The sequence below is a fragment of the Neovison vison genome, chromosome 5 (genome assembly GCF_020171115.1).
Source record: "Neovison vison isolate M4711 chromosome 5, ASM_NN_V1, whole genome shotgun sequence".
NCBI lineage: Eukaryota > Metazoa > Chordata > Mammalia > Carnivora > Mustelidae > Neogale > Neogale vison.
This window is the reverse complement of record NC_058095.1, coordinates 108,193,380-108,337,558: the sequence shown is the minus strand read 5'-3', so window position 1 is coordinate 108,337,558 and position 144,179 is coordinate 108,193,380. Positions and strand designations below refer to the sequence as shown.

General features: G+C 38.7%; 3 protein-coding genes across 6 annotated transcripts in view; 1 reads left to right on the top strand and 2 right to left on the bottom strand.

The window, feature by feature from the left end:
* The window catches only part of SUCLA2 (succinate-CoA ligase ADP-forming subunit beta), a 54,268-nt gene extending 1,549 nt beyond the window's left edge, over positions 1-52,719 (bottom strand). Inside the window, exons 1-10 of one of the 3 annotated variants that reach the window (XM_044249730.1) lie at positions 52,588-52,719; positions 37,690-37,870; positions 26,502-26,601; positions 25,934-26,096; positions 15,735-15,863; positions 14,436-14,574; positions 8,905-9,066; positions 8,668-8,810; positions 2,390-2,510; positions 1,435-1,523 (exon numbers count right to left, since the gene is read on the bottom strand). In XM_044249730.1, the coding sequence (XP_044105665.1) occupies positions 1,435-1,523; positions 2,390-2,510; positions 8,668-8,810; positions 8,905-9,066; positions 14,436-14,574; positions 15,735-15,863; positions 25,934-26,096; positions 26,502-26,601; positions 37,690-37,870; positions 52,588-52,704 (1,344 nt within the window). In that variant the 5' untranslated portion in view covers positions 52,705-52,719. Of the gene's footprint in view, positions 1-1,434; positions 1,524-2,389; positions 2,511-8,667; positions 8,811-8,904; positions 9,067-14,435; positions 14,575-15,734; positions 15,864-25,933; positions 26,097-26,501; positions 26,602-37,689; positions 37,871-43,148; positions 43,285-52,587 lie in introns of those variants that run through there. The other 2 variants (XM_044249732.1, XM_044249733.1) reach the window with 2 other exon arrangements.
* Positions 52,720-55,488: 2,769 nt separating this feature from the next.
* NUDT15 (nudix hydrolase 15) lies at positions 55,489-64,789 on the top strand. The gene is made up of 3 exons (XM_044249734.1): positions 55,489-55,646; positions 59,126-59,322; positions 64,411-64,789. The coding sequence occupies exons 1-3, from the start codon at positions 55,489-55,491 to the stop codon at positions 64,569-64,571; spliced, it is 516 nt and encodes a 171-aa protein (XP_044105669.1). The 3' UTR covers positions 64,572-64,789.
* A 9,570-nt stretch (positions 64,790-74,359) lies between these two features.
* Positions 74,360-123,203, bottom strand: MED4 (mediator complex subunit 4). Of its 2 annotated transcripts, XM_044249728.1 has the most exons (10): positions 123,036-123,203; positions 116,645-116,836; positions 95,002-95,107; positions 93,596-93,762; positions 89,163-89,229; positions 84,053-84,223; positions 81,363-81,420; positions 78,314-78,400; positions 76,514-76,645; positions 74,360-74,625 (listed from the first exon to the last, which is right to left on the bottom strand). In XM_044249728.1, the coding sequence occupies exons 4-10, from the start codon at positions 93,718-93,720 to the stop codon at positions 74,453-74,455; spliced, it is 813 nt and encodes a 270-aa protein (XP_044105663.1). In that variant the 5' UTR covers positions 93,721-93,762; positions 95,002-95,107; positions 116,645-116,836; positions 123,036-123,203; the 3' UTR covers positions 74,360-74,452. The 2 variants fall into 2 exon arrangements, with proteins under 2 accessions (XP_044105663.1, XP_044105664.1); XM_044249729.1 differs by lacking the exon at positions 116,645-116,836.
* Between the last annotated feature and the right edge of the window lie 20,976 nt (positions 123,204-144,179).

The following is a 144,179-nucleotide window of genomic DNA, read 5'->3' as shown; positions in this document are numbered from 1 at the left end:
TCTCATAGTCAGTAGAAAAACAATGCAGTTACAATTTAATCAGCTGTTCACTTTTGTCTTTCATGGTCTACTTGATCAAGATTTGATCAAGATTTGACTGATTCTTCTCCTTTTTTCCCATGTCCACAAAGTTTTCTGAAATACTTTTGCTCTACCATTCCCTTGCTCAAAATCTTAATCTTTAAACTCGGGATTGAGGGGCACCTGGGTGGTTCAGTCAGTTAAAGTGTCTGCCTTCAGCTTAGGTCATGATCCCAGGATCCTGGGATAAGAGTCCCACATCCAGCTCCCTGCTCAGGAGAGAGCTTTCTTCTCCCTCTCCCTCTGCTGCTCCCCCTCGGCCCCATTCTCCCCCTCTCTCTCCCTGTCAAATAAACAAATAAAATCTTTTAAAAAAAACCAAAAAACAAATTAAAAAATAAAGTCAGGATTAAGTATAAATCTGTCACTAAAGTGCAGCTGATTTTTATTTACTAGTGTGTACTTTCCCAAAGAATGACACAAGACCTTTATTATTTTTATGAAATGATATCACATTAACTCAGCAAATCTCAAAAGCCTACTGCTGATTAAACCAGACAGCCCAGAGGATTCCATGAAATGACCATAAACAACAGTTGGAAAGAATCAAAAGTTCTCATTCAAAAACACCTCTATGTCTACTATGGAGTGTGTTCCAAGACAGATTACTAAGTAAAAGAAATGACATAAAATATGTTATCATCATACAATGTGAGAAAGTGGAGATACAGATATATATGTGTGTATATGTATATGTGTATACACACACATACATACAGATTACTTGTGTATTATTTTTGAAAAGTGAAAGGATGAACTAAAAACTTCTTTAAAAAAGTGGTTTTGTGTGGGAAAGGAGGAAACAGACTATATTATAAAAGTATAAAAAGTTTAAAAGTATAAAAGCTAGATTCTCTGACTATACCTTGGTTTAGTTTCAACTTTGGAACCACATAATATTTACATAAAACAAAAATTCCTTTAAAAATAAATGAGGGGGCACCTGGGTGGTTCAGTAGGTTAAGTGCCTGACTTTGGTTCACGTCCTGATCTCAGGGTCATGGAACTGAGCCCCACATTGGGCTCCCCGCTCAGCAGGGAGTCTGCTTGTCCCTCTGCTGCCCCCCACCTCATGCTCTCTCTCTCTCTCTCAAATAAATAAAATCGTTTAAAAAAATAAAAATAAAAATAAATAAATGAAACTAACTTAGACTCTAAAATGAGCCAGCTAATATTGCCAACAATGAGTGTTTCTGCTAAATATTAGGAGCACTGAACTGATTATACCTATCATCCCATCTTTTTTTTTTTTTTAATTTTTTTTTTTTTTTAAGATTTTTCTTTATTTGACCTATCATCCCATCTTATACACTTTGCAAATTTACCCTTAGATACGTAACGTAGCATGTTTACCATTTTAGCAGCTTCATCCAAGTCATCACAAGCAAGAATTTTAAGTCCACTGTCTGCTATTAGTGCCTTAGCATCATCAACTCTTGTACCTGGAAATGATTTATACAAATATAAAGATGTTTTAAATACATGCTTAAACTCATTTAAAATGCAGGTCACAATATGAAATTTCAACATAGGAGTACTTTCATCATCTAAAATAAATGCTTCTAAAACCAAAGAAACTACTGTAAGATTCTGGAGCTACCTCAGGACATATCTTGCCTTACCATGTCCATGGTAACTTAGGCAAGTCTGAATTTTAAAAAAGCACAACAAATAAATAACATAATAAATTATACCAACCAAAACTATAAGCAATTTCCCCCAATATGAGAAATATTTTCTAAACCCACATCGTAAAAATTTCCTATGGGACGCCTGGGTGGCTCAGTTGGTTAAGCAGCTGCCTTCGGCTCAGGTCATGATCCCAGCGTCCTGGGATCGAGTCCCACATCGGGCTCCTTGCTCGGCGGGGAGCCTGCATCTCTCTCTGCCTCTGCCTGCCATTCTGTCTGCCTGTGCTCACTCTCTCTCCCTGTCTCTCTCTGACAAATAAATAAAATCTTAGAAAAAAAAAAAGAAAAATTTCCTATTATAGGGGTGCCAGGGTGACTCAGGTCATGATCCCAAGATCCTGGGATAGAGCCCCACACTGGGCTCTCTGCTCAGCAGGGTGCCTGCTTCCTCCTCTCTCTCTGCCTGCCTCTCTGCCTACTTGTGAGCTCTGTCAAATAAATAAATAAATAAACCTTTAAAAAATTAAAAAAAAAATTCCTATCATATATTAACATTTTCACTTAAAAGATAAAGCTATTTGAAAACTCTATTTTAAATGAATTAAACTCCTTGGAATTAGGAACTTTTAAACAATCAAGAGTTCATGGAACAACCACAAGGTATCTTTTACACTCACCTTGTAACCGTACCACAATAGGTATTTTAATTTCCAAATCCTTTACTGCCATAACTATACCCTGTGCAATAACATCACACCGCATGATTCCTCCAAAAATGTTGACCAGAATAGCCAGTACCTGTGAATAAAATGGTTTTTGTAGATTAAAATTTAAAAGCAAGGGGTATGGGTCCTTCCTTCTCAAGAAAATACTAGTGCCTGTGCCTTATGATACCAATTAATTTCATGGTAATAATTTTCAACCAAACCATCACCTTCTCTGTAGCTCCCAACACTGAAGTTTATGCAGTCCACCACGTACCAGAACTTACTCTCCCCAACATCGGTGATTTCAACACCTGGCTTATACAGCATCTTCTCTCCTAGCCCATATGAATAAGATTCCCTGATTCCATTTACTCGTTTTCTATTAAACAGCCATTCACCAACATGACTGCTCCAGATCATGATATAAGATAACATTACATGCAACTTCTCCAACTTAATATTTACCACCTTTCATTCCTTCTTCATTTATCCCCACCAACTCAACCAAATTCTCACACACAACTGAACCTCAAAATCCCAGCTTCTCCTGAATACCCACTCCTAGCTACACTTCACATCCAAATCTCAAGGCCTGTTTGGATCAGCATTCTTACATCATCACTGATAGTCTGAATCACTATTCTTCTATCATTTCCCCCCAAGAAATCTTTTTCTATTTTTTAAAAAAGAGTTTTAGTTCATTTACCTACACCAGAGCTTCCAACTAGCAAAATACAAATGGGTTATAGACATACCAAGATATTGTTCCCCTCTACCCATAGAGCAGTTAGGAAGATTCTGGGACAGCTAGCACCTCTGCACCTCTGGGCCAGTAGCCTCTGTCTACAAGCAACCTTCTCCATCTATCTTCTATACCCCACTGAAATACCATTTTCTGTGAACGACAGGACATTAAAAAGATTGAAACACACTTAACTACACTATGCATTCCTTATTTTTACCAGTATTATTTCTAGACCTTTAAGAAATGAAGGAATAGACTAGAATTCACAGTGACCTTGGACGCACCCTCCTCTCCTCCCTCCCACCTCATTCTGGGTAGCTTCGATACATACCACAGGCATCACCTAACATTCGTGCCTTAAAGTGCCTCTACCGTGTCACTTTTACCTCCGGTTCTCCAACTAATGATCACCAAGGCTAAATCCTTGACTTGACCAGAATGAATGTTCCTAGAATATTGAGTGTACAAATCCCACTCTCCGCTCAACCTCCTCTCCTCTCACCTCCAGCTCCATCAAACCCAGTCTTTTCCTCTTAAAACCTTCTAGTCTCTCAACCTTGATCTAATCTCCCAGATTCTCAGCAGCTCTGGCTTTCTACACTACAGAGCCTGGATCCTGTGGCTCAGTGATCCAGTGACACTGTCACCTGCATGCTTAACTTCCCCATACCCATTCCTCTCAAGACCAGTCTGCCTCTGCCATCCCTTCAAATAATGCACTCTTGGATGATTCTAGTCAATCAGTTTACTCATTCCAACTTCAAGGAAAACCTAAAAAGTTAAAACAACAATAACCCGAAACATCAGCATAACCTAAAGAGCAGTACAATAATGACTCTTCATTAACAATCCTTCTTTAGTAGTCTGCCTCATACCTCTCACTTTCTTCATAAGCCTCCTATCTCACCTTTAAGCTCTCTAATCATTAGATGTGATCTTCCTTTCTCCAGTGACACCTTGAGGAAGGAGTTAACCCCCTCTCTAAAGCTAATCTCACTATCTCATTAGTGTGTTGTATCTCCTCCAGGTCTTCATTCCATTAGCTAAACTCACTTTCTTCTTCATCCTCAAATCTCTTCTCTCCTTAGCTAGAAATAGCTCATATTCTTGGTCTTCTAAACAAACAAGAAAGCAAACATACACTAAACACTAAAGTTCTCCTCAACCCCACCTCCATTCAACTGCTAACACTATGTCCTTCTGTACACCCGAGGGCTGCCTCAATGGCTCAGTCAGTAAAGCTTCTGACTTTGGCTCAGCTCATGATCTCAGGGTCCTGGAACAGAGCCCTATAGGGTGGGCTCCACATTCAGCAGGGGGTTTGCTTCTCCCTCTCCCCCAACTCATGGTTGCTTGTTCTAATATATAAAATCTTAAAAAAAAAAAAAAAAAAGAAAAGAAAAAGAAAAAGAAAGAAAGAGAATAAAAGAAAGAAAGAAAAAAATACCCTGAAAGGGTAATCTCTGCCGGAAGTCTCTACTCTCTCAATTCCCAATCAGAGCTAACCTATTACAACCTGGTCTCTGGCCCTTCTTCCCTAGGGTTCCCAATCACTAATTCAGTCCTTACTCTACCTGATCATTCCTATAGATGGACACTGCTGCCTACCCCTTACTTCTCAAACTCTCCACCTTGGCCTTAGATGTCATTGCTCTCTCCTAATCTCCAGGAGATCTCTCCTGATCTCTTTTTCTATTTTGTTGGGTCTTCCTTCTCTATTCAGTCCTTCAGCTCCAGCGGTGGCAGGGGCTCCCATTCTTGGTTTCAGCCTCTCACCTGGTTCATCTTAACAACTTCCTAACACTTCAAGAGACACTTCAAGAGAGACACCACAAGCCAAGTTCAACCCAGTCAGAAACACCTATTTCTCCACTTTGCCTCTAACTACACAAAATACTCGCCACCGAATGATCTCGCCAAACAGAAGTCCTTAATGTTAACCTAACAAACCCTTCTCTGTAGCTTCCCAACAAAAAAGGAAAAGATGAATTTAATGATTCTGTCTCAGAAATGCCTCTAAATTAGGTTTCTTTGCTTTATTCTTACTGACACTACTTCTGTCAGGGACCTCTTCATAGTTTTGCACAAGCAAACTGAACTGAACTTTTGCACAACTGAACTCTTTCTCCTGCCAGTGTCTCCTTCCACTCTATTTCATCCTCTACTAACCAGAGTTACCTTCTTTAAAAAAAAAAAAGGTTAAATAAATAAATAAACAAACAAACAAAAGGTAAGGGATATATATATATATATATATCTCCCTGTGTATGGATTAGGATAAGGGAGTTAAAATCCAAACTTCCTAACTAGATACAGATACAGAGATCTCTACAATGCAGTCTCAATTTGCCGACTTTAATCATTCATTCCAAAAATGCTGTATTCTTACACATAAGCACCTTACCATTCCATAAACACAATGGTCTTTTTTGGATTCTATATACCTTTTTTTTAAAATTTATTTGTCAGAGAGGAAAAAAAGGAAGAGCGCACAAGCAGGGGGAGCAGCAGGCAGAGGGAGAAGTAGGGTCCCAGCTGAGCAAGGAGCCTGATGAGGGTCTCGATCCCAGAACCCTGGATAATGACCTGAGCCGAAGGCAGACACTTAACCGACTATGCCACCCAGGCATCTTTGGACTCTACATATCACTCTATTTTCTTCTTCTTCCCTAACTCATTCAATTTCTCAAGACAGCTCAAGGAATCATTCATTCAGTTAAGGTCTCCCTGATTCGCCTACTAGTTACCAGCTCTGACTTCTATTTTTCCACAACACTACATTCAGTTTATCACCCCAGTCAGACTATAAAAATGCCTTAAGCAAAGTACCATGCATTCCCAAATCCAAGTACAGTGTCCAACACAAAGAGACATAATAAGTATACAGCTATTTCAATGCTATCCACCTGTGTCCCTGGGTTCCTGGCCAGTTTCCAACTCCAATGCCCTTCCTGTTCAGCCCACAACACTGGAATTCTTACGCTTTTCTCTATTCTTGTAGGTAAACCCTAAAAGCTCTACTTAGAAGAATAGTTAAAATTCTAGCTCACCGTAGTAACTACTCAACAGTTAAATAATTAGATAACGCTCTGCTTTTAGAGTTTACCAAAAGAAGCTACAGAAATACAGTTCCAATAAGATTTATTTTTTGAATAGTTATTAAACAAGGAAAATAAAGCACCGTTATTTCTCATTTCAGTTCAATGCTTTTTGTAAAACAAAATATGGCAAATAATTCCAGAGGCTCAAAGAGTGGTAAAAAAAAAATTTTAAATCAATTAAAGTAAAGTAATTAATTACTTTAGAGTCTAACACCATAAGTAAAAAGGCACATTGTCAGCAGCATCAATAATACTTATTAATGACCTCTGTATGCACTGAGCACTACGCCAGCCACAGGAAGAGGCAACAGTGAGTAAGAAATACTCCTCACTGGGACACCTGGGTGGCTCAATGGGTTAAAGCCTCTGCCTTCGGCTCAAGTCATGATCTCGGGGTCCTGGGATTGAGCCCCACGTCGGGCTCTCTGCTTAGCAGGGAGCCTGCTTCCTCCCTCTCTCTGTGCCTGCCTCTCTGCCTACTTGTAATCTGTCAAATAAATAAATAAAATCTTAAAAAAAAAAAAAGAAAGAAAGAAAAGAAATACTCCTCACCAATGAGTAATTCTCGGTACTGAATTCAGTAAAACTAGTTCCACAGAAGCCACTATCTTATTTTTCCATAAGTCTTACAAAACTCACAAGGGCCACACAGTAGATATACCTCTTTAAAAAATCATTAATAATATTGTGTATCTTTTGGATCATTATGCTTCACATCCCTTGTATTCTGATAATCACTTACAAAATCATAGTTCTAATTTATGGCCTATCTACATATGAAAGATTAATACAAACATTAAAATGAGTGTTTTAGAGGAACACCTTATGTAAAAAGTGGGCCAAGGTATGCTAGCCAAAGAAGACATCCAGATGGCCAAAAGACATATGAAAAAGTATTCCACATTACTCGGCATCAGGGAAATACAAATCAAAACCACAGTGAGAATACCACCTCACACCAGTAATTAACAAGTCAGGAATCGACAGTTGTTGGCAAGAATACAGAGAAAGGGGAACTCTCCTATATTGTTGGTGGCAATGCAAGCTGGTGCAGCTACTCTGGAAAACAGTATGGAGGTTCCTCAGAAAGTTGAAAATAGAGCTACCCTACGACCCAGCAATCGCACAATGGGTATTCACCCTAAAAATACAAAGGCAGTGATCTGAAGGGGCACATAAACCTGAATGTTTATAGCAGCGATGTCCACAATAGCCAAATTATGGAAAGAACCTAGATGTCCATCAACAGATGAATAGATATAGAAGATGTGGTATGTGTATGTGTGTGTGTGTACACACCTACACACACATATATATAATGAAATACTATGCAGCCATCAAAAGAAATGAAATCTTACATTTGCAATGACATGGATGAAAATAGAGGGTATTATGCTGAGTGAAATAAGTCAATCAGTGAAAGACAATTATCATAGGATATCTTTGATATGAGGCATCTGAGAGGCAGGGCCGGAGGTTATGGGGGGGTAGGAAAGGAAAAAATGAAACAAGATGGGACTGGGAGGGAAATAAACCATAAGGGACTCTTAATCTCACAAAACAAACTAAGTATTGCTGGGGCTGGGGAGCAGTAGGGATAGGACGGCTGAGTTATAGACATCGGGGAGGGTATGTGCTATGGTAAATGCCGTGAAATGTGTAAGCCTGATGATTCACAGACCTGTACCCCTGGGGCAAATAATACATTATATGCTAATATAAATAAATAAATAAATAAATAAAGGGGGGGGATAATACATTATATGTTAATAAGAATAAATAAATAAATAAATAGATACGGGGGGAAAAGATATGCTAGCCAAAGAACTCAAACTATGTGTTTTGACATATATTTACAAATGGGTGAACTAGATGGCATGTGAATTATATCTTAATAAACTGTTTCTCTAAATATATATATATATGCAAACAGAAACAGAGAAAGGGAGTGTGAGTGTGTGCTTGTGTGTGTGTATATGTGAATTATACAAGCATTAGCAAATTAAAAAAATGGTAAGTCAATAGTAACAAAAATAATCTCTGGATAGAATTAAAGGTAATTTTGATTTTCTTCTTTGTAGCTTTATAGATTTTCCAGATCTCTGGGCTTTTGTGGTCAACTACCATCTCCAGCAGTTTTTCATAGGAATGGCTCCCATACTAGATCACTACTATTCAGAGTATTACCTAATACCATCTAATATATCTTCATCTTGTTTTCTAAATTACAGAAGGAAACTACCTTTTTTTCTAGTCAACTTTTATTGCATTGATTTCAGCAACTCTTCTAAGCTAGTTAGGTCTTCTGAAATTTAATGCTCTACTACTATAATGACCACATCTACTAATTAATCAAGTTACTTCTTGTCATTCAAATTCTAAAACATAAGCCCGGCCCTTACCTTTTTATCTGAAGTGATAAGCTTAAATGCTTCTGTTACTTGATGGACTGTGGCACCACCACCAACATCCAGAAAGTTCGCTGGAGTCCCTCCATGAAGTTTTATTATATCCATTGTGGCCATCGCCAAACCAGCACCATTTACTGTCAAGAGGGAAAATGACTTGTATAAACAACAAACACAAAGAAAATAAATTAAGTTCAGCCAACCCACCATTAATATAACAACACATGGTACCTAGACAGCCTATATTTCCATCAAGGCCAATGTAGTTGAGATCTGCCTTAGCTGCACCTTTCTCCCTTTCATCTTCCTGGGTCCAATCCTGTAAGTCAAAGATTTTCTTCTGGCGATAAGCTGAGTTAGAATCAAAGTTGATCTTTGCATCCATGCACAGCACTATGAAGGAAAAAGAAAGAAAATGATCTGAATTTCAAAATAAATACAATAAACCATCCAATAGTGAAATGTTCTTAGTTTAGGAGAAAAAGGTTTTGTATTGAAAATATTTCAATTTATGTTCACAATGTATTCAAACTGTTTATTAAAAAAGAGTATTTGGGAATTAAAATTGCTTTATCAAAGTTACTAGTTATACATCCATCCTAGCCAGATAGTAACGGATAAAAGGGGAAAAAAAAACCACTTCAAAAACACTTAAAATTTGTTTGTTTGTTTTTTTTTTTAAAGATTTTATTTATTTATTTGAGAGAGAGAGACAGTGAGAGAGAGCACGAGTGAGGAGAAGGTCAGAGAGCGAAGCAGACTCCCCATGGAGCTGGGAGCCTGATGCGGGACTCGATCCCGGGACTCCAGGATCACGCCCTGAGCCGAAGGCAGTCGTCCAACCAACTGAGCCACCCAGGCGTCCCTTAAAATTTGTTTTAAAGTTACCAAAAACAAAACAGCCAAGCACCTAGCTATCCCCCTTCTCATGTGCCTTGGACCCCACTGTCTCTTACCTACGGAAGGACATTGCTCTAGCAATTCCATCCTTCTTGCATTATAAACTGCCCCCTTTTTGCTATTGGCTAAATGCCAATGATTTGCAAAAATGCTGTTATTTCTCCCACCATAAAAAGAAGAAAAAAATAATCTGCCACCTCTTCCCTCTTACTCTTCTCTTCATATACAGCAAAAGTCCTTGACAGACTTGTCTATATAAACCAAGGGTCAGCAAAAAACCAGTATGGCTCAGGGGCCTGACTGAGACTATGTCTATTTTGTATTACCTGTGAGCTGAGAATAGGTTTCACATTTTTACATATTTTGAATGGGTTGTTAAGTAAGAATGGGAAAAGGAAGACAAGGAAGACGAACAGGATATGAAGAAAAGCAGCAGGAATGAAAACCATAGTGGGCCACAAAACTGAAAATACTTACATCTGCCAACTACTTTGCCTAAACTCCCATCATCCTCCCTTAAATCCACTCGAATCAGGTTTTACCTCCAGCATTCTTCCAAAATGGCTAATATGAAGGTTACAGCTACCAACTTCATCTTTCAGTGCTTTATTCCTTCCTCACTCCAATATAACTACAACATTCTCCTGGCTATCCCTGATAAAAGGCTGAAAGACTAAGCCGCTTAAGCCTACAAGGCTACCCAAAACAAGAAACAAAGTTTGAAATCCAGCTAAGTTAACTACTTATAACAAAAAACCAACACTCAACACTCTTTCAGAGGAAGATAAAAGAATTCTGTCTCTCTACCGCATCTCCCAAAATATCCAGTATAAGACTAGATCCGTGAAGGCAAAACAGGAAAATATGAACACCGATAAAGAGAAAAAGCAGCCAAGAAGAACCAAACCCAACACAACCCAAATTTGGAATCAGAGAACTCCGAAAGCTCTTTTAAATACTTTAAATACTTTTCCCTTTGAGGACTTAAAGGGAAATATGACCATAATAAAGGGCCAGAGACGTACCTCAACAGAAAATAAAATTATCAAAAGAAGCCTAGTGGAAAAATCTAGAACTAAAAAGTTCAATACCTAAAATGAAAAGTTCTCTGGATGTGCTTAACAATGTATTTATTGGAGATGATCAATGAACCTGAAGACAGATAAACAGAAGTTACCCAATCTGGAAAAAAAAAAAAAGTGACCTGTTAGATATTAAAAAGTTATCCAACATGTGATACTGGGAAGAGAAAGGAAGGAGAATGGGGCAGGAGAAAATACTTTAAGTGATGAAAAAAGATATATCAGGCTAGATTTCTATGTCCAGTAAAAATATTCTTCAAATCATGTAAACAAATCATGTAAACAAATTTTCAAAAAATAAATACCTCATCAAATTAATAAGAAAAACTATCCATGTTTCTTTTTTTTTTTTTTCATGTTTCTTTTGAGTACTATAATAGGCTGAATAATGCCACCCAAAGATAAATAGGTCCTAATACATGTGAATGTTACCTTATATGTTAAAATTCTTATAGGTGTGATTAAAATAAGGATCTTGGAAGATTATCCTGGATTATCTTGAAAGGCCCTAAATTACATCACAAGTATCTTTATAGGAGAGAGTCAGAGGGAGATTAGATACACATAGAAGAGGAAGAGGCAATGTGACTCAAGAGTCAGAGACTAGAATGAGGTGGCCACAATCAACAGAATGCCACCAAGAAGTTACAAAAGGTAAGGAATGGAGGCTTTCCTGGAGCCTCTAGAAGGAGCACCTTGATTTCATGTGACATTGATTTTGGACTTCTGGTTTCTAAAACTCTGAGAGATTAAGCACCTGTTGTTTTAAGCCACCTAGTTTGTAGTAATTTGTTACAGAAGCCACAGGAAACTAACACAGTTACCAAAGGACATCAACAGAAAATCTGTAGTCTACCAAGGAAAGTGTATGCCCAATAAACATGAAAAATTCTCAACATCACAAGTAACCAAAGAATTGAAAAATAAATTAAGACATTTCCTGATTATTAGTTTGACAGAGTTTAAACCCAATATAAAACTTACTTCTGCCATAAGTAGACAATGAAATGGACACTCTGTATGTTAGACCAACTTTTCCAGATGACAATCTGGCAAAATACATCTCAAAATGTTATAATATATCTCAAAATGTTATTATCATGACCCAATAATCAAACATATGTGAAAATATTATTCCTTTTTGACCCCAAAATTCCCCTTCTAAGAATCCATACAAAAGATAATGAAGATTGCAAAGATTTATATACAAATAATATACAAGCCTTTAAAAACTTAAAAATATTTAACATCAAAATATTCTATTATATAGGTTTTGGGGTTTTTTAAAGATTTTATTTATTTATTTGACAGAGAGATCACAAGTAGGCCGAGAGGCAGGCAGAGAAAGAGGAGGAAGCAGACTCCCTACCAAGCAGAGAGCCTGATGTGGGACTCCATCCCAGGACGCTGAGATCATGAACTGAGCCAAAGGCAGTGGCTTAACCCACTGAGCCACGCAGGTGCCCAATATTCTATTATCTAGTTTTAAGTTTAAAAAAGAAAAGATACAAACTGAATAGACAACATGATCCTGATTACCGAACAGACTGAAATGAGCTACTGAAATATTAAAAAAGTGTTAGGTAATGAGGCTATATAAATTTTTTATTGGTGCAAATTTTTAAAGTAAATATACAATGCCCTTAACCAGAAAAGGAAAAACAAACAAACAAACAAACAACAACAACAACAAAAAACCCTCCTTCGAAATATATAGAAATACATACAAAGAATAGAAACTAAATACAAAGAGATAAATATACAATGCCCTTAACCAGAAAAGGAAAAACAATCAAACAACAACAAAAAAACCTCCTTCAAAATATACAGAAATACATACAAAGAAGAGAAACTAAATACAAAGGGAAAAAATGGTTTTTAAGAGAACAAAGACATTCTCTTAACAAGAGAATATGGCTGCAGAATTCCACTGCTGAAAATAATTCAGGAATCTTGCTTTCAACGTTTGGAATGTTTCCATGAGGGAAAAAAAAAAGAAATACCTGTTCTATACAAATAATTCTCCTTCACTGAACATTCATTTTTAAAATGTGCCTTTACTTTCTAAAAAACTTAATTTTTTAGCTTTATAAACTACCCGTATGATCAAAAGAGAATTTACTCATTCTTTATACAACTATATAAATGACCAACCAAAAATCAATTTCTATAATAAAGAATATAACTAGAGGGACGCCTGGGTGGCTCAGTTGGTTAAGCAGCTGCCTTCGGCTCAGGTCATGATCCCAGCGTCCTGGGATCGAGTCCCACATCGGGCTCCTTGCTTGGCAGGGAGCCTGCTTCTCCCTCTGCCTCTATCTGCCATTCTGTCTGCCTGTGCTCGCTCTCTCCCCCTCTCTCTCTCTGATAAATAAATAAAAATCTTAAAAAAAAAAAAAAAAGAATATAACTAGAAGTATAAAAGTGAAAGATGATCTACAAATGCTTAAGAGATTAAAATGTCCAAAGTGACTTGAAACAAATCCAATAAATTACAATTGTTAATATAAATGATCAAGAAAAGGGAGGAATGGGGTAACTGGGTGATGGGCATTAAGAAGGGCACATAAGGGGCGCCTGGGCGGCTCAGTGGTTAAAGCCTCTGCCTTCAGCTCAGGTCATGATCCCAGGGTCCTGGGATCGAACCCCACACCGGGCTCTCTGCTCCGCAGGGAGCCTGCTTCCTCCTCTCTCTCTCTGCCTACTTGTGATCTCTCTCTGTCAAATAAATAAATAAAATCTTTAAAAAAAAAAAAGAAGGGCACATAAGGGGCGCCTGGGCGGCTCAGTGGTTAAAGCCTCTGCCTTCAGCTCAGGTCATGATCCCAGGGTCCTGGGATCGAACCCCACACCGGGCTCTCTGCTCCGCAGGGAGCCTGCTTCCTCCTCTCTCTACCTGCCTCTCTGCCTACTTGTGATCTCTGTCAAGTAAATAAATAAAAATATTAAAAAAAACAGAAGGGCACATAATATGATGAGCACTGGGTATCATATGCAACTGATGAATTATTGAACACTACATCTGAAACTAATGATGTACTATATGTTGGCTAATTGAATTTAAATAAAAACAAATAATCAAGAAAAACAAGCTACAATAATGCAACTTATATTTTTATAACTTATATATATAACTTTATAATTTTTATAACAATAAAACAAATATACATGGAAACTGTAATAATTCAGAATCTTTAAATACATGCAAAAGAAAAGGTATCAAAGTAACAAGCTAATCTTACTTCTCCGGTGGATAAAAATATTAAAAGGACTCAAGTATCAAAGTCTACCCTCTGTATAATAAAGATCCATGATGACTCTAAAGTCTGAAACTTGTGAGAGACTAAGATGGCTAATTTCCATAACTACAGCCAATTACTCACTGCCACACCGGATACTCTAATCAGCACTGCCCAAAAGAACTTTCTGCAATGATGGCAATATTCTATATGCGTGCTATCTAATGTGGTAACCACATGCAGCTACTGAACAGATGAAATGTGACTAGTTTGACTGGGGAATATTTTAATCACATATCATTTTAATTAATTTTAATTGCCACATGTGGCTAATAGCCCCCATAAGGTACAGTATAACTTTAAAACCCTCCCCGTGTGTTTAATAGGTATCTTTAATATTTGTTCACATTCATTCTATTTATTTTAAAGTAGTTTCTACATAGGAATGCCTTCACTCCATTATGAGTTAAACTTCCCTAATGAAACATATGATTGGTAAATAAATATATCATTAATGTTTGATTAAAAAAAGATACCTTACCAGATCCATCTGAATCCTCTACCATTGGATTTATTTCTACCATAGTTGCATCATATTTCAGGAAAAGATTGTAAAGCTTGACCATATTTTCTGCCGCAGAATCCACAATATTAGGTGGAAATCCCATCTTCTGTGCAAGCTGAAATTCATTTGTCTCTTTATTATAGTATATTCAATCAACATTAAATTCTTGTAAATAAAAAACCTTATAATTCATCATTAAAATGATAAGCATGAATCATTTGTAGTCCCCAAACATGAATGACTAAAATAGCAGCTACTACTACTAAATGGTTAAACAAAACTTTTTATTCAAAATTCTCACAAGGCAAGTAGTATGCTCATTTTACAAATGAGAAAGAAATTTCGAAAGGTCAAGTGACTTGCCATTTGCCTAGATTCCAGTTCCAGTGTTTATTCCATAGCCTCCATACTGCCTCTAAGGCTTACAGTAAACCTAAACTGAAAGAAGAGGCTTATATTTTATTAAAACGACATATAAAATATGGACTGACAATCCCAATAGTCCAAATGATAGCAAAAATATTAAATCATCTGATCTTACCTTTTAGGTAATTTATGAAGAATATCTACCAAGCAATGAGGACACAAAATCAGTCTAACTGCATTCATTCAAAAAATCTACTAAGCACCTAATACAAGTGAAGCCCAAAAGATATAGGTACTTTAGCTATGAATCTAATAGAAGAGTTTATAGTCCTGAGCAGAAATCCCTAACTAGATATACCTGAAGAGGTTTTTTAAAAATACATATCCCAAGGTCATAAGGTCATAACTGAGAAGTTCCAGTTCACAAGTTCTATAATGGACCAAGCCATCTGTAACTTTTGAAGTTCCATAAGCAATTCTGAACCACTGGTATGGAAGTTCCATGTCTGTATGTTTATTCTAACTGCTGCCACTGCTCAAAAACACTATGGAGGACGTTCACCTTTTTTCCAACTGCTATCCAAGGCTGCAATACATTTGAATTTTAATTACAGAAAATCTTAAATTCTTTAAGGGTGAATATGGTTTTTGTAAAAAATCAAATGCCAATAAAGCAGATAATCAAGCTAAGAAATGTCATTTTCTATTAAGACTTATTTCAGGAATGCCTGGGTGACTCAGTTAGTTAAGCATCTGTCTTCAGCTCAGGTAATGATCCCAGAGTCCTAAGATAGTTTCGTCAATCACTTCACTTACTCAAAGTTAATTCTCTTTCTTTCTTTCTTTTTTTTTTTAAGTATTACAATTATCCAATAAAGCTAGACAGAAATTTTTCAGAATACAACATACCCGGACAGCTTGTTCCTTCTTGATGCCTTCTACAATATCAATAGGTTCTTTAAATATGGCCTCAGGAGTCTCAGCAGCAACATCTTCAATGTTGACACCACCTTGAGAACTTCCTATTAATACAGGACCCTACCAGGAGGGGGAATGGACAAAACATCTAGATTTTATTATGGACCCTTCATTAAATGTTAAAACCTATTTATGCACACTACCAGACTTATGCATTTATCACTCCTCACTCCTATTTTTAGATTTCCCAGAGAATTTCTCTTTATACTTCCTGCACAGTGCCCCTTTATAAGTATTCATTTGAAATGAAGGCAAAGAAGTAAAAAAAGTAAAGGAAGACAAGAGCTCACCTGTGAAGGAAAAATATTAAAAATATACACAAAACTCACACCAAATAAGTTAATATAAATACATATATATAAAATATAATCTGTGCATTATTTCTTAAGAACTGAAGGGCAATTAAAATATTATTTAAAGAACATTTTCAAAAGATCATAAAAAAGATACTGATATTTAAAAAGAAAAGTCTAATGAATTAAAGATTTTATAAGCTCTAGACGTACTGCAAGTTAATAAAAAAGAAAGTTACCTACCTTGAAAGAATAATTCTGGCTATTATCATGGATAATATAAGAAGGTAAGATACAAATACTAAATAACTAAATTAACTTTTAAGTCCTCTAAAACCCAGACAAGAAAAATCTTGGGAGCAAAATAATCTAATAGATTTGTTAATTCACACACAAAACTGGAAATAACCTTAACATGCAAAAACAAGGAAGTCATAAAATCGTATTACCGAAGATTATTTAATGATATAGGAAAATGATCTCAGCAGTGTTACATGGGAAAAAATTAAGAAAAACTCTAGAATCTATTCTCAATTGTTTGGGTTTATTTTAACATAAAGTATGTCTAAAAGTGCCCCTACTCACTAATCACATAAACTGAAAAAAAGATGGGAAACCATTAAATGTTAAGACTTTTATTATTTTGTGTCACTATTCCATACCCTCCCAATCTTTTTTTTACAGTGAACATAGTATTCTTAATGGGGGGGGGGGCAAGGTGATTTTCATGGGAAAAAGGCAAAAACAAAAACAAAAGACTATTTTCACTTTTCTATCCCAGCAATTAGTGTGCTTAAGTAACAAAATCATCTCAAGACATAATGTAAAGGAATAGTATTGTATTCATTACTGTCTGGAGAACAAAACAGTCCTTCAAATCCTCAAAATAAGGCAACAGCCAGAGGAAAAGAAATAACCTATTACTTTTTAAGAGCATTAACTGTTACTTAGGTGAAAAATGACTTAAAAAATAGTACCAGTCTCCATGGAGAAAAACTGGTAGGCTGAGAAACAGGTGGATGGGACATTTATATTTCCTTGTAGATCTTCATACCCTTTAAATTTTATATTATGGGATTAGAATTCAATATGCATGTATAATAGTTTGGCTGGCCTTTGTCCCCAGTGTCTGGACAACCTTTAAACCTTCCACTACATCTCACAGTTTATGCTAATGAAGTGACTCATGGTCGGCCCCTAGTTAATACAAAGGAGATGACTCAGGTAGGCCCCAGGCTAGGACAGAAAGACAAATGCTGTGATTAGAGGTTTTGGAGCTTTGAACCACATGATATCTGCACACCCTTCTGGGAGGAAAGGGGGTATTAAGTATAACCAAGCAGCCAATGATTTAATCAACTGTACCTACTTAATAAAGCACCCCTCTAAAACTATGGACATCAGCATCAGAAAGATGGTAGATTAGGAAGCCCTAGACCTCATTCTCCCACAGAAACCCAAACTTAACAATATATGATCTGAATTCTTATTCCCTTCTATGAGAAGAAATCTCTTTATGAGAATACCAGAAACCAATTAGGAAATTGTAGTACCTCAAGTTCAAATGCAATGAAACAGGTAAGAAAGTCATTTCATTTCATCCAAGTCAGCCCCCTCCCCTAGGTTGACACAGCTAAAGATCAAGAGAAATAGCCCAATGCCATTTCTTCCTTGGGAGAAAAGGGGGAAGTTGAATGCATATCTAACATTACTGCTTTTCAGGCAGCTATGAAAACTACTAATCAATATCGTTGATGAATATTGATGCAAAAACTCTCCACAGAACACTAGCAACCAATTTCAGTAACACACTAAAAGGATTATACATCATGAATAAATGGTTTCTATCTCACCTGACTTAAAAGACTGACTGGGAAAAGCATACTCTTACTGGTTGTGGGGGAAACACGACACAATGAGAACAAAAAAGAGCTCCCCATCTTAGGATGCTGTGGAAATTGTAATACTGCACCACAGAACTTGTAATACTGCAGAAAGAAGTCAACATAGCCCTCAGAAGTTGGGAAAAAGCACCCAGCTCAGGGACTTTTTTTTTTTTTTAACAACTCAAGGAACTAGAAAAAGAACCTAAACTCAAAGTTAGCAGAAAGAAGGAAATAATTAAGATTAGAGAATAAATAAATAAAATAGAAAATAGAAAAAATTAATAAAACTAAGAATTGGTTTGTTAAAAAGAGCAACAAAATTTACAAACCCTTAGGTAGACTAATTAAAAATAAGAAAAAACTAAAACAACGAAAATTAGAAATGAAGAGAAGATATTACAAATGGATACCACAAAAATAAAAAGGATCATTCAAGTCTACTATTAATAATTACATGCCAACGAACTGGATAACCTAGAAGAAATGGAAAAATTCTAGAAACAAATGAACCAAAAATGAGTCCTAAAGGAAAAAAAAAAAACCCTAAATAGACATATTAGAAGGAGATTAAATCTGTAATTAAAAAACCTCACAACAAAGAAAAGCCCATGACCAAAGGGCATTACTGAAGAATTCCACCAAATATTTAAAGAACTAACAGCAATCTTCAAACTTTTCCAAAAAACTGAGGAGAGGGGAACACTTCCAAACTCAAGAGAGCTCAGCATTGATCAGACAAAGATACTACAAGAAAACTACTAATTGATATCGTTGATGAATATTGATGCAAAAACTCTCAACAGAACACTAGCAACCAATTTCAGTAACACACTAAAAGGTTTATACATCATGAATAAATGGAATTTATTCCTGGAATGCAAGGATGGTTCAACATTCAAAAATCAAAGTAATTCACCACACTAACAGATTCAAGTTTTTGATGCAGAAAAAGCATTTGAAAAAATTCAATATCTTTTTATAAAAACACTCAACTAGGAATAGAATGAATTACCTCAACATAATAAGCTATACATAAAAAACCCACAACCAACATACACTCAATGGCAAACAACTGAAAGCTGCCTTCTAAGGTCAGGAAAAAAGTCAAAGGTGCCCACTCTTGCCACTTTCTTCAACATAGCATTTGGAAGTCCTAGCCAGAACAATCAAGCAAGTAAAAGAAATAAAAGGCATCCAAATAGGGAAGGAAGAAGTAAAATTACCTCTGTTCACAGATAACATGATCATGTATACAGATACCCTGACGAACCCACAAAAAACTAAGAACTACAAAATGAATTCAGCAAAGTTAAAGGTACAAAAATCAACGCACAAGTATGTCTTGCATTTCTATATACTAACAATGAACAATCTGAAAAGGATATTAAGAAAATGATCCCATTTACAATAGCATCAAAAAGAATAAAATACTTAAGATAAGCTTAACCAGAAAGATAAAAAACTTGTACACAGAAAATGATATAACAGTGCTAAATGAAACTGAACAGGACACAAACAGAAAGACATCCTGTGTTCATGGATTGGAAGACTTAATATTGTTTAAATGTTCAATACTACTGAAAGCAATCTACAGATTAAATGCATTCCTTATTGGCACATTTTCCCAGTGCACTCTTGTGTCCATCATCCATTTTCTGCAAAAATAGAAAAAAACCTTAAAATTCATATGGACTCTCACAGGACCATGAAAAGCCAAAATAATCCTGACAAAGCAAAACAAAGCTAGAAGCATCATACTTCCTGATTTCAAACATATTATAAAGCTATAGTAATCAAAACAGTACGGTTCTGGCATAAAGATAGGACATAAAGACCAATGTAACCAAATAGAAAATCCAGGAATAAATCCCCATGCATATGGTCAAATGATCTCTGACAAATGTGCCAGGCTATACAATGAGGAAAGGATAGTCTCTTCAGAAAATGGTGTTGGGGAAACAATATCCACATGCAAAATAATGAAGGTGGACCCTTATTTTACACCATATGCAAAAATTACCTCAAGATGGATTAAAGACCTACATATAAGAGCTGAAACTGCAAAACTTCTAGAAGAAAACATAAGGGGAAAACTTCATGACCTTGGATTTGGCAATAATTTCTTAGCAATATTTCTTTGGCAATAATTTCCTTTGCCCAATTTAAAAATGGGCAAAGGACTTGAACAGACATTTCTCCAAAAAAGATATGGATCTTCATCAGCTTAGGATACTGTAACAAAATGCAGTAAACTCGGTGGTTTAAACAACAGACATTTATTTCTCACAGTTCATGGTTCACACCCATACTAACCTCCTTATCAAATGGTTATTCAGCCACACCCTCCATATTCTTTTCCAAATAGCTTTCTCACTTTTTGCAGTATAGGCAGACTGAGAATTTTCCAAATCCTTTTAAACTCTGATTCCTTTTTGCTTAGCTAAGCAATTCCTTCTTCATTTCTCTTTTCTCACATTTTACCAATAAGCAGTCAGAAGGAACCAACCTGCTTCCTCAATACTTTCTTTATAATCTCCTCAGCTAAACATTTATCCCTCCCAATTCTACCTTCCACAAAACATTAGTAGAACATAAACACAATTGAGTCAAGTTCTTTGCCACTTTGTAACAAGGATCACCTTTTTTCTATCATTCTTTATTTCAGGCTGAGACCTCAAAAAAATGGCCTTTACTATCCATATGGATATTTATACTAACATTCTATTTATGAATATTTATATATTTTCTAATAAAATGGAGGTTTTCTCTATAGCTCTTTTCTTTGCGCTCTCACCGGAATCATCTTTAACGGTCCCTTCATGATAATCCCAGCTTTTTCTACCACGTACCTCAAAACTCTTCCAGGTTTTACCCTTTACTGAGTTCCAAAGCCACTTTAGTGTTTTTATGTATTTGTTATAGCAGCACCCCACTTCACTGTATCAACATCACCTTACCTAAACCTAATTACCAAAGGAATCACCTCCAAACATATCACATTAGGGGATAAAGCTTCAACATGGGAATTGGGGTGGGAGATAAACTTCAGTCAGTAACAAGAGCCAACAAGTATAAGAATGGGTGCTCATTATCATTAATCATTAGAGAAATGCAAATCAAAACCACAGTGAGGTATCACCTCACACCCATAAAGGATAACTTCTGTTTTTTAAAAAAAAGGCATTGGTGGATGTAGAGGAATTGGAACTCTTGAACACTGTTGGTAGAAATGTAAAATAATGGAGCTACCGTGGAAAACAGTATAAGGTTGCTCAAAAAATTAAATACTGTATTATCATATAATCCAGCAATCCCACTTCTAGGTATATCCAAAAGAACTGAAAACAATAACTCAAACAAGTATCTGCACACCCCACATTAACTGCAACATTATTCAAAATAGCCAAGAGGAAGAAACCTGAATGTTCATCAAGAGATGAAAAATAAGAAAAATCATATATACATACAATGGAATATATTCAGCCTTTTAAAAAAAAGGAAATCCTGACCCATGCTAAGCATGAACTTTGAAGACTATTACACTAAGTATAATGAACCAGTCACAAAAAAGACAAATACTGCATGATTCCACGTACATGAGGTTTAACTACATCTAAAACAATCAAACAAACTCTTAAAAACAGAAAGTAAAATGGGATTGCCAGGCGCTAAAAAAAAGCAGCAGAAGGAGAGCTGTTCGTTCAATGGATATAGTTTCACTTCCTTTCTCGAAAGGCAGTTCATAATTATAAGCTTTTACAAAGAACTAAAAGGGGGGGGAATACAGATTTAAGAAGACCATGTATGACTAATATCATGCTATTGAAGTAGAATATAGGTAAATTAATGTACAGATAACCTCAAAATATAGTTTTATACAACAAATGAGGTAGAAAACAACAAACTTTTAAAATATTTTAACATTTTTATTTTATTTTATTTAAGATTTTATTTTATTTATTTGAGAGAGAGAGAACAGCAGAGGGAGAGGGAGAAGCAGACTCCTGCTAAGCAGGGAGCCCAATACAGGGCTCAATCCCAGAACCCTGGGATCATGACCTGAGCCAAAGGCAGACGTTTAACCATCTGAGCCACCCAGGCACCCCTGGACATTTTATTTTAGTTTTACCTTTTTAAAAATATCTATTGATAAGAACAATTAAGAGCCACAAAGAAGGCGGCACTATTAAAGGGGAAAAGATATTAAATTCTCACTGAAGTAATGATTAAGTCTCCAAGAGTTAGCTGTAAGTTGGGAAAAAAGACAAAAAAACAAAATATGAAATAATAGTATAGAAAAGAAAGTGAACAGATTCTCTGTGTATTAATTCCCTAACCGGTTAGAAAGAAACCCCAAAATTATAGGCAGCTGATCAGAAGAAAGCTTACATAGGTAAATATATATCAATTAAAACAATGACTATAGTTTTGCATTTGGTCATGACTGCTGAATGCATGCTGTTTCCGTTTAAACAACTGGTTTTAAGTTTAAATTTTAGTAATAAACTTTCAGAACTACTTAAGTTCTAGCAAATAGTTGTAAATTCAAATAAATTAATAATGCTATTTTCTCTTTCTTAACCTAAATTCTTCTTTTCTTTGGTCCTACAAAAATTTTTGCCTTAAAATAGATCTGAATTTGAAATATGACAAGTCACTTAATAAAAATGTCTTTTGAGAATAATAAAAGTGGGGTGTCTGGGTGGCACAGTTTGTTAAGCATCCAGCTCTTGGTTTCAGCTCAGGTCGTGATCTCAGGGTCAGGAGATCAAGCCCCACGATGGGCTCCACACTCAGCACAGAGACTGCTTAAGACTTTCTCTCCCTTGGGCACCTGGGTGGCTCAATGGGTTAAAGCCTCTGCCTGCAGCTCAGATCATGATCCCAGGGTCCTGGGATCAAGCCCTGCATTAGGCTCTCTGCTCAGCAGCAAGCCTGCTTCCTCCTCTCTGACTGCCTCTCTGCCTACTTGTGATCTCTGCCTGTCAAATAAATAAATAAAATCTTAATTAAAAAAAAAAGAAAAAGAAAAAGAAAAAGAAAAAGAAAAAGACTTTCTCTCCCTCTCCTTCTGCCCCCGACCCCCTCACTCTCTCAAATAAATCTTAAAAATAATAATAATAATAAATAAAAGTATGGAAAATAAAATTTGCAATTCTTGAAGCATTTGTTATCTATTCCAGGCAAAGTAAAAAAACTCTATATGGTTAAATGCACCACTTATTTATAGCAGATTACAATGTTTTACTAGACAAAAAATATTAAAATAGCAAATGTAATTTGCTAAATTAGATTTGTTCAGCCCAAAAGTACCCAGTAGGTACTGGGAAAACGTTAAGAAATATAATTTTGAAAAAGTGCCAATACAGAGTAGGTACTTAAACTGATTTTTTTGACATACCTTCCCTATGGTAAATATCTACCCAAGCTTCCTGATGTAACACATACTAAGAAGACCAATAGATCCTATGATATACTCCTAAAAAGAAATAAGGAACAAAAACAATTTTTAATCATCAGCTGACTTCTATAAACAGAACTTTAATTCAATCAAATATGTTTGTTTCTTTTTAAATAGACTGATCTTTTTTTTTCTTAGAGTTCCCAAAATGCTTGCCATATCCCCAAAGGCAACATCAACCAACACTACATTGGTTTAATGCAATTAACATCAAAGAACACTTGGCCCAATGGTTTTATTGGTACTATCAAATTTTTATTTTTCTAATTTTTTTTAAAGATTTTATTTATTTATATGAGAGGGAGGGAAAGAGGGAGCTAGGGAAATAGAGAAAGAGAGCACAAGTTGGGAGAGGAAAAGACAGAGAAAGAGGGGGAAAAGCAGACTCCTGGCTGAGCACAGAGCCCAACACAGGGTTCAATCCCATGACCTGCGTCAAAGTTAGACACTTAATTGACTGAACCACCCAGGCACCCCATTGGTACTATAAAATTTTAAGTCTCAGTTATTACAACTATGCAGTGTGAAATAAAAACATTTTTCCCACACAAGACTCAGAGAGTTCTCTAAAAATTCAAGTCCTTAAAATGAACTCAAATTTGATCCTCTTCCATAATACATTTGATTATGACTCTTCTCTCAGTGGTCATTATATTTTTAATAAAGTATTTTCAGTGTGTTATAGTTGTATCTTTAATAACACATATTCAGTTTGCCATATTTACTCCAATCAAAATGAGGTACTCTGAATGTTTAATATTATAGGACTCATAACTGTAAAACAAAAAGTAAAAATAAAATAACTAACAAAATGAAACATGTTGATAGACAACCTCAATGGAAAAGAAAATACAGTGAAAATAAGTGAATTTGTAAAAATATGGTTTTTGTAAATGTGTGTATTATATAAGGTTATTGTCATAAGACTTCTAAAGAAACTAACAAAACTAAATTCTACCACATAGAGAAACCTATATTGGTAAAGTCATCACTTACAAATAAAACTATGTCTTTTATCCTATATATTCTGAGTGGGTTTTTACTACCATCTAGTGTTATATCTTAAGAAATACTTTCTTGCAAAAATTAAGTTACAAAAGACACTTTACAATATTACTCAAACATTACTAGATTTAATTAACTGTAGGGAAAAAAAATTACAGTATAGAAAATAGCTATTTTTTTTTTAAGATTTTATTTATTTATTTGACAGAGAGAGATCACAAGCAGGCAGAGAGGCAGGCAGGTAGAGAGAGAAGGAAGCAGGCTCCCGGCTGAGCAAAGAGCCTGATGCAAGGCTCGATCCCAGGAGTCTGCAATCATGACCCGAGCCGAAGGCAGCAGCTTAACCCATTGAGCCACCCAGGCGCCCCAAGAAAATAGCTATTTTTAAAAAGCTGTCTTATGTAAGAAACCTATTTTCATTACTCTTAAAATTTTTGTTTTATTACTAATTGTGTAATTGTGTAATGTACATCAAATCCTTTCTAGGGCTTCCAAATACATACTCAAGTTGCTTCAAAAGACAAAGTAGCTACTACAAAGATTCAGCCCATTAAATCTAGCCAATGCATTCAAAAAGCCAGATAGTTATAGTATAAAATGTTTATCAATGTTCTCTCAATCCCAAGAGGTCTATGAAAGGACTTCCTCCTCACCTGACACCTTAAATACTAGCATTTTAGTTTCCATACAGAGAGAAAAGCAAAGGTATGGTTATGCTCCATAGAATCATATTGTTTGCTATTGAATGTCAGTCATCCTTCAACTTGCCAAACACCAAAATGCCTAGTGAAATAAACCCCAAACCATTTAAAAAAAAAAAAAAAAAACCACCAAGAGGTTGAAAAGGAAGAAGATGAAGCCATGGAAACACATTCTTTTAGTGGGTTCAGAAACTATCTTTGTTAAAAGATTTTACTCTGCTAGAAATTATTTTCTCAGGCACCTGGGTGATTCAGTTGGTTAAGCGACTGCCTTCGGTTCAGGTCATGATCCCGGGAGTCCAGGGATCAAGTCCCGCATCCGGGAGTCCAGGGATCAAGTCCCGCATTGGGCTCCCAGCTCCATGGGGAGTCTGCTTCTCCCTCTGACATCCCCTGTCATGCTTTCTCTCTCTCCCTCAAATAAATAAATAAATTCTTTTAAAAAAGAAAAAGAAATTATTTTCTCAGTCTATGGAACCTAGAGATAAATCCAAAGGATTTAAGCTGCTTTTAGTAAATTAACAATTTAGAAGTCCTATGGATTCTATTTCAGCAAGGTTTTGCCTACAGCTTTTTAAACCACAATATTACATATTAAATTTTATATCATTAACCATGCAGGGTTTTTTTTTTTTAAATGACACAAAAATATTGTGCTCAAGACATATACAAATAAGATTATGGATCATACCTTTAAAATCCTTCCCATACAAACAGAAATAATCAACCTTTGAAACTGAATGTAATAAAATCATCCTGAAGGTATCACGTCTACATTACTCACTTGAAATGACCTTTCCATTGTTATTGCAAAGTAGTATTCTCTCCGGGGATATCTTCTCTCACAAACCAATACTTGATTGCATATTCTGCCTTTTTCTCCTGTTTGCTTGGTAAACAACTTTTTCCCAATCATTTGTGAGGAAACAGCTTTTGCTTCTTCTGGACTGAAAAAAGAAAAAGAACTCAAATTTTTCTTCTTCTCCAACTGAGAAGAACAAAAACATATGACAACCAAAATTTTATCTCACTTAATATTTATTTTAATTTTTTTTAAAGATTTATTTATTTGAGAGAGAGAGAAAATACAACAACGGGGGGAGAAGCAGGGAAGAGAAACTCAAACAGACTCTGTGCTTAGTGCAGAGCCCCACATGGGTCAATCCCAGGACCCTGAGATCATGACCTGAGTCAAAATCAAGAGTAGGACACTCAACTGATAGAATACCCAGGAACCCCGCTCATTTAATATTTAAATTTCAGTATTTTCACCAATTCAATAATAAGGGATAATTTTTAAAATATATTTTTTCTTTAATAGTGATGATTTTTCTTTAAAAAGCAGGACTTACGAGAAAACTATCTTCACTCCTCCTTTGAGGCCACTCTCAAATGTTCCTTTTCCTCTACCACCAGCTAAAACCTGTGCCTTTATCACAACGTCTTTTGAACCTAGAAGAAAAACACTTCCATTAGATAAGCAGCATGGAATTGCATGCAAGATGTTACTGTTATTAAGCATATATATTAAGTGATGTTTTTAAATGCAGTAAAAACTCATTTACCCACAATGTCAAAAAATGTAGTCCACATATATAATTTTTCTAGATTAGAACATTAAAACATTCACCATCTAAAGATCCACAAGTTAAAAAATTAGCCATTCATATGATACCATTTCTTAAAGTAGACTGAAAATAATTTTACTTTTCCTTAACACTGAGTATCTAATGCTTTGGAAGATATTAAAAGTATAAAAATCAAGACTCAAATGACTTCCCAACATTTCCCTCCCTTTCTGTCCACATGTAAAATTGCTATCCTGTGAAAATTTGAGTTAAAAATGCTACTCTGAGCAGAATATACATTATAACTTAAGGGAAAACTGCCAGTACTGATACCAACTTATATTGTTCTAGTAACAGAAAGACTTGTTAATACACATTCTTGAGCTATACTGTTATGAGGAGTATTATCAGAAGTTAAACTATATTTATCAGAAGATTCAGGGATGTTACATTTATAAGTCTTAAATTTTTAATTTTTATAATACTTTAAAAAAATTTTTAATGAAATTTTTAAAATAAATACCCTGAATTTTTCTTCTTTAACAGGTAGACTGATCTCTCTTCTATCTTCCTCTTTCTAATGTGCTGAAGAAAAGCAGCAAACCAGCTGGTTAACCTGGGTACCCTTCATCATTCATGGTCCAAGGCTACTCCTCTTTGAGGGGCATTCTCGGTCTCCCCAGACACAGAGAATTTCAGAATCTCCTCATTTTGCCTCTTATAGCATTTTGCCTATACTAGCAGTGCAACACTTATATTACATTATGGCAAAATAATAACCTTATCCTTATTGGTCACAATCCCAAAGCAGTCCCTCGTATGTAACTACCAATCCATGCACACACCATACAGAATGTGGGGACTCTCACCTAATCAGATAAACCAACAAAATCAAAGAGGTAACAAACACAGTTTCTGATAAAACCAATAAGAACTGACCTAAAGTTTACACCTAAACAATTATTTAAAAAGAATGTTTAGAAAATTTATGATGTAAATGAGTCTACATTTAGAAATTAGAAGAAGGCCCTTAAGTCAGTCAAGGATGTTTTTTAAAAAGCCATCTTTTTCACACCCCATACCCATCTTTAAAATTTACACAGAATCTTAACCACTCCTCATCACCTAGTTTGAACCCTGGTCCCAATCACCATTCTATCTCACCTAGATTACCCCCGTCCCTGACAGTATTCTGAGAGAGCACATCGCTCCTCTATTTAAAACCTTACAGTGAATGCCCATTTTACTCAAAGTGAAAGTCACACTCCTTACAATGACCTACAAGGACCTATATAATCCTCCAGTACCCTTACTATTTGTATCTCCTATAACCTCCTCATCGTTCACTCCACTCCAGCTACACTAGTCTCCACTGTTCCCAGGCATACTTCCACCTTCGGGATTTGGCTCTAATGCTCCCTCCGCCTGGAATACTCTTCTCTTCATCAGGTATAGGAATCCTCTGCTTTTCAAAAGTTGGCATTACACCACTTCACTTTTACAGAAGACCTACATCAGTTACCTGTTTTCACTAAGGAAAAGAAATCCAAAAGTGATCTTTACTTCTGTAAAAATATCAGTGTTGAATTTGCAGAGAGCCTTTAGAGAGGTAGCACAAAAGTGGCCAAGCTCTTTACCCAGAACTATACTCAGCATCCAGCCACCAAAGCTTTGAACTGTGCCTGTGAGCATCTGTGCGTTAGCCTAGGAAGGATCATTTACTGGGTCTGAGAATGTCTGAAATTTTTTCCTCATAATTAATGCTAACTTCTTTCACTTTATGCCATTTTGGCCTACAAAAGGTTTCACAAGAATGCTCTACTTTCAGATACCAGAAGACACCTGTAACCACTTGAGAAAGGTCCACATTCCTCTCAAATTTTTCTTCTTCCATCTCATTATCCATTAGGCTTACCCTGATCATTTTATTTAATAGTACAACCTGCCCATCAGGGACCAATCCTCTTTACCCTGTTTATTTATTTTCCATAGAATTCATCACCTTCAAACACAATATATAATTTTCTCATGTTTACCATTTATTGTTTTGCTCCCCCACTAGAATACAGGCTCCAAAAGGGCAGAATCTTCGTTGTGTTCACTGATGTTCTCAAGCTCCTGGGAGCGTTCCTAGCATATATTTTCTGAATGTTGAATAAAAGAACACATAAAAATGGAAAGAATTCTTGCATACCTTGATTTTCCACTGCTCTTTTAAAAACTTAGAACTGGAAATACTGGGACCGACAAGTAAAGCTGATTAGAAATGCCTGGTTTACACAAGACAGACCCTTTTCTATCTGCCACAGTCCCCACCATTCCCAGGTAAAAACAACTAATATTAGATGAAGAACAGACAAAACTTTAAAAATGTCCTTAAAATGAACAATAATTTTCTTATTAGAAAGAAAACAGGTAGCCTCTGGGACAATGGCAAATTACAGAGTTCATGCCCAAACTAAAAGGAGGAACCACTAGTCATTTTACCTGTTTCTGGTTACCTGGCTTTTCCAGTACTTTAGAAATATTCTTTTATATCCAAAGAGAATAAATGTAATCCCAACAGTGTAAATATAACATAAATGGGCAATAGTTAAACTGGTGATTTGCTAGGCTAAATTCAAACATTCCTAACATTAAACTGAGAACTTAAAACATTGACCCATTAGAGTAATAAAGCTCTACTTTTTCAAAATACATTTTACAAAACAAGAAGTCTCTTCCTCCACAAAGTGTCAATTTCCTTTCTTTAGGAATATAAATTCCTTAAGGGCAGAGAAGATTCCTCAAAAGTTCCTTCTAAAAAAGCCCCTCACAACAAAAGAAACACCAAAAAAATTTAATGAATACAGTTTCATCAAGACAAGAGGGATTACAAGAGAAATCTGAGGACAACTGATTGAAACAAAGATTTTATTTAATTCCATTAATTCATTAAACAATTACATCTATATACCAGTTACTTGCTGGAGCCACAGATCTACCAATGAGCAAGAGAGACCTACCTGCCCTTAGAGAGCTTACAGTCTTACTAGATTTGGCCCTTTGCTCTAGTCAGACAAGACCTTTAATGGATTCCAAGGTTGTCTTTAAAATATAGTCAATACTCTCCTAGCTTTAGTTAGTCATAAATGTCTTAAACATTCTTCATTATATATAGTCATTAATAAAGCACTGAGGAGAAAAAAAAGAAGGCAAAGTCCTATTTTATGCCTTTGGAATCTCCCTCCAGGCTGTTATTCATTAATTGGCAACCTTTGCACATGTTTATTCAGTCAGACAAAAATTCCACCTTAATTATACTAGAATCCTATAATTAAGACTAAAACACAGAACGGCTGAGTAAATAAAAAAACAGACTAATCTATACTGACTGTAAGAGACTCACTTTAGATCTAAGGACACAAACAGATGAATAAAGATATTGCATGCAAATGGAAACCAAAAGAAAGCTCGGGTAGCTATACTTATATCAGACAAAATCAACTTTATAACAAAGACTGTATCAAGAGACAAAGAAGGGTATTCCATAATGATAAAAGGGTCATTCCAACAATGGGACGTATCAAGGGTGTTACATAATGATAAAGGGGTCAATCCAACAATGGGACATATCATTGGTAAATATTTATGCACCCAACATAAGAGCTCCTAAATATATAAAGCAAATGTTAACAGACATAAAGGGGGAAACAGACAAGCAATACAATTAATAGTAGGGGATTTCAATACCCACATACATCAAACAATAGATCACCCAGACAGAAAATCAATAAGCAAACACAGGCCTTAAACAACATATTCAACCATGGTCTTAATATATATATACAATGTTCCATTCAAAAGCAACAATACATATTCTTGTCAAGTGCATATGGAACATACTCTAGGAGAGATCACATGGTAAACCACAGAACAAGTCTTAATAAATTTAAGAGGACTGAAATCACATCAAGCATTTTTTCCAACCACAATGGTATGAAACCAGAAATCAATTAAAGGAAGAAACCTGGAAAATTCACAAATATATGGAGACTAAACTGCATGCTGTCAATGGGTCAAGGAAAAATCAAAAAAGAAATTAAAAAATACATTGAGACAAACAAAATGGAAATATACCAGAATTTATGGAATCAGCAAAAGCAGTCTAAGAATTCACAGTAATAAAAGCCTATCTCAAGAAATAAGAAAAATCTCAAACAAATTAACTCTGCACCTCAAGAAACTAAGAAAGAAGAACAGATGAAGCCCAAAGTTAGTAGAAAAAAGGAAATAACCAAGGTTAGAACATAAATAAAATGGAGATTAAACAGACAATGGAAAAGATCAATGAAAGTAAGAGCTTCTTCTTCAAAAAGATGAACAATATGACAAACCTTCAGTTAGACTTACCAACAAAAAAAAAAAGAGTGGATTCATAAAATCAGACACAAAAAGATATTACAACTGAACAGTCAGAAATACAATACAAAGGATAAGAGACTATTATGATCAATTACATGACAACAAATTGGACAACCAAGAAGAAATAAATTCCTTGAAACATACAACCTACCAAGACTGGGTTATGAAGAAACATAAAATCTTAACAGATAACCAGTAAGGAGATTGAATCAGTAGTAAAAATCCTCCCAACAAATGACGGTCCAGATCCAGATGGCTCACTGGTGAATACTACCAACATTAAAAAAAGAGTATCAATCCTTCTCAAACTCTTCCAAAAAATAAAAGAGGTAGGAATTCGTTTTACAAAGCCAGAATTACCCTGATATCAAAACCAGACAAGGATGCCACAAGCAAAGAAAACTACAGACCAATATCCCTGATGAACATAGACATAAAAATAGTCGACAAAATATGAGCAAACTGAATACAACAATACATTAAAAGAATCATATATACCTTCATCAACTGGGATTTAATCCAGGGATGAAGACTGATTTAACATCTACAAATCAGTCACTGTGATACACTTTACTAATAAAATGAAGGGTAAAAAATATATGATCATCTCAACAGATGCAAAAAAAAGCATTTGGCAAAATTCAACATCCATTTATGTAAAAACCTCAACAAGGCAGTATAGATGGAACATACCTCAACATAATAAAGGCATCTATGGCAAGCCCACAGCTGAATATCCAACTCAACAGTGAAAAGTTGACAGCTTTGCCTCTAAGATCAGCAACAAGAGCAACAGTTCTGCCACTTAAACACAGAACTGGGAGTCCTAGCTATAGCAATTAGGCAAAAAAAGAAATAAAAGGCATCCTAACTGGAAAGGAAGAAGTAAAACTGTTCACTATTTGCATATGACATGATATTATATATAGAAAACCTTTTTTTTTTTTTAAAAAAAAGATTTTTATTTATTTATTTGACAGAGAGAGATCACAAGCAGGCAGAGAGGCAGGCAGAGAGAGAGGAGGAAGCAGGCTCCCCGCCGAGCAGAGAGCCCGATGCGGGCCTCGATCCCAGGACCCTGAGATCACGACCCGAGCCGAAGGCAGCGGCCCAACCCACTGAGCCATATATAGAAAACCTTAAAGATTCCATCAAAAACCATTAGAATAAATGAATTCACTAATACTGCAGGACACAAAGTCAATACACAAAAGTCAACTGCATTTCTATACATTAATCAGGAACTATCAGAGAAATTTTTTCAAAAAGTCTCATCTACAACTGCAGCAAAAGAATAAAATATCTATGGATAAATTTAACCAAGGAGGTAAAAGACCTGTGTACTGAACTGTAAGCATTAAAGAAATTGAAGAAACTGAAGAAATTAATTAAAGAAATTGAATTTCTTTAAAGATTAAAGAAATTGAAGAAGACAAAAATAAATGGAAAGATATTCTATACTGAAAAATTGAAATAATACAGTTAAAATATGTCCATACTACCCATAGCAATCTACAGATTCAATCAATCCCTATCACAATTCCAATGGCATTTTTCACAAAATTGTACAATCCTAAAATTAGTATGGAACCAAAAAAACAACCCCAAGTAGCCAATGCAATCTTGCAAAAACAGAAAAAAGCTGGAGATACCACACTCCTGGATTTCAAACTATATTACAAAGCTACAATAATCAAAACAGTATACTACTCACATAACAAAACAAAACAGAGAGCCCAGAAATAAACCATATATACATGGTCAATTAATTTATCAAAAAGGAGCCAGGAATATAAAATGTAAAAAAGATAGTCTCTTCAATAAACGGTGTTGGGAAGGGGCGCCTGGATGGCTCAGTCGGTTAAGCATCCAACCCTTGATTTTGGTTCAGGTCATAATCTCAGGGTCCTGGGATCAAGCCCTATGTTGGGCTCCACACTCAGCAGGGAGTCTACTTGGAATTCTCCCTTCCTCTCTCCCTCACCCCACACTTGCTCGCTTTCTGTCTAAAAATAAATAAAACTTTAAGTTTTTAAATAAATAACTAAAAGAAATGATGTTGGGAAAACTAGACAGCCATATGCAAAAGCATGAAAGTCAACCACCATCTTACACCATACAGAAAGATTAACTTGAAGTGCATTCAAGACTTGAACGCAAGACCTAAAACTACCCCATAAAATTCGAAGAAGAAAACAGACGTGGCCAGCTCTTTGACATTATGTCTTGGTGATAATGTTTCCAATCTGACACCAAAAGTAAAAGCAACAAAAGCAAAAATAAGTGGGATATGTCCAATTAAAACACATCTGCATACCAAAGGAAATCATCAACAGAATAAAAGAGCAACCTACTGAGAGAAAATATTTGCAAATCATACCATAATCATAACTCTAACAATATGGATAGTGTCAATATCCATATATCCAAAACATTGTTTTGAGAGAGTTGTTGAGAGAACTCAAACAACTCAACTATAGGGAAAAAAAAGTGATTAAACAACAGGCAAGACATTTTTCCAAAGACATACAAATGGCCAGCAGACATATAAAAAAGATGCTCAAAATCACTATTTATCAGGGAAATCCAAATCAAAACCAGAAAAAGATGTATCTCATACTTGCTACAATGGCTAGTATAGAAAAAAGACAAGGAATAACAAGTGTTGATGAGGATCTGAAGCAAAGGGAACATTCATGCACTGTTGATGGGAATATAAATTGGTGCAGCCTTGTGGAAAACAGTAAAGAGATTCCTCAAAAAAATTAAAAATAGAACTATTATATGACACAGCAGTTTCACTTCTGGATATTTATCTGAAGAAAACACTAACTTGAAAAAATACATGTACCCCATGTTCACTACAGCATTATTTACAATAACCAAGATATGGAAACAATATCCCTTGATGGATGAATGGGTAAAGAAATTATGGTATATGCACATGGGGTGTGTGTGTCTGTCTGTGTGTGTACTCAGTCACAAAAAAAGAGTAACACTTTGCCATTTGCAACAACATGGATGTGGATCTGATGGCTAAGAAAGCCAGAGAAAGACATATTCCATATGAATGGAATCTTATATATGAATTGGAAAACAAAACAAAACAACTAAGCCCATAGATACAGAGAACAGATTGGTAGCTGCCAGAGGGAGTGGGTAGGGAATAGGAAAAATGGATGAAGGCAGTCAAAATTAAAGAAAAAAAAGAAAAAGATGGGACTTAAGACCCATTTCAAACTTCTAACCTCATAAGATATAAGAGTAAGTTTATGTTTTAAGCAATTAAATAATATGTAGCAGATATAAGTACTATTATTCATGAAATTTAGAATTTGGCAATTAAAGTCTACTCTAAGGATCAACAAAATATGCAAAAAAGACAGACTAGTCAGGCAACATAAATTTCACTAGGTTGAACAATTTTCAAGCAACAAAATGATTACATTGTGTCGATTTCAAACATGGAAAGTCAATTCAGTTGCAATTCTATTTAGGGTAACAGAGAAACTAAGATGTATTTGTAGCTGAACTATGTATTACGGTTTCCCCTTTTAAAATTCTATGAAGCACAGCTTTTAATAGTTCCTCTGAAAATTAGAACAAAAATGGGAGAAACTTCCCAAGCCTAAAAGATATTATTCTTGGCAATACAGAATCATGAAATCAATGAGATGTCTACTACAGACTTATCATTAAAAATGGATATGGGGGGGGGGGGGGCGCCTGGGTGGCTCAGTGGTTAAGCTGCTGCCTTCGGCTCAGGTCATGATCTCGGGGTCCTGGGATCGAGCCCCGCATCAGGCTCTCTGCTCAGCAGGAAGCCTGCTTCCTCCTCTCTCTCTGCCTGCCTCTCTGCCTGCTTGTGATCTCTGTCTGTCAAATAAATAAATAAAATCTTTAAAAAAAAAAAAAAAATGGATATGGGGGAACCTAAGTGGCTCAGTTGGTTAAGACTGCCTTCAGCTTAGGTCAGGATCTCAGGGTCCTGGGATCAAGTCCCACATCAGGCTCCTTGCTCAGCGGGGAATTGGCTTCTCCCTCTGCCTGATGCTCCCCCCTGCTTGTGCTCTCTCTCTCTCTCTCTCTCAAATAAATAAATAAATAAAATCTTTTTTTAAAAAAATGGTTATGAGGGGACGACTGGGTAGCTCAGTTCATTAACTGTCTGCCTTCAACTCAAGTTGATTCCAGGGTCCTGGGATAGAGTCCCGCATTGGGTCCCTTGCTCAGCAAGAAGCCGCCTTCTCCCTCTGCCTGCTGTTCCCCCACCTGTGCACACACAAGAGCACTCTCTCTGACAAATAAATCTTTCCAAATAATAAATAAATAAGTAAAAAAAAAAAAAAAGAAAATTGATTATGAAAAGGGGAGCCTCGGTGGCTCAGCTGTTTAGACCTCTGACTCTTGATTTTGGCTCAGGTAATTACCTCAGGGTCCTGGGATCAAGCTCTGTGTCAGGCTCCATGTTCAGCAGGGAGTCGGCTTGAGATTCTCTCTCTCCCTCTACCCCTACCTCTGTGCATGCTCTCAATCTCTCTCTCTCTCTCTCAAGATAAATAAATCTTTTAAAAAATGGATATGAGAAAACCAGTCTATTAACACACACACACACACACAGGAAAAGAAAAGAAACTATAGATTTCTTCCCAACCATTCTTCCATCCCTAACTTCAATTTTTCACAACAGGCAAAACTAGCCTCCAGGCCAGTGTATCCAACTTTTTTCACATCACGATATACACAGAAAATTATAGAATTTGTAGGGAATACTGGGGAAAGAGGCCAGGGCTATTTCAGGAGGAGTCACCAGTTGTAGGCTCAGTGCCCCCAGACCCCATGCTAACTCATGGAACTGAGGGCAAGCAAGTTTGCCCCACCTGTAATGCATTTATATCTCACTGTTTCAACTGGTGATGTAAGAGTTCTAATAAATGGGAATTAATACTTTGTGAGTTGTTCAAAAATTCAAGAAGCAAAGTAGCCAAAATCAAAATTAGGAATTGCTAGCTAGATGGACAGAGCCAGGTGTATTTCTAAGGCACCTTATACCATACCTTATTAGATCCTATAAGCAACATTTTCTGACATTAATGACTCCCAAACAAACGACAAAACTGTCCTCAACATCTTCATAGTAGCTGCTAAATATATCTTTTAAAAGTAGCATTTCGGAGCGCCTGGGTGGCTCGGTATGTTAAGCCTCTACCTTCGGCTCAGGTCATGATCTCAGGGTCCTGGGATCGAGCCCTGCATCAGGCTCTCTGCTCAGCAGGGAGCCTGCTTCCCTCTCTCTCTCTGCATGTCTCTCTGCCTACTTGTGATCTCTGTCTGTCAAATAAATAAATAAAGTCTTTTAAAAAAAAGAAGAGACTAAGTATTTATTTATTTTTTTTTTTTTTAAAGTAGCATTTCTGGGGGCGCCTGGGTGGCTCAGTTGGTTGGACGACTGCTTTCAGCTCAGGTCATGATCCTGGAGTCCCGGGATCGAGTCCCGCATCGGGCTCCCAGCTCCATGGGGAGTCTGCTTCTCCCTCTGACCTTCTCCTTGCTCATGCTCTCTCTCACTCTCTCTCTCTCAAGTAAATAAAAAAAAAAAAAAAAAAACCTTAAAGTAGCATTTCTGGGGCACCTGGGTGGCTCAGTGGGTTAAAGGCTCTACTTTCAGCTCAGGTCATGATCCCAGGGTCCTGGGATCGAGCCCCGCATCAGGCTCCCTGCTCAGTGGGAAGCTTGCTTCCCCCCCTCTCTCTGCCTGCCTCTCTGCCTGCTTGTGATCTCTGTCTGTCAAATTAAAAAAAAAAAAAAAAAAAAAAAATCCTTACAAAAATCATTACAAATGTAAAGTGAAGGATACCTTCTAAAGTCAGTATTTTTTAATTATAAGATTAATATAAATTAACAAAATTCAAATTAACAAAAGCTATTTAGTTTTCTGTTAGCAATAAAAGTCTTAACTAATAAACATGGGCAAGTACTTAATTCATTTAACAAATATCAATAGATCTTGATTATGTAAGTGTCAGGTACTCTTCTTCTAAGAGTTTAGGATATATCACTGGACAAAATAAGACAAAGAAACCCTGCTCTCATGGAGCTTACAGTCTAGCACTCAGCTTCGCCCCTCCCTCCTACCACCCTGGTTCCATACTTTTCCTATCAAGAGAAAGCTGGGGGAGTTTTATTAGGCCTCTTTACAACCATATAAACAGCTAAGATTTTCTTCACTATTTTCTTGAAGAATCATCACAGACACCAGTCTTTTAAGCTTTAGAATATTAAACAGAACTTTCTTCCCATAATTATACTCCAACTAAAGACAGGACTTTAAAGGCTTCCTAATGCCAATACAATTGGTTCTTAAGTTACTAGCTCTATGGGAGCTCAAAATAATCTCATAATTGCAGAATGTCAACAGTCATAAAGTTCCACCTTCCCTTTTAAGTAAATAAAATTTATTTTTTAAAAAATAAAACAAAACCTATAAACTGTTATAAACTTAAGTAAAGTTTACATCTTATCAGAAGTGCCCATATCAAAGTGGCCTAAGTTTTTCTTAAGTTAGTACCTAATTTTTTGGCAACTGCATAAGCTTCATCTGGTGATTTTGCCACATGTCCTTTGGGAATGGAGACACCAGCTTCTTGCAACAATTCCATACTCATGTATTCATGTAGTGAGAGATTCCTTTGTTGCTGCTGCTGTATTTGGAGTCCATGGTTGTTAAAAAATCCAGAACTTCCCAGAACCTAAAGAAATTGGGGACATATTATATATGACAGTAATTTGGAACTTATTAAAAACACTTTCTCAAAATACTTTTTTATATACAGTACTTGGTTCTTTATAACTATAATAAAACTGTTATGTTAAACCATCAAAGAATAATATTCAGAATACCTAAATTATAACCTAAGAGCTAACCTACCAGCTAAATATCAAATGTTACCCTTGTAGTTTTAACTATTTTCTCATCACGTCTAGTCTTACTTTTTATTTGAGCTCCATTACCATATCCCTAATGACCTACAGAGCATTTCTACCTCAATGCCAAATTCAGCAAATCTAAAACCAACCTCATCTTTTCCAACAAACCAAAAATCCTTCCCATTTTCTTCTCTCCATCATTCTTCCAGCACCTAACAAATTGCTTGGCACTAGATATACGGTAGTTAGTTGAGTGATAGTTGAGTGATTCCTCTTTCAAACACATAAGACTAAACCCTGGTTTCATCTGTAGTGATCACTGTGGTGTGCTACTCCGATTCCCCTTTCATAGCCCAGCTGCTGGGAGTGCTGGATACTGACAGCTCTCTACCGAGTCCTCTCACTGGCGCTTCCTTGCCCAAAGTCACACCTTCCCACTGTCAGCTTGCATCCAATGACTGGTCGCTGGGGTTTAAGGTAAGGTTATAAAGTCCTAGCACCTCACCCCAATTTGGGATAATTCTGAAGGACCATCTTAGTTCCAGATCTCCCAGAAGAGGCAAAAGTTCCTACTGCAACTGCACCACAGTTCTACTTCTCCCACTTCTCAAGCCTCCTTCCTTCACTCCCACAGGTGTTGATCCAGACACCACTTTCCAGTTGATTTCCTCAATGAAACTCTTCATTTCATAGCCTGTAAATATCGAAATTCCTCAATCCTATCAACTTTATATGACAATATGTAGAACAAATTAAGTGCTATGAAAGCCCTGGAAGAATGAATTGAAATTACACATTTAAGTATTATCCATACATTTTCATTCTCTAAACGAGGAATGCAGAATACTGAAACACAGCTCATATGAAACACATGCAGCATAAGAATTGAATTTAAAGGGATCATATATAGAGTCTCTTTCTTTTTAATATAAAATATTGGAAACCATTTACTGATATTCCATGTTATAGACAGTTAAGAGGATTAGAAATGTGCAGTTCTGGACTATCAACTATTGCTTTATTAAACAGTCTTTCTTGAAGGAAGCTCATGAGCCATCTGCATCAAAATTACTGGGGATGTTGTCTAAAAACACAGATTCTGGGGCCCCACTTGAATCTACAAAATCTCTGGAATGGGCCTCAGGTAATCTGCATTCACAACAAGTCATTCACCTGATTCTTAAGCACCCTACAGTTTGAGAACCCTAGTCTAAAAAGTCAGTCACACCAAGTAACAATTTGTTTCTGTTTCGCCTGGTAAGCTAAAATCCTGAATAACATTTCAGCAGAGAAACTCAACTCCATGATTTACTGTCACTTCAATATTAAAAACCAGCAACATCCCAAACCGTTCATTATACTTCTACTTTCTGAAATCCCATTCCTGGGTATATACCCAACAGAAATGAGTGCTTTGTCTACCAAAAGGCATATTCATAAGAATATCTGTAGCGGGCTTATTCATTAAAAAATAAAAATGACTCAATCACCCATCAACAGAAAAAAATACAGCATATTCACATACTAGAATCCTACAGAGCAATTTTTCAAAAATACCTGTTGCTCACAAAACAATGGATTCATCTCAAAGACATAATTTTGAGGAAAAGAAACCAGATACAAGAATACATATTTATATTTTTTAATATAGTTCAAAACCAGTCAAAATTAGTGATAAAGTCAGTCAGAATTAGTGGTCACCTTCTGTTGGGGAATACTGATAAGGGGAGAGGACATGAGTGCTTCTGAGGGCTGAAAGTATTACATATCTTGATCTGAATGGTGGCTACACAAATGTACACATATGTAAAATTAATCTAGCTACCCAAAGTTGTATACTTTATATAAATTATAACTCAAAATAACAATAAAAATAAGGGGGGGAAGAGGTGTACCGAGCAGAGCTTGGTAAAAACAGTTAGACATTCAAACATTTTTTTGAATGCCTATATACCAGACACTGTGCAAGGGATGTTAAAAGAATAAAACTGACTTGGTCCAGCCACAGAATTCATTTAATGTAAATGAGCATGTAAATGAACACCTACAACACACACATGAGCATTCAGAGTCATTACATGGCACCTAATTAGCTGGACAGACTAGAAAAAATACTACAGAGGCCTGATCCCAGATTGAAAATAAAACAACTTGGGGCTACTAAGTGGCTCAGTCAGTTAAGCGCCTGGCTCTTAGCTTCAGCTCAGGTCCTGAGCTCATGGTGGTAAGATGGAGGCCCCAGCAGGTTCTAGGCTCAACTGTAAGTCGGCTTCCCCTCTCCCTCTCTGCCTGCACCCCCCACCCCGCACTCACAGTTACACTCTCTCTCTCAAATAAATAAATCTTTTAAAAAATCAATAAATAAATAAAAATAAAATAAAACACCACTTTGGGAACAACTGGGGAAATCTAAAACTAAATTTCCAAAGTATGATAACTACAAATTTCCTAAATATAATAACTATGTTGAGGTTATTTAGGAGAATGTCTTCACCTTTAAAAGGCGTGTACTATGGGATGCCTAGGTAGCTCAGTCAGTTAAGCATCTGCCTCAGGCTGAGTCAGGATTCCAGGGTCCTGGGATGGAGCCTGAGCCTTGCATCAGGCTCCTCCCTCTGCCTGCAGCTTCCCTTGTGATCTCTCTCCCTCCCTCTCTCTGACAAATAAAGATCTTAAAAATAAATAAAAGCCATGTGCTAAAATAATATCTAGGGATAAAGCACCATGATATCTGCCAACTAGTCTCAAATGACTGAGCAAAAATAAATGAATGTTATTTTATACATACATGCATATATAAACATATATATATATGCACATGAATGTAGTTTTTTAAAGATAAAGCAAATGCAGCAAAATGTTAAATAAAGATGAAAGCAATATCTGTGCTCACTGTACGATTGCTGGAACATTCTATCAGTTTGAAATTTTCCCAAAAAAAGTTCAGGGTAAACCAATGACACAAAGCTCTAAGTATATTTTTGCAGTTTCTTTCAAATACCTATATTCACAAAGAATCAGTAGTACTCATAAGGTGATGCTGCTAACTTTTATACCCCTTTAAAGGTTTTGTAATATCTGAAGTATGGCTAATCCTTTCCTTGCACCCCTAGAAGTTATGACTTAAAATGTTTTTTTAATTATGCTGGTAGTAAATATTCCTACAGAATCACAAGGATTCCCACATTTAAGTCTTTGTCTATCTCCACATTATCACTTAGAAGATTCCTACTGCCAAAAGGCCACCAATACCTGGCCAAATTCCTATACTACCAGCCATTTAATCATCCATCCATTTAATCATTCACCAATTCAAAAGGGGAAATGTAGTTACTGAAAAATGTGATTCACGACGAGAAAATATTTAAAATTAGTTCATCTGGGGATCCTGGATGGCTCAGTTGATTAAGCAACTGCCTTCTGCTCAGGTCATGATCCTGGAGTCTGGGATGGAGTCCCTCCCACATGAGGCTTCTCCGATCACCAGAGCGTTTCTCCCACTGTCCTCTCTCCTCTCATGCTCTCTCATTCTCACTCTCAAATAAATAAATAAAATCTTTTAAAAAAAATTAGTTCATCTGCTTATAATGAACTATTTTATCAGACATTCACTGAACAAAAGATACAGAGAAACTAGACCAGGATTAGAGAACTAAACATAATGTTTAAGAATATTTGCTAAACTCAATGTGTGACCTTGAACAAGTTTCCTAGGATCCTGCACCTCTGCGTCCTCATCTACAAAAGCAAGGGGTTAGATTAAGGGCCTTCCAAATTCTAAAGCTGTATTTTTTAATGTGTGGGTGGAAAAGAAGAGATGTTCTAAGACAATAAACTAGGCACCTCCATATGGAGAGACAAGAGCTTTTAAAAGAATTTCCAAAAGGACAGATGAAAACATATTTGTTCACCAAGTCTTCATTTTCTAAAAACAAGACAGCATTCTTTAAGACTCATAAGAAGGAAGTTCAAGGCCAAAAAATTATCACTTCTCCTATTGAGAAGCATGCTCATGTAATTCATTGCCTCCAGATTTAGAGTATTAAACTCAATTCATTTTTGTCATGTCCAAGGAGTTAATTTCAGAACGTAATCTAAAACTCTGGAATTGACTTATGAAGCAATCATGCCCTTCCAACAAGTTTCTTGGTGTCAACACTGGAAAGAACAGGCCAAGTCTTCCGGAAAAAAATTGAAGAGCAGATTCGAGCACAAAGGCTTTGGAGCCGGACGGTTCTGGAATTACGCCTTAGTTTTGCCCCTACCTGCTTTGTGACGGAGCCCGAAATACTAGCTCTCCAGGCCACAATTTCCTCATCAATGATGAGGATATTGATGACGCCCTTATACTGCTGCTGAAAAGCCTAACAAGAAACTACAAGTAAAATGCCCAGCTCAGTACCTGGCCCACGGTAAACACTCCAAAACAAACAAACACTTGTGATTATTATGCTATAATATATGCTATATAAACGAAGTGACCCAAAAGATAACTGTCTTACTTCCCCAACTGGTAAGCTGGTAAACATCATCTTACTACCACCCTTAACAAACAGAACAGGTGGGAAACTTCCCTGCCTCTTCCCAGAACAGACCAGTCAGCAAGCTGATCCTGTGAAGGCATTCCCACCTATGACAGCTCCCCAGGGACATAAAAGTACATCTGAAGGGCATTTCCCCCCTCCCCAAAGAAGGGCCGCGGAAGCCTCTGCCCACTGCGCTGGGTGAGGTAAAAGCAGCAGAAATTGCCCAGGCCCCCACACCTCCACTTAGAAGCTCCCCTCACCCGCCTCCCCTCCGGCCCTCAGAAAGTGAGAGGGCAGCGGCAGCCGAATGGCCCGACTCCTCGCGGGCTGAGGACGAGAGCAGAGCGGCGCAAATACGGGCCCGCACGCAGCCACAGCCACAGGCGGGCAGTCCTCCAGGGCAAGCCGCCCGCGGGCCCGGCTGGGCAACCCCATGTCACCCAATGTCACCTATTGCGAAGTGACCCCGAGCCGGGCCTCACATCCCCTCACACCTCACCCACAGGAGCCACGTCTCCCACCTCGCCCTTCCTCCTGCCGACCCTCGAAGAGATAGCGGGCGGGGCCGCAATACCTGGGCGGCGGCCCGCAGCGCAGGCCGGGACCCGCGGCTCCTAAGGGCGGTGGTAGCCAATAACCGGCTGTAGAACATGGAGGCCGCCATTTCTGAGCCCGACCCCGTCCCCTCGGCGCCGTGCGCAGGCGCAAAAGCGCGAGGCGCCCGGCGACCCAGCTGCTCCTGACGCGGACTCCAACCCGTGGCCCCACCCATGGCGGGCGGGACTTCTGGTTAACTCTGCGAATGCGGATTCCCTTAGCAGAGATTGCCAGTTCAAGCAAAGTTGGGCTTGACAGGCACAGAGCAAACTTTGACCTTTGGAGCTAACCTCCGCAGCCTCAATATGCGACCTGAGGCTAGAAAGCAACCCGAACACTTCCTAGTAAAGTGGTAAGATGTGGTACTGAAAAGATGACCAGCCTCACCATCTGTGTGATCCCAACTTCTCTGAGCCTCAGCTGCCTTATCCGTAAGATGGTGGTCATTGAAAAAATAAGCACTCAGTGTCTGCTTTGTGCCAAAGTCTGTGTTGATAACAGCAGTGAATAAAACATCAATTCTACCTTAAAAAAAAAGACGATCAGCCACTAGTTACCAATCCAAATGGCACAGAGAATTGCCTAGGAAGCTTTAGAAAAACTTCCTTCACCAGCCCCGTCTGAGGATGGAGTCAGGAATCTATATTTCTTAGAGCTCTCAGGTGAATGACATACATACTGAGCATTGAAAGCCCTGAGATGAGACGTGTGCCCCATCCAGACTTGACCACTGGACACACAGGCGCCAATTTTCCTCTGGATATGTGGTTTTAAAATGTGTCGAAGAGTTTTCAGTGTTAAAGATGTTAACCCAGGAATAGATTGGAGAAACTGACTAGCATTATACAGGCTCTGGTAGCTGCTTCTGAAGTACAGTGGCCCAATGCAGAGAACAGCACTGTATAAAGAAAAAAAAAAGGGGGGGGGAATCTAAAACAGCCTATCAACTCAGGGAACAGAAAAGGGCTTTCTGCAGTCCCCCAAATCTCTGAGCTCTTAAAGACAAAACTTTCTCAAGGATTTTTTCATTTCACTGCACTTATGCAGGACTGTCCTCAAAGCTCGCTTCCTCACTAAAAGATATTATGTACAGTCAGAAATAGGCAGAGTGAGAAAAAGCCATTGGTAGTTCAAATGTCTCTTGCTCTACCCTTCTACTGCCAATCATTGCCAGTCAAATAAAATCTAGATATCTGCCCAAAAAGCTGGGGCTGGGACCTACCAGCTTCTGTTGGAAACACCTATCCCATCAGATATGAATAGGACATACCTATTTTCAAGCCATTTTTTTAATTGCTAGTAAACACAGCAGTTGAACAACCAGGTACAACAAACCATCTGAGTCCAAGGCCAGTTATTTAAAGGGCACACGGGTAAACTCAGAATAAGTCAATGTGCTAAAATAAGATGTAAGGCTTTACCCGAGGTAGGAGCCTGAGTGGCTCCACACCTTTCAAGTCTGCATCACAGGTGAACCATTACACATCTCCCCTGTTGTGCCCTCTTCCACCCTAGCTTAAAAACAGGGAAGGCAGCAGCAGAAATATGGAGTAAGTCAAGAAGTGAGAAAGAGAACATGCAGATTATGTGGGACTGGCTCCTTTGGAAACCTAAGCAAGAGGCAGAGGTGCATTCCTTCAGCACTCCTTGACTGTGTTCAGAGCTCTGTATGCCTGGATACCTCACTAAAAGAATTCAGTGAGGTAAAATGATGTGACTCCTACCTCTAACCTTGTTTCAGCATCAGGCAATCAACCTTAGAAAATGAAATTTCTTTACTAAGAAACTACTTTTTCCACAACAAACACTTTTATCATTTTTTTTTCTACAAGTATCTCAGAAACTAGTAGGCAGAATGTATTAGGTGGAGGGTAGGGGAGAGTATATGAGGAAGGGGGAAAAAAGAATTGTACTTCATGTATAATGCTATTCTTATGCTCAACCTGTAGTCCCCCACTTTGTGTATCTCTGCCTCTACCTAGAGATTAAGGATGAGCATGGTGTGCAGGAAAAAAGAGGAAAAGAAATTTCCTAGGGAGAGACTTTAATTTTTTTCACAGTCCTTTCAAATCATTAAAGGATATAACATCTGATGTAGCAAAATCATTGAAGGTATAATAATACCCCCCCAAATTTTACTGCCCAAAGCAAAGACTTATCTAAACTGTCCTATTGGTTAGGTGATGGGGATTGAGAAGTGTACTTGCTGTGATGAGCACTGGGTGATGTATGGAAGTGCTGAATCACTATATTGTACACCTGATACTAATATAACACTGTATGTTAACAAACTGGAATTAAAATAAAAACTTTAAAAAATCTTTTAACTCACTTAACAAATAACTTTGCTGTATTTGAAACAAATATAAATGGAATTTTAGAGGAAAAAGCTGACTTGGAAATGTTAGCAGTGCCTATCAGTGTTAACACCATCTAGATTCAAGAGACTAAATATGTAGCCAGTTGGTGGGTGCAGACTTACCAACACAGGTGAAAGAAGTGGCTTTCATGAATGACATTGAAAATGCAATGAATAAAATGATGGAGACTGATTCAAACTTAGAAACAAGTATGACAATTCACTAAGGTACAGAAAAGATGTTTGGGTTGTATTGTAAGTCATACAAAAAGAAGGAGGCAAGTTTAAAATGTAGTTCAAATTATTCTTGCTAAATTTTTTTTAGAGATTTTATTTATTTATTTGATGGATAGAGATCACAAGTACACAGAGAGGCAGGAAAGAGAGAGGGGGAAACAGGCTCCCTGTGGAGCAGAGAGTCTGATGTGGGGCTCGATCCCAGGACACCAGGATTATGACCTGAGCTGAAGGCAGAGGCTTAACCCACTGAGCCACCCAGGCGCCCCTCTTGCTAAATTTTGTTACAGAGAAATGAAACGCTTGAAATTCTCAAAAAATAATAAATCGTCCTATTGTTAACTATAGAATTAATAGAATTACCAAGTGCTGCAGAAACAACTTCCAATATATCTGCTTACCCTGAACTTCTACTGATGGCTGAGTGAATAACAGTGATTTACTGAACACTTAGTTTTTGATGCCAGATAATTACATATTTTTTTTCTATCCTTTATTTTGTCATGAGACATTTTCAGATTCTCTGGTTTTCAACTTATTCCATTTCACCCATCCAATCTGTGCCAAAGAAAGAAACAGTTACCAGATTTATACAGAGTATAACGGTGAAGGAAGAGGACATACAATGTTTACACAAGATTTCTCTTAGTTCTCTTAAAGCCTCAGAAGTAATAGTAGGAACACTTATCTAGGCCACCCCTAGAATGACAGTAGCAAAAGACAGAGAGAAACACATCTTAGTAATCCTCACAGTCCTGTATTTTACAGAAGGGAAAACGGAGGTTTGGAAACAGTAAATAACTTGCCCAGAGTCAATAGCTTTTCCTTGATTGCTCCAGCACAACATCTGAACTGGTTCTGTATGGCAAGAATTGGTTCCATATGGCAAGAGGAGAATTTGAGAAAATAACTAAGATTCATATCATCTTATCATGATCATTAACCTTTTACTTTTCACTCCATTCACTACCTAAAGGAAAGAATGATGCTGCAGACCATCAGGGGACAGGTTCTGAGGTGTAAATGCGAGGGTTGAGAACTGCAAAAGACTGAACTTCAAGTTTCAAAAGCCAGAACGAAGAAGGACTCAAGGAAAGTTTATGCCTCAGAATTAGAACTGGAATTTCCTCTCTCCTAGAGAATATGGAGAGAGGAAATTGGGAGAAAGTAAGACACTCTGGTGGTTTCTTGAGGAGGGCCCCTGTGTTTTATACTTTCCAATGCCACTGTGTCCCGGATGAAAGGTAATTCCACTCCCAAAGAGTTTGGGGGATCTAAACAAGAGATACTAGAAGAAGACACAAAATCCCCAGATCACACTGGTGGCACAGAAGAAGTGGAAACTTCTGACAGTCAGGTGTACCTTTGCAGATGGAGCTAAAACATATTCCCAGGATTGTACCCATCCCACCAAAGCTGGGGAAGCCTGCAAGGACTTCCAGAACCATTGACAGCTATGTAGACAAGCATGGAGAGATGGCAGATGGAAACATGTAAGGATAGACCTGTAAGGAACAATGACACAAAGCATATGGGAAGAGGAATTTGACAATAAATGTCAGCTTAGTTATCTAACAATACCAAAGACTAGCTGTTCCACGCTCATCTGTCACTGCAATTATCTCCTGGATCTAAGGAGGAGGGAGGGAGATAGCTCTTAATTTACCAGAGGTTAATTTTCTGGCAGTTGATGTAATCAGGTTAATAACAGAATTCAACTCTAGATGTACAAAAAGAGTCATATCTCTCCTACCTATGAAAATATGAAATGAACTTGGCATCTCTGCTCCACTAGGAGCAATACTGAAGGCAGAAGATTTGTCCTGCCCCAGTCTTGTCACACTTCCACCTTGAGGCTCTGAGGGAAAGTTGCCTTGAAGAAGCTCCTGAACCAGAACACACTTGGTAACATGGTATAGTCAGACAGGTGGGCTCTCAGCCACCCTTGGTTTTTATGTGAGGACTCCAGATTTCTTATCTGCCTGATTCCAAGGCACATGTTAAGTCCACATGGATTCAAGGAAACTATCTTCCAAAAGTGTTACAAAATGTCCAAGCCATACCCAGCTTCATATATCTGGATGTCTTCAGTAAAAATAACAGGGAAAAAGGTGACTGAAAGGCCAGCTGTTTAAACAAAGATAGACTGAATGTGACTTAAGGGTCCTGACTAAATTATTAGACTGGACTGTTTTGAACCAGATTGAATATTTAATGAATTCTCTACAGACCCATATGCAAACTAGTGACAAAGAGTTTGGGGAGAAAAATGAAAGGAGGGAAGGAAGGGAGGGAGGGAGGGAGGGAGGGAAAGTAGGTCATTATTTCTGTGCACCTGAGTTGTGATGTGAGTTAAATTTGTTAAATTTAAATTCTGCCTTAATGCATACAATACCATGCTGTGTAAAACCATAAGGAGGGTACATGAGTTATATACACCTTTGAACATCAAACACAGGACAGGCTGGAAGGACTAACTGCTGGTATACCTTGGTCAACTAGTTGGGAACCCTGCAAAAGGGAATTGTGTGGATTCTCTAGAATAGAGTGGCAACTAAGTGGGCTGATTTACACTTCTCTTGTATGATTCATAAACATCAGCTTGGTGTCTTTTTTCCTTCATCACTATTTGTATTTCGTGTGAATCACGCCACCTTTTTCCATATGCATAAATATTCTAGGAAAAAATTGTTTTCTAGTTTGCTTAAATACAACGAAACTATTTTGTTACACTGATAATTGACGTGAAACGCTGGGGTTCGGGAACGAACTGTCAAGAAGGATTTCTTGAGATGTTTTTTGTGCAAAAGGGGTGGTTCTATTAAAGCTCAGGGACAGAATCCATGGGCAGTAAGAGACGCCCTGGGGTTGTGCGTGACTGATTACACACTTTCAAGTTGGGAGAAGGTTAGGGATGATGTAAGTCTCTAAGGAATTTGGAAGAAAGGCATCCAGGACCTTGAGAGCCTAGCTGTTGTTAGGAGAAGGTCATTTACTACTGTCCTGTAAAACCTTAGTCGTGAGATTCTTCAGATGTTTATCAGTGGGACATATGCTTGGAGGATAATTGCTAACATATATCTTGCAGTAGGTAGAATGGGTAGAGATAAAGGGAGTTTCCAAAGGGATCTTCATATATTAAAGTAGACTTATAGAATCCTGGAAGTCAGGCTAATGTCAAGCTAAGCTTGCCTTTTGCCTTTAGCAAAGGATGAACATTGAGGCAGTTGAGTGCCTGGAGGAAGGTCACACTGCCTGTCCCAAATACTTGTCAATGGACTGTAAGTTTAAGGAAGTTTAATTTTTTCTTTTTTAATTTTGCCTTTGTTCTCCACTTCAATAATAAGGAGAGAAGCTTCTGTTCAACTGTTCATCTATAGGGCACTTACATGTCAGTCACTGCTCCAAGTCCCCAGAACGCTGAGATCAAAGACATTCTCCCTGACCTCAGTGCTTCTCTGGCCTGATGCTATTCTATTTTCACATCTTTACACAGCCCTACAAAGCATAGGAAAGACCAAGCTATAACATGTAAACAGACTTTATTGAAGGCGTCCAGACAGTAAAATGGAATTATAAACCCAATAAAAGAAAACTTTAAACTGGCTACTAAATGTGACCCCTAAATGTCACAGGATGTCCTTACCCACCACTCCCTTTAGACCCTGACTTCCTACTGTGTGTAAGGAGTAGCCTACTCCTTAACAGGACGTCTGTGACCTTGAACATGCTGTCCGGTCCTCCCTTCCCTTCCCCCACCTCCCCGCCCCAGCTCAGGCTACAGCCTAAGGCTAGCTCCCAGGAAACACTATAATCTCCAGAGAACAACTCCACACACAAGAATGACAAATTTTAACATCGGTAAAATAGGGCAGTTTAGCTCTGGGCAGCCTTAGAACTCTCCGCTGCGTAACTGCCAACTCGAGTTTTTCTTTCTGCAACTCCACATTGCATTTTTCTTTCTTGGCTATTTTTTTTTTTAAGTCAGATTATTGAGGTATAATATACGTATAGTAAATTTCACCCATTTTAGTGTATAATTCTGCATTTTGAAAAACACATAGCTACGTTATCACTGCCACAATCCAGATAAAACACAGTTCCTTTATCCATATCTTTCATGCCCTTTTAGTCAAACTCCTCGCATGCTCAGCTCCAGGCAAAACTGACCTTTTTGTTATGTCTATAGTTTTGCCTGTAACAGCATGGCATAGAGATGGAATCATACATATGGTAGTTTTTTATATCTGATACTTTCACTTAGTATGATGTAAGTTTATCAATGTTAAATGTATCAAAGTTTGTGCCTTTATATTGCTAAGTAATTTTCTATTGTCTGAATTTACACTGTATGAATGTACTACAGTTGACTTATCTCTTCACCACTTGAAGAACATTTGAGTTATTTGTAGTTTTTGATTATTATGAATAAAGCCACTGAAATATTTACATACAGGTCCTGAAGAGAACGTAAGTTTTCATTTCTTTTAGGTAAATATCTAAGAATGGGATTACTGAATCGTATGATAAACCGATGCCTAACATTATATGAAACAGTAAATTGCTTTCCAAAGTGGCTGTACCATTTTGCATTCCCACGAGCAATGTGTGAGAGTTCTGATTTTATGAACTTTTTAAAAAAATTCTTAATTTATTTGACAAGAGATTTTTTTTAAGATTTTATTTATTTATGATTTGTCAGATAGAAAGAGAGCAAGCAAGTGCGCACACAAGCAGCAGGAGCAGCAGGCAGTGGGACAAGCAGACTCCCAGCTGAACGAGGAACCTGATGCGGAACTTGATCCCAGAACCCTAAGATCATGACCTAAGCCAAAGGCAGACACTTAACTGATGGAGCCACCCAGGCATCCCAATAAGAGATTTGTGTGAGAGTTCTAACTGGACTTCAGCATTTGGTATTACCAGTCTTTGTGGTTAAAAACAAACAAACAAACAAAATAAAACACTAAAACTTATTCATTCTAAAAGATGTATACAGTTACCTCAATGTAGTTTTAAATTTTTAGAAACTCATCGTGTTGAACATATTTGCATGTGTTTATTTGCCACCCATATCTCTTTTTGATGAAATCTCAGTCCAATAATTTTGCCCATGTATTTATTGGGTTGTTAGCTTTATTGTTGGATTTTGAGGACTCCTTACATATTCTAGAGTCCAGTCCTTTATCAAAAATGTGTGTTGCACATTTTTCTCCTAAGTCTGTAGCTTGTCTTCATTTTGAAAAATAGTTTATATCTTTGTTAGCTCAGGCTTCTATAATAAAATGTCATAGACTGGGCAGCCTAAGCAACAGACATTTGTTTCTCACAGTTCTGGAGGCTAGGAAGTCCAAGATCAAAGTACCAGCAGATTCGATTCCTTGTGAGAGCCCTCTTTCTGGTGTCCCACCTTCTTATGTCCTCACATGTTAGGAAAGGAGAGATCAAGCTCTCTGGTCTCTTGTAAAGGCACTAATCTCATCATGAGGATCCCACCTTTATGACCTCATCTAAGTCCACTTACCTCCAAGTCCCCATAATCAAATATATGTGGGAAGAGCACTTCAACATATAAATTTGGGGAGGGATGAAATACAATCCATCCTTAATTGTGTCTCTCAAACAGAATAAGTTTTAAGTTTTGATGAAGACCAAATTATCAATTGCTTTCAACAGATCATGCCTTTGGTGTCCTAGCTAGGAAACCTATGCCTAACCCAGATAACAAAGATATTCTCTTATGTTTTCTTATAGAAAATTTATACTTTTAGGTGGTTTTATTTAGGTACAGTCCATTTTGAATGAACTGTTATATGTGGCACCAAGTATAAATGATCTTTTGTTTTTGTCGTTCTAATACCATCTGTTAAAAAAGTCCATTTTCTGGGGTGCCTGGGTGGCTCCGTAGGTTAAGCCACTGCCTTTGGCTCAGGTCATGATCCCAGGGTCCTGGGATCGAGCCCCATATCAGGCTCTCTGCTCAGCGGGGAGCCTGCTTCCCCCTCTCTCTCTGCCTGCCTCTCTGTCTACTTGTGATCTCTCTCTGTCAAATAAATAAATAAAATCTTTTTAAAAAAAAAAAGATTTAAAAAAAAACGTCTATTTCTGGCTTCTCCATTCTGCTCCATTGATTTATGTGTCTATGCTTTAATAAACACCACACTCTCCAGGTGCCTGGGTGGCTCAGCTGGCTAGGCATCTGACTCTTGGTTTCAGCTCAGGTCATGATCTCAGGGTCCTGGGATCAAGTCCTATGTCAGGCTCCATGCTGGGCATGAACGCAGCTTAGGAGTCTCTCTCTCTCTAAAATAAATAAATACATACATGCACACACATGCGTGCATATGTGCATACATACACACAGGCACGCATACACACATGCATGCACACATACCACTCTCTTGATTAGCGTGGCATTATCCTGGGTCTTAAAATCAGGTTATGAATTTTCCAAGTTTTTCCATTTTAAAAATTGTTTTGCTTATTCTAGACCTTTTTGCATTTCTATATAAATTTTTAAATTGGTCTGTCAGTTTCTACTGGGGGATAAAAAGGCCTTCTGAAATTTTGGCTGGGATATCAAAATCCACATATGTCAATTTGAAGAGATTTGACTGTTTAACCACATGTAGTCTTTTGATCGATCATGGTGGTATTTCTCTCCTTTCAGTTAATTTCCCTCAATAACTTTTCATAGTTTTCAGTGTACAGGTTTTGCACATCTTTTGCTAAAGGTATCCCTTAATATTTTATATTTTCCATGATATTGTTTTTAAAATTCAGTTTCTGAATTTATTAAGTATTTTTTACTATTACTTACTTTATAATAAAGCACTGAAGATCTCACGTAACTTATTGAGTACTGTACTGGAAGTGAAAAGCAGAATGATTGTATACATACTGGGAGCTGAATCCCACTGTAGCTGGCCAGCATCATAAGAGAGTGCCACGCTGCATATCACTACCCTGGGAAAACATAAAAATTCAAAATTCAAATTATGGTTTCTGTTTTCACACTATCATAAAGTCAAAAAACTATAAAAAGAACCATCATAAATTGGGAGACTAGCTGTATATGGAAATATAATTGATTTTGTGTATTGACCTTAATCCTTTGAACTTGATAAACTCATGTATTCGTTTTCGTAGCTTTTTTGTGGATTCCTTAGGATTGTCTGTGATTAAAGACAGTTACTCCTTCCTTTTCAATTTAACTATCTTTTATTATTTATTGATTTTATTGGTTGCACTAACTAGAACCTCCAGCAATGTGATGACTTAAAGTGATATCCTTGCTTCTCTCAAATCTTAGTCTTTCACCATTGTATTAGTCTGCTAGGGCTGCCATAAGGAAGTACCACAGACTAACTGGCTTAAATAACATTTATTTTCACACAGGTCTGGAATCTAGAAGTCTAAGATCAAGGTATCAGTGGGACTGGCTTTTTCTGAGGGCTTTCTCCTTAGCTTGCAGATGTCTGTCTTCTCCCTGTGTTTTCACGTGGATTTTCCTCTGTCTGCGTCTAACTTCATCTCTTCTTTAAGGATACCAGTTATACTAGATTAGGATTCACCCTATTGACCTCATTTAACTTAATTACTTCTTTAAAGGCCCTATTCTCTAAATATAGTCGTATTTTGAGGTATTGGGGGTTAAGACTTCAACATACGAATTTGGGGCAGGGGAGCATGACTTAGTCCATAACAACCGTTAAATAAGATGTTAGTTGTAAATCTTTTAAATGCCATATATAAGGTTGTTAAAATTCCCTTTAATCCTAGTTTGCTTAATTCTTTTTAAAATCATTAATAATTGCTGAATTTTCTCAGGTTCTTTTCTGCATCTGTTTAGATGATTATATGAGTTGGGACACCGCGTGGCTCAGTGGGTTGCCTTCTGCTTAGGTAGGTCATGATCCCAGCATCCTGGGATTGAGTCCCACATCAGTCTCCCTGCTTGGTGGGGACTCTGCTTCTCCCTCCCCAGGCTCTTGTGCTCTTGCTTACTCTCTCTATTTCTCTCTCCCACCCTCTCAAATAAATAAACTCTTTTAAAAAATGATTAAATGTGTTTCTTTTTTCTCTCTTTTAATGTAGTATATTCAAGGATTGATTTTTCAAATATTAACCTCACCTTGTATTTCTGAGAATAACTCCATTCAGTTACGATACATTATCCTGTCTATATGTTGCCAATTTTTATTTGAGAAAATATTATAGAATATCTTTGTGGTGCATAACATATTAAAGGGTGTATTTCTAGGTGGAAGAAAAGATGCTGTACAAATGTGTAGTCATTTACCAAAACATGAAGAAGAAACAAATTACTTGAAATATGTAGGCAAGTATCAGGAATAATAGTTCAAAGAGCTAAAAGTGAATGGAAACCAGGACTAGTGGGTAAAGTCATCCCTACTCATTCTTACTTGTTTTTCTACCATTTGAGTTTTAAAATTATATGTGCATTAGTTGAGTAGAAGTAAAACCTGATTTATATTAATGAAAAAAGTAAATCCTCCCCAACCAGAGACTAGTCATTTGTTCTTTTTTAGTTCATTTTCATCACAACTCTAATTCAGCTGGGATTATTTTGGTGGGTGCATGATGTGCAAACAACTGGGACAAGTTCTTTCCTTCCCCCCAAACTAGCTTCTCCCAGCACAATTCATTGTCTTTAATTTTTTTCCATGTTGTGTTAATACTTTCAATAATTTATACCAGGTTGTTTCTATACCATTTATCCTTGCCCTAATAACCATGCTGACTTGAGCTATAGATAGAATGAATTTATATGGTGGTGGAGAAGCTCATCCAAATAAAAAAAGAAATAGGATATGCAAGGCGCAGAGGTTTATAAAGGCGGACAGCTGGTAAATGCACGATTTGGATAATCTGAGAGTAGATATTGATGTAGAAATTGTTGGGGTTCGGGGCAAATGCTCTGGAAAGAATTCTTGAGATGACTTTGGTGGTTTTATTAAAGCAGGAAGACAGGACCAGTGGACATAAAGGGCTGCCCTGAGGTGGTGATGTGTGACTGATTATGTACTTTCAAACTGGGGGGAGGTTAGGGACAGCACAAGCTTCCAAGGTATTTTGGAAACAAGGTTCCCATGATCCTGACGGGCTGTTGTTCGGGAAAGGTCATTTATTACCGTTTAGTAAAAACTCAGTCAGTCCTGAGACCCCCTCAGAAGTATATCAGTGGGCCACATGCGTGGAGATGATTACCAACATACATCTAGGGGTATAGAAATATAGGAAATTTGCAAAAAGTTTTTTGTATGTTAAAGAAGACTTACAGGATCCTGGGGCAGGAGGTGGGGGTGGAATCCTCAGGTTGATTGCCTCTTGCCTTTAGCCAAGTCTTAACAACGGAGAAGCTGAGTTCCCAGCGGAATGTCACTCTGCCTGTTTAAGGACTTAACAATGGGCTGTAAGTAGTAAGGAAATTTAATTTTTTCCTCTTGGTTTCCCTTATCAGATATGGATAGCAAATGTTGAAAGTGCAACAGTTAAGTGGCATTACGTAAAACAAAGCCTTGACAGGCAATCCTTAGGGGAGGAATCATTAGCTTCATAAACTGAGAGAGCACAAAGGTAATACCCTCCACTCAGACTTTCATTTTTGAGCCAGCGCAGGCACAGGGAGAAACCGCGGGCGGCCCAGGAGGCGGGGCAAACGTCACTTCCCCTGGCCTCTGCCGGGTCCTCCCGCGCTATGACCGCCTGCCCGGAGCCTCCCCAGCGGCGCCCTGGAATCGGGATAGGAGTAGTGATAACTAGCAGCGGGCATCCTGGTTGTGTCCTCCTGGGCAAGAGGAAAGGGTCAGTTGGAGCCGGCAGTTTTCAACTTCCTGGGGGTCATCTGGAGTTCGGGTGAGCAGTCACAGGGATCGCCTTAGAAAATCCCAAGGTGCAGCGGGAGAATGAACTCCCTCCTTGCGTGCGTTCGTGCGTCTTTGCGTGTGCGCTGACGCTGCGTCATCTCGCGCGCTTCTCGGCTCCTTCCCTGGGCTAATAAGCCCCGCCCACCCCAGGTGCGCTCTGGGAATAGGCACTGAGCTAGGGAAGGATGGGAGGGTCCTGCCTTAGGTGTGAGTCCCGCCGGTGTTGTCCCTTTCGGCAGGCGTCCTCTTGGTCACGGGCTGGTGTGTGTGTTGTTTTAGTGCATGCACTTAAGGGACGCAAAGTGGGTCTTTCTAAACCTCGAGCAGTCTAGTTTTGCCAGTGAAGGCATTTGCACGGTTTGGCTGTGCTTTAAACTTCCGTGCATGAACGATCTCTTTCCTGCCTCAGCAGATTTATTTGCACCCTGACCAAGCAGATGGGGTACTCGAACTCTGTGGGACTCAGTGTCTTCATCTTTACAGTCAGAAAGTTGGAACAAAGTACTCTTTAATGTCTCTCTCTGCTTTGGCATTCTGTGGTATGATGATGGATCCAACCAACAAAGGAAGTTGGGCAGGTAAGGGTCAGGTCTACCCAAGGGTGCAGAAAGCCAGTGGTTGTGCTGAAAGGTGGGTTCTGAAGTGAGAACGGGCTTAAAGTCAACAGCAGATAAACACCATCTAAAGCGTTCAGAGCCAGAGCTTGTTTTTCCATTAGTGTCGAAGTTCGAAACATGCATAAAAGTAGAGCACATAGCTGGTGAGTCCTCATTTACCTGTTACTCAGAGCTTGTTCTTGTTTCATCTCTGTGGCTCCCTCTCAACGGACACACACATCCCTTGTTTTCTGCACTCTTCTAAAGGAAAACTCAGACATTTATTATACCACCCAAAATCCTTAAGTATGTATCTGTGATAGGCTTTTTAACAGATGTAAATGTGTTTTTCCACCTTAACAGAATACTATTTTAACACATTAAGATAATCCTTTAATAACCTGTGATACTCAGTCTATACCGTTTTCCCCCAATTGTCTTGAAAATGTCTTTTTATTGTTTTGTACCAATCGAGATCAAAGGAAGAAGACATATTACACGTACTTTGGCATTGATAAATTTCTTAAGTCTCCAAATCCAACAGTAATCTGCCCCCCACCCTTCCTTTTCCATGCTATGTTGAAAATTTGGGTGATACGGAGAATTTCATACATTCTGACTATATTCTACTAAACTACCTATTTGTTGTAAACTGCTGGTTAGAAGTAGAGGCTTGATCCTAGTTCCCTTTAATCAGACTTTGTCTTTTATGAAACATGGAATTCTTATCTCATAGCATATGGAATTTTTGAAATGGTCTTCAGGATTTTAAAAGGCGACAATAAATCATTTTCATGTAAGATAAGCCATCAGTTAATAACTAATAAAATTTCACACACACTGTATTGAGCTTTGTCAATTGTTGGTAAGCATTAGGTCACAAACAAAGCACTAATTAGAATATATAATTACTGGAACAATGGCTAAAGATAGATTAATAATAACACAATAAAGTATTAGAATCTTTACTCAGATATCCAATGATAATTGCCAGAATTGAACTTTAATGAGCTTTTTACTAAGTGCTAGATATTATGCTAAGCTCTTCACATGTATGCTTTCTCTTATCTTTATATGACTGGTACACTGGCCTAAGTTTGATGGGAAACAAATAGAAAATGGCTTTATTTTCTCTGACCATTGTCTTTAAACATGATTTGTCTTTCCCTTCTCTGGTGCTCTAAGACGTTTCCTGCAAATTCGATTGTTTTCCTTAGGTGTGATTGTAAAAATAAATCGCCCTTCAGTCAATTATGATCCACTTTCAAGCATTTGTCTCTCCCAAGTAGTGGGGAAAAGGAGAAAGGAGGTGGGCCTCCTCCTCTTCTCACTGTTTCTGGTTTCCTTTCTTCTCCAGGCTGTTGGGGAGGGAGGGAGGGGGCCAGACTTTTTACATGACTAATGCTGCTGTGATCTACCCATGGGTACCCTCTGGATTCAGTATTCATAGGTGTGCTCTCTTTCTCAGTATATATTTGTGGGTTGTTTGGAAGTCCTATAAGGATGTCTATACTGCACAGTTCTCTGACATAGGTGACCGATTTAACTCTTGCTTAGCACATTGTCTTGCATTTTCTTTATGTTGGGGTCCCCAGTAGTCTCTTGTGGCATCTGTTGGGCCCAGAGGAAATTCACAGTGGAAAATAATGCCTTCACTGTCACTCTTTTTCCTTGCTCATTCCTCATGGGCTTCTCCAGCCAGTCTCCTCCTTTCCAGATTCTTAAAGTGGGATGAAACCTCAGCCTCTGTCTTCACATGCAACCCTAAACACCAAGGAACACATTTTAGACTTACCCAGACCTCTTAACTTTCTACTGCCTCTAATCTGATGCACAACATTTGAGTTTCCACAGTTCCACATGTCTTTAGCAGAGGAGTAACACACCAGTATCTCCTTGAAAGTCACACCCAATCTCTGTGACCAGTTTTCTTAGAGCACCTCTCACTTGGCCTTGGGGCAGAGTTGTCCCCTCATCAGGAGGAAGGGGAACATTGCTACGATGCTTGAAAATTCGTAACTTTGCTCCTTCCCCCAAATCTCCTATCCTTCTTATTATGTAGACTGGGTGGGGTGAGGTCAAAAAACTACTCAGGCCTTTGGATACCTTTGAGTTTAGATGTCATTTGTTTGCTCTTTTGCCATACTCTTTAGAATTTAAAGGTGCTTATTGCCTATTGTCCTCAATTTTGAGGCTTTATCAAAAATTCTGAGACTGCAAAAAAAGTCATCATCCACGTCCTGATATACTTACAACAACTCGGTGAGAGAGTGGCATTATCTCTTTATTTGTGCAAGGTAGAAAGTAATGGACTTTGGAATCAAACCTAGGTCTAGCTGACTCCAAAGACTGTGCTTTTTTCTTTCTTTTTTAAAGATTTTATTTATTTGTCAGAGAGAGAGAGAGGGAGCACAAGCAGGGGGAGCTGCAGGCCGAGGGGGAAGCAAGCACCCCACTGAGCAAGGACCCTGATGATGTGGGACTCGATCCCAGGATCCTGGTATCATGACCTGAGCCTAAGGCAAATGCTTAACTGACTGAGCTACCCGGGGATCCCAGCCTGTGCTCTTAACTGATATACTAAACAGTTTCCTGATTGCATACAGCTTCCAGGCATGTGAAGTAGTGCTGAATTGGCTAAAGGGTCATTTATTATTTTGCTCAATATGAAGTCCTTTTTGTCTTCAGATAACTTCAAGATTCCTTATACTTCAGATGAAGAGAATGTAAAAGGCAGGGTTGTTGATTATTTTAAACATGAGCCAATTACAGTTCTTTTTGCTTTAAACTAGAAATTCCTAGCTAAGGTTCATGGCAGAAAAATAAATCACATAAACAGAATTGAATACAGCGTCGCGCTTCTGTTTTCTAGTGAAACGTGGGAAGAATGTGCTCAGAGGGAAACCTGGGAAGAAGCAGCTCTTCACCTGAAAAATGTTCGCTTTGCCTCAGTTGTGAATACCTTTATTGAGAAAGAAAATTACCATTATGTGACCATACTAATGAAAGGAGAGGTGGATATGACTCATGACCCAGAACCAAAGAACGCAGAGCCTGAAAAAAATGAAAGTAAGAGAATTATATATAATCATGCATCATCTTAGAAAAGCATTATCATCTGGGTATTACAATATGTTGCCATGGGAAGAGAATTAGAGTCTCTTCATATAGAAATGTAAATATACTTAAATCCTGAGAACATAAGGACACAGCAGGAAAGAAAATGGGCTCCCTAGCCATACTACTTGACTTGCATCCTGGTTTTTCCACTGAGAAATTTGCAACCTTAGGCAAGTTATTTCAAGTCTCTGGGCTTCTTTGCTCCTCTGTGATGAGAGTAACCACCTCAGATGGGTTGTAATAAAGATAAGGATAAAATGAATCAATATGCTTAAGGAACCAAGGGAACACCCTAAGAACTCAGTAAATCTTAGTTTTATTGTTAGTGTTTGATTTTACTTCAAACTGATTTTAAGGAAAAGATGTAAAGTGCCATTGTCAGTGTTCTCCCCTGTAGAAGGGTATAAATTTCCTTGTACAGGGAGGGACTAACTGGACAAAACAGTTCTCCTCCGTGTTGGGTCGAGTGCTCCGAAAGCTGTAACAAGTGGTATTATTTACTGTGTGCTAGGCATTGTTTTGAGGGCTTTGCCTGTATCATGTCTCTTCAAATTTCATAAAACTCCATGACAAAGAGTAAAATATCAAACATCACATATATTATTTGCCATATGAAACCTGACCCCCAGTGGTCTGTGTCCTGAACCTACCCTGTAAACATTTAATTGATTCTCTAATATGGAAGAATCTTTTCATTCAATAATTAGTTCCTGGGTACTATGTGCCCATTCCTGTTTTAGGCACAGAAAGTGCAGTGGTGGGCGGAACAAAGTCCCTGCCCTCTCAGGCTTGACATTTTATTGAGCGGGAGGGATAGCAACAAATTGACGGGTATTTTACCATGTAATTATAAGGAATAAGGATAAAAATAAAACCAAGGAAGGATAGGGACACCTGGGTGCTGCCTCAGATAGGGTGATCAGGAAGGGCTCTGAGAAGGGGGATATGTGCAGAGGCCTGGAGGAAGTGATCTTTCCAGAATGAATAAATCATCCCTGAAGTGTTCTGCAGATTGAATTGATTGAATGAACAGAAGGGCATGTTCCCCCCAAATGTCTGTTGAGTCATATACAATTTTTTTAAATAAAACAGATAACTACTTGAAATCATCTAAAGTGAACTAGCAAAGTCTGACTTTGACTTGAAATCATCCAAAGTGAACTTACTACACTCTAACACCAAATGTGTGGCTTTTCTCCTCACTCCAAATATTTCTCCAGACATCAGTTGGGTGTCTTACAATTCAGTCGAATTCTTAACAATGTCTGGAGGTAGTCTCAGAGCCCCAAAGTTAAGGAGCTCGGTCCCACAGCAGTGCCCCCCTCAAATGCCAGTCGCACGTCCTGGCCTCCTGTATTTCGGACTGCCTGGCTATCCATCGGGCTTCCCACCACCTCTTCCTCAGGTTGAGTAATTTGCTCAAATGACCTGCTGAACTCAGGAAAACATTTTGCTTATATTACCAGTTTATGACAAAGGAAACAACTCAGGAATAGCCAAATGGAAGAGAGGCACTGGGCCAGGTAGGTGTGGGGAGGGAGGCAGAGCTTCCATCCTCTCAAGGAGCATGACACCCCCCTGGCACCTTGATGTGTTCACCAACTGGGAAGCTCTCTGAATTCTGCTGTGTAGGGTTTTCATGGAGGTTCCTATGTAATGGGACTATTGCATATTATTATTTTTGCAATTGACTAAATCATTGTCTGCTGGTGATGAACTCAATCTCCAGCTCCTCTCCTGTCACCTTAGGTGGGATGTGGGTGCCTGGGAAGTCTTTCTGGTCACCAGCCCCCATCCGGAAGCTCTCTAGGAACCTCCAGCAACCCATCAGCTTATTAGCATAAACTGAAGTATGGTTGAAAGGGGTTTATTATGGGTAACAAAAGTTGTCCCTCTCATCCCTATCACTTAGGAAATGACAAAGATTTCAGGAACTCTGTGCCAGGAAACAGGGAGGAAGGCCAGATATATATTAATCACATCACAGTAACACACATAGAAATACCCAAAAAGTATCCAGAAGTCTTCGGTTGGCCTAGGGTAACAACGAAACTCATTCATGCCTTAAGAGAGGAAAGCAGGACACCTAAGTGAGAAATACCAGTTTCCCTGGGGGAGCTCTACAGGTTCTGCTCTCACACCCTAATTATCCTGGATAAGTTGAGGACTAGGAGAGAGGAGAGTCCAGGACAGTAACAGTGGGAACAAAGCTCAATAGTCTTGATATCCTGAAGCTGTGGGGAGGAGCAGTTGATTACTTGGCTTTTTAACATCATGTTGAAGTGTAAATATGCAAAATTTCCACTCTTAACACTTTTTTCAGGACTCGCAGAGTATATTTCATATAACTGAAGCAGAATATATTTCATGTAACTGAATTTTTAAAAATTCGTTTGAGGCGTCATTTATTCAGGTAGTAAATAAGCACAGATTATTGTTGTCTTAAAACAGAACCCTAAACTTGGAAGGAATGACCATTTCCTTATTTTTATCTCTGCTACAGGCAAAAAAAAAAACCTGAGACACGATGAGACAAAACAATGAAATAGTTCAGTTTTGCATTCTTAGTGTCCTTGGTAAGAAGCAGACAGGAAAAGTGTTAATTTGTAGAGAAAGCCTGGGGAGAAAACACGGGAGTGACTGGCTATCTCACCAGCTCTGACCTGTCACCAGTCAGCTGCCTGTGTCTCACAGGCCCCCATTCTGCCTGGCGTCTGCAGGGATTTGCAGGGATTTGCAGAGATTTGTGGAGCTGAGCCCCCCCCACCCCCACCAGGTGCAGAGTGCTGGCTGGCCTCTCTTTCTAGTTAACTTCCCCTGATGTTCAGAAGGCATCTCAGGTTCAATTCAAGTGTTCAGCTTCAAATCATACTTAATGTTTTCCCTTTACTGAACTGTGAATACATAAAGAGCAGAATTTGGGCTCATTCACCTTTGCCTGGCTCCTATTCAGAGTACTTTCAGAATGTGTTAAAGGAAGAAGGGAGGGAGGGAATGAGGTTCTCAAATCTGGTATCTAGACTGGCCTACTTTTTAACAACTTCTAAAACACTATTCTACTTTATGAAGTTCTATATAAGGGGTTTTGTTACTCTACTATTGTATGTATTGTTTTTCTCCTCCTAAAATATGGTAGGTTTGGTTCCTTTTTACATGCTTTGTGATTTTTTTTCTTCATTTCTGTAACTTTTTTTTATTTAGTTTGTCTCCTTTCATTTGGTTGACCCTCTCACATGCTAATAAGCTGAAATCAAACAGTATGATTTTATAAGGCCCAAGTGTACTAGCTCCAAGGCAGATTTGACCAGAAGAAAATCATTCAACTCTGTCCCTCAGTAACAATATAATGGACATTATTTTCACTGTTTTGCCAGTTGAGAGCCCTTGCTGATGGCCAGCTGCACCATAGCCAAGGTGCAGTGGCTCAGTGAAGGTGGTTTTATTTATAGTATAAATATGCGGTCTCTCTCCCATGCTCACTAGATCCTGGATCTGGATCACCCACTTCCGGTTGCAGGTTAGGACATCTTTCCTCATACAGCCAATTATACTTAGGAGGATCAGCCAGATGCTTCATGTTCTCCAAGACAGGATAAACTTTACAGACAGCTCTCTTGAGGCTCTGGTAATTCAGCAGCTGTCCTGACATTGTTCGGTGACACCTGTCTCTCTCTCCCTCGTTCCTTCCTTCCCTATTTCTTTTAGTCTGTGCTCACAGGGGCTGTGACTTGTTCTAACTTAACTTGTTCTAACTTCACGGATTCTCGGTCCCCTGCCTTCTCAGAGCCAAAGTCATGCCTGTATTTTATAGGGAGAGAAATACTCAGTGGAAGTAACTGCATTTAATTAAACATAAGTATATGCATGTGATCATAAGGAAATGTAGTTTGAACATGGACTGTACATCTGAATATAATCTCTATATATTCATTCACCTTTTAGGAGCATCTGTCCTTCCATGTTATTTACATCTAAAGATGTAATTTATTTGAGAGAGAGAGAGAGTGCACTTTCATGTGAGCAGGTGGGGGAACAGAATGGGAGGGCGAGAGAGGGAAAGAATCTTCAGGAGATGCCATACTGAGCTCAGGGAGTCCATTCTGGGGGCTTGATCGCACAACCCTGAGATCATGACCTGAGCCAAAACCAAGAGTCGGTTGCTCAGCCCAGCCACCAAGGCGCCCTTTATGTTAGTGACATTTGAATCATCAAAGAAGGAGTGCCTGGGTGGTGCAGTCAGTTAAGCAGCCAACTCGGTTTGGGCTCAGGTCCTGATCTCAGGTGATGAGATGGAGCCCCCATCCGGCTCTGTGCTCAGCATTGGAGTCAGCTTCAGATTCTCTCTCGACCCCTCCCACCTATATTCTCTCTCTCTCTCTCTCAAATAAAGTAAATAAATAAAAATAAAAAAGAAATCATCAAAGAAAATACTGTTCTCTAGAATGTTTTTCTAGAATTTCATGGATTTCACAACTGGTAGATGCTGTGAAATCTTTCCTCTTTCAATGATTTTTTAAAAATCTGCCCCGTCCATACTGTCTTTCTATCTAAAGTATACCACAACACAGAGAATACTTCTTATTCTCTGCACGGCTCCCATTACCTTTTAGAAAGATGGAGGATAGTTTAGAAATGTTGTAATTCACCTTATTTTGTATATGTAACTGGTTTATTTTAATGTAGTGTTGTAACCTGTCATATATAAAGTTCTGTGCGTTTTGTTTAGCCAAATATTTAAGCAAAAATTGAATGGTCCTCAATCTGGGTTTTACCATAACAAGGTCCTTATAAACTTGGCTTCATGTTGAAATAACAGCATGTTTTAAATGATCACCATTCTGTTAAGATCATTCTAAATGCAAATTATGTTGGTACAGCAGAGCTAATGCATAGCATCACTATAATTAGTAGCATGCTATTATTAGTAGCAAGCCATTTTTAAATTTAATTAATTTTTTCTAAAGATAGGTTAACTTGCCAAATTAAATATTGTTTCCATCCAGCTAAATTAATTGATTTGGTATCTTTCTTTTCTAGGTTGGGAGTGGGTTCCCTGGGAAAAATTTCCTCCACTGGACCAGCTTTTCTGGGCACTGCGTTGTTTAAAGGAACAGGGCTACAATCCATTTAAAGAAGATTTGGATCATTTGGTTGGATACAAAGGACATCATCTTCAGGGGTACAAGAAGATAACCTGATTTATATTTAAAAGACAAGATAAGGTCCTGTTAGAGAGTGAAAAGTATCGGCATTTCACAACTCCATTTATCTAAGAAGTTCCGTATGATTGTCAATTTATTTGATCTCTCTTAATATATCCATCACCCTTTCAGCCAGTACTTGTGAAGTATTTTCTGGCATTATGTCATGAAGTGCACAGCAGACTCTGTGTGATTAAATGGTGATATTGCGGAAATTCTACTTTCTGTATTTTTCTGTGATATTTACTGTACAGTTTTTTGATACCAGCTTGCATGGAGTGGAGGTCAATAGAATTTGCCTTAGTGCTTCCATTCAAATAGAGATCCTAGTTCAGATGCTGACACAGTATGCCTGCTGCAGAATTTACCTGTTTGATTTTCCTCTTCTGCTTTATTTAAAACACACTTTTTGGTACTTTATTGTGACAGTCCTTGCAACTGCAGCAACAGGATAGGTCATTAGGGTCTATTTCCCAAGGTTCTGATTCAGAACCTACCTCAAGAGAAGTGAGACTAACTGCCCCAGATACTATCCCGTCATTAACAGGCCATGTAATTTTGGGTTTCTCACATAATCTCTGTGAGATCTAACTTCCTTATATGTAAAAAGAAGATAAGATTAAGGCACTGGTTCTCAAGGTGTGGTCTGGGGAGGTCTGTGAGACCCTTTCAAGGGCCTTCAAGGTCAAACCTGCTTTCATAATACTAGGACATTATTTGCCTTTTCCACTGACATTCTTTAATGAGTGTACAGAGGAGCTATCCAGATGCTGAGGGGCAATGATACTGTAACAGACTGAATGCAAGAAGAAACCAGGCTAGCCTTATGGATTAAACTCTTCCATAGGTTTATCTCAAATATAGTTGATTGGGAATTCATTGATTCTTTTTTTGAAATTTAAATTCAATTAACATATAATGTGTTATTGGTTTCAGATGTAGAGGTCAGTAGTTCATCAGTCCTATATAACACCCAGTGCTCATTACATCACGTAATGTCCCCCCCTTAATGTCCATCACCCAGTTACCCCATCACTCCACACCCCTCCCCTCCAGCAATCCTTAGTTTGTTTCCTATGATTAAGAGTCTCTTATGGTTTGTCTTCCTTTTTTATTTTATCTTATTTTTTTCCTCTTTTCCTCGTGATCCTATTTTGTTTCTTAAATTCCACTTATCAGTGAGATCTTATGATAATTATCTTTCTCTTATTGGCTTATTTCCCTTAGCATAATACCCTCTAGTTCCATCCATGTCATTGCAAATGGGAAGATTTCTTTCTCTCTCTTTTTTTGATGGCAGAGTAGTATTCCATTCTCCTTATCCATTCTGCTGTTGATGGACATCTGGGCTCCTTCCATAGTTTGGCTGTTGTGGGGAATTCATTGATTCTTTACACTAGTACTTATTACCAAGTAGAATGATATAGCTTCAGAGACTTACCACAAACCTGTAGAGTTTTTCCACATCAGCTACTTTAAATTTTTAATAGACTCATTTGGAGCTCATGAGGTTGTTTATTTTAAATTCACCCAATTAGACATAACGGTTTATCTCGATGGAAATTAAAACTAACCTGGGCTCTTATTTATAGGAATAGGTGAAATGATAAGTTTCATATTAGAGGAGGATTGTATTTACCCCAGCACCTAATATGCCCACCTGGCATCCCATAATCACTCAGTAAATATTTCTCTAAATAAGCAGATGAATGGAGGAGGATTTAGAATTCTTATGTAAGCAGTTAATTCTCAGATGGTTTGAGAATTGCCTTTAATGGAAAAAAACTAATGCTGATCACTAGCAGTATTCCCTTAAGATTAAATGTCAGCTGGAGTTCCTGAGGTACACCTCACCCTGCTAGGATGGTGGGGAACCTGAAATATCTCTTCTTCTATTTGCTAGATCGAGCCCTGAGTGTCCTGTATCCCCAGATAAGCAAGTGCAGTATTCTAGCAGAAGCATTCCCAGTAGAGCATGATGTGAATTCAGCCTCCCTTAGCTCCACTTGGAAGAGACTGTTCCCTGGTAGCTTGACTGCTAGCTTTCCAAATAAGGCAAACACTTTCAGATGAAATATTCTCTTTGGGGCAGTAAGTATCATACTACCTAGGGACTGTGGAGAAGGAAAGCTCAGGGAGTCATCTGCACGGGAGAACACAAAGTCTTCTTCCAACATAAAATCAATCACATATCAAGCTGCCGTCTAAAAAAATAATAATTAGACTATGTTGTATTGAATTTGAACCCATCACACTTAATCTCAAATTCCCATTTTAGATTTTTTCCCATTTTTATGTTTAAAGAGTTTAAGTATTTGGTTTTTTACATACTAATATTGCTCATTGTTCAGGATAAATATCATTAAACACCTATCACAGTACTTGGCACACCTCTCCGGTTGGCTAACTAACTGACTGAGGTAAAACACACATGACAAAATTTACCCTCTGACTTATTTTTGACAGCATACCTGTCAAAGTATTCTCTTTTGAAAAGAGAGACTTCAAAAACTTGAATCTAATGGTCATTTGGCTTGTTTCCAATTGAGGCTGTTACAAATAAAGCTTCTGTGAAAACTTAGACATGCTTTCTTTGGGGTTCACATGTGTATTTAATTCTGTTGATGTAAACCGATGAGTGGAAAGGCTGGGTCAGAGAGTACATATCTTTGCCAAAGAAATCTTAATATGTGTAATTTATAAGGTGACTCTTCAGACCTTGCTGGGGGTATTATATAACATATGATATATATCATATATACATTATACATATATACCCAGGATATATATGTGTGTGTGTGTGTGTGTGTGTGTATTTATAATCCTAGATATAGAATATAATTCTAGAAATATAATATAATATAATATACGCTATCCTATTAACTTTCTAGAATATTTTTTAAAGATTTTATCCATTCATTTACTTGAGAGAGGAAGAGACAGAGAACGTGAGAGACGGGGGAGGGTCAAAATCAAAAGCAGACTCCCTGCTGAGCAGGGAGCCCAATGCGGGATTCTACCATCAGGACCTGAGCTGAAGGGAGTTGCCTAATCAACTGAACCACTTAGATACCCCAACTTCCTAGAATATTTTAAGAAATCCAAATTCTGAAATACATTTAGACCCCAGGGTTTGGGGTGAGGGATTGTAGAGCTATATATATAAATGCAAAGTGAACATGTACATTGCAGTTTGATTTAAGGTACATGTGAAATTCCCTTTTCTTTAATTCCCTGCCCCATCAGCCCTCATAAGGAATCTATATCCCTTCATCCTCTCTATTTTACTGTTTGGGTTTATTTGTTCTCATGTTCTTTGTCTGTGTTGGTTTGTGAGTGAAAACACAGGCTTTTCTGAGGGAAAGAACCAATAAGTTTGTGAAGAATTGACAAGACACTGGAATGGGATGAAGGGGAGGGGAGTTAGCCATGGGGGCTCTATACTACATTACAAATAGCAAATATTCCCTCACACCGACCTCCTGTCAGTCTAGGAGGCTTTTTCAACACAGCCAGAAGCAACAGTCAATGCGAGATGAACATAATTGAGACCTATTCCATGATGGCTAATGCTTTGACTTTATATATCAGAAGGTAAAGTAGCTAAGACATTTAAAATGGAGGTTTCCACAAAAGATTTAGAAGACAGTATGCCTTATTTCAGGAATATAAGAACCCATTTTGTGGCAACAGATTTCATTTAAATGGCCATAAATTATGTTATTACAAAGAAAATCATTTTCCCATATAAACATTGTAATTAGGGAGATATATCCTGGCCAAAGATTTGGTCTCATAAAAACTGCTGAAAAAACTATGTGTTAAAATGATGATACAACATCAACATATGCAAATCAGTCAATGTGATACAATACATTAATAAAAGAAATAACAAGAACCAAATGATACTCTCAACAGATGCTGAAAAAGCATTTGACAAAGTACAGCATCCTTTCTTGATCAAAACTCTTCAAAGTGTAGGGATGGAGGTACATACCTCAATATCATCAAAGCCATCTATGAAAAACCCACAGCAAATATCATTCTCAATGGGGCAAAACTGAGAGCTTTTCTGCTAAGGTCAGGAACATGGCAGGGATGTCCATTATCACCACTGCTATTCAACATAGTATTAAAGGTCCTAGCCTCAGCAATCAGACAACAAAAAGAAATTAAAGGCATCCAAATCAGCAAAGAAGAAGTCAAACTACCACTCTTTGCAGATGATATATACTTTATGTGGAAAACCCAAAAGACTCCATGCCAAAACTGCTAGAACTCATACAGGAACTCAGTAGAGTATCAGGATATAAAATCAATGCACATAAATCAGTTGCATTTCTATATACCAACAACAGGACAGAAGAAAGAGAAATTAAGGAGTCAATCCCATTTACAATTGCACCCCATAAGATACCTAGGAGTAAACCTAACCAAAGAGGCAAAAAGTCTGTACTCAGAAAAATATAAAGTATTCATGAAAGAAATTGAGGAAGACACAAAGAAATGGAAAAATGTTCCATGCTCCTGGATTGGAAGAACAAATATTGTGAAAATGTCTATGCTACCTAAAGCAATCTACATGTTTAAAGCAATCCTATCAAAATACCATCCTTTAATTTTTTTTTCCGAAGAAATGGAACAAATAATCCTAAAGTTTATATGGAACCAGAAAAGACCTTGAATAGCCAGAGGAATGTTGAAAAAGAAAGCCAAAGTTGGTGGCATCACAATTCCACACTTCAAGCTCTATTACAAAGCTGTCATCATCAAGACAGTATGGTACTGGCACAAAAACAGACACATAGACCAGTGGAACAGAATAGAGAGCCCAGAAATAGACCCTCAACTCTATGGGCAGCTAATCTTTGACAAAGCAGGAAAGAATGTCCAATGGAAAAAAGACAGTGTCTTCAACAAATGGTGTTGAGAAAATTGGACAGCCACATGCAGAAAAATGAAACTGGACCATTTCCTTACACCACAAACAAAAACAGACTCCAAATGGATGAAAGACCTCAATGCAGGAAAGGAATCCATCAAAATGCTTGAGGAGAACATAAGCAGCAACCTCTTTGACCTCAGCTGCAGCAACTTCTTCCTAGAAACATCGCCAAAGACAAGGGAAGCAAGGGCAAAAATGAACTATTGGGACTTCATCAAGATCAAAACCTTTTGCACAGCAAAGGAAAGTCAACAAAACCAAAAGACAATTGACAGAATGGGAGAAGATATTTGCAAATGACATATCAGATAAAGGGCTAGTATTCAAAAGCTATAAAGAACATATCAGACTCAACACCCAAAGAACAAATAATCCAGTCAAGAAATGGGCAGAGGACATGAACAGACATTTCTGAAAGAAGACATCTGGATGGCCAACAGACACATGGAAAAGTGCTCCATATCCCTCGGCATCAGGGAAATACAAATCAAAACCACAATGAGATACCACCTCACACCAGTCAGAATGACTATAATGAACAAGTCAGGAAATGACAGATGCTGGAGAGGATGCGGAGAAAGGGGAACCCTCCTACACTGTTGGTGGGAATGCAAGCTGGTGCTATCACTCTGAAAAACAGCATGGTGATTCCTCAAAAAGTTGAAAATAGTACTACCCTACGATCCAGCAATCGCACTACTGGGTATTTACCCTGAGGATACAAATAAATGTAGTGATCCAAAGGAGCACGTGCATCTGAATGTTTATAGCAGCAATGTCCACAATAGCCGAACTATGGAAAGAACCTAGATGTCCATCAACAGATAACTGGATAAAGAAGATGTGACACACACACACACACACACACACACACACACACACAGAGAGGAATATTATGCAGCCATCAAAAGAAATGAAATCTTGCCATTTGCGATGACATGGTTGGAACTAGAAGGTATTATGCTGAGCTAAATAAGTTAATCAGAGAAAGACAATTATCATATGATCTCCCTGATATGAGGAAGTTGACAGGCAAGTAGGAGGTTTGGGGGGTAGGAAAGGAAAAAAATCAAACAAGATGGAATCGGCAGACAAACCATGAGAAACTCTTAATCTCACAAAACAAACTGAGGGTTGCCAGGGGGAGTGGGGAGGGAGAGGGTGGTGGGTTTATGGACATTGGGAAGGTATGTGCTATGGTGAATGCTGTGAAGCGTGTAAACCTGGCGATTCATAGACCTGTACCCTCGGGGCTAAGACATTATATGTTGGGGTGCCTGGGTGGTTCAGTGGGTTAAAGTCTCTGCCTTCAGCTCAGGTCATGGTCCCAGGGTCCTGGGATCGAGCCCCGCATCGGGCTTTCTGCTCAGTAGGAAGCCTGCTTCCTCCTCTCTCTCTGCCTGCCTCTCTGCCTAGTTGTGATCTCTGTCAAATAAATAAATAAAATCTTTAAAAACAAAGACATTATATGTTAATAAAAAATAAAAAATTTTAAAAAATGATGATACAACAAAATAGTTAATTGATACTGATTAACCAAATTCAGTAAAATGGTCTTAAGTGTGTGTGTGTGTGTATATATATGTATATATTATACAAGGGACTTTAGAAATGACCTCATATATGCCAAATTCAATCTAAAGAAGCAAATATCTTACTAGGATAAATATTCATCAAACATTTAGTTAATAAAGTTTATACAGGCCCTTGGGTGATGTAATGGGCCAAATTGTGTCCCCATATGATATTGTTATTTTGGTCATCTGAATTTTTCATATATAATTTGGTTTTTGTCCACAGTTCCTGGTTTATAGCTTCCAAAACCCTTATAATTTCCTAAGCATGGAGAGCAATAAAAAGTGTCTTTTTTTTATGTTAATATGGATTTGGGAAGGTGCCCCAGTTGGAGGCTGGTGCCAGTGGAGCCAAGTGATTACTGCGATTACAGGGTTGCAATCCTCCTCTGGAGAGGGGAGGGGCCTACAGCCTGAATTAATCACCAAATGTTAACAATTTAATCAATCTAGTCTAGGTAATGAAGCCTCCATAAAAAGCCAAAAGGGCATAGTTCAGAGAGTTCTTGGTTGGTGAACATATGATCTGGGGAGTGGCGTGCCTGGGGAGGGCATGGAACCTCAGCCTTTTCCCTATGCTTGCCCAGTGCATATTTTCTATCTGGATGTTCCTAAATTCCTTTTGTAAATCAGTAATCTAGTGAGTAAACAGATTTTCTGAGTTCTATGAGCCATTCTAGCACATTAACCAAACCTAAGGAAGGAATCTGGGGAACCTCTAATTTATAGCCTGTCAGTCAGAAATACAGGTAATAACCTCGGCTTGCGATTGGCATCACTGGCTTGACACATGGAGGGAGGAACCGGATTCTATGGCCAGGTAGTGTCAGAATTGAATTGAATCGTAGGACACCTTGCCATTGTCCGGAAGATTGCTTGTTGTTGGGGGGAAACACCCCCTCCCCCAACATACTGGGATTAGTATCAGAACCCCAAATTCCAATGTGGGAACCCTAAACCCCAAGGCCTCAGAATTTGACTATTATTTGGAGATAAGGCCTTTAAAGGATTAAGTTAAAATGAGGCCATTGGGGTGAACTCTAATCTAGTCTGTCTACTAGAGGAAATTTGGACCCACAGAGACACCAGGGCTGGGGGTGCAGAGAAAATGTCATGTTAGGATATGGCAAGAAGGCAAGCCCAGAGATTTGCCAAACCTCCCAATGCTTTGATCTTGGACTTCTAACCTCCACAACTGTGTGAAAATAAATTCCTCTTTAAGTCAGGAGTCTGTTATTTTGTTATAGCATATCTAAGAAACTTAACTAACAGGTGGCCTAAATATCATGGCTTAAAGAACTGTAACAGAACCCACAAAATGTTTGCTATTGTTGGTTCCCACACACCTTCCCTGCCTGCCATTCTTGAATTGGAGCCTCAGCAGCATCAGTCATCTTGCAGAACAGAGTCCAAACTTTTCTATTTCTTGGCATTTTAAAACGGTGTAATGTTACTTCTGTTACAGAAAACAGAATGTTAACATGAAAAAAAAAATACCAGAAACAGGAAATAGTACAGTGAACTTCCGTATACCCTACACTCAGATTCAGTATTTGCCCTATATTTGCTTTAGCTCTCTTTCCACCTCCTTTTCCTTGGCTGTGTGTGTGTATATTTTTTAGGCAACCAATATTTTCCTATACCACATAATACACATGTTATGACTGTAATTTATGTATACTGGCATGCCGTTGAATTCACATTAATAAAGAGTAAAGAAATTGAACTGTGAGATAATTTATACTTTGAGTTCCAGACTAGGCTACTCATTCCATCCCTTGTTTTATTCAAGGTACCAATCTAAAAATGTAATTTTGTTTCCAGGAAAACTGCTTAAGTTGGAAGACAAATGTTTTTCTACAGAGGTCATTTCGTTTAAATGAAAAAAAAAAAAAAGGAAAGGAAAAAAAGTTGGAAAAATTGAATTCTCAGTTCATTGCAAGGATGGAGATTAACAAAAACTATATAGAATCTCAGAAAATACACATTATTTCAAAAACTGTATACATGTGGATCTTTAAAAAAGATCAAGAACCTACCCAAAAAAATGTTAATTGATATGATCTCTTGGAAGAAGGCTAGTTTTATTTTCTCCTTTGTAATTTATTATATTTGCTAAACACTCCCCTATGAATGTTGTATTACTTTTGCAATCTGAAAAAAAAAGTAAAACGTACACTAAAATAAATCAAGCTGTGGTTATATAAACATATTCTTTAAACATGGAGGTTAACCATCAGAAGTTAAAAGTGGTTAAGAGTGATTACTTCTGGAAAATGCAGTAAGAGAGAAGGTGAAGGCAAGAGACTGTGTTTTCCATTCTAAAACCTTTCAGACAATCCAATGTGTTATTCTAAAGATTAGACATTATGGTAAGCTTTTCACTTGTTAAAAAAAGAAAGAAAGCTCATGGGAAGACTAATGGAAAAAAATACAAAAAGCAACTCCATTTTATTTCTTCTAAGAATGTGTAGGCTTTTGTGAAACCTACTAGTTATGATTATTAGCTTAGCTGTATGTAGTACATCATGTTCATTCACAATCCAGAATTCTAAGTACGTACGTATAAAATGCAACTGGATTTACAGAAGTAATTTCTTACCTACACTGAAGGCATATTTCAATTAAAAAAAAACATACAGAGTACAAACAAAAGTGAGTTTATTTACAAAAATCACAATAATTACAGATAGTACAAATTGAGACAATCTCCCCTGCTGTGACAGAAGCTACCAGCTTTCACTTTCAAATGAGGGTTTTGTTATTTCAAGATAAGATACACATTCAGTGATCCACTGCCCTTATTTAGAATGCTTTTCTAAATAATTCCAGGGGCTGATTAGTGGTATGTACAGGGGTCATTTCCCTCAACTTTTATTTCCAGAACTACTATGTTCAAGTCCAACATAACTGGAACATAACTGGGTAGAGTGGCACTACTTTTTTTTTTTTCCCAACAGTAAATTTTGATTATTCTTTAAATATTTACTTAGTGGTTTAGAACTGAAATCATGATTTTTGGCTTTAAAGTCCAGTGATTTTTATGGGTTGTACAATTCCACTATAGCCAACATGACCTAGCTATTTATTACAGGCTTGCAACTGTTTAAGAAACAGAATTCCATAATAATCTATTCTGTTCTGTTTGCTTTCTAGAAAGGGAGAGAGGTGGTTCGAGAAGGGGCAGAGGGAGAGAGAATCTTAATCAGACTCCATGCCCAGAAAAAAGCCTGAAGCAGGGCTTGATCTCAAAACCCTGAAATAGTGACCTGAGCCAAAATCAAGAGTCCAACGCTGAACCAAGTCACCCAAGTGCCCCCACAGTATTCAATTCTGTATGAATTTTGTCTTTTGTGTGTTTAATCAGAGTCACTACTGCTGCTAGAGGAGTCTGTTGACATAACTTCTACATCATCTTCATTTTCTTTATTATGCCCCGGAGGTTCCAACAAAAAGTCATTACTGTGATTTGGTGGTAACATATTCATTGACATGTCATTTGACTGCCATGGATATTGTGGAGCAAGGACATCTGAAGAAAAGAAAGAAGAATATGTAATAATACTTCTACCAATAATTAATTTACTTCTTAATTACTCTTCCCCTCATGCACAGAATCTGAAGTAAATATTTTTTAAGGCCAGGAATCAAAATGTACATTTGGCTAAATTAACGAAGATCAAAGTTATCAAAGAAAAGCATATTTTAATAACCAGAACCTACATTTTATTTTTTTAAAAATCATGCTTACATCTAAGTAACTTTATATATATATTTTTTTTATCTAAGTAACTTTAGAGTCAGTTGACCTAATTTTTCTTTTGTAAGACAAAAGATTTTCTTTTGTAAGATTTGTCACAATGACAAATTAAATGTTTCTTTTATATATATTAAGTCATTATTCTCTCTATATATTTTAAATAGCTAATATGTACTACACTATTACAAGTTTAAACTGCTTCTTAAGCTTTAAATCCACTCTTCTCCCCGGACCCTGAAAACATTTCTCCTCTGTCAGCAGCCACAATGTTCATCTTTGTCAATAGAGGGCACTGGAGGGACTCTGCAAGGGGAAAAGGACTAAGGGATCAGATGTTTCCCTTCTCACTCCTGTGGTACCTGGCTGGCATGCGGACATCAAGCGGTGAGCTTGCTCGCCCTCTAGCAAGTTTCAGTAGTGTTTAAGTCTCACCATTACCCTAAAGGTGACTTCCCTGCAAGGATCCCTGGAACCCTAGTGGATAATTTCCTGTTTGCTGGCTCCAGCCTGTGAATACCTCATCTAACTTCTCTGCCATCCTGTGGTCCACAGCTACATCCTCTCAAGGGTGCCACAATATGAACAGCAGCCTGAGGATGGGGGTGGGAGAAACCTCTTCTCAGTGGGTCCTTTCTTTGGGTCATCTGCCTGGTCCTAAATGTAGTAACTGCTCCCCACATCTGTTATTACTGTATTTTTAAAAAGCAGTTCTCTTTACCCTTTAGTAGTGAGTAGCCTGTTACTAATCAGTAATTCTTTAAATTTTCCTTGTTCATACTGCTGATGTGGTTTCTGCCTACTGACTAGACTATGACTGGCATATAATATGGAATAATAAAAATGAGAAAAATGCAGATATCTGGGGGAACTAACACACAGTGGGTTCTGAGTTTGTACTTTAGATAGTTAAAAATGATGTTTACAAAGCATTCTTAAAAACATAGGAACATCCTTACAATAAAATGTGAAGCGGAAAAGCATTATTCAGAGCATGTTTTTAACACTGTAAAAAATACAAGAAAAAATGAAATAGGTGTAATATTAAAAGTGATTGCTCAAACAAAACCCCAGGTTTTTTTTTTTTTATAATCTTCTAAATACTTTTTAAATGTTCTACCAAGCAAGTCACCTACAAAAGGTAAAAGATGGGGAACATAAAATAAATATAAAAATAACACAAAACTATATGCAGAACTTGAGGAAGGCCAAAATTCAGAATGAACCAAGTCTCTCAGAAGTGCTATTTTATTTAGTTACTGAAAAGCCCATAAAAAACTCTTATCCATTTTGTTAATTTGGGAGTTTTCCAGGAGTGGGTTCACTTTGTATTCTTTAAAATGAACATATGTATTTCTTATTCTGTTTGTCCAGTATATTTCACAATTTTATTTAAAAAGCGGTTTAGAGTTTTATAATAAAAGAGAGGAATAATGCCCAAGGAAAATAACCTATTAACAAATAAGAGAAAAGTCAATTTATTCTAATTTCATGAACTCCAGCTAGAATAGTTTTTACACTAGAGAGCAGGAAAAATGGCAGAAAACCTGGCTATTAAAACGAGCTGGGTCTAGAACCTCAAACTTCTTCAATAGCCAGATATTCCTTCATCATGTCTGCAAAATCTTGGTCTGTTTGAAAGCACTGTTCTGATTAACATTACCTGGCAATCTGCCTGCTGCAAGTGCATCCCCTGGTAAATGACCATTTACACCATTAGTGGAAGGATTGTTCATTTGACCCAATAATCCACTTCTCATCTCCAAATCAGTTGGGTACGGCCTCCGTGGGTCCCCTAAAAAAGACTGCTTTTAATTTAATCTTATGCAAAATAAGCATTAATATCATCTCTAAAGTACTTATTTTCCTTGACTCACTCTGAAAAACTCAAAATACCCATTTTCAATAAGGTCATATTAACTGCTATTAAGAGCATAATATATTAAATTTAAAAATACACACATTTTGTCTTTGAATCTGTACAGTAATATATTATTCTCTATGCAAAAAAAAGAGAAAAGTCTGTCATTTTAGCAATTCCAAATGACAAACTAAGAAAATTATAATGATGTTGATTCTTCTAACTTACCTACATTTCCAAGAAGAAAATAACAAATGATCCATACACTGAGAGAATAAACAGATGATACATTTTTTTTTTTTTTACAAGACAGGACTGGAATACTTATTTGAAGGACTGTGTAAATTAAAACTTTTCCTAACCAACCTCTTTGATCTTGTCATCTAAAAACTAATTCCTAGAAATTTCCAGTGGAGGAGTATTAGGAGCCAACGTTCACTTCTAATCATGGGAGCATACCATTTCATTTTGGGATGATGAAAACTTGGCAGATTTGGACCAACTTTTTGGTAATATTTCTTACTCACTTCAGATCACTTACCCACCAAACTGTAAGTTAACCATAGTGGTTTTTTTTTAGTAGAGTAAAATACCACCATCATGAATTACTGATGTTGAGATACTATTTCCCAATCCTCCCAGAAGACTGCTGCTCCACCTTAGGTCCCTGTCTTATAAATGTCTTATGTAATATCAATATATATTGCAGTTTTTTACTCTTTTTTACCCTTTCTAATTACTCCAGCTTTATCCAGTCCCATTTGTTTGCTATTGGGTGCTCAGTGCTTCACCTTTATCACTGTACAGTTGGGACTGTCTTGATTCCAAGGCCAGAATGCTTGATGAAATTCCAATGGTTCTAAAAAGTGGGCTTTCTGGCCAGCCTGGGTGTTACTGTCATATAACTCTATAGCTTTAGAATCATCACATATCATTTGTACTTAAAACATTAATTTATGATTTTATTTTATTTTATTTTATTTTATTTTTTAAAGATTTTATTTATTTATTTGTCAGAGAGAGAGGGAGAGAGAGCGAGCACAGGCAGACAGAGAGGCAGGCAGAGGCAGAGGGAGAAGCAGGCTCCCTGCCGAGCAAGGAGCCCGATGCGGGACTCGATCCCAGGACGCTGAGATCATGACCTGAGCCGAAGGCAGCTGCTTAACCAACTGAGCCACCCAGGCGTCCCTAATTTATGATTTTAAAAAGGACAGAAATAGAGGTCCCTGGGTGACTCAGTTGGTTAAGCAACTGCCTTCAAGTCATTATCTCAGGGTCCTGGGACTGAGTCCCACATGCGGCTGGCTTCTCCCTCTCCTCTCCACTTGTGCTCTCTCACTGTCTCTCTCGCTCACTCTAATAAATAATACCATAAAAAAAAAAAAAAAAAAGACACACAGTCCCTGTAGCAAAAGTTTTGTACAAAAACAAATAAAACCCATGACCCATATTATTTCTTATAAGATATTAAAGATATGAAAATATATAGCAGATGTTTCTAAGGATAAATACATTCTATGTTTAAATCATTCTATGTTTAAAATTACAGTCACCTAAAAATTTTTAAAACCAGTATGCCTAATAAAAAGAGAAGTATTTTACCTGGAACCCAGGTCAGTGGGGCACATACAGCATTACTTGCACTAATCCTATGTGCATACTTAATTATTTCTTCAGAGGAGATGGCACCTGAGAGTCAGGAGGAGAGAGTAATGTTAGTCCAGTAACTTACAACTATATAAACGCATGTCTCATAGTCACACATCATAATTAATTTTAAATTATCTAAAAACAGGATAGTCTGAGTTGCCCACCTTCCCTAATAATATCTAATAATATGTATATTGTTAAACTTAACATAAGATTTCGCAACTAAAGAACAAGACATCTAGAAAAAACAGCTAACAAAGTATCGAATTTGGGACATTAGCATGACTAAATTCACTAATCTCAATTATTAACTACCATTAAATATTCTTACTGTTCTCAAAGCAACAATGAGTACAAATAAAAGAGGAAAGAGTGTTTTGTCTTCCAGTGACATCTAAGCTATTAAGTTAGAGCAGCAGTTCATACTATACCACTCAATCGCTGGCCTGATGTGACTCTATGATTATAAGTAGGCCTACGTAGAAACATGTCCACAATATATTCATTAGATTAAAAAAAAAGTAAGCTGCTAAATAATATGTGTAGCATGACCCGGTTTTTGTTTTTGAATATGTACATATATGTATTTGTACTGTTATATTTGTATTAAACATCTAAAAAAATAGACACACACCAAACATGAACAGTAGTTATCTGAAACAGGAAAAGAGGAGAGTTACACAATTTTGAGATGACTATAGGCAAATCATCTACAAACCATTAAAAACAAGTAACCAAAATTTTCACTCTAACTTTTAGACTTTTTTAACCTAAACTCAAAAATCCAAAACGGAAGTCTTTTTTTCTTTTTTTTTCTTTTTGGTTCTATGTGCCAGGCAGTGTTGTACATTCTTACTTTTTTTTTTCATTTATTTATTTTCAGCATAACAGTATCATTATTTTTTCACCACACCCAGTGCTCCATGCAATCCATGCCCTCTATAATACCCACCACCTGGTACCCCAACTTCCCACTCCGCCACTTCAAACCCCTCAGATTGTTTTTCAGAGTCCATAGTCTCTCATGGTTCACCTCCCCTTCCAATTTACCCCAACTCCCTTCTAACTCCCCATGTCCTCCATGCTTTTTGTTATGCTCCACAAATAAGTGAAACCATATGATAACTGACTCTCTCTGCTTGACTTATTTCACTCAGCATAATCTCTTCCAGTCCCGTCCATGTTGCTACAAAAGTTGGGTATTCGTCCTTTCTGATGGAGGCATAATACTCCGTAGTGTATATGGACCACATCTTCCTTATCCATTCATCCATTGAAGGGCATCTTGGTTCTTTCCACAGTTTGGCGACCGTGGCCATTGCTGCTATAAACACTGGGGTACAGAGGGCCCTTCTTTTCACGACATCTGTATCTTTGGGGTAAATACCCAGGAGTGCATTGGCAGGGTCATAGGGAAGTTCTATTTTTAATTTCTTGAGGAATCTCCACACTGTTCTCCAAAGAGGCTGCACCAACTTGCATTCTCACCAACAGTGGAAGAGGGTTCCCCTTTCTCCACATCCTCTCCAACACATGTTGTTTCCTGTCTTGCTAATTTTGGCCATTCTAACTGGCATAAGGTGGTATCTCAGTGTAGTTTTAATTTGAATCTCCCTGATGGCTAGTGAAGCTGAACATTTTTTTATGTGTCTAAGTGCCATTTGTATGTCTTTATTGGAGAAGTGTCTGTCCATATCTTCTGCCCATTTTTTGATATGTCTGTTTTGTGTGTGTTGAGTTTGAGGAGTTCATTATAGATCCTGGATATCAACCTTTTTTTTTTTTTTTTAAAGATTTTATTTATTTATCTGACAGAGATCACAAGCAGGCAGATAGGCAGGCAGAGAGAGGGAGAGGAGGAAGCAGGCTCCCTGCAGAGCAGAGAGCCCGACGCGGAACTCGATCCCAGGACCCCGAGATCATGACCTGAGCCGAAGGCAGGGGCTTAACCCACTGAGCCACCCAGGCGCCCTGGATATCAACCTTTTGTCTGTACTGTCATTTGCAAATATCCTCTCCCATTCTGTGGGTTGCCTCTTTGTTTTCTTGACTGTTTCCTTGGCTGTGCAGAAGCTTTTGATTTTGATGAAGTCCCAAAAGTTCATCTTCACTTTTGTTTCCTTTGCCTTTGGAGACATATCTTGAAAGAAGTTGCTGTGGCTGATATCGAAGAGATTACTGCCTATGTGCTCCTCTAGGATTCTTTTCTTTTTTTTTTTTTCCTATTTATTTATTTTCAGAAAAACAGTATTCATTATTTTTCCTCTAGGATTCTGATGGATTCCTGTCTCACATTGAGGTCTTTTATCCATTTTGAGTTTATCTTTGTGTATGGTGTAAGAGAATGGTCGAGTTTAATTCTTCTACATATAGCTGCCCAGTTTTCCCAGCACCATTTATTGAAGAGACTGTCTTTTTTCCACTGTATATTTTTTCCTGTTTTGTCGAAGATTATTTGACCACAGAGTTGAGGGGCCATATCTGGGCTCTCTACTCTGTTCCACTGGTCTATATGGAAGTCTTTTAAAGAGAGGAGGAGGACAGGAAAAGGCAGGCTGAGCGTCTGCACCATTAAACGTGCACATGTCCCAAAGCACATCTAGTTCTGACTTCAGGACACTCTAGTCCCACCCCAGCTGCCCACTGCACATTCTCTTTCACTTTCTGTCCTGTCTTTTAAGATCCAATTCACATCCCACTTGCTTCCAGCTCACAGTTCTCTTCCCTTCTCCCAACAACTTTATAAACTCATTCTCTTTACTGCACATTGGATACACAGCCATAACTTGCCTTGTATTATTGCTTCCTAGAGCCTGAAAAAGTGTGAAAACTTCCCAATAATACATAGCACAGTGCTAGCATCTAGCAGACACTTTATATTAAAAATTTATTGGAATCATTTCAATAGCAGCAAATGATTGCCAATAATACTCTCATTCATTTCTTGAAACCAAAACTTGGGACTTTTCAGAAAGTCATTCAATATTCCCATAGTTCTTACCTTTTCTTGCTTTTTCTATTGATTTGAGTTTTTCTTTTGCTTGGTAAACAGCTGTTGCCTAATTTGAATATTAAAAAAAGAAACATGGTTTACTCTTAACTATATCAAGCAGAATTTTTGCCTTAATTCATAAAATCATAATCCCACAGGAACAAAATGCAAAAGCTGGAGATCCTCACAATTTATTTGTAATGTTCTGACACTATTTGGGAATCATTTGTATCAGGTGGTTAATGAAAGTAATAATGTGTATTCATGAATCACTCTTCATCTACAAACTGTTAGAAACAATGTGCAGATTGGACTGTTTACTTTTGGGGGGGCTGTAACCAATTTTAATTAGCGCCCCGCTGCTCTTGGGAGTTTTTTTGTTTGTTTTTTTTTGTTTTTAAGGTTTTTATTTATTTTTGAGAGAGAGAGCCTATGAGTAGGGCGAGGAGCAAAGAGAAAAGTGGACTCCCCGCTGAATAGGGAGCTTGATACAGGATTTGATCCCAGAACCCTGGGATCATGACCTGAGCTGAAAGGCAGTCGCTTAACTGACTGAGTCACCCAGGAGCCCCTAACATTTTTTTTCTTTATGCCTTTTATCAGACATGTATAAGAGATCCACATCATATACCAGTCCCAAAGCATCCCTCACATTTAGTTCAAAGATAAAAATACCAAAATATTGGGGTGCCTCGGTGGCTCAGTGGGTTAAGCCGCTGCCTTCGGCTCAGGTCATGATCTCAGGGTTCTGGGATCGAGTCCTGCATCGGGCTCTCTGCTCAGCGGGGGGCCTGCATCCTCCTCTCTCTCTCTGCCTGCCTCTCTGCCTACTTGTGATCTCTCTGTGTCAAATAAATAAATAAAATCTTAAAAAAAAAATCAAAATATTTTTTTCTCATTTACAAGACACATTCTTGGATTGATAGTCTTACTCATTTAGACATTACCATTACCTCTATGCTTAATGACTGTTATAATGAAAACCCCTGCAACCCACCCCCGCAGTTACGTTAAAGGGTAAAATGAAGTTATGGTAGTAGATACATCCTCAACTATAACACAGTGACTCCACAGTATGGAGTCAGAGAAATAGGTTTAAGTTCCATCTCTCTACTTTTCACTCTTCCTGGGCAAGGTAACTATTAATTTAAAACCTCAGTTTCCTCATCTGTAAAATGGAATAATGGTACTAACCTAGCATAATTATTAAGGAGATTGAGATAATCTATGTAATCCGCAAACAAGCACAAGGCCTGATGCACAAGTGATCAATAAATGTTAGTTGTTATTACCTAAATCACAAAATTCAGTTTTTTTACAGTCCTTGTGTTAACTATCTTTAACTCGTTAACATTTTTGGAAATCAAATCTAAAGAACAAGATCTGAAATGCAGAAGAAAAAGACGACTTTTTGCAATGATATTCTTCAAAGCATTATTTATAACAGAAAGTTGGAAAGCTAAACAAAGAGGATAAATAAGAAAAATGCTTAAGTTTTAAAAATAAGGGGCACCTGCATGACTCAGTGGGTTAAGCCTCTGCCTTCCTGGGATCGAGCCCTGCATCAGGCTTTCTGCTTGGTGGGGAGCCTGCTTCCCCCCCCCTCTCTGCCTGCTCTGCCTACTTGTGATCTTTCTCTGTCAAATAAAAAATAGAATCTTAAAAAAAATATACTTTATTAAAAAAAATTTAAAAATAGTAATAGAAATCCACTTACTATCCTACTAATTACGAGATAAAAAAATGAAAACATCTGGGAAAAAAAAATCACTATGTTGTAAACTGAAACTATGTAATATTGTGTGTCAACCAGACTTCAATTTAAAAATCAATTATAAGCCTACTGGAAAATTTTAAAAAAAAGTCTGAGACTGAAATAAAATGCACAAAAGACTAATGGCAATCTGAATAGAGAGACTAACACAATTTTTTCTTCTTCCTTCTACCTCTCTTTATTTTCTGAATATCTTTCAGTAAGTATTACTTTCCTAATGGAAAATAGATTTCATTACATATTTTTTTAAAAAGCATTTACTTGGGGTCATTTCTTCAGCAGGAGTGGTTAATTCACCCTGAACCACTCAGGTTTCTATTTACTGGAGCCTATTTTGACACATTTTGAAGATTCATCAGGGATAAAAATTCCCACAATGTCTGGTCCATATGAGAATCAAACTCAGCTGTTTCTGCAATACCACCATACAACAATTACATTGGTTAGTATTTAGTGAAATAACTGGGCAAATAATAGCAAAGAAATTGTTTTCAAACAATAGCCAAGAAGAAGAAAAACAAAAAACCAGATCCCACTTAGAGTGGCAGACTAAATTAATATACATTTTAATCCATTTATAAAATGATACATATTTATACTGATTTAAAAATATTTTTAAAACTGAAGATTTAGACTACTAATAACTGAAAACTTCTAATAGGGCAGGATAAAAGTAAACTTCCCAGTTCTATTAATTCAATTCTATGAAATCTTTAAATAATGAAAATATGGTTCAAAAACAATGCAGACATCTGAAAATATTAAGTAAAACAGGGAATGACAATGGCCTTTCATTTAACCAAACTGACTAGCTGTCACTTTTAGACTTGGAAAGTCAAGTTTTCTGCCACTTCAAAATACTTGAAGATTTATTTTTTCAGAAATAGATTAATATCCTTTTTTACCTTATCTTCTATCAACTTACCAGTATTTGTTCTGCTTCCTTGAGCTGTTTTTGTAGTTGCTGAATATCACTGTCTCTCTTCTCCACTTCCTTTTCTAAAACTTGCATTTCATGATGGATTTTTCCCTGATTGAGTGCCAATTTCATCAGTTCTTGAAATTCCCCATCTCTGTGAATTAACAACTCCAGGACCTGTCAGATAACAGCTGATTAAGGCAGACAGCAGAATACTGAAAAGTGACATTCCAATGAAGCAAAGAACTCATATATGAATTGGTTAGGCTATAAAATTTTAACACCCTCAAAGTATCATCCAATCAATGTTAAGAATAAAAATAACCTACCTATGATTATTTTGGAAAACAGATTAATATCAAGACTTTCTACTTTTTCTAATTATATGCTATTCTTTCATAAAAAACAAGTTTTCAGAAGTACCAATATGCCAAAATGAGGTTTATTCATTTCCCAGGTTAAGAAAAAATTTTAAAGTTTATCCTTAAAAATATAACATAATGGAGGTTCCCCCAAAATCTGGTATTTGAGATGATTTTAATTGACACGAAGAAATTTTAAAAAATTTCTACAAACTAAACAGTCTGATTAAAAATGGGCAAAGAAACTGAATCGACATTTTTCCAAAGATACAAAAAGGACCAAAAGTACATGATAAAGTGCTTAACATCACTAATCATCAGGGAAATGCAAATCAAAACCACAACTGGATATCACCTCACACCAGTTACAAAGGCTGTAATCAAAAAACAAGAGAGAAGAGTTGGTGTTGTGAAAGATGTGGAGAAAAGAGAACCCCTGTGCACTGATGGTGGGGATGTTAACTGGTGCAACCACTATGGAAAACAGTATGGAAATTACTTAAAAAGTTAAAGATAGAACCACTATATGACCAGGCAAATCCACTTCTGGGCACTTATCTGAAGAAAATGAAATTATTATCTCAAAAAGTTATGGGCACCTTCATGTTCATTGCAGCATTACTTACAATAGCCAGAACATGAAAGCAAACTAACCATCTATCAATATATGAATGGAGGGGCCCCTGGGTGGCTCAGTGGGTTAAGTCTCTTCAGCTCAGGTCATGAACTCAGGGACCTGGGATCAAGCCCTGCATCAGGCTCTCTGCTCAGCATGGAGCCTGCTTCCCCCTCTCTCGCTGCCTGTCTCTCTGCCTACTTGTGATCTCTGTCTGTCAAATAAATAAATAAAACCTTAAAAAAAAATGAATTGATAAAGAAAATGTGGTGGGGTTTTTTTTCCGTTTTTATTTAAATTCCAGTTAGTAATAATACAGTGAGGGGTGCCTGGGTGGCTCAGTGGGCTGCCTTCAGCTCAAGTCATAATCTCAGAATCCTGGGATCGAGCCCCCCCATCAGGGTCTCTGCTCAGTGGGGACTTAGTGGGTAGCCTGCTGCCCTCTCTCTCTCTGCCTGCCTCTCTACCTACTTGTGATCTCTCTGTGTCAAAGAAATAAATAAAATCTTTAAAAAAATACAGTGTAATATCAATTTCAGGTGTATAATATGGTGATTCCACACTTCTACATATTACCCGGTGCTCATCACAGTGCATTCCTTAATTCCCATCACCTATTTCACCTATCCTCCTACCCACCTCCCATCTGGTGACCATCACTTCGTTCTCTATAGTTGAGAGTCTGTTTCTTGGTTTCCCTCTCCTTTCCTTCCTGCAATCATTTGTTTTGTTTCTTAAATTCCACATATGAGGAACACCTGGGTTGCTCAGTTGGTTAAGCATCTGCCTTTGGCTCAGGTCATGATCCCAGAATCCTGAGATTGAGTCCTGCACTGGGCTCCTTGCTCAGAGGGGAGCCTACTTTTCCCTCTGCCTGCCACTCCTCCTGCTTGTGCGCTGACAATAAATAAAATCTTAAAAAAAAAAAATTCTACAAAGCAAAATCTTATGGTATGTCTTTCTCTGACTGCCTTACTTCACTTAGCATAATGCTCTCTAGCTCTACCCATGTTGCTGCAAATGGCAAGATTTCATTCTTTTTATGGCTGAGTAATATTCCTGTGTGTGTGTGTGTGTGTGTGTGTGTGTGTGTGTGTGTATACACACACCACCTTTTTATCCATTCATCAGTTGATGAACATTTGGGTTTTTTCCATAATTTGGTTATTGCTGATAATGCTGCTATAAATACCGGGTACCTGTTTATCTTTGAATTAGCAGAAAATGTGGAATGTATGTACTCAGAGAGAGAAATATTATTCAGCCATAAAAAAGAAGGAAATCTTTCCATTTGTGAAAATATGGATGGACACTGAGGCCATTATATTAAGTGAAGTAAGTCAGGCAAAGACAAATACTGTATGAGCTCATTTGCATGTGGAATCTAAAAGAGCCAAATTCATAGAGAAAGAAATCAGACTGGTGGCTGACAAGGATGGGGGTAGGCAAAATGGGTGAAGCTAATCAAAAGGTACAAAATTCCAGTTATAAGAAAAGTAAGTTCTGGGGATGTAATGTACAGAAATGGTGACAAAGTTAACAATACTGCATTTGTATACATGAAACCTGCTAAGATGGTAAATTTTGGCAACTTTAAAGAAGTTTTTAAAAATGTTACAGAGAAATGGAACAGAAATTTTTCCAAAGACACCGAAATCACCAACAGGTACATGAAACGGTGCCATGGTTTCCCTGCCATCTTCTTAAAAGTTCTTATCACAAGAAAAAAAAAAATTCTAACTTTGTGAGTGATCCATGTTAACTAAGCTTATAGTAATAAACCATTTCACAATATATACATATAACAAATCATCATGTTGTATGTCTTAAACTAATGCAATGTTGTATTTCTACTATATCTCAATTAAACTAGAAAAAATTTAAACAAAAAAACTCAAAAACTAAACAGGATACAAAGACATTGTGAGAAAACGCACAATTTTTTCTTAAAGTTACAGAATTGTACATAATCAACTAGATAGCAAAAAAATGAGCAGAGTATTAAACAATAATGTAAGGAAACTTGACAATATAATTATAGTAAACGCTTCAATATGGCTGTCTCAGAGTTGAACTGATCTCAGAAATACTTTAATGGTAAATGTATGATGCTTAAAAAAACTTCTATAGTTGCACATTTGTGCTACCATGTTTAAGAAAACTTATAACTCATATTAAACCTGTAATGTCATGAATAGTTTTATTTTATGGTGAAGATGGTTTGAAAAAGAGAATTTCCAAAAATAGTAAATAAATTTTCAAATGGGCACATCCCATTAATATTTAATAGTTTCAATGAAACTAAACAGGAATTTATGGTACTAAATATGAGGTTTAATTTTTTCCTGGGGTGGTGATAATAATAACCATTCATTAATAAGCTCTTCCTATCTGTACTTAACACGCAGTATCATAAATCCTCATAATGACATTATATGACAAGGTAGTGTTGCTTTCTAAGAACAGAACTGCTAGTCCTTACAAAGTATAAGAAAGGTTAGTGCTGACTGGACAGGTCTTAGTTATGACCTACTGAATAATCAGCATGCCTACAAAGCATATAATAAATGCCTAAGAAATAAAGTCAAAAGTTGTATTTCATTTTGCTCATTTTGTAACAAATTCTTTTTTTTTTAAGATTTTATTTATTTATTTGACAGAGATCACAAGTAGGCAGAGAGGCAGGCAGAGAGAGGAGGAAGCAGGCTCCCTGCTGAGCAGAAAGCCAGATGTGGGGCTCGATCTCAGGACCGTGGGATCATGACCTGAGCCAAAGGCAGAGGCTTTAACCCACTGAGCCACCCAGGCGCCCCTCATTTGTAATAAATTCTTATTTAGTTTCACAGGTATTTATCAATAAAGTATCTGAGACTAGCATTCCCCTATTAACATACTTCTCTATAAGCTTTTTCTAAAAACAAAATAAACAACATACATAAAACAACTTTAATATCCCTAAAATTACCAACTTTTACTACTTATAGCCTTATCTAATTCCCTTTCTCCACCTGAGGGGATTAATCTTTGAAGAAAACAAGTTTTAAAGATTATTTATTTGTCAGAGAGAGAGAGAGAGAGAGAGCGAGAGAGAGCGAGAGAGAGCGCACAAGCAGGAGGAAGCAGACAGAGGGAGAAGGCGGCTCCCTGGTGAGCAAGGAACCCGACTTGGGACTCAATCCCAGGACTGAGGGATCATGACCTGAGCTGAAGGCAGATGCTCAACTGACTGAGACACCCAGGTGTCCCTGAAGAAAACAAGTTTTATGATACTTCTCTATTGACAGTCAATCAAATTCCTCTGCCCTCAAAACCTATCATAAGATAAAACTAAGATAAGATGAGGCACAGAGCTGTCTCGTATCATTAAAAAGGTTAATCCTTCCCAGATGTTTTCTTTTTAGGTTTTTCAAAATTATGGTAAAAAACACATAAAATGACATTTACCCTCTTTAATAAGTTTTTGGATCAGAAAAAAAAAAATCTGCTCACTGCAGAAAATTACAAAACACAGAAAGGAATAAAGAAAATAAAAATTTGTAAACTTAACATCCACAAAATAATTTCTATTAACAATTGCATGCTCTTTTATTTCCATTAATTTTCAAGTTGCATTAGGGGAACCAAGCCTATAATTAAAGATTAGTTTATGAAAGCATTAACTTTTTATCTTTCAAATATTGTTTTAATCTCTACTTAACAAGTTTTGTTGGCTAATTCAAAGGACAAAAATGAGTAAATGTGTAACTAGAACTATAAGAGAATATAATACTGCTAAACCCTTAGACAACTATTTTCTTTTTTTTTAAGTTATCCTAAATTGTTTTTTTATTACTTACTTTTATTAACATATAATGTATTAATTGCCCCAGGGGTACAGGTCTATGAATCGTTAGGCTTACACATTTCACATCACTCACCATCTCACATACCCTCCCCAATGTCCATAATCCAACCAAATATTTTCTTTTTAAGCACTGTTACCTAATATTAAGTGATTCAAAGAAAATATCAATTTAAAAGTTGCAATTAATAATTTAACATATTCCAATCTTCCTGTCTCACACAATGTAAATGTAAATAGGGAAACTGCAGAAATTATGGGGATTTCTTGTTTGTAATTTAAAAAGAAGCCACTTACCTGGTTTTCCTCATCAGGTGGCAACAACTTTTGGTTTCTTGAAATTGCTAACATTTCTATAAGTTCTCTAAAAAAGAAAAACAAAAAACCAAAATAACTTTGCAAAATAAATACAATAGAAGCTTTATCAACTGATCTCTACCTAACTGACTTGCTAGATTCATGGTACCCACAGCATGCTGAGTATTAACAGCCCCTGCCTCACTGTGACTTGGGCTCTCACCAGCAAGACTCAGTTGTGTTTGTTACCAGATCCATTTATGCAAGTTTAACCTATTACTATAATTACATAAATTAATATCCAGTATATAAATACCAATGAAATATGACTGTCAACAGAAAAGAGTTGTTTAAATAAAACACCCACTTACACTGGGTGGAGTTAGGGAAAGCTTCTCTGAGAGAGGAAAATCAGCCACAAAGAAGAATGCTTGTAAAAGACATAGTTCAGGCGTCCAAAGATGGGTCTGAGAAGTGTGGTCAGAATACAGTAGTAGGTACTGGGAAGCAGGATACAAAAATGAGGACATGGTTAGGGAGGGAGGGGCCAGATCGTGTTAGGGCTTTTTAGGTCACAGCAAAGGACCAGTATTTCATTCCAGGTACAGTGAGTAATGACCAAATATTTTAAACAGGGAGATGACATGAACTGATTTATGTTTTTAAGCAACCTACTAAGCTACCTGGAGAAAGGATTTTAAGAGGGGTAGAATGGAAATCAAGTTAAGCAGCTTCTGTAGTATTCCAGGCAAAAAATGACATTGGCTCTGATGAAGTCCTAGCCACTAAGATTTAGCAATAGTAATGCAAACAGGTGAAACGTGTACAGACTCAGAATATACTCTGGGGGGCGCCTGGGTGGCTTAGTAGTTGGGCATCAAGTAGGGCTCCCTCTCAGCGGGAAGCCTGCATCTCCCTCTCTTACTTTTTCTCTGTCAAATAAAGAAATCAAATCTTAAATATGTATGTATATATATACAGACATATGTATATGTATGCATGTGTATGTCTATATATTTTGGAGGTAGAGCTGATAAGACTTGCTGATGGATTAACAGACATTTTATGAAGACAGCATGTTATATTAACCTTTTTCTTTATCCCATAGATGAGATATAAGCGGAGCCTCGAGTCTACACAAAGGCTGGTTTCAGTGGTAGGAGTGGTGGGGATGGGAAGTATGGTGGGAGATGTGGAATGAGCCTTTTTCTGCTTTTCTTGCAAATCTGGGAGTATATATCCACAGAAAACCTTAAAAGAGCTTGCCTTAGGTACAGGAGTACAGTGGGAAGGAAAAAGCTTTAAGACTTAGTGCTGTTCAGTACCAGTCTAGAACGAAGTGGAAACCTCTGTCCTCCCCAATGGTAAAAGGAGGCTGGAGGAATCCCTGAGCCCACTCTCTGGTTACAGGTGTGGGATATAGAGCCCTGTCCAGTTGCAAAAGCTGTACTCCTGGCATATCAAATTAGGATCCACACACAATTCCCCATAGAAATATAATTTACTTGGAGGTTAGATCCCATATTATTAGTGGTATACTACACTCCAGGTAAATTATAGATAAACAGATCATTAGGCTGGTGTGGAAACCTCAAGACTCCTATCAACATGGTTTCTTTCTTTTTTTTTTTTAATTAATTTATTTATTTGACAGAGAGTGAGAGAGAGCACAAGCAGGCAGAGCAGCAGGCAGAGGGAGAGGGAGAAGCAAGCACCTTGCCAAGCAAGGAGCCCGACATGGGGTTCGATCCCAGGACCCTGGGACCATGACCCGAGCCAAAGGCAGTTGCCTAACCAACTGAGCCACCCAGGCACCCCTCAACATGGTTTCTGAAGAACAATTGAGTTCTGAGTCACAAACATGTTAACAAAAACTTGTAGTGGGGCACCTGGGTGGCTCAGTCGTTAAGCATCTGCCTTTGGCTCAGGTAATGATCCCAGGGTCCTGGGATCGAGCCCCTGGGCTCTCTGCTCAGCAGGTAACCTGCTTCTCCCTCTCCCTCTGCTGCTCCCCTACTGGTGTTCCCTCTCTCGCTGTGTCTCTGTCAAATAAATAAATAAAATCTTTAAAAAAAGAGAAACTTGTAGACTATAATTTGTGTTTCTATTTTTAAAAATTCCTCCAAAGATTACCTCATTCTATCATATTTCACAAGTAATAAATATACTGAAAAGCTATATAATCAAGTAACAGCAAAAAATATATCCTAAATTTCAAACGCACTATTTTTTAAAGTTAACAGGTTAGATTAGTTTTTCTTTCCAATTTTTCATTAAAAAAAACAAACAAGAGAAAAATTTCACTAAGAGGATAATGACACATATCACAGATCACAAGAAGTACATGTAGCTATATATGATTGCTAACATAATGGGATTTTTTTGAAAGCCAATCACACTGGAATAGCCTCATTCTGTGAAGTCTCAATGAGTACCAGGGCAAACCACAAAGTGACATCTCCCCCACTACCACCAACAGCCATCTCCAGGGTCACAAAAGAGGTAAATTTTCACTCACTTACTGTCACCCAGTCTTTCTTTAGAGATGAACAAAAAAATAATATGTCTAAGTCAAAAGAAAATCAGAGGAAAAGAAAAACTTTTAAAGTAACAGTTATTACCAAGCTGCAAGGACCCCAAGAAAGAAGAAGCTTATCTCTAGTTTGTCAACAGATTCAGTGAGGACTGCAAATCAATGACAAAGTCTTTTTAGCATTCCTGGGGAAAGGGCAATGGAACTACAGCTACGTTTAGAGAAAGCAAGAGAACTCAGCACCTCAACTAATCATGCACAGCTAGAAAGCTGAGGTGGGAAAGTTTCAGAAACAGATTCTTGATACATTCCATCAAACAGAAAACCCTATACTCGGGAATGAAGGAAAGAAACAATCAAAGAGGGGGAGAGATAAACCGATCAATTTACAAGACAATTTCAATTTGGTCTCAAGTTTTACACAATTGATCAATTACTTATTTATGTTATCTCAAGTGGAAGAGTGTGTGACGATCACGTATATGTACTCCTGTTGGTACCAACAGCGTCAGGAAAACACTTCAGGTATACAGAGCTATAGCCAAATAATCCAGAGGCAAGGTCTTAAGACTGACTACCAAGCTGTCCAATGTCAGAAGAAATTTTCAAAGACCTTTACCCTGTATGCCTAGGTTCAAAAAAAGTTTCCGAACTTGATGAATATGAAATATATACCGGTCACAAAACAGACAAATTATGTTACTGCATGTAAACTCCGAAAAGAAATGAATTTACTGGGCTCCAGAGTAGAAGGGTGAGAAGTAATAGTTCATTGAATATACTAAGACAAAGATTTGAAATTCAAAGACCAAGATTCACTCAGAACAAAAGGCAGCAGCCACTACTTCCCAAAGGGGGTGTCACTTCTTCAGAAGTAAACATTATTTATAGAAAAGTGACACACTAGACTAGACATTTGGACTGTATCTCACTGAGCATCAGGAACCTACCAAATCTTTTAAAGCAGAAAAAAGTGACATGAGATGCTTTTAAAAAAGATAGCTCTGCTGTGGCAATATAGAAAGCGCAGAAGCATAAAGCCAAGTGAAACTGTAGGGAGGCTGCATCAAAAGATAGGACGGTGGGGATGGGAACAATAGGTCAAATCTGAGCAACCTTTTAGGAGGAAGAACAAAAACAATTTCAGCATCCAAGTGAATGTAACAGAGTTAAAGAAGGCTTCAACTTCACAAACTACCACGAACGATGGCAGAATAAGGGGAGTGACATCCAGCTTCTATCTCTTCCATACTCGCTGAACTCCAGCCACCCCAAACTTGCAACTGCACCAAGTCGCGAGTGCTCGTGCCTCCAGGCGTCTGCACCTGCTATTCCAACTACCTGCCACCTACAGAATGTGGTGAACTCCTTCTTCCCATGCAGTCCTTTCTCCGAGAAGCCTGCCCTGACTACAACTGAGACGGGAACCTATAGTCCTTGAGTTTCAGTAACCCGGAGCGCACACCTCTGTTAAGAACAGGCTCCGCACCATGATGTCTGTTTACGTCTGTCACTTCCCCTCGACACTAGGCGCTCTGTGTCCGCAACTAGTCTCCCCCTCACTACCGTCTCCCAGCGTTTGGGACCCGGGGGGGGGGTCCTTAAAGGTGTGTCGAGAGTCCGTGGACGACTCTGTAAGGTCCGCTACGGTTCTGACGACGTCGGGGTACCAGCATCACTGTCATTTCTAAAATGTCCCCTAAGGAGGGTGGAGTGGGCTGCCGTCTCGGACTGCCGGAGGACTGTGGACACCAAGTCCACGATACCTCGCTCACCGTCTTTGGGAGCGCGGCCTCCCCGAGGAGCCCCAGAAACGAACCCACCCTGTCACCCAGGACGGCAGACCCACAGTCAGTCCTCCCGGCCCAGCCCAGTCAGGCCCTCAGGCCGACGGCATTACCTCGACAAGACCTCCAGATCTTCTAGGGCAGACAGCAGTCGCTCTCGCGTGCTGTTACCGCCGGCCGCTCCAGAACCGCCTCCCGGCCGCTCTTTCTCCTTCTCTCCACTTGAAGACGCCGCCATACTCTCCACAGGCCCGCGGCCGGAGGCTGCGCAGCTGGGTTCCTACGAGGAGAGGAGGGCTCCGGAGGCGGAAGTAAGGGTCACCGAGGCGGGGCGGGGCGGGGCGGGGTGGGGAGGTGGTGGTGGTAAAGAGGCGAGGGTCACAGCGCCACCTATGCACCTGGAGACGCACTGCGGGCGGCGGCGCCATCGGATGAGCCACAGAGGGGTTCTCACGTCCAAACCAGGGAGGAGAGCCAGAAAACAAAGGCACAAGGCGGTCAGGTTGCCCTGTGCCTTATGGTTTTCAAGTAGGAATGGGAGATTCAACGGATCTTAAGCATTTGAGGAAACTGTATAATGACCTACGTCTCGTATTAGTTTCTTTGTGAAATGGGCTGGCCTCAGCATTAACCTACTTCTTTAGTCTGCATCTCTATAATGCTAACTTTGCTGTTAGGCCTCTCCTAGAGGTTGTAAGCACCCTATGACAGGAGCCATAATTTGTCTTTTTTTTTTTCTTTATTGTAGTAAAATATACATAACATAAAATTGACCGTGTTAATCATATTTAAGTATACAGTTCAGTGATATTAAGCACATTCATGTGGTTATGCTACTATGACCACCACCCATAACCTCACCATCCATAACCTCTTTCCATCTTGCAAAACTGTAACTCTGTGCCATAACAACTCCCCATTCCTTCCTACCCCAGCCTCTAACAGCCACCATTCTTTCTCTCTCTCTGAATTTGACAACTCTAGGGACCTCAAATAAATGAAATGATACAGTATTTGTCTTTTGGGGATTGCCTTATTTCACTTAGTAAATGTCTTCCACTTTCACCCCTGTTTTAGCATGTGTCAGTCTTTCCTTCTTTTTCAAGGCTGAATAATATTCCCTTATATGTAGATACCACATTTTGCTTATCCTTTCAGACACTTGGGTTATTTCTACATTCTCATAATCCATCTTTGGATCCATCATATCTCTCCCAACAAAGTGTTTTGTTCATTGATTGAGATGACTGTTGAATGAGTCAAGATAACATGTAAGTGGTAGTTTATGAAAATGGTTTAAATAATCAATATAAAATAGATTCCAAATTAAAGCCAAAACTCCACCTTAGCCCACTTTTCCTGGAGAGAACACTATAGTTGGGGACTTTCCCTACCAGGAAAACTCAAAGTTGCAACAGTATGGGGAATGCGGGTTCTGTATCAGGTTAGGGTGTGAGATTTTAAAAGACAAGATGGAGAGATGTCACCTACAGAACAGCTGGGATTAAGGCAGGAGTACCTGTATCCATCATTCCATCATCCTGTCTTCTGGCCTGTTCTTTTGGAAGTGGTGAGCCTTCTTACTGCTGGGCACCCAGACTTGAGGATTTTCTTGGGGACTCATGCTAAAAAAAAAAAAAAAAAAAGCCATTCATAGCAACTGCTGTATAATACAGAATGCTGATTTATTCACTTACAAGGAAAAGTAATAATGCCAAACACAATTTTACTTACAGACAAATTTATACAGGAAGAAAAATTATCACCAGAATGTTGCTTGGTAAACTTGGATTTGAAAAAATGAAGATAGATTAAAAAAAATTAACCAAGTGAACAGTCTTCTTTTGGAGAACTGCCTGTCTCTCTTTTTAAAGAAACAGGTGTCTTCATACATTGGAAAAGGGTTGGGAACCTAGGGTCTAAAATGCAAGCACTTGAGAATGCACAGTTTGGGATTTTGAGTAAAAATCTATAAACATTTGGTGTGGAGGTTTGGGTATGCAGCAGGAAATTCAACCGACCTATCCCTAAAAGTCTGCAGAACAGGGTGGCTACATATATTATGTGTATTTTTATACATTCTTTTTCATTTTTATCAAGAAATCTATATATAAAGTTTAAAAAGTCAAATACCACTCAGAAGCTACCAAAAAACAAAAAGCTCTCGGTCACACCTCCTCAGCCCTCATATCCTGTAACATCCTGCTCTCCCTAGTGGCAGCTTCTCTGCACATTCTTAACTGTTTCTTCTATGCTTTGTTTCCCTATTTTAAAGTAATTGGCATGTTTTCTATACCTCTATTCAACTCTTTGAGAAATTTCTTTCCTGTTATGTTGAATCAGGAGTTTATCTCTCTGTCATGCCCCATTCCCCTTCTTCTGGCCTCTCAATGGATAGAATCCAATTTTTTGTTAAATCAATAGTCCATTCTTTCCTTGCTGCACTATTATTTATATATAACTATGTATTTATTTATTTATTTATTTATTTATCTCAAATAAATTTGAAAAATAAAATGGAGAAGAACAGAAAATGTCTTGGACATCAAAGCACATTGCACTGACTTGTGCGAACTTGTCAGTTACATATTTATATGTGTCTGTACTGAGTCAAATACAAAGTCTATATTTTTACTGTGGATTGAAAAAGTTTGCAAACATTGGAGAGTAAGGAAGATACCAACCCAACCTCTTAGAAAAACAGCTCCTTCCACCTAAGGCTCCCAAAGGGAAAATCTGTATAAATTTTGTATTCTGGGGACAGAAAGTTAAAGCAAACATACACAAGTAAAGTGTATGTTGAGATGATTCTTGGGGATGCATTGAATAGATGGACAATGTTGTGGTTTAAATTGTGTGCCTTCAAAATTCATGTAACGAAGCCCTCATACTCCAGTACCTCCAAATGTAACTGCGTTTGGAGATAGGGCCTTCAAAGTGATTAAGTTAAAATGAGGCTAACAAGGTCATGACCTTAACAGGGTCATCCTGGTCTAATCTGATCCGTGTTTTTACAGAAATATGTGAAGACAGCCAGAAGGTGGCCTTCTACAAGCCAATGAGACAAACCGAATGAGAAGAAACTGAATCGAACCTTGGACTTCCCACCTCCAAAACTGTGAGAAAATAAACATCTGTTGTTGAAGCCAGTCTGGGGTATCTTGTTATAAGAACCTTAACAGACTAACACAGAAAGGTTGCAAGTCAATGGACATCTGGAGATTTCTAAACAATGCCTTGCATATACCTTTGACCTCCCTGACTTTATTTTTATTTGTCCCTTGGCTAGAGCACACATTGGGCTACACAAGCTGCAAATGGCTGTACATGAGACTGTGCGTCCTTGTTCAGACCCTCTCCACTGCCCTCGACACGATTTCTCACTATTTCCTCTTTCTCCAAACCTTCAACACTTCCTTCCCCTAGATTCCCACTCTCAAATTAGGACCTTGAATTCTAACTCGCTGAGAAAGAGGAGAAACCTGAACACCCACACATTGCAGCCACCACGAGTGTCTGGCCACCAGCATTGTTCCCCTCTGCCCTGCAGCTGGACCAGCTACTGCCCGTGCCCTTTCCCCGCTCCAAGTCAGAGAACATTCTCTCCCCGTAGCCCTCTCTCTCTGAAGGCTTTGTACCAGTGGTCCACCCACCTCCCAACTGTCAATGTTTCATCTTGTACTTATCATTCCCATCACCATATCTGCTGCTATTTTCCTACTTTTAGAACACTCTTACCCCACTTTCTGCACGAGCAACTGCTTCACTTCTTTGCTTCCTTCTGCAGCGAAACACCTACAAAGAGTTATCTAAATATTTTGTTTCCAATTCCATTCCTTCCTTATACCCACTTCAATTAGTTTTCATCCTCACTCAGATTGCAAAGTCATTGAAAACCCCCGTGTTGCTGCAGGTAACGGCTGGCATGCATTGTGCTCGAGGCTCGGCAGCCCTGCACCTGTCAATCATTCCCTTATCCTGGAGAACACTTTCTCCACTTGGATTTCTAGCACGCCAGGCTCTCTTCATTTTTGTCCTTGCTCCCTGGTCTCTCCTCTCAGTCTCTCTGGCTGCTTCCTCCTCTCCACCCTGACTCTACACAGAGGAGCATTTAGGGGACACTTCTTGGTCCTCATTTCCACCAACTCACTTTTGGTCATCTCACCCAGTCCAGGGGCTCTATTTTTAAAATTTTTTTAAAATATTTTATTTATTTGAAAGAAATAGAGAGAGCATGGACAGGGCTAGGGACAAAAGAAGCAGCAGACTCCCCATGACAGGGGGCCTGATGTGGGGCTCCATCCCAGGACCTTGAGATCATGACTGGAACTGAAGACAGATGCTTAACCGACTGAGCCACTCAGGTGTCCTTTTAAATAATACCTGTAAGCTGACTCCCAAATGTGTATTTCCCACCTAGACCTGACCTCTGAACTCAGGCTTGTATGTTCAGTTCCCACTAGATACCTTCTGTTACTGCACAGAGAAAGGGTTCTGAACTCAGGTAGGGCTAACACCCTCCTGGAAAACCAATACTTGAGATGCCAGTGCTTCTGGGAAGGGAAAGGTTGTTCTATTTCAGGAAGCAGGCAACCTGGGAAGACAGTGGACTAATGCCCCGAAGACCATCCTCCCTGTCCAGGCGAAGCTGCAAGGGCTTAAAAGGGAAGGCAGGGTAGTGTGGGGGGTGGACAGGAAAGAGGGATGCTCTGTGCAGGAGAAGCAGGTGCCCTGGCAGTTAGTCCAGGGTGGACATGACCCTGAACAGACTTGCTGGCATCAGCTGCAGCTGTTTTCCAGTGCGGTCAGGCTTTATCTTCTGGGAAATTCTGGTCCTTCACTCCTCAAGGCCAGTGGTGTGCGAGTCTCAAGGGAAGTAGGTTAGTCCCCTGCACACAAAGGGGCTTGGGTCAGCAAGCAAGGAGCGCATAAGCTTGAGGCAAGTTAGCTCTTAAGACTGGCTGTTACTTGCACTTGGGTAGACAAAACTGAATTCCTGATCTACACCCCTCGCTCCCAACACACACGGCACTACCTGCGGCCCCCCTCAACCCAGTTGATAGCAGCTTCTTCATTTTCCTCGTCCAGGCAAAAAAACATAGGGTTCTTCTTGACCCTTCTCCTTGTTTCTCATGCACCACACTCACCCAGAAATCAAGATAGTTCTACCGTCAGCACATGCCCATAACTGGTCCACATCTCGTTTTTCCACTTCCGATCACAGGTCCACATCTCCATCATCCCTCAGCTGCATTTACTGAGATTGCCTTCCCACTGTTCTCTCTGCCTCTCCCCTCACATCTGTGGGCTATTTCCAACACAGCAGTCATAGGGATCTCTTTAAAACTCAAGTCAGATCATGTTATTCCTCTGATCAAAGTTTTGCGGTGGCTCCCCTTCCACTCAGAGTAAAACTATGAGCTAGTCTATGAGACCTAGCATCATTTGACCTGGCATTGCCCTTCTGACCTTTTCTTCTTCCCTCTTCTCACTCTGCTCCAGCCATTCCAGTCCTAAAGCATACCAGAACCATCCTGCCTGAGTGGCCTCCAACTGGCTAGTCTCCCTGCCTTCATCTGTTGGTCCCTTATTAGTCAAATGGCTAACTTCTCACTTCCTGCAGGAATCTCCTTTTCTCAAGGAGGCCCATCTGGTTGTCATTTCTCCTACTGCATTCTACCCCCACATTCCATTCTCTTTACCCTGCTCTGCTTTTTTCCATAACATTTGTCATCTTCTAACATTCTATTAGTTGATGTGTGTTTTGCTAAATATCGCTTCCCCTGGAATGTAAGCAAGGTTGGGGCACTGATATGACCCCAGTGCCAAAATGTTGCCTGACGCAAAGTGGGCACCAATGATTGTTGCTGGGTTTATTGTTGACAGAGGTGCTAAAAATCACCAAACAAACTTAGATATCTGTAGTTTTGCCTCTAAATAGTAAAACCTTATTTTCAGTCTTTTCTGTCCATATTCACCTTGGGGATTCTCAAAAGCAACTCCAAATATTTATAAAATCCTCCACCAGAAGTGGAATATTCCATTGACAGTGGTCACAGTTACTCTGCAATCCAACAAACACTAGTCCTGAAGCTTGTTTCCCCAGCCAGTTACCAGAGTAAGTTTGAGGGTTCATGTTCAAGGTCAAACCCATTAAGAGTGGGCTAGAGAGTTAGAGTCAGGCAATTCTCTCCCAGTAGTCAGGCCATGAGAAAACAAGTCCAATACATTCATTTACTCTCTTCAAGAGGAAAAAACCTTGAAACTCTACTTTAGCGCTTGGGCCTCCGAGCCTCTAACCCCAGGTGAAAATAACACTCAATTCAGGATAAAGCTTCCGTCTCAAAAACACCATTTATGGTTTTTGAAACCATGAATTACCTCTCAAAAAGCTACTGGGGGAAGAGGTGGTTTCCCAGCAACTAGCTGGCTTTTAGGACAGCAACTTCAATTTTTAAATCAATTTCAAAGCCTCAAATGTGCCCTGCCTTTGGCAGGGGGGCAGAGGGAAAGGAAGAGAGAGAATCTCAAGCAGATTCAGCACTGAGCATGGAGCCAGATGTGGGGCTCGATCTTACAACCCTGAGATTATGACCTGAATCAAAATCAAGAGTCACCCGCTTAACCAACTAAGCCTCCCAGGGGACCCTAAACTGCTTTTCATTAAGCCAGTTATCTCTGGTAAGTCCAACTGGGGCTGCTCCGCAACAACAGAAGTTTCACAGTCTGAATAAAGCCTCTTATCTCTTTCACCCACCGTCCTAGTGATATCATGGAGCCTCATCAGAAGAACTCAATCCTCCCTATTCCCAAACATGACACAACAAAAAACTTCCATTGTCCAGAATTGCTCAATGTTAATTAAAATAATTGGCTCCATGGAAAGCATGGCATTTATCTTTAATTCCCTGCATTCTTGGTCCTCGAGAATACAAGAAACAAAACAGTTTAGGTTAAACATCTTATTTTCTTTAAATATTTGTGATGTGGTTTCAATGGAAAGGTTTTCTAGAATGAACAGACCTCCTATGAAGTCTCGTCTTCCTGAAATTCCCCAGGCATCATTGAAAACTAACCACTTCTTCATAACTCACAGGAAAGGTGGGTAACATTATTGTTCTCCTTTCATAGGTTCATTTATTTTTTTCAACAAATATTCATTCAACTCTGTTTACATGCCAGGGACCACACTAGATGCTGGGCCTGTAAGGGTCAGTAAGACAACAGTGGTCAGGGAAGTCTTTCTGGAGGAAGTGAAAGCAGAAATTTCTTAGAAAGCTCTTGGGGCAGAAAGACTGGCAGGGCTACAGGAAGGAAGAACTAGACTAAGGAGTTAATGTCAGATAGAGAATGATAAAAATATCTCACCAGCTTTTTTTTTTTAGATTTTTATTTCTTTCTTTATTTGAGAGAATGAGAGAGCGAGCTGGCAGTGGGCGGGGGAGGGTGTGGCAGGGCAGGGAGAGAAACAGAGGGAGAGGAAAAAGCAGATTCTGTGGTGAGTGTAGAGCCTGATGCAGGGCTTGATCTCAAGACCCTAAGATCACAACCTGTGCTGAAACCAAGAGTTGGTTGCTTAACTGACTGTGCCATCAGGCACCTTTGGTTCTGCCAATTTATTACAGCAGCCCTAGGAAACTAATACTACTGGTTTGAAAGAATAGATGTTCTCAATTTGATTCTAAGGAGACAGGGGTTCATTTCTTCTCACACACAAAGCAAATTGCTAAGGGTTTCTTGGGGGCCTGAAAAGTAATAAACTAAATGCATTTATATTAGCAGCATCAATTTGTGCATGATGAGCTAAAGCAATTAAAAACATGTTGTGCTCATTAGTAGAAGCCCAGGTTATGGAATAAAAGCTGAAAGAGAACTCAGAGGTCATCTGCTCTGGTCTGACCCCAGTCTGTGATTAAATGTTTCCTGATAGAAGAAAGCTGCCCTCCTCACCTATCAGCCATTTTCATTCATTTTAAGCCCAAAGGTACATCAAGATAATTATCACACATTGGGTCTAACCTGTCTTCTGAATAGTAAGTAATACATAAGTACTACAAATGTATTACACAAGTTATACATTTATACTATCTTTCACAGAACAGACCATCAAGGTTTTTCTTTTTTCATTCTTTTTCTCAATTTGAACTGTATTTACAGAACTAAAGAAGTTATGTTTTCAAATATACATTTCAAAAATCTTAGTTTTAGATTTCAAAATAAAACTTGAATAATTCATTTTTTTAAAAAGGGCTTAAATATTGTGCTTGATATTTATATATAAGCATTATTTTTTGTAGTTTTATTGAGATACAAATGAAATATAATATTGTATAACTTAAGGTATACAACATAATGATCTGATATATGTATATATTATGAAATGATTATCAGAGTAAGTTTAGTTAACTTCCATCACTCGAGTTTCTTCTTAACTATGATTTGTTTAAGTGTTTTTCTTCTATTATAAAAATATAAAAAATAAAGACAAAACAAAAGAAAAACTTGTTCATCTTTAAAAATCTGGAAAACATAAAGAAAAAATAAAATTCTATGTTAACCTACCATTGAGAGATGCATATTGTTACCATTTTACTATATTTCCTTCCCAACTTTTTGCTTTCCATACCAATCATCCCCAGTTCCTTCAGTAGCGCCTCATTTAAAAGGGTTTCTAGATGTTTCAGCACTTTGATTACTGTCTCTTTCACACATTCTAGTTGGCCCTTCATAAAATGTAGTGACTCAAAGTGAATATGATGTTTGAGGTACCGTTTGTCTACAGCTGAATAAAAGGGGACTTCTCTTATGCTCTGGAGAATCTCAGTAGGTTAAAAGATCAGAGCCTTTACAGTAGTATAGATCTCAGTTAAAGTTCTGATTCCATTGATTTATGGCCTCTGCATTTCAGATTCTCCATCTACAAGAGGGGACAATCGTATTCCTTTGAAAGCTTGTTGGAAGGCATAAATAATTTACATAAAGTGCTTGTTACATGATATGTGGAAAGATTATAAGTTATAATAATAGCTAACATTTATCAAGCCAAATAGTATTTAATGCTCAATAGGTACAATTACTTTCCCTGTTGACAAACAAGGACACCAAGGCCCAGAATGTTTAGGTAACCAGCTCACACATCTTAAGAGGTGACAGTCCAAATTCAGAGCCTGTGTTCTTCACCCTATGCCATGTTATATGGCAACTAATATTATAACTGCCTTCTCTCAATTCATACTAGAGTTACAGTAACTTTTTTGGAAGTCATATAAATTTTTGCTGATTCATTTTAAGTTTGCAATTTATTAAAATAATTTTTAAGGGGCGCCTGGGTGGCTCAGTGGGTTAAAGCCTCTGCCACGGCTCGGGTCGTGATCCCAGAGTCCTGGGATCGAGCCCCGCATGGGGCTCTCTGCTCAGCAGGGAACCTGTTTCCTCCTCTTTTCTCTCTGCCTGCCTCTCTGCCTACTTGTGATCTCTGTTAAATAAATAAAATCTTTAAAAAAAATTATCACGACCCGAGCCGTGGCAGAGGCTTTAACCCACTGAGCCACCCGGGCGCCCCTAAAAAAATAATTTTTAAGTGGAAACAACCAGTATGTCTTTCAATATGTTGGATAATCAATAGAATATATATCCATATAATATATTACTATTTGTCAATAAAAAAGAATGAGCTATCAAGCCAAGCGATGACATGAAAGAATCTTAAAAACATATTGTTAAATGAAAGAATCCAGTCCAAAAAGGCTACCTTCTCTATGATTCCATTTATATTACATTCTAAAAGAAGCTTAACTGTTGAAATGGTAAACAGATCAGTGGTCGCCAAGGGCTCAGGAAGTGGAGAGGATTGAAAAGGTGAAGCACAGAGGATTTTTTAGGGTGGTGAACTATTCTGTATGATGTTGTAATAGATACATGACACTATGCATTTATAAAAATCTCATAGAACTTTACAGCACGAAGAGTGAACCTTAATGTATACAAATATAAAAAATTATTTTGGAAGTTGGAAGACCCTAGGAGGGAATGCAGGCAAAATCATCTGATAAGTCACAGACCTGCACCTCTGAAACAAATAATACATTATTGTTACATGCACCTGAATGTTTATAGCAGCAATGTCCACAATAGCCAAACTATGGAAAGAATCTAGATGTCCATCAACAGATGAATGGATAAAGAAGATGTGATATATATATATATATATATATATCATATATATATATATATATATAATGCACCCATCAAAAGAAATGAATTTCTTTTGATGCACCCATCAAAAGAAATGAAATCTTGCCACTTGCAACAAAATGGATGGAACTAGAGGGTATTGGGCTGAGCGAAATAAGTCAATCAGAGAAAGACAATTATCATATGATCTCTCTGATTTAAGGAATTTGAGAGGCAGGGTGGGGTTTGTTGGGATAGGGAAGTAAAAAATGAAACTAGATGGAATTGGGAGGGAGACAAACCATAAAAGACTCTTAATCTCACAAAACAAACTGAGGGTTGCTGGAGGGTGAGGGGGTAGAGATAGGTTGGTTGGGTTATGAACACTGGGAAGGGTATATGCTATGGTGAGTGCTGTGAAATGTGTAAGCCTGATGATTCACAGACCTGTATCCCTGGGGCAAATAATACATTGTATGTTAGCAAAATAATTTTAAAAATATATTATATGTTAATAAAAAGTCATTAAACTATATTATACATGTATGAAACAATCTCAATGAAGGGGGTGAGTATAAAAGGTGCTGATCTAAGTAAGTTTCATCCATAAGACTAAAGGCAAAATAAAAGATATATAAGCACTGTAGTCTAGTTAATAAAGTTTTTTTTTCCTCAAGTAAGTATAGGTTAACAATTCTAAAACCACTATCCACGTATGTTGGAAGTGAACAGGTAAATAAATGGATGGTAAATGTGGGAGCCAGATATCTCACTATTGGGGGAGGATATAATAAACAAGCAAGATGACAAGGCTAGAATAATCCATATGGTGGTGGATTAGAGTTGGACACATCAGTATGAACTCATGTTTACTTAACAAAGATACAGATGGTTAAAAAGAGCAATTTGTGTGTATGTGTGTCCTCCGATTAGTACGTACACATATATTTCCTTGATCTGTCAGCTGGAGAGGACCAAGAAGCCATGATCCTTTTCCCTTGGTAGCAACAAACACACTTAAGGCCTAGATTTTGGTTTCTGGTTTATAATACAATTCTCTATTTCCTTGGAGAAATGGCTGGTTCTAGCATTGGAACAAGAAATATACAAGATGAACCTGGGCATCTATTTAGTTCCAGAACATAAGGAAGTGTTGAAAAGAAAAGAAAAGATCTGCAATGGCGTGTTATGTCAAAGGGTCAAAGGAGTCAACTGAAAGAGTTCCCAATAATGAAAAGTGGAACAATTTGAATAGCAAAATGAGTAAAGCAATATTGAATTATAATCTAAAATATAAAATAAGTATTCATGAGTCCATATGGATGCAAATAAATGATTGGATAAAGAAATACATTGGGGAGGATAGACAAATCTCTCATGTAAAATTCTAAGTAATTTATGTAGCTACTCTACCCTCAAGGAGTTGGTACATAAATTCCCTGTTTCCTAAGCATATGCTGTTCATGGTAATGTCCTTCCAAATAGTACAGTATGGAAAGGATGGGGGAAGAAATCTCTCAGTGGAGAAATGTGGCAAATACTATCTCAACCAGGTGATCAAAACTAATGTCGGCAGTAATAAGTCAAGTAGGTAGTAAGTGCTATTGATATAATATGATGAGAATGGCATTTTTCTGTTGTAATCTTCCTCCAGACTCATAACCTCATCAAACAAATCCAACTGAGGGACATTCTACAAAGCATCTGACTTCTCCAAGATGTCAAGGCCATTGAAACCAAGGAAAGTCTGAGAAAATGGCACAATCAAGAGGCGCTCTAGGAGACATGACAACTAAATGTAAGGTAGTATCCTAGATGGATTCTGAACAGAAAAAGAACACAAGGTAAAACCCAAGGAAATCTGAATAAAGCATGGGTTTAGTTAATAATGTATCAGAATTGGTTCACTAATTGTGACAAATATACCAACATAAGATATTAATAATAGGGGAAACTAGGGTGGAATATATTGGAATCTCTCTACTACCTGATTCATAATATTTTGTTAGTCTAAAATTATTCTGAAATAAAAGTTTATCTTAAAAATTCTGGAGGTGGGGGGTTTCTGGGTGGCTCAGCTGTTGGGCGTCTGCCTTTGGCTCAGGTCGTGATCCAAATATCCTAGGTTTGGGCCCCACATTGTACTCCCTGCTCAGCGGAAAGCCTGCTTCTCCTTCTCCCAGGCCCTCTGCTTGTGTTCCCTCTCTGGCTGTGTTTCTCTCTGTCAAATAAATAAAATATTAAAAAAAATTCTGGGGGTGTCTGGGTGGCTCCATTGGTTAAGTGTTCAACTCTTGTTTTCAGCTCAGGTCATGATCTCAGGGTCCTAAACTGTACTCCACACTGAGTGTGCAACTTGCTTGTGATTTTCTCTCTCCTGCTCCCTCCGCCCTTCCTCCCCACTCCCCAGAGAGTGCAAGGTCTATCTCTTAAAAAAAAAAAAAATCTAGTATTTTTCAGGTAAACTACCATTAAACCATGCTTAAGTGCTCAGCGATGTTTATGATATAATAATATGTATAATTGTCATTTGAGTAGAACAAAGCAGGATATTAATGTCATTATCCCCTCCTATACAGCTTTTGGTTTTTCCAGTAATGTCTATTTCTTTTTCTTCTTGTAATCTCTCACAATAATTCTCCATTTATTTTTACAGAAGTTCCAACCTATCAGGAGTTTTCATATCCCTTTTTTTCTGGAAGCCTTGCCTCGCAGAACCCTCTGGGGCCAAGAAAGACAATTTTGTGAAAGGCTAACTTAATGTCCTGGAATATACCTTCTGGTGGTATAACCTGATTTAAGGATATAATCTAGGTTAGCTGGAGGAATGAATGGATTGCATACATTCTAAATGTTTATTCCTGCTTTTCTCAGCTAGTGTTGGCTGAATAAAGTCAATATAATTCCAATGCAAACCAAAGGTATGTGATATTTCAGTTAGCCCCAACAGCCTGAATGTCTTCAAGAATCTTCTGGGACAGGGTACCTGAGTGGCTTAGCCGGTTAAGCATCTGACTCTTGGTTTCAACTCAGGTCATGATCTCAGGGTTGTGAGATTGAGTTCTGCATGTGTTGGGCTCTGGGTTCAGCGGGGAGTCCGCTTAAGATTCTCTCTCCCAGGCGCCTGGGTGGCTAGGTGGGTTAAAGCCTCTGCCTTCAGCTCGGGTCATGATCTCAGGGTCCTGGGACCAAGCCCCGAATCTGGCTTTCTGCTCAGCAGGGAGCTTGCTTCTCTCTCTCTCTCTCTCTCTTTGCCTGCCTCTCTGCCTACTTGTGATCTCTGTCTATCAAATAAATAAATAAAATCTTAAAAAAAAAAAAGATTCTCCTTCTGCCCTCCCCTCCTTTCCCCTCCCTTCTGCAAACTCTCTCTCTCTCATAAATAAATAAATCTAAAAAAGAAAGAAAAGAAAAGAATCTTCAGGGGTGCTGCAACCATCATTCAACAAACCAGTGCAGCTGGTTATGGCCAATTAACCAAGTACAAATCCACCTAATTATACCATGACCCACTTGGCTTCTGTCGATACACAGGGAATCCATAATAGATTTTGCCAAATTCATGAGTTTCAAATATAATATTTTAAAAAAATTCTTCTATAACTAATATCTCTAAACAACAACAACAACCCCCCCAAATGAGGACAATGGAACATCTTCCTGCATGGAATAATACATGTTTAAATTTGCATGTTGGCCAAGTCTTATTAATTTCATAGAACCAGTACCTACTGCATAGTAAAGGTTCAGCATTTTTATTAAATTTGGTTGACTTTCTTAGCATATTAGTGTGGAGACCAGTTTTACATTCACTTTAACTTTTGTTTTCTCCCAGATCTAAATATTTGTTTTGGCTAGATTAAGGGAGATTTCCCAGAAAAGTTTTCCTTTTGGCTGTTACAAAGTTCATTCCCTTCCTGTATCTAACTATGGAGACAATTCAGAAAAAGATTAACGATAATCTCCATGCTGCCAGTTTGTTTTTCATTTCCCTGCATTTCAAATCCTGTTCATTTTTGCATATTAGCCCCTCATATGATAGGCAGATGCTTGATAAATGTTTACTGATTTGATTTAATTTAGGAAAACACGCTATGAGCTAAACACTGTAGTTCAATCGGTAAAATTGGCCTCAGATCACCTTAACCTTGTCTCTCTGAATGTTTATCACCATCCAGAAAGCACTGTATGACCCTGTGTGCAAATGAGTCACTGTATCCCCTGCAAAGGCAGAGATAAATATCCAAGTGCCAGGAAATGAAGAATTGAATTCACCTCAAAACCACCAAATTCCCAGCCCACTGAGACTTCTTAAGAGAACGACATCATCATTCTTTCCCATTTTTCCATTTACTTTCAAATACATCTATCCTTACGTTATCTGATTTCAACGCTGGCCAGAAGATTTTTACCATGAAAGGCATAAGGATGAGTTTCCTGCTAAATGTTTGAATAAAAGCAATGAGGTTAAAGGAGGTTTCTTGGCACTCGTCAGGGTTGAACAGTAGCTTCTTTGTCTTTGCAGATTCTCTGGTGCTTGGCCCTTGCCTCTTCTTGGATAACTTGTTGCTCTTCGACATGCTGGGTCTCAGCCAGGTCTGGTCCTCAAACCAACCCACAAGTTACTCCCCTCAGGCAGCCCCAACCCGGCTGTGAGCACAGTGACTCTCTGTCCTCGGCAGTCAGGCTTCCAGAGAGTGGCCGGCCCATTTTGTGAATCTAACACCTGATATAAAATTTCTAATTATAGACACCAAATTCTCTCTCCTAGGAGATCTGAAAATGCAAGCTCCACTCTTTGTTAAGACCTTTTATTTTCATTGGAAAGCCCCTGCCAAACGTTGGCCACATTTCACTGTGTCTGATCCATGCTTTTTATCTCTTCTCAACCAGACAAACGCGTAATGCCTCATTTGCTGGATGACCAGGCAATCCATCCATTTCCAAGATCGACTTGTACACAATGCTCCTGCCGGGCCAATGTGCTGTGCAAAGGGCTCCAAAGGTATTTCTCAGGTTCTGGCAGGACTACCATGTCATTCCTCAACAAAGGCCTTACAGTTTCAAAGGGAACTGAAATCATTTGGTTTTAGTGGTATTAGTGATTCCTCCCTGAATCTATAGATACCAACACTGCTGTGGGTTTGGTGCCAGATTTACAGATGTAGTTGTGGAATGGTGGAACAGAAACATTTGACAAGTGACCATTCTGACAAATGCATATTTAAATCTTTTTGCAGAATTGTACTTTTTTGGATAGTTTGCATCCCAAGATATTGGTCAGTCAACTTTATATGCTCTTCTAAAGAAGAGTCTGGCCCATGTCTGTGCAGCCAGGACAGTGAGACAGGAAGAAGTCCAGGTATCATAACCATAAAGCTCTAACTCTCTTTCCTATTCCAAGTAATACTTGTTATTAATATAGCTTCTGTTGTGCATGGACCCCAGGAGCCTGGGTAGTACCCAGAATGGCCCTAGCCAGCAGTAAAAAAGAGACTGCTGATGTCTGACCCTGCCCTGGGCTGTCAGAATAGAGGGTCAAGGTCAGAAGTGGGTCAGGGAGAGATGAGGGATTCTGGAGGAGTCTGCAGGGAAGAGTGGATAGCATACAGGCCTCTATCTGGGATAGTTGACATATATTTCATGAGACTGTCTCCTTCTTATGTTTATTTTAGGAAACAGTAAAGTAGTGCAAAGCTGAAGAAGGTTCAGATTTAAAAAGTCCTATGTTAACTCTGGCCATTCCTTCATTCATTCCTTTAGTGATGTATTGAGCAACTATTGTCACAAATACTGTTCTAGATTCTTACAATACATCTAGATTCCCTGCTGTTTTAGAGCTTACCTTCTACATAGAGATGGCAAAGCAAACATACCAGATAATTTTAGTTTATGATGAGTATTATGAAGGAGTCAGGGCCCTTTTATTGGGAATCCAATCCTTTTATTGGGAATCCAATCCATCACTGAAGAATAAAGAAAGACCCCACTATATAGTGATCTAGGGAAGAGAGCGCCAAGCAGAATGAACAGCAAGTGCAAAGACCCCAAGATGGGAAACATCTGGCGTTATTGGAGGGATTGAGTAAGTGAAACGGTGGGTGGGATGGGCTGAGAGTGTCACACAGAGGCCTCATCATGTGAGCGCTTCCAGGTCATGGCAAGGAGTTGGAATTTTGCTTTGGGCTAAGCTTCACAGGACTCTTACAACCTAGTAGTCATTTAATCTTCTGTGTCACCAAATCCGACAAATCAGATTTTGGGTAATTGTGTTAAACTTTCCCATCATGTTGTCTAACAGCACCACAGCCCCTACTAAGGGAAGATTCTCTTCTCACATATCTGCTTAAGACACATTAGTTAGGATAAAGGTACATCCACATGCCATGAACTGACCCTGATCCCAATAATATCAATTACCTATGGTAGGACCTACACTCATTTATCGAATATTTATTAAGTGACTGTTATATACCAGGACTACAATGGTGAACAAAACAGACACATTCCTTGCTATCATGAGTCTTACACTCTTTCTAGAAAGCCTGATAATTAAATAGGCAGACATAAATTGCTCTGTTATGATAGAGAAAGTTATGGAAGCATCTAGCAGCATAGTCAATTAACCTGATCAAGGAAAACTTCCTGGAAGAAGTGATGTTTAAGCTGGGGGCTGAAAGCTAAGTAAGAGAAGGCCAGTTGTAGAGGAGGACGAGTTTTCCAAATGGAAGTAAGAGCATATAACCAGAGGTAAGAGAAAACACAGTGTATTTTAAGCAACTTAAATAATTTCAGTATGATGTGAGGCAGAGTACAAGATTGAGAAGTAAGACATGAGGCTGGTGAGGTACCTGGGGATGAGGTCATGAGGCTAGAACATGAAGTGTCTTATAAGGAAGTTAAAGTAGCTGTATTTTATCATGTAGGTAATGGGAAATATCTGAAAGATATGGGAAATGGATTGGGAGTGGAGGAAGATGGTAGTAGGAAGATCATTGTACTGATTCAAGTGAGAAATGATCGTCATTTGACCAAGATAGTAGTCAGAGAGATAAAGCAAAGTTGACTAATTACAGACACATTTATCCATAGCTTAACCTGACACCAATTCTCTTTCTGAAAAATTGGGGTGGAGGGTGGAGAAAAAGAAAGTGAGAGAGAGAGAATGAAATTAACACAGAGAAAAGCTGAAGAGGTCATGATAGATTGTGGAAGTCAAATTTATAATGCAGTAAGAATATGTAGATGCTATGAAGAAATGGAAAGATATGCAGAATATAGGGAAAGAAAAGGGTAATGGGAAAGAAGACCCATGAAAGAGGGAGGGAGGGCCAGCCCAGGTTCTGACAGCTTTCCTGGTTCAGTTCCCCGAAGTTTCAACTCTATCATAAGCTCTGTTCATGAATTCTCATGATATCAAGCTCCCTTATTGCTGCACCTAAAGGATCCTCCCCCTGCTCCACACACAAGCTAGTTTGATTGAGTTTTAGTTCTTGCAACTTAAGGACTCTGAATAAATCAGTAATAGTTATACAAACTAATTCTTCAAGGGGCACTTGGGTGGCTCAGTCAGTTGAGCACCAGACTTGTGGTTTCATCTCAGGTTAGGTTCTTGGGGTCCTGGGATTGGAGTATCAGGCTCCATGCTCTGTGCTTGTCCCTCTCCCTTTGCTCCTCCCCCTGCACTCTCTCTCTCTCTCTCTCATAAATAAATAAATAAATAAATCTTTTTAAAAACATCTAATTATTCAAGAAACTAATTAATTCCCACAGAATGCAAATTAATGCAGTTATAATGAAAAAATGAAACTTCTGAATGATCACAGATGTTCTTGTTTATGGATCAACAACTTTTCAATATAGTAAGTCCAACAATAATCAAAAAGTGGCTTGAAGAGCATAGATCCCAAACAAAAAGTATTGAATGTCCATGGTGTCTGATGGACCCATCTCTCTACCACTCAGTCTCTAGACGGTGATGCTGGATCACAAGAAACCACTTCTGAGGCAAGAGAGCACAAACCCTGAGGTGGTTACTCCCAGAAAATGAGGCAAAAGAACTTGGAGAGGGGTCACCTCTTGGTTAAGCACTCCAGTTTATACTGGAGAAGTCAGGTCGAACATCCAGTGGGAAGTGAAGGGATGATGGAAACCCAAGATGATCATGTTGGACATTAGGAGGATGGGTTAGAATGGGACAAGTCTCCAAGTGTGGTGACCACTGGGAGTTCCATTTGGTAGGGTACAATACATGAAAATCAAGCGACCTACTATGTTTCAGGCCTTGTGTGGGGGCAAAAAAAAAAAAAAAAGATGAAAATCTGGCCCATGTTCTTTTTTTTTTTTTTTTTTTTAGAGATTTTATTTATTTATTTGACAGAGAGACAGTGAGAGAGAGAACACAAGCAGGGGAAGTGGAAGAGGGAGATGTAGGCTTCCCTCTTAGCAGGGAGACCAATTTGGGGCTCAATCCCAGGACCCTACGATCATGACCTGAGCTGAAGGCAGATGCTTAATGACTGAGCCGTCCAGCACCCCCTGTTTTTCTAGTGAGAAACACAGACATGTACACAGATAACACAAGGTGGGAAGTGAGGAGACTGGTGCTGAGGGTTTACAAAGAGTTTCAAGATATAACTGCTGAGCCCGGATACGAAGGTTGAGTCATAGTTACATAGGAATGTCAGGAACGGCAAAATTATAAGTATTTTTGGAAAGAGCTGAAGCACCAGAAGCAGGCTATATTAGTGGTATGTAAGAGAAAAGTAGGGAATAGCGGAAGAAAAGCCTGGAGAGTTAAAAGGAAGTCATATCATGAGAGACATTTTTATTTCTAAAATTAAAAAAATAATAATGGTATAAATCTTCTCAACAAAGAAGTTTTCCCAGTTGCAAAAATGAATGCTTGAAATATATCTTCCAACTAAAAAACAAAAACAAACCAACAAACTAGAAATATAAAGAAACTGACAAAACACCATTACTACACAGTCATTGGTAAGTAGGTTTTTCAATTCCAAATATCAAATAAACGCAAAATAACAAACATTCTACTGAAAAATATAATCGGACCCAATTTAGTAGAAAAATGTCAAAATACGAGCACTACAAATAAGGAATATAGACCTTTCTCTTTGTGAATTAGAGAAAAAAATACATTCTTTCCTACTTTGATGAAACATCTACTAATACTGGTCATGTATTTAGCTACAAAGAAAATCTTAGCAAGTTTTCTTGCATAGAAATTTTATAGATTTTTTTCTGATTAGATTGAATTAAGCTAGAAATCATAATAAAATTGGACTGGGTTTTATAAGAAGTCACTGAAAGACTTTTAAGCAAGAGAATGACACAACCATATAGTAAATGGGTTGGAGGGGAGTTAGGAGAGACAGGAAGAGAGAAATCGCATAAGGAAATAATGCACAGTCCTGGAAAGAAATAATGTGGGTCTGAACTAGGATGGGAATAATGGGGAATGGAAAGAGTAGACAATTTAGAATATATTCAGTAGGTAAATAACAAGGACTTGCTGACTGAATTTAGGAGATAGAGAAGTTGGGGGAGGTGGAGAAGAGTTAAATGATTAAATTAGGTTGTGACATGGAAGAGGTAGTATCATTAATTTAGATGAGGAAGACACACAAAGGAAAAGATCTGGGGAAATAGTTCATATTTGGGCTTGTTGGATTTGAGGAACATAGCCCATAGTCCAGTATAAGGAGACAAAGAAAACTGTAAATGGACATTAACAGGAAGATTATCCTTTTGTTGTAGAAAAAACTCAGAACTGAGGCCATGATAGGTGGGAAAACATCAGGTTTCCTCTTTTATTTGGTGCCTAGTAGGGATGAAGGTGGTTTATCAATAGTATTTAATAGGACTTAACACCACCTACCTCTTACACCCAGGAATAATTAATACATCTTTAGGAGTATCTTAAGATGGGACCAAAAAATGTCCAGTCCACTTGGGAAGACAAGACTAAGGACTATACAGCCAGTGCTACAAATGTCCACAAAAGCACCTGTCCACTATTGGAAAAGGAGGCAGAACTGTAAGTGAAAAAGAAATAATTACATGCACACACACATGAGCACACGAGTCATGGGGAGACACATACATACACATGCACATGAGTCATGGGGAGACACAGAAGTCTTTCAGGTGTGGGATGGATCATAAGCAATGGCTCACAGGTAACAATACACTGAGGGGAAGCGGTGGAAGGCTCAGGACAGAGAGGGGCATGCTGGGAGCAGGAGAGAGGGAGGAGGGACCTGAAGCCTGGAAAGGAGTTGGAGCTCAACGGGGCAGACATGGGGTGATGTGGCAGAGATTTTGTCAGGAAGCTAGAGTTACTTCATGGCTCTTACGTCAATTAAAGCCATTAAAACTAATTTTGCCATGTGAATTTTCCGAGAATTTTTCTATGCTTCTCTGGATAATTGATACCCAAGACCAATGAGTTTCAGGAGAGACTTTTATCTAACACAAACACAAAGATAAAGCCTTACTTTTTGCTTTCACATTTGAGGATTAAAGGATTTGGGTTACTTGAGGGGGCTTAGTAAGTGTTGATTACAATGATTTAGAAAATCCTTAGGGCGTCAGATGGTGATGCAACATAAGCCTTCTCAGAGAGTATATTTAACGACTTACTGGTCTAAAGCACATGCTACAGAGGGCACAGACAAGGAAGAGGCAGACCTGCTTGGCCATTAAGAGGTCTCGAAACGACATGACCTCTCTCATCTGTGGTTTTCTAGATTGTAAGATAGGAATTGTCATTTCCTCATTCATTCAGCAAGTGTTCTATGAGTGTCCACTGTGTCCCAAGTACTGTTCTACCTACCTTATAAGATTATTCTGAGAGTTAAATGAAATCGCCTAAGTTAAAAGACTTAGCACAGTGTCCAGAATCTACCAGGTGCTAATTGTATTTATTTTTTTATACCAGAGGATTTTTTGGATATTTGAGCTATTATTGGATCAGGCCAACAATGGGCCGAGACACTTGGAGTGTTTGTTACAAATATCAGGGTGTTTTGCAAAGCAAAAGAATTGACTGAATAAGGGATTCAAGACTGAAAAGACCTTTAACTTAATACATTTTGGAAGCAGTAGGATGAAGGGCAAAATGTTGCCCTTGGGAAAATGAAGCAGGTCTAAGTCAAAGCTAGCCTCAGAAACCTGTGGAGGGTGCAATGAAGCAGCAGCAGGGCTCCAAGTTGAGATCCATTGGAAATGTGAGTGCCCTACGAGGGTCTGGAACATTTGGAAAGAACTACAAGGTAGTTTGCTTCATCAACATGTTCAGAGTTAAGGTGCATGACAAAATAATTGTACTTCGGAGACATCTTCAACTGTAAACACTGCAATGCACCCAACGAAGCCTGGAAAGTAAATTTGCAATTCAGGGCAAATATTTGAATTGACTGGGTAAGGGCCTTGATAACTCAGATACTAGCATTTTCCAGTGCTCCAAATAAGTCATCTGAAAAAAGAAAGGAAGACAAGCTGACTCAAGCTGGAAAACACGTTTTCTCTCAGTATTTTGCTTCTGAAGTGAGCTGGTTTCATTATCAGAGTGTGGCATTTTCCACTTCCCTTTTATAAACTGAACTTTAGCCCTGACCTTGAAGAGTCTAATGAGGTTGGTCAGAAGTCACAATGAGATGGAATATGCCTGATTCCCAGAAAGAAAAGGGGAAGATCAAAGCCATTTACATGTGCCCCCTTTGTGCTCAGAAAGGCAATAACATTACTTGTTACGATATATGATAACTGTAACTGCCTATTTATTTTTCAATTTTTTCCAATAGACTAGAAGCTCCTGAAGGGCAGGGACTGTTTATTATTAATCATCGTAACCCCAACTACTTGAAAAGTCTCTTAGAGGAGAGGCTCTGTAAACACTTTATAGTAAGCGAGTGGATCCATGAATGGAGGGAAGGAGGGGGTGAACGAATGGATGGATGGATAGATGGATTCCTGACCATAAAGAGAAATGCCATAAAAATACAGGAAATGGTGCTGAAGTGAAGGGAAGACAAAATAGCCTGTTTGACTTAGACCCGCAAGAATCACTGAGGAGGAATCTCATCCCAGCGTCATGGGGAAGAAGAAAATTTGGATTTGTTTTTGCCATAGTTTCTCCTAATCCATCATCCTAGAAGTCTGCACTATCCTTCCAGAGGAGCAAGCTGCTATTGGATAAATAAGGCGACCTTGGGAGGACCAAGAACAAGTAAGAGCATTAGGACTTTCTGAGAAGGGCAGAGAGCCTATCTACCTCGTTCCTATCCATGGAGTAGCTATCCTGAGAGGCAAGTGCTCCATCTGCCTGAACTAGCCTGGGTTATGGGTGTCTTAGGCCACAGAGCAGTCCTCATAATGGATAGACTGTGGGGAGTGAGGAGTGGAGGAGCTTTATGAACAGAATCCACGTGGCCTTGCCTGCAGACTTCAGAGTGGCAGTGGTGAGTTCCAGGGACCATATTTGCTATGAAGGGGTTTGGTCAGGTCAGCGCCGTAGGGCATCCACAGCAAAATCCATCTCCTCCCTGGGCAACTCAGACTGAGACTGACAAGATGGAATAATAAGAGAACAGTTAATTCATTGAGCCCCTCCAAAAAATGGAGAAATGTCCCCTAGCGAAGGCCCCTGCAGACATATGAGCAGCCAGAAGGAGATAGCTCATCCATGAAATGAAAGAGCTGGGGGGATGTAGGGGCCTGTGGTTCCCCTCCCCGACTCCTGCTGGCCTTTGGGAGGAGGTCGTAGCACAAGAATGGTCATCAGACAACATAGTCTTTGCCATTCTACTGGCCTGTGGAATTTGGGAACTCTCATCTCACTGCACGGAAAACAGCCCTGGGACTCACTTGCACAAGGATGCCCCCTGGGACATGATTCACACAAATTCCAAGCTTGTAATTCATGCATATATTAAGGTGGGTATGTTGGAAGGGAGGGCCAAACATACCATACAAAGGGAAAGCTTGATTCATAGAAGATTATTCTGTAGCAGTTGCCTCCGGCTGTTAAGGAGGTAGCACAGCAGGGTGTTTAAGAGCCTGGACCTGGAAGCCAAATGCTAGGGCTTCAATCTTCCCTTCATTTCTTTCACTCCGAGACTTTGAGTGAGTTTTCTCATCTCCTAGGTCTCTCCTTCTTCCTATGTTGAAGGGGGTAACAAGAGCACCTACGTCACAGGGCGTTTAAGAAGACTACTGTAAGTAATGCAAGTCAATTCTAGCATATAAAAAGTACTTGATAAACATTAGCATACATGCAAAATACAACCTGACTTATAAAATGTGAATCCGGGGCACCTGGGTGGCTCAGTGGGTTAAAGCCTCTGCCTTCGGCTCAGGTCATGATCCCAGGGTCCTGGGATCGAGCCCCGCATCGGGCTCTCTGCTCAGTGGGGAGTTTGCTTCCTCCTCTCTCTCTCTGCCTGCCTCTCTACCTACTTGTGATCTGTCAAATAAATAAATAAAAATCTTTAAAAAAAATAAAATAAAATGTGAATCCTATCTTATGTGTCCAAACATAGGCAAGATTCCTACGTAATTGCCCGTAGAGCAATAGTTGGTTATGGAGTGGTCACTGGAGAAGATGAACCAGGAAACATGCATCGATCAAGAGCATACTCTGTGATACACTCTTTTTTTTTTTAAGATACTCAAAAATCCCTTGTTGACCTAAAATATTTATGGAACATAGTTTGGAAACCATTGCATTATTGGACCAAAAATAAAAGCTCTATGTTCTAGGGGTGCCTGGGTGGCTTAGTTGGTAGAGTGTGTGACTCTTGATCTCAGAGTTGTGGGTAGAAGCCCCACACTGGATGCAGAGATTGCTTAAAAAAATAGAATCTTAGAAGAAAAAAAAAGTAATATATCCTGAACCGATTATAGTTGAGGGCACTCTAGCTGAAATAACCAGAGGCCCAAAAGCTGGGCCCACTGAACACATTCCTTCTGACATCTGGTGCCTATGCCAACAGGTGTGATCTTGATTTTATATAAGGGGCTTATGATTGACAATGCCAAGGAAAACATTTAACAGGAGACCACTGCAGAGGAAATAAAAATCTGTTATTTGGGGTTATCGTGAATACACACAGAAGCTTCTAAGACATGTATAATAGGATGTTGGTGAGATAGTGAGTAAAAAAATTTAAGTGCCTGTGAATTTCATATACTAATACGAAAGTTTTAAACAAAGGACACAAAAAGAGTAATGAGAAAATTGGGAAACACTGACTAAGAAATTAACAACCACTTCAGATTTGCCCAGCACCCTAAGAAGTGGCCAGGGTTTTTGTTAAGTTTTTAGGTCATTTAAAACTGCGACATAAACTGTAATTTCTACTTCTGTTTAAAAAAAAAAAAAGGCTTTGAAAGGTAGATTGTCTTTCAAAGATGACTAGAGCTTAAATCTGAGAACCATTAATTTTTATGGCTTGTGGTTTTAAAATATTACCCCTGGGTGGTGATGTTGAGGGGAAGGCCTGGGGGAAAGTTATCTCTGGCCTCTGGGAGTTCTTCTTCTCATTTACCCTCCCCTGGTCTTCTCTCCTCTCCATTCTTTAGCTTTGTCTCCCCCATGTAGCAAAGAGTTAGGATTGAGTTTCATGCATTTAATTACACATGCCTGGCAGGAAAAACGCCATGGACAAGGCTGTGATCAAATGATAAGGCTACAGACAACGATTAATTAAGAACGCCAAGCATATGAGAACAGTTTCATTATTTCCGAATACAGTCTAATAAAGTCAATGTTTTATATATTTAAAAATATAAACTCTATATGATTATGCCAATAGACAACCAGTCATAACAGGTATATGCAAATTATACTTTCATAGTTTAAATCTTCTCACTTTTGGCCTACACAACAGTGTCATCAAGGCAAAGCAGGGTTGGGGTGAAGAGAACCAAGGCTAGACTTGGCTCATGGAGCAGAGCAGAAGACACTTGAAAACAGGCCCTGAATTCCTGGCAATTAAAGGTCTTGGTCTAGAGTAGGAGGAAAGAAGGATAAAATACTAATGGTGAGTAAAGGAAAAGTTGTTCATGCTGAGAAGAGAAGGAACAGAATAGGGATGGAGAGGGACTTTAAAAGAAGGAAGGGGGGGCACCTGGGTGGCTCAGTTGGTTAAGCAACTCCTTTGGCTCAGGTCATGATTCCGGAGTCCCGGGATCAAGTCTTGCATCGGGCTCCCTGCTCGGCAGTGAGTCTGCTTCTCCCACTGACCTTTTTTCACTAATGCTCTCTCTCTCTCTCAAATAAATAAATAAAATCTTAAAAAAAAAAAAAAAGAAGGAAGGGGTTCTGGTCAAGTGGATAGACTGGTCTTAAGCAGAAGATGAACGTTGCAAATACTTAAGCAGATTCCTTCAACATTGTTAAGGCTAACTGAGGTTTTTCCTGTTCTCATCTCCCACTTTTCCCTACTTCCTCAAAACATTTATGGTACCCCACCTTCCTTAAACTGGGAATCAAGTTTTTCATCCCACAATTAGAGATAACGCTTGATAAGCAAACCAGCTGGCCCACGTAACATGAAACTCTTTCTCACTAAAATATTAATAGCTGATACTGGATCCTTTGCTATTTTGATAAGAAGAGGAAGTAAGAGAATGGGAAGGTCCTGGCATGAAAAAGCTTCCCAAAGAAGGAGAGGAAGAACAAGAGAAACAACTCATGTTTATGGCATACTTATGTGTCAGGTTCTAAGTGCTTTACATGAATTAACTTGTTCAGTCCCCACAGCACCCTGTCTGAGGGACATACTATTACTAATCATGCTTTTACAGATGAGGAAACTGAGTCATGGTGAGGTTAGGAAACCTGCTCAGGGTCACTCTGGTAGGGCCAAGTTTTGAATTCTGGCATTTCTAGTCCAGAGAGAAGATGGTCCAGGAAACAAAACTTTCCTTTGTGAATGATATTCCCTAAAGTCCGCCTGTTTACTCCCAAGTTTACTCCCAAGTGTCAGGGATAAGGAGGAGTTCAGTACAGAGGTGGGTTATCTCACCACAGTGCTGTGGATCTCCTAGTTATAGGAACACCAGCAGAGGTTACTACATTCAGGCCTATGGAACACTGTGACACTCTCTCGGTCCCATGTGTATACTGGTTTGCTGCCTGAATTAGTGATCCTGTTGAAGTTATTTAAGCTTCCTGTGCCTCTGAGTCCACATTTGGAAACTGGGTTATTTCCACTTGTCTGCTCTCAGACTCAGGGGAATGCCTCAGAGGGCTAATGGGCTGATTCATTCAAAGAGCTTTGAGCCATGAACCAGGACTAATTGAACTTTTAGAGAACAGTATGACTTGGAAGTGGAATTTAAATGGACATAAATGGTAGAATATTCTCCTAGTAGTTTCTTCGGATGTTCTTTGTGGAGCTGCCTGGTCCACCATGGCTGCCCAAGTTCTTCTTTAGACTTTCACACTGAACAGCGCTAATGAAGAATGGTCTGGTGGACCTGGGTAATGCCCCTGTAGTCTGGGATTGTTCAAATTATGTGGAGACAAGGATCCTTAATTCAAAATAACAATCTTCCAGCCAGGACCTTGAAAGCTATTGCTTATCCAAAAAGATAAGAAGAACTGGACCCACTCCAAGGAAACATTTTAACTTAATTGCAAACCCTCTGTCTTAGCATTTAATTCAGATGACAGTGATCTAACTGACACGACCAAGGGCAGAAACAATGGCAAAATTAAAAGAAATAATGATTTACAAAGAGATGTGGATAAGGAGATACCAGAGACTCAAAGAATGGGGAGAGAAGGAGTTTCAGCTGTAGCTATGATTAAGGGCCAACAGGCACAAAAAGAACTATAAAGCTAGGGTTTTTTTAAAAAAAATTAAAATGCTTCTGATTAATCCACATTGTCTAGTGGAATTTTCCTCCCATTTTTTACAGCATATACATATTAGTTGTCAACATGTGTTTTCAGATAAAACGAATGGCAGCAGAATGGTGATCAAAATATTTCTAACAGATGCAGTCATCAACTTAATGATATTTATGCCTTGTATTCATGTTTTTTAAGGGCCAGAGTCATACCTGAGCACAGTTATGCCCTTCCAGACCAGAGAAAGGAAGCAATCATTGTGAGCTAATAAATACAACCAGTGGGAATCAAGGGGGAAATTCAGGAGCAGAAATGGGGCAGCTTAAAATAGTTTACAAAAGACTTTGAGAGAAAAGGAAGGACATTGAACAACAAAAGGAAGGTGGTAGATGGTCAAGACCTTACAATATTAAGAAACTACAAGTCCCAAACAAGGAAAATAAAAGACCGTTTTCCTGAGTGTGGTTGTGATTCAAGGCATTTCAGATAAAAGCTATGACAAATTCCACCCCCCCCCAAAAAAAAATTAGGTGCAAGAAATCTGATTTTAAGATGCTAAGCCTTCCTTTTCGGCAGCATTTTCTCATATCTGCAGATGCCTCTTTTTAAGTATTCAAGGCCCTACCTATTACTCACCAAAGGGAAAACACTGATACAAACTTGTCAGTGTGAGAATTAAGATGGTCATAATCTTCCCAGGAGAATTTACAGAATAAAGCTCTTCTTTCCATGAGAAGGAATTTTTAGATGGAAAGCTTGTAGAAGAGGCACGAGAACCTTCCTCAGGTCCTTTCTCCCAAACCTCACCGAAGGCACCTTCTATGTTTACTTCTGTCTTCCTTGGTCTCATTCATGACGGTGGTTGTTACCCAGTTCATAAACATACCTTCACGTTGTCTTTGCCCGGAAAGGAAAGGGTTTCCTTTCGACACAGAACAATGGGATTTGTGTAAGCAAAAGGCCATTTAGGTAAAATTGTGCCATGATATTTTGCTATGTCCAGTCTACGATAAGGTCATTGAAAACCCACTGATGAACCATAAAGTGTAAAGGAAACCAGCAGTCATTTAACAGTCCCATTTCATGCACAAATGTTCATTGCTTTTGCTGAGAACAGGGTGCAGGGACCAACGCGCCTTATCTCTGTGCCAAAGCTTGTTTACAAGGAGGGGAAGGATGGCTTCCTTGGCCATACTCTGTGAGCCGCCCCACTCTGCAGTGGACTCAATAGGAGGAAGGGTGGAGTGGGCACACAGGGTTTGCACAATGGTCCAGTTCTTTGCACCCCAAATATTTACAGAGACAGTCAGGTCATTCTTTGGAGATTCCAGGCCTAACCTCAAAGAGCTGGCAGAGGGACAGGAGGAAAAAGAAGGGCTCCCTCTGTTCGGTAAAGATGTGCTCACTGGGTCTACAGTGATTGCAAAAGCAGCCGCATAGAAATACAAGAATTGTCCTACACAGCCTCTTCAAACCGACCCCTCATTTGAAAACTTAGCTTCAGAGCAACTCGCCTAGGCACATCCTTCCCAGGCATTTCTGAGTCTATAGGCTGTTCTTTCCACTGCCTGGAAAAGTCTTCTCCTCTATCTTGAGTCTACCCTTTCTTCCGGATTCCTCTCTAGCAATCTCACATCCCACTTCTCGTTTTAAGCCTCTCCCGCTATCCCAGCCCACAGTAATCACTTTGTTCTTTAGCCTCTTATACCACTCTCGTAGCGCTGGTCATTCTGGGCATTTATCTGTGTATCCATTCAGCTCCCCATCCCCAGCACCAGACGTGGCATCTAACAGTCAACCTTCACTCTGTGCCTAGAAACGATGAGAAATTCTTTAGACTGGTGTAAGCAGGTCTGTCTCAAGTTCATGTTTATGTAAAGTCTGTGTAATTTTTAAACCCCTGTGAAAGGTTTTTCCATGGTTAACATGTTTGAAATGTAGTACATCCTTAATAGGCTGTCATTTTCAGACATCATGGGTTGTTGTTTTTTTTTTAAGATTTTAGTTATTCCTTTGACAGAGCTCACAAGTAGGCAGAGAGACAGACAGACAGAGAGAGAGGAAGGGAAGCAGGCTCCCTGCTGAGCAGAGAGCCCGATACGAGGCTCGATCCCAGGACCCTGGGACCATGACCCGAGCCGAAGGCAGAGGCCTAACCCACCGAGCCACCCAGGTGCCCCGACATCATGGGTTTTAATAGGTTGCGTAAGAAACAACTCTCAGCGGATCTGGGGTAAAGGGAAGAGCAATTACCTACAGAGAGCGAGAGGAACAAAGAAAGGATTCATACAGTCCTAAACCCATACCGGTATGACCAACTAATCCAGTTTACCTGGGACGTTGTCAGTTTAACATTAGAAGTCCCATGTCCTGGACAAACCCTCAATCCCAGACAGACCAGCGCGGTCGGTCACCTACCAAGTGCCCACGAGCATTCTGACAAGAAGCAAATGCAAGTTTTAAATGATGGGCTCAGCCCCCTCTTCCTCCTCTCTCACCTCAAATCCTGGTGCCACAAGCTTCTCCAAAGACGTTCGACTCTTCAAAGACAAGTACCCAGTTCCCAGGAAGGAATCCTGGGTGTATTCAGTTCTCTTGACTTCAGAAGCAGTCTCGGGCCTGGGAGGACAAACGGTCAAGAGAAAAAGCTTTATACAGAGTTCTCACAAAACAGAAACTAAAAGGAATATTTGGAACAGGAAACAGTGACCTTTATGGCATGATTCCCAAAGGGAAAGTCAAAGGCAGAGACTCAGGAAGGCAAACGTCCAGAGTCCACGGGAACTCCAGCTTACACCAAACATTCCATACCAGGCCTGCTAATTGCAGAGCCAGAGCAGCTGGTGTGATAATGCTCCCCGGTAATCAACCCAGCTGTGACAATTCGAGGGGATACGTTAGCAAGAAAACTGGAACCTAGGATTATGAACACATCGGAATACTGTCGCATGCAGCAGAACAGAGTGGCATACCTTCTGAGCGACAAAAACCTATACCACACCAATAGACACATTCTGAAAACAAAATGGACCTTCAAGAAGCATAACAATAACACCACCATAAAAAATGGTATATTCAGAAATCAACTTCAGCTCTGTAGTTTGCAGAATGACGGGAATTTTTTTTCATAACAGAATGATAGCGCACTTAATAATTTTTTATCTGCATATTGTTTAACACAGTAACTCGGAACAATAAAAGCCTAATTGGGAAAGGGAAATTTTACTGTTTGTATTTCTATACTCTCGCTCAAGATAAAAGGTGGGGTTGAGGGGTGCCTGGGTGGCTCAGTGGGTGAAAGCCTCTGCCTCCAGCTAAGGTCATGGTCTCAAGGTCCTGGGATTGGGCCCCACATCGAGCTCTCTGCTCAGCGGGGAGCCTGCTTCCCCTTCTCTCTCTGGCTGCCTCTCTGCCTACTTGTGATTTCTCTCTGTCAAAATAAATAAATAAAATTTTAAGAAAAAAAAAAGGTGGGGTTAATTTCTTTTAGTATAGATTTCTGGGGACTCCTGTAGAGTATGCGACTCTTGATCTCAGGGTTGTGAACTTGAGTTCCCTGTGGGGTGTAGAGATTACAATAAACAAACAAACAAAGACACAAACTTTAAAAAGCGTAGATTTCTGTGATTAAAAATGTTCCTGTGTACTGAGGTACAAGTGCAAGTAAGGCAACCTGGCCTAGAGCTGAAATTTAGGGTACGTGGTGCAGGATATAATCTTACCACCAGAGGGTATTGTTTCCTCTTCCGGATGGCTGGCAAGTTTATGTAACCACAGACTAACCCTGAACCAGCCCCCACTAAAAATGGGCCAGGCCAGATCACAGCAAAGTGGATTAATCTGCAATATTCCCATAAATTCCCTCTTGTCCTCTGATTTAGAGAGAGTTCGGTTTTCTTTCGGTTGAGAGAGTCAGGCTGGCAGCAAGCCAACGGACACACACTGTATGTGGAAAACAGATCACACCCCTTCTGCTGGTCAAAACAAGAGAATGGCCACTTAGGAAATTAGCCCAGGTGGCTATTTCTGATTACCCCAGAGGCAGGAGTTTCAAGGGAGTGAGAACTCAGCGACTAGAATGAGGGAGCAGAAGGGATTTCAGGGGCAGCATGGCCTCCTGCTTGAATTTTGATGTAAGCTGATTTACAACTGAAAAAGGTCCATGTCTTGTTAGAGACCAAAAAGCCTAGGAAAGTTACCAGAGAGATTTTGACAACTTCCAAAGTCAGCCAGGGAATCTGTCCCAGCCCATTAGTATACCGAATTTAGAAAGCAAGGCCCTGGAAAGGTGCCCCAAAAGGATGCCCAAGGGAGTCAGTGTGAATCCAGCTAAATGCTTACTCTTGAAAAAGGAAGGCTTTGTCCCCTCCAGCTCGCTCCGTGCCAGAGGCTCTGTCAGGGAGACAGGCTTGAAGTGCAGAAATATGGGATATTAGGTCATCTGCCTGACCGAAGGCAAGTTCAACAAATCCAAACTTGAAGTCAATAAAAAATTTCCGTTTCTTTAATGACCAAAAATAATACTTGTTCACTGCTAAAATTTCAAACAATACAGAGGTAAGGGTAATAAGTGAGGGACTTTCGTCTCACAGCCAGGCCACTCCCCTCAGTCCCTCGTGCCAAGAATGTTCACTGTTGATGATTTGCTCATATTTTTCAAGGCCTCCAATTTCTTTTTCTTTTATTTTTTTTCCCCAAAGTTTATGTATTTATTTGGGGGAGGGGTCAGAGGGAAAGGAAGAAGCAGACTCCCCACTGAGCTCGGAGCCCACATGGGGCTCCATCCCAAGACCCTGAGGTCATAACCTGAGCCAAAGGCAGACGCTCAACTGACTGAGCTACCCAGGCACCTCCAGATCCTCTAATTTCTATGCATAATTAAAAAATTTAGCTAGCTCTCCATATATCTATTCATCCCATGCATCTCTCAATTGCCTGTTTGGTTTTGTCTTATTTTTGCAAAAAGAAGATGCTAAAATACATATTCTTCTACTTGAGTTGTTCATTCCATAGACCATGGAATTTTTCAAGTTTGTCTCATTCTTTTTAATAGTGACACAGTATCCCATTGTACAGATGTCTCATAACTTTTTTAGCCCTTGCCCTGTTGATGGACATTGATGCTGTATCCAATTTCTTTTTCTATTACAAAACTGCTATAATAAAAATTCTTAATTAAAAGAAATAGTTATTGGAGCGCCTGGATGGCTCAGTCAGTTAAGCATCTGCCTTCAGCTCAGATCTTGATCTCAGGGTCCTGGGGTGGAGCCCTGTGCTGGACTCCCTGCTGAGCAAGGAGTCTGCTTCTCCCTCTTCTTCTGCCCCTCCATGTGCTTGTGCTCACTCTCTCACTCACTCTCTGTCAAATAAATAAACAAAATCTTAAAAACTTATACAAGAAAATAAATAATAATAATTTTTTTGAAAATAATTATTAATGGGCATGTGGTGTTAAGGATCATACACTGTGCTAAGCCCTCTATAGGATATTAAGATGAATAAAATATACGTTTGCCTACTTGGAGTTTTCTCTCTGGTGGGGAAGAACTATAACTATCTGACATATGAAAAAAAGACTCAAACACTAAATCATTATACAAATAATATTTTCAAACAAATAACACTCACTGCCCAGGGAGCAGAGAGAAGGGAGGCATCCAGTTTTAACAGCTGGATTAGGAAAGGTTTCATGAATTGACTCTATCTATGTAGAGATTTGCTTTAGTGTGTTGGATGTAGGGAAGTTGAGGGGTAAGCTCGTAGAAGCCTTAACGAAGTCATCCTTTTCACCACGCACAGAGATACGATTTCTGCTACCTGAATTTCCTTTAGCAAATATAATTTCAGAAAGGTCTGGGAATGCTTTGTCCTTCTTTCTAAGCATATTTTGGTGGGTTTAGTCTGAAACTGAAAACTCACTACAAATAGCCAACATGGTATTGCTTTTTGCTCTAACCTCAACATTTTCTGGGTATGATCTCCAAATTAACATGTCAGAGACTGTTGAATTATTCTTGTTCCATGTGGTGTGACCCTCCAGAAAAGGATTTTATCCGTACACTAAATCCAACAATGTGTTTTAAAAAGAAAACGTGGAAAACTCACTTGTGATAACAAATCTCTGTAAGTTGGAATCCTCCTGGCAAGCATGTAAACATGCTGAAAAGAGAGTTTTTATTTTTAAGCAATCTTAATTAGCAGGTCTTTTTCTTATTAACATCTTCAAAGTGCTCTGAGCTCCTCCCCAGATGAAAGCTTCTGTGTGCGTACAAATTATTATTATGCTCACAAAATACACACACTAAATGCAAGAAAAGTGCAAACAGTTTAACTCTGCAGCCTACATGCCCTTGAGACACTTTGATCTGCCAATATAGCCATCAATTATTCCATATCCTTTACTCTCTGAATGCATGCATCAAAGCATTCTCATGCACACCCTTGTAAATCCAGCTGTTTATTCCAAAATAGTTCCTCTTAATTAACCCTTGTTTCCTTTCCCCTTTGTTGGCAGCTGCTGATTCAGCTTTTCTTCTTTTGAGAAGGTATATGTAACCTTGGCTTTGAAATGGAAAATACCTCCATTTTTTTCTCTACAAAGATGGTCGTGACATAAAAGATGTGTATTAATAAAGATTCTTTGAGGCCCTGGGAAAATGCATGGGATCCAGTAAGTGAAAAAAGCATGGTACAAAAATGTATAGAGAACTATCTCAATGGTACCACTAATAATTGCTAATATGAATTGCATACAATCATTTAGCTCACTGACCTGAATGCTTTACCTATGCAATATATGCTAATCTGCATCATGAGGTGAATGCTATCATCTCCCATGTGGCCATAAAGACACTGAAACTTGGAAAGGTTAAATGATAGGGTTCTCTCTGGCACTGTCTGGTTCCAAAGCTCATTCCCTTAGTGATGGTCATGCTGCCTTTTAACAGTGATTGTCCCGTGGTAGAGAGATTTGGGATAATTTTTTTTTTCTCCCAGCTATTTTACACTTACACATTTTAAAAAGAAACCAAACTCACATACTAACCACATGAATTAACCAAATAAAAATAAAGAAGGTATTACTTATGGGTGTGCTGACTTGGGATAAACATAAGAAACATGTCATTAACCTCAGAGTTCTCTGGGTCTTTACTTCCTCATCTTTAAAAATGAGGGGATCGAACAAAGTGATTTCAGAGGCACCTCTCAATTGTAATGTTACTTTAGTCTTTTAGTTCCTGATTATGCTACAGAAATGGCACTTTCCTTCAAAAATAAGTAGGTCTAGTTCCCTAAATTTGCTCAAAGATCTGTTAAGCACTGAGGGAAGAACCACAGAACTGAATGTTAAATGAATTCAGGTCGTGATTCATCTTTGAACACCAAAGAAGAATAAAGACTACTTTTGTTAATGATGAATATTGAATAAGTATTGTAAAGTTATTACATAATTAATAAATTATAATCACAAGTGAAGAATACACACATTTTTCTGATCTAAGTCCAGAGTAAAAGACAACAAGTTGCATTGAAACTCAGGGCCAGGTCTCTTTCTGACCAGGGTTTAGTTTGGACATGTCTGGAATGTAGGAGTGAGAAACCCTTTGAAACAACATGGAGAGTGGGTGTTTCCAGCTGAGAGGAGCATTTGATCTTTTCTTGGAAAATAACTACCTGCACTACAAAGAAAGGTTGCTCGTCCCCACACAGGAAGCATGTGGCACCAACCATGAAGAAAAGACAGAACCACCTATAATACTATAAATGTTAAGATGTCTGGGAAGCATGAAGAATATTTATTTCTGGCCACAGAGCATTATATTTATTTGTTATTCCTATTTCTGACAGTAGACGAGTCTTTACTTCCTTTGCTTGGAACTCTTTCACTCATGGAGTCTCATTTTTCAACGAGAGAAACGTGAAGACTTAACATATAATGGGTATCCAATAAATATGAGCTCATTGAAGGAAGCATATTAATAATTAAACTTCAATTAGAAGTATAGTTTTTTTTTAAGGTGAGACTTAGGAACATTACTCTTTCCTTGATGAATGTCTGGAAATCCGTCTTCTACAGATGCTAGAATATTCATATAAACCATCAATTAAAAAAAAAAAACAAAAAATTTTCCATACCATGTGGATCAAATACTCAAATACAAAAAATGAAACCATGGTAAAGTTAACAATATAATAATTTAATATTTTCAGTGTGGTAATAAGAGCAACAAAAACAGACACACATAGGGAAGAAAAATGGATGAAAGGGGTCAAAGTTTACAAACCTCCAGTTATAAAATAAAGTCTTGGGGATGTCATGTACCGCATAGGGACTAGAGTTAATAATACTATATCGTATATTTGGAAGTTATTAAGAGAGTAGATCTCAAAAGTCCTCATCACAAGGAAAAAGCAATTTTTGTTACTATGTATGGTGGCAGATGTTAACGAGACTAATTGTAGTGATCACTTTGGAAATGTATACAAATATCAGCTCATTATGTTGTATATTTGGAACTAACATAAAGTTAGAGGCCAATTATTCCTCAACCAAAAAATAATACTAAAGAGTCGAAGAGATAATAAATAAATAACAACAGATAAAAAAGATTTGCAGTTCATATAAAGATAAAAATGTATCTACCAATGTATAAAGAGTTCCTAGCAATCAATAAGAAAATGACCAACAACCCAATAGAAACAAGAGGGAAAAAAATAAACTGGGAATTCACAGAAAAAGAAACACATATGGCTCTTAAGCCTAAGAAATAATGCTCAATTTAACTCAGAATTTGAGAAATGCAAGATACAACTGTTCTAAGTTGTTTTGTCCTCCCCATCAGTTTGGCAAAAATTTACAAATTTGATAGCACACTCTGCATTCAAGACCATGGAAAAGGAAGCCTTTGCATTATGGGTAGAACAGTAAGTTTAGGATAAAATTTGGGACTCCTCACTTGCACAGGTCCCTTTTGAGGCCCTGGGAAGTGTCCCAACAATTTTTCAACATGATACGTCGTTTTTGAGAACTTTGCAAAGTAAGATATTTTAATCACAACTGGTTAAGCCCACTGTTCTCTTTCCTCTCAGACTTTGTCTCCATCATGCTTTCCTTTGTGAAGCGTAGCATTGGAATGGCATCAGGAGCTCCGGAAATAAGGTAAAAGGAAGCCGACTTGAAGACACATTCAGCTTGGATGGAGTAGGGTATATTTATGTGGTATGCAGTCACTTCCATGAGAGCCAGCTTATCGTTAGGCGTCCTTGTATTGGACTGGTTTCCACAAATACTCCTACCACTCACTTTGCCAACCACCTGCTAGTCTGACTACAAGCCGCAGGCTGGAGATCATACTAAAATATCAATATGTCTTACGGTGACTGTTATTAGAATTATGTAGATAGTGGTGGGGGGGAAACGAGGCTTGAAATAAATGGAGCCAGAAACCAATCTGTGAGAAATTATTTTAATCATTAGATATGTAAAATTATATGCAGACTGCTTACATCTCACAGATATCCAATCAAAATGCATATTTTTACCTGCTAGGATACACTTGATAATGTAGCAATTATAAATACACCATATATTTATAATATTTTTTAAATGGGAATCCTGTGAAATAGAATGTATCAGAATTTCTGAGTTGTAGGACACAAACTTGTAACAGCACTACATATTGGAAGCGTGTTTGTGTGAAATTGGATGCTTTATGCACCCCAACAGTCAAAAATTTTTAAGAAGGAATTTCAACCAACCATGTTAAAGAGAAGACTAAATTATCTTTCTGCTTTCTGTCTTTAAAATGATATTACAAATGTCTGGCCAAAGAAGAGGTAATCAGTGCTTGCAGCTAAGAAAAAAAAGGTGGGGGAGAATGAGGAAGGCATTATAGAGATATGTCGGGTAGTTCATTAGTAAAGATATTACTTTACAAGTTTCTGTGATTTTCATGTCATTTTTCTTTTTTTTTTTAATTTAAAAAGCTATTGTGATTGCCTTTCATATTCTATGTAAATATTCATTTCCTTTCATATTTAAAAAATATTCACTTTGTATCTACTTTGAGTGAGATAATTTTGTATCCTTTTTCTTAGTGAAGGCCCACAAAATTATAATCTTCAGGCTCCATACAACTTGAATCCATCTTTGTAATTACCCAACTCCTAGAAAATCTAAAGTGTGGGAACTTCACACAGTTGTTCTTCACAGGTGTGAAATGACGATTATTCAGAGCCAAATTGTTTGTAATAAAAGAAGGTTGAACTTGGTAGGTTGAACAGTTTATGGAGTACAAGCACATAATGTAATACTACACAACTCTGAAAAAAGAGGACACACTGTATTCTGATATGGAAAGGGCTATGTGATATATTGTTCAATGAATAAACCACAGGGTAGGACAATGTGTTTAGTATGTTACTTTTTATTTTAAAAATAAGCAGGAAGAATGGGATCATATATTAGTCTTTGTTTATCTTTGCATAAGTATGTTCTGAAAATTAATAAAAGTGACTGCAGGGAGGGAGCATTGAGTGGAATGGACACAGAAGAGAAAATGAGATTTGCTCACCATTTACCTCTATACAAGACATGTCTCGTAACTATTCAGAAGTTAAAATTTCAAATACTGGTTTTCACTTTGGCCACATTCATGGGGGTAAAGGGGATGGGCAAGGGGCATCCTTTTGACACATCTTTGAAATACTAATTCAGTTGTTCATTAGCCATCAGCTTTAAGTTCCTACCTATTTGTTTTAGCCTTATTTATATATAGTCAACTTTCCACCAAAAGAATTGTTAAAGTAACCTGACTGAAATTACTGTAAGCATCTAAAAAATTGCATTAATGCAAATGAAAATATTTAATTACTGGAAAAATGTAAAATTGGCATACTTCAAAAGAAATAAAGGCAAGGGACGCCTGGGTGGCTCAGTTGGTTGGGCAACTGCCTTTGCCTCGGGTCATGACCCAGCGGCGTGGGATCGAGTCCACATCGGGCTCCTTGCTCGGCAGGGAGCCTGCTTCTCCCTCTGCCTCTGCCTGTGCTTGCTCTCTCTCCCTCTCTCTCTCTGACAAATAAATAAATAAAATCTTTATTTAAAAAAAAGAAATAAAGGCAAAAAATGAGACTTATTTTTTTATATATTTTATTTGTTTATTTGCAGAGAGAGATCACAAATAGGCAGAGAGGCAGACAGAGAGAGGGAGATGCAGGCTCCCAGCTGAATAGAGAGCCCGATGCGAGTATTCATCCAGGACCCTGAGATCATAACCAGAGCTGAAGGCAGAGGCTTAACCCACTGAGCCACCCAGATGCCCCGGGACTTATTATCTTTAATATACAATTCATATAAAGCAAAAGAAACTTGAAAAACTACCAAATAATTATGAGCAATGGATAGAAATACACTAGTCAGAAAAGGGGGGAAAAACGTAAAAATATTAAACTAGGAAGTCATCATTCATTTCACCCTCTGCTACAACCTCATATCCAATATATTGCAAGGTGGTGTCAATTTTACCCAAGTGTCTTCACCATCATCACTGTCATCATCCTAGCTGGTTAAAACTAGTGCAGTACCCCTTAAGTGGCCTCTCTGCATTGTTACTAGCTCTCCTTCATTGCATTCTCTGCACAGAGAGATCATTTTTAAAGGCCTAATCTGGGGGCCCCTGGGTGGCTCAGTTGGTTGGGCTTGTGCCTTTGGCTCGGGTCATGATCCCAGGATCTCTCTCTCTCTCTGTGTATGTCACATAAATAAATCTTTAAAAAAAAAAAAAGATTAATCTAATTATATCTCAACTCCACACACCATTAAGACCCTTCCCTGACCTCCCATTACTTATGTTAAGATCAAGATCCTTTAAGGATCCTTCTCATTTCAGGGCCTTTAAACACTGATGTACCTTTCTCCCCGCCAACCCTAACCCACCCATTCACTCCCATGAATTAGCCAATTTTTGCTCATCCTTCAGATTTCACCTGAAAGCTCACTTTCTCAAGGAGAACTCCCAGACTGGGTCAGGAGCCAATCACAAAACTGAGAAACACCCATCTGGCTCCTTCCCCGTGATTAACACAGGTATAATTCTATTTCACTGTGTGACAAATGGGAGTTGGTAGGGATTGCCCCCACTAGTGAATCCACCAGGACAGCGACTGTCTTGTGTGACTTCATAACCCCAGCACCAGTCATGTTGTCTGATGGCTGGGATGACACTTAAGCTTTTGTTGAGCAAATGAATGAACATTACTGATAATAAAAGATAGGGACCTCTGAAAAAGTAGATACTGATTTAGCCTGTAAAATTGGTAAAAATTAAAAAGGAAAGCCAGTGTCTACTTGTCATTGGTGTGTGTTTAACTCCCTTCTATCTTCAAAAAAAGAAAAACAGTGGTAAAAAATACAATGGTAATTTGCCATCTTAACTGTTTTGAAGTATACAGTTCAGCAGTGTTAAGTATATTCACACTGTTGTGCAATCTGAAAGTTTTTCATCTTGCAACCCTGAAACTCTGTACCCATCAAACAATAACTCTTCATTTCTATCACCGTCCAGCCCCAACTATTTTATTTTCTGCTTCTATGAATTTAATTACTTTAGATACCTCGTGTAAGTGGGATCATATGGTATTCGTCTTGTGTCTGACTTATTTCACTTAGTATAATGTCCTCAAGTTTCATCCACATTGTAGCATGTGACAGGATCTCGTTCCTTTTTAAGGCTGAATAATTTTCCATTACTATGTATACGCTGCTTCCTTTCTCCATTCCTCCATCAGTGGACCTTTGTGTTGCTTCTACTTCTTGTTATTGTGAATAATGTTGCTATGAACATGGGTGTGCGAGTATCTCTTTGAGACCTTGGTTCTAATTCTTTTGCATATATAGGCCCAGAGAGGGATTGTTGGATATCTTTTTTGGGAGGTGACATTCACATACCACCAAATTAACCATTGTAAAGTGAACAATTGAATGGCATTTACTACACTTACTGTGCTGTATAACCACCACCTCTGTCTAGTTCCAAATCATTTTCATTATTTCCAAAAAGAAATCCCATCCCTGTTATGCCATCTCTCCCCACAGTCCCCCAACCCCCGGCAACCAACAACCTACTTTCTGTCTCTATGGATTGACCTATTCTAGATATTTCATGTAAATAGAATCATACAATATGTGGTCCTCTGTGTCTGGCTTCTTTCACTTAGAATAATGTTTCCAAGGTTCATCCACATTGTAGCTTGTATCACTACTTCATTCCTTTTTAATGGATAAATACTGCTCCACTATATGGATATGCCACACATTTTGATTTATGCATTCATCTATTGATGAACACAGGTTGTTTCCACAGTTTGGCTGTTATGAATAGTGCTGCTATGATTTCCTACCTTTTGGGTGGGCATGTAGACTGGTACTGAATAGCCTGACCACCAAACCTGCTGGGTCCTCAGCTAAACATGGTATCTGGTGGGGACACTCCATCATGGCACATTCTCTGGTACTGACTGGTCAGTGCCTCTGCCACTGATGGTTAAATATTTTGAAAAATTACAAGATTACAAAAATTATCACAAAAGAAATGTAGGAAAGTCATGTTCTGTTTCGCCTAACCCCAGAAAAGATTGAGACAGAAATGGGCACTTAGTCAAGAATAGCCAAAGATAATCTGTCCAAGGGACCAATGATGAAGCTTGGAGTAAAAATTCAGTCTAGGTAGGCATGATGATGATTGGCTGACCCAATTAGATTACTTCTGTGATGAATATAAGATAGAGAGTTGAGCAGTTGTTGATATGGACAGATGAAATAGACCAGTTTTTAATGGTGGATCTCTAGGGCAGAGCCTCCAGGGCTGTGACTGCTGGTGGGTGACAAAGTGATAGGCTGGTCCCCAGAGCTCCCTGCATCCTGAATGACCTTCAGTTGCAGTCTGCATGGCCCAGCTAATTCTTTTTCATTCTGTGACATTACAGGAGGCCTGGCTTTATGGCTTGGATTCCTGTCCCAAATATTTCTGCAGTTGTCGTTCCTATAAACCTCCCAGTGACTGAAGCGACTTGAGTGACTCTTTGCATCCAAAAGAGCTTAAGAAAAACAGCTCTGAAAAGAAGTTAGGTAGGTTGTATATCAAGAGTTTCTCTCTGGAACCCCAGTCTAAGACAATAATCCCAAAGTCAGGAAAGCCATATGCACAAAGAAGTTAATCTTGATTTCAGTTTAATGCAAGAAATTGGAAATATGTGTCCAAAGGTAGGAGGATGATTTTGAAAAGGAAAAAAAAATGAAGTTATCTAAAGTAGATTACTTATTTATTCAGAATTATACATATAAAGAGTTTTGTATTAACATTGACATATTGCTGTATTGTAATCTTAATTGGAAAAAAAGCAAGAAATACATATTCATGAGAAGAATATTCATAGAAAGAAACATGGTAAAATATGAATAGTAATTATACCAAAAATCTTTGGATGATTTTCCCCCATATTTACATTTTTTAAATGAAATGTGCATATGTTGTTTTTATAAGGAGAAAAAAAACTTTAAAAAAATAGAAGCAGAATATAACATGGCTTTCAGACAAAATTAATCCTTCTATTCTAAATATTCTAAAAATATTTACTGATTAAAAAAGAGGGAAGGACCAAGACTTCAGTGCAAGTAGAAAACTAAAAGGAAAATATCATGGACTCTTGCAGGATTCAGTCTCCACCATACTCCTGGGGGAACCAGATGGGTCTCTGCTTTTCCAGAAGGTACAGGATACTGCCTTTTGTAGCAAGGACAAAGAACGGTTGGGGTAGCTGAGAACACCATTGCTCTGACAATTCTAAGCTCTTAATGGTTGAAAAGGGCCAAGACATAGAGCTTATTAGAAAAAGCTAGTGCTATACCAGATGGCAGTTTCAACTGGCCAGATTTATAATTTTTCCATGAGGGTCAGAAACATATGCCCAGAATGTGGCATTGGCATTGTAACAAGACTACAAGAACACAACCTATGGAAACTACTTGAATATTTGTTTTATATGAATTTTATTTGCTTTTCACACATGCTACTAAAGTATGCCCCTCAGCTGCTGAGCAAGCATTTATAGCTTGTATATGGCCAAATGGGCCAAAAGTTTAGTGTCGTGACCTGTTTAAAAAATAAAGTATCTTGAAATAGTTTAAAAAGAAAACAGACAAACAATGGTGGCAGAGAGAGATCAAGTAATCAATTAATGGATGAAACACTAAGTTATGGAGTGTTTACAGTGTGCGGGACACTGTAGTGAGCTTTGGGGATATTAATTCCTGCCCCCATGGTGTACTTATCTCCTGAGTAGGTTGCAAGGTAAGGAGGGGGGAATACGAAAAATAAAAAGAGTGAGTAAGTTAGGTAGCATGTTGGAGAGCTTTGGAGAAAATAAAGCAGTAGAAGGGGTTAGGGAGAATCAGTCGTCAGATTCTTAGAGTTTAAATAAGGTGATTAGGAAAGGTGACACAAGGATATTTGAGTAGAGGTGTGAAGAAGACAAGGAGGAGAGCTCAGGAAATGGGTTCTGGACAAAGGGAATAGCAGATGCAAAATCCCTGGAGCAGGACTGTCTTTGGCCTGTTCAGGGACAGTCAAGGAGATCAGGGGACTGGGAGCAGGTGAGCAAGGGGAGAGCAGTGAGGGAAGAGAAGTAATGGAGGCGGACCAAGTCACTGACAGTCTTGAAGGGCGTCATAAAAGAAGAAAGGGGGCAGATGCATCAGCAGATGCTGCTTAGCTGTGGAAGGTAATAAAGACAGATGTCGCAATGATCACTCCAAGATCTTTAGCCCAAGTGACTGGGAGTAGGCAGTGTCAGCAGCCAAGACAGGGAACACAAGAGGAGGGACACATTTGTACCAGAGAGGGCATGAGAGGAGAGAAAGGGCAGAAATTTTGAATTTGTTTGGAAGGTGGTTATTTTAAGAAGTGCCAGTGGGACCCCCAGAAGTTTGACCTGGAACCTCAGGAAACAGGTCATTTTGGCGATGCAATGGTGAATTACCAACAGAGTGAGAAGTGCCCAGAGTTATGAGAGTGAATGAGTGGGTGACCAATGGTAAATGCTAATAAGTGGTTGTTGAATCAACCTAGTGAAACCACTCAGGGAGGGTGTTGGTTAGGTTCTTGCCAAGTGAGGAACAGATAAGTGACCTCAGATATAGAGGTTTTTGTGAAGCTACCTGAGGAGGGGCAGAGGGACAGACTCTCCAGCAGACTCCTCGCCCACTGAGTGTGGAGCCCTATGTGGGCTCAATCTCAGGACCCATGACCTGAGCCAAAAACAAAAGACAGTTGCTTAATGACTGAGTCACCCAGGTGTCCCCAGAAGACATCCTCAAATAGCAGCAGGACTCATGGGACCTGAAAGGTCACCGGGATATACAGTGAAGTTGTTGTGAAGTAGGTTGCATGTTTTGTTCATTTGCCCAGTGCAGGCGTCCTTGTAGTCATCAAATACTCTCTGTCCCTGCTTCTCCTGCTCACGATACAGTATCTCTCTCTCACACTCCCTCTCACTCTCTGTCCATGTTCCTCAGGGGAAGTAAGTTAATTTATTTAGGTGGTTATCACCCATTGTAGAGAACACTTGGTTGGAGCCTGGGTAGCACCTAGGCCAACCCACAGATGCCGCCTTGGGACCAAGAGCTCTTCTCTTGTCGAGTCAGTTTCGTGCAAGCAATACATGGCACAAGGCATGGAAAGAATCATTATGGAGTCATCAGGTGGGCGATGGGTTGCAGAAGGTGCTCAGAGGCTTCCAGGGGTAGCACAGCTAGAAGTGTATGGCATCAAAAAGACCAGAAGAGGGGCGCCTGGGTGGCTCAGTGGGTTAAAGCCTCTGCCTTCGGCTCAGGTCATGATCTCAGGGTCCTGAGATTGAGTCCCACATCACGCTCTCTGCTCAGCTCTCTGCTTTCCCCCTCTTTCTGCCTGCTGCTCTGCCTGCTTGTGATCTCTCCCTCTCTCTGTAAAATAAATAAACAAAATCTTTAAAAAAAAAAAAAAAAAGACCAGAAGAGGAGAGTCTTAAGGAGGCAATGTTCATAAGGATCAAATGTGGCAGAGATATATAATAATTAATAGCAGTAATAATAATAGCAGCTATCATATTTGAGGGCTTACTATGCATCAAATGCTATACTAAGTGCTTTACATAATCATCCCCCTTAACTTTTACAATAGTTCTGTGACATTGGTATTCCAATGCCAAATTAAGCAACTTTCCCATTACATCTGGTAAGCTGTGGAGCTGAAATTCAAAGCAACATCTTTCAATATCCAAAGATCAATTTATTGATTTATTCTCCAACATCATTTGTTGATTATATATTTTGTACCAAGCATTATTCTAGGTACTTTCATGGAGCTTACATTTATAAGAGGAAGACAGGCCATCAATAGGTAAACAAATAATATAATTCAAAATAGTGAGAAAGGCCATGCCAAAGAAAGCAAGATAATAGACTCTGAATTGACGGACAGTGGATGGGGTACTGTTCCAGACAGGATGAGCAGAGGAAGCTTCTGTGAGGGGGTGACATTTGAGGTAAGAGTTGAAGATGAAAAGGAGCCAGCCATACAAAGATCTGGGAGAAACCATTCAGGCAGAAGGTAGAGCAAATACTAGAGCCAGGCAGGAATTACTCTGGTATTCAAAGAAACAAAATAAGGCAGGAGTGAGGGGAGGGAAGGAGGAGAACTTAGAAAAGTAGGCAGAAGTCGGATTAAGTAGGTCTGAAGAAAGCCTGGATTCTGTTCTAATCACAGAGGTAAATCTCTGGAGGGTTTTCATCAAGAAAGTGTTACAACACAGTCTGAATTTTTTAAAAGACCAGTTTGGTACCCTGTGCAAAATAAAGAGCTAGAAGGAAGAATTCAAAGAAGTCTAGTTAAGAGATGATAGTGACTGGAAGGGGGTGGCAGGGCAGAGAGTGGGGAGTGGCTGGAGAGCTGACATCACTTGCTGATTAACTAGCCTTGAAAGACGAGGAAGAGAGGGGTCAAGATTTGTTCATTTTGATAAGAGTGGTGATAGTATCACAGATATGCACAAAAATGCCTTTACCTTTTAGAGATGCAAACTGAAGAATTTGAGTTCAATGTCACAATGACTGTACTTTAAAATACTTCAGCTCAAAAACCAGTTGAAACAAACATGATAAATGCTGGAACTGCTGGCGTTTATTAGACTATTTGCTCTACTTTTCAGTATGAGTTTTCATAACAAAAGTTTTTTTTTTTTTTAATGACTTTAGGTTTTTAATCTGAAATGGAAAAGGTTGGGAGGAGCAGGTCTGGGGCTGAAGTGAATCAAGAGGTTTGCCTAAGTTTATTATGAAGAGCCCATTAGGCATCCAAATGGAGATATTATGGACATCGAAATATTTAAGTCCACAGCAAAGGGAAAACTCAGGGTTAGCGTGGCAGAGGCTGCTAGATCTCTTCCCGACACCCACTCTCCTCTTCTTCTTCTGTTACAAAACTTTGATATTTAACTGGGTGTAGTGCTATCTGAAATAAAGACTATATTTTCCAGCCTTCCTCATAGCTAGGCATGGCAATATGACTAAGTTTTAATGAGATGTAAGTGGATGTTTGGTGAAGAAACTAGAAAGCGTCCTTAAAGCGAATTGACTCCACTGGGAAATGAATACTTTTTTCTTCCTGCTTTTCTCCTCTCTGCAGTCAGTCTGGAATGTGTATGATATGGCTGGATCTCCAGCAGCCATCTTAAAATAATGAGGTGCCCTTGAGGATGGAAACCAAGTGCTGGGATCATCAAACAGATAAAGGGAAGTTCCCTGGGTCTCTGATGGCAATCAAGCCACCATATAAGTCCTAGTTTGCTTTCCTTCAAACTTACACATCAAATATATTTCCTTATACATTTAATAAATATCCCTGTATATTAAATTTACTTATGTATTAAAAAGCACACAAACTTTTATTTTGCTTTATTTATTTATTAATAATAAATTTTTAATAATTTATTTGTTTTAAAAATTAAAATTTTTATTTAATTTTTTTTGATTTTTAAAAAATTTAAAACATTTTAATTTTTAAAAATTAAAAATTAATTTATTTTGCTTGCCACTGTTATTTGGGTTTTTTTCTGATACATGCAACCTAATGTGAGCTAATCCTAAGGGTCAAAACTGGAGACATTGATTTGAGAGTCACGATCATAACAATGGTATTTAAAATAGCGGGATTGGTGACATTATCAAGTAAAGATTGTAGAGGCAGGGCCTGAAATCAAGCCCTGGCATCAATCAATATCTCAAAGTTGGACATCAAAGGTGGGACCCAAAAATGAGTAACAGGAAGAGTGAAATAAGTGGAAAGCCAGGAGAGTTGCATCAACAGAGGCCCAGAGTACAAATTATTTCTGTCAGGAAGGAGACTGAACTATGTCAAACACTACTGAGAAGTGAAGATGAGGCAAGAGAATTGACCATTAGGTTTAGCAGACTGGAAGCCACTGATGATCTTAGTTAAGAGTCCTTTCAGTAGAGTGAAAACAGCCCTACTGCAGCAAATTGAAGAGTTCCAGAGGGGAGAAGGTAGAGGAAGCAAACACAGGTATCTCTTTTGAGATGTTTTACGATGAGGAGGAATGGAAGAGCAGGTAATGGGTTTAAGATATGCACTGTTAAGGCAGGTTTGCAGACTGATGGAAGCAATCCACTGAAGGTGAGAATTGATAACAGACAAAGGTGAGTGAGTGCAGAAGTAAAGTCCTTGAGAAGGAAGATGAGATGGATTCCAGGCCACATCAGGAATGCTATCCCTGCCTGATGTTGACCTATGGGGGAGTAGTTCCAGGAAAATGGAGGAGGCAAAATCTGATTGTGTGAAGTTTGGGAGTGAATGTGGAGCTAAAAATATAAACGTACAATGACATTAGTGGTTGTCTCTGGGTATACAGGATTGGGGAGGACTTTTTTTTTCTTTACTTCTTTATGCATTTCTGTGACTTGCAAATTTCCCAGGAACACTTGCTCCTATCATAATTTAAAAAACAAATGAAAAAAGGTAAAAGAAAAATGAAGTCAGCAAGTGTGTTGATTTCTTTTTATCTGGGAACTAGGCCCGCCCCTGGGAATAGAAGAAGTATGGCAAAGACAGTTAGTCATAGAAGTGACCCCGCAGGGAGGTCTCAGGCATGATGAAATCCTTCCTTCTGTTTTAATCTCTATTTCCCTCTCTGTTGAGAGCTACTAACCAGAAGCATTCCAGCAAGCAAAACGCAATGGTACAGTCATTGTAGTTGTTCATTATTGTGACTGGCCCAGGTTCAGTAGATGGGTGGAGGATAGGAATGGGACATCATAAGCAGGAGAGCTTTGGAAGTTTAGGTAGATAGACAGTTAGCACTAAAAATGTCTACTTGCAAGCATCCAGCCAACTCCAGTTCAAAAACAGAACTGGTAGAGTTGGAGGTGTGCTTCCACAGACAAAGGGCCCATTGTGCTGTTCCACTTATAAGAGGCTTCCCAGTAAGGAAGGAGCTCCATGCTGATTGGAAGTTTCATGTACATTATGGAGATGCCCTCAGAGGATCGAAGGAAGAAAACTCTCATCATACAGCTTGGAACATGCCTCCCATTACCAGACCATTCATCTGTCATGCATTATGCATTAAGATATTTATAATCCCTAATTATACCAGAATGTAAAAAAAGATATTTATAATCCCACAATTACCTTAGGAGAAGCACAATTACATGGCGTTATATTTTTGTTTGTTTCAAAAGCACTGAGTTTTTAAATGGAGATATTTAAAGTAAGCCACATTTAAAGTGAACTCTGTTTTAGTACTTCTTTACTTTCTTAATTAATAGACTTTACCTTTTTGGAAGAGTTTTCGATTTATAGAGTTGAACAGGTAGTAGCGAGCACCCATATCCTCCCCTCCACCACCTGCACACACAGTTTTCCCTATTATTAATATTTTGTATTAGTGTGGTATATTTTTTCAATAGTGGAATCAGTAGTGACACATAATTATTAACAGAAGTCCACAATTTACATTGAGGTTCACTCTTTGTGTGGGATTGATCTATGAGTTTTAGCAAATGCATCAAGTCACATATCCACCATTATAGCACCATACAGACTAGCTTCGTAGCTTTTAAAGTCCCCTGTGTTCACCTGTTCATTTCTTATTCCTCCTCCTTGGCAACCAGTGATCTTTTTAGTGTCTCCATAGTTTCTCTTTTTCCAGAAGGTCATGGAGGTGGAATCGTACAGTATGTACCCTTTCCAGACTGACTTCTTTCACTTAGTAGTATGCACTTAAGGTTCCTCTATGTCCTTTCCTGGTTGATGTCTCATTATTTATTATACAGAATAATATTTAATTGTCTAGATGTACCACAATTCATTCCTTCATCTAATGAAGGATACCGTGGTTGCTTCCAAGTTTTAGCAATTATGAATAAAGCTGTTATAAACGTCCATGTGCAGGTTTTTGTGTGAACACAAGTTTTCAACTTATTTGGGTAAAATCAAGGAGTGCAAATTCTGGATCACATGGTAAGAGTATGTTTCATTTTGCAAGAAACCATCAAATTGTCTTCTAAAGTAGCTGTGTCATTTTGCATTTCATCAGCAATGAATGAGAGTTTCTTTTGCTCCAAAAACCCTTACCAGCATTTGGTGTTGCCAATGTTCTAAATTTTAGCCATTCTTATAGGCATGTAATAGTATATCTCATTTTCATTTGTAATTTCCTAATGACATATTATGTTAAGGATCTTTTCATATGACTGCCATCTGTATATCTTCTTTAGTGAGGTATCTTTTTGGATCTTTTGCCACTTTTTAATGGGTTGTTTGTTTCCTTGTTTTGAGTTTTAAGAGGTTTTTGTTTGTTTATTTGCTTACTATATCTTGGGTACAAGTCCTCGATCAGATATGTGTTTTGCAAATATTTTCTTTGGTCTATGTCTTGGTTTTTCATTCTATTAACTTTTTTTTAAGATTTTATTCACTTATTTGACAGAGATTACAAGTAGGCAGAGAAGCAGGCAGAGAGAGAGGAGGAAGCAGGCTCCCTGCTGAGCAGAGAGCTTGATGCGGGGGATCGAGCCCAGGACCTTGAGATCATGACCTGAGTGAAAGGCAGAGGCATTAACCCACTGAGCCACCCAGGCGCCCCTTTCATTCTATTAACATTTATTTACATACAAAGGGCCTCAAAAATTACAAGTGATTCCGGCCTTTCTTGACTTCTAATAAAGTAGAAATGAGATAGGTCATCCAGATAAGAATTTCTGGACTTGTTTGGCCATGAGATGTGTGGCGTTTTTAGCCACACAGACCAGTAGTCACTTGGGGACAAGGAAGAAAAAAGAAATAGTAGTATTGCCCTACGACAGGCCAAGCACAAGGCATTCTACATACATTACTCCACAACTACCTTATGAAGTAGATCAGCTCATTTAGATGGCAAGAAACCTATCAGATCTCTTAAGGATCAAGCAAATTAAGCAAGCTTCAGGATCTTACATTTATTATGTAGAAGAATTGGAACTCAGATAACCACATGATACCACAGGGCCAGATGGAAGGTTGACCTATCTCAAGGCAGGGTCAACAACATAGCAAACCACTACACCCAGAGGTACTGAAGATATTCTGGGCAGGTGTTGAGATCTAAGGAGCTCTCATCTCAAGGGAGATCTTGTTCCATTAAGATGGATCCAGAAGGTCTGCTTGGTTTGGAACAAGATCTCAATAAGCAGCCAGTGATATATAGAATGGGATCTAATCCTTGAGTCAGAAGAAATGCATAAATGACGAGAGAATTAAAGTTTCAGACAAGCAGGCCAGGGCCCAGTTTAAGGCAACAAACAGACCCAGGATTCTAGAGCCCAAATAAAGAAAGCCAAGGTACACAGCTATGTGCTACAATGTCATGGGCATCAAGAGAGTACATAGTGAAGGGAGTGAGAGTGGCCAAGCCATCATAGGATCCTAGCTCTGGAGAAAAAGTCATTCTCAAGCCACTGGTTGGTGGGTGTGAACCTATCTCTTCAGAACCTGTCTTGCTCAGGTTCTGCTCATGGCTAAGGTCAGCTTATATGTCTGAGAGCCTGCCATTGAGAGGAGCAGTAGAAAGCTCAAAGAAATGTCATGCCTGTGTGACTCAGTCAGTCAAGCATCTGACTTTTGATTTCAGCTCAGGTCATAATCTCAGCACCATGAGATCGAGCTCAAGCCTGGGGTCAGGCTATGGGCTGGGTGTTGGAGCTTGCCTAAGATTCTGTCTCTCCCTCTCCCCTGGCCTCTCCCCTTCTCTTAATAATTAAAAACAGAAAACAAAATAAAACAAAACAAAAAAATCTCCAAGAAGGCAGACACTCCAAACAGAAGCCCAAGCTATAGGCCAGCACTTGGGGAAAAAAGCTGAGATCCCAATTACCAGAAGTGAGCACCAAGGTCAGGGCTATCTGATGCTTGTTCTCAGTGCTGAGCAGGGGATTCTGAAACTCCTGTGACCTCAGAACTCATCCCAGGATGAGTACAAAGCTGAGTCTAAAGTTGGGGCTGGGTGGACACAACCACAGACAAAGGTATGGCCAATAGCACACTTGGTGC

Excerpts from the sequence above, each read along its gene's own strand:
- NUDT15 (XM_044249734.1), top strand. The coding sequence starts at position 55,489 with ATGACCGCCTGCCCGGAGCCTCCCCAGCGGCGCCCTGGAATCGGGATA. Across the intron at positions 55,647-59,125 it reads GGGGGTCATCTGGAGTTCGG|TGAAACGTGGGAAGAATGTG; the intron begins GTGAGCAGTCAC and ends TCTGTTTTCTAG. Across the intron at positions 59,323-64,410 it reads AGAGCCTGAAAAAAATGAAA|GTTGGGAGTGGGTTCCCTGG; the intron begins GTAAGAGAATTA and ends TTTCTTTTCTAG.
- MED4 (XM_044249728.1), bottom strand. The coding sequence starts at position 93,720 with ATGGCGGCGTCTTCAAGTGGAGAGAAGGAGAAAGAGCGGCCGGGAGGC. Across the intron at positions 78,401-81,362 it reads AATAGAAAAAGCAAGAAAAG|GTGCCATCTCCTCTGAAGAA; the intron begins GTAAGAACTATG and ends CCTGACTCTCAG. Across the intron at positions 74,626-76,513 it reads TGCAGCAGGCAGATTGCCAG|ATGTCCTTGCTCCACAATAT; the intron begins GTAATGTTAATC and ends TCTTTTCTTCAG.